At 45.8% G+C, this 144179-nt stretch overlaps 2 protein-coding genes across 2 annotated transcripts; one reads left to right on the top strand and one right to left on the bottom strand.

The window, feature by feature from the left end:
- Nucleotides 1–33527: 33527 nt before the first annotated feature.
- Nucleotides 33528–94542, bottom strand: RNF20 (ring finger protein 20). Its single transcript, XM_044296470.1, has 20 exons — nt 94476–94542; nt 81487–81661; nt 81241–81408; nt 73487–73631; nt 71096–71281; nt 70116–70234; nt 55099–55245; nt 54941–55018; nt 53564–53683; nt 50444–50623; nt 48213–48348; nt 47603–47724; nt 47198–47529; nt 45216–45333; nt 44976–45125; nt 44418–44630; nt 43670–43795; nt 42904–43044; nt 42024–42125; nt 33528–34655 (listed from the first exon to the last, which is right to left on the bottom strand). Exons 2-20 carry the CDS (start codon nt 81613–81615, stop codon nt 34479–34481), a joined length of 2889 nt encoding a protein of 962 aa, XP_044152405.1. The 5' UTR covers nt 81616–81661; nt 94476–94542; the 3' UTR covers nt 33528–34478.
- A 117-nt stretch (nt 94543–94659) lies between these two features.
- On the top strand, nt 94660–122943 carry PGAP4 (post-GPI attachment to proteins GalNAc transferase 4). The gene is made up of 2 exons (XM_044297185.1): nt 94660–94786; nt 119651–122943. Exon 2 carries the CDS (start codon nt 119777–119779, stop codon nt 120980–120982), a length of 1206 nt encoding a protein of 401 aa, XP_044153120.1. The 5' UTR covers nt 94660–94786; nt 119651–119776; the 3' UTR covers nt 120983–122943.
- Nucleotides 122944–144179: the final 21236 nt, after the last annotated feature.

Genomic DNA, 144179 nt, shown 5'->3' with positions numbered 1-144179 from the left:
CACTTATGACAGATTTATTTATTTATTTTTATATTAATACACCCACCCCCAAAAAAGTTAAACAATGTAAAATCAACGCTGGACGGCTAATATGACGAATGTATCTATCCTATTAATACACCCCGTGAATGCCTGCATCACAGAACTTACACCCCAATCACAAGCAAGGTCTGCTGGAATTAGTGATGTATCATATAGTGCAAACAACCTAAAAGCAATTTGGATCCCCAATAAGTGCAGCAAGGTGTAATAGAATCGCTCCTATTGCACCCTGTTCTCCTTTTATAGTGTACAGTAGATGATGCCTTCCTATCCTTTCCCTACACCTTGACTAATCTTTCCCTGAACTTGTAAATCGTTTTTCAGCACAATAAAGTCTTTCCTAGCACTTTCCCTAGCGCTTGCTGACGTCTCTCCCTGCACTAAGTACACTTGAAAATGGCTGTCCAAGATGGCCGAGGCTATTTATAGGGCTGTGACATCACAGGGGCTGGCTGCTGATTGGCTGCATGCATGGCATTGTGGGTTATCCCTCGTTCCCAGAGTTCTTTGCTCCATGTCCTAACACATGCAGCAGCCATTTTAGGAACAAATGCGATTCGTTTCCACGAAGCTTGAGCAAATTCGGATTCGGTGCAAATCAAATTTTTCCTGAAATTCAGATCAAATTCCACTTTGTCAACTTCCATTCACTCATCTCTAGTAGAGACTGCGGCTTTTAACGTAGAGGATCCAGGTCTGTTTCGGTGTCATAGACTCAACATGTCATAAAAGACATGGAAATGAAATAGAAAAACTCCAGCTCTGTGCGTCAAATGATATTCTGTTTATTTGAGGTGCGGCGTCAAAATGTGACGTTTCGGCCCGGATGGCCTTTATCAAACCACTGCCGCTGTTAATGCACCAGTCTGCGCTGCGCTTTACAGGTGATGGCGTGTGTCCACACGTCTAGCGCATCCCCAACTAGACGTGTGGACACACACCATCACCTGTAAAGCGCAGCGCAGACTGGCGCATTACTTAACAGCGGCAGTGGTTTGATAAAGGCCATCCAGGCCGAAACGTCACATTTTGACGCCGCACCTCAAATAAACAGAATATCATTTGACGCACAGAGCTGGAGTTTTTCTATTTCATTACAAGCGACAACTTCCAGAGTGCCAGGAAGTTGACATCTATAAAAGACATGGAGTCGCTAATTGACCTTTTTGGGAAAGCCTGTGATCCTGCCATTCTGCAGACAGGATATTAGATGGTCTCTCATCACGTTGTGCTGGAAGATCGCTGTGGGTTCACCGTTATCTGCCAGAAACTCAAAGGCAAATGCTATGGTGAACACCCCACAGTCATAGGCGTTTGCTGATCCACATTGAGAAATTTAATATTTTATTTTCAGGGACTCATGGACTTCTACACTGTAGATGTTATTAATCTGCTCGCAGACAGATAGAGGCAAATTGCTGGTCTTGATGCTGTCGGCCACTAGGATGTCGCCATTTTTGAAGCAGGTTGTCAGACACTGCACCCTGTCCTCGTCATAGTGAATTTGTACAGCTTCTTTACCACACTGTACATTGGGCCATCAAAGTCCCCAAACTGATTCTGCAGGAGATCCTAGGCCTTGTTAATGATGTCATCGTCCAGCATACCTTCCTGGCCGCTGCTCTTCAGGATGGATGCTTTGGAGACAAGTTGTTCTGTGCTCTCCAAGTATAGGCCATCTCCACTTGTGGTGTTCTCAGCTCCGGGCTTTCTGCATCTTTGGTAGATGGAGCGGACGTTTTTTCTGCCGCAGCTCTTTGGAATGGTGGAAATGTCCCAGACTGACTGTCATTGGAGGTTGCTGCTTTCCTTTTAAGACTTGCTTTGGAAGCTTTACTACATGCCTTCAAAAGGTCTTCTGCAGACTCAGACATTTTCTTGTCCAATGTTTTAAAGGTCTCAAAATTTAAAGAGACATCATCCTTCGCTGCTGTGTCTTGTTTTTGACAAGTCTTTCTATTACATCGTTGCTTACAGCTCTTTGATGTTTTTTTAGCAGGTGGTCCTTTGTGAACAAGGAATGGTTATACAGTATCGGCGTCCCGGGGTCTTTTTTGTGGGGGTTACCCACTTTCTGGTTTTTCTCCCAGGGACATGCCTTGTGGTATTAGAGGCCCCTCATGTGCAAATTTTGGATCAGCAATAAAATTGGTTGGTGTCTTCTTATCTGTGTCATGGCAGATAACGTGGTTTTTACATCTTAAGGCAACTGACCTGAAGAAGCTCCTGGCCTGTGTCATGATGGTTGATTTCTTGGCCAGGACGCTGGAGTTCCTCATTAGAGTTCTCAATTTTTTATTTAATTTCCTGAATCGGATCAGAAAGAATAAGGGCTGTTTCAGACGAGCGGATGCCGTGCGTGGCATCCGCTCTGTGAAAGAGTGCCAAGACCCGATGCAGACTGCAGAGGCACAGAGCATTAACATGACTGATAATGCTCCGTGCCTCTCTGTGATCTCTTTACTATGAAATCACAGTGAGATAAAGTTGTCATTGTGATTTCGTAGTAAAGAGATCACAGAGAGGCACGGAGCATTATCAGTCATGTTAATGCTCTGTGCCTCTGCAGTCTGCATCGGGTCTTGGCACTCTTTCACAGAGCGGATGCCACGCACGGCATCCGCTCGTGTGAAACAGCCCTAAGGCCCCTTTCACACGAGCGAGTATTCCGCGCGGGTGCGATGCGTGAGTTGAACGCATTGCACCCGCACGGAATCCTGACCCATTCATTTCTATGGGGCTGTTCACATGAGCGGTGATTTTCACGCATCACTTATGCGTTGCGTGAAAATCGCAGCATGCTCCTCTTTGTGCGTTGCGGTGCGATAATCCACGCAACGCAGGCCCCATAGAAGTGAATGGGGTTGCATGAAAATCGCAAGCATCCGCAAGCAAGTGCGGATGCGGTGCGATTTTCACGCATGGGTTCTAGGTGACAGTCTATTCACTGTATTATTTTCCCTTATAACATGGTTATAAGGGAAAATAATAGCATTCTGACTACAGAATGCATAGTATAATAGTGCTGGAAGGGTTAAAAAAATAAAAAAGTTAACTCACCTTATCCTCTTGTTCGCGTAGTTCCCGGTCTGTTCTTTGCTAGCTGTGGGCTTGGGCTAAAGGACCTGTGGTGATGTCAGATCACATGCTCCATCACCATGGTGATGGACCATGTGATTGGAGCATGTGATCTGACGTCACCACAGGTCCTTTAGCCCACAGCTAGCAAAGAACAGACCGGGAACTACGCGAACAAGAGGAGAAGGTGAGTTAACTTTTTTATTTTTTTTTAACCCTTCCAGCACTATTATACTATGCATTCTGTAGTCAGAATGCTATTATTTTCCCTTATAACCATGTTATAAGGGAAAATAATACAATCTTCAGAACATCAATCCCAAGCCCGAACTTCTGTGAAGAAGTTCGGGTTTGGGTACCAAACATGCGCGATTTTTCTCACGTGAGTGCAAAATGCATTACAATGTTTTGCACTCGCGCGGAAAAATCGCGCATTTTCCCGCAACGCACCCGCCTCTTATCCGGGCAAAAAACATGACGCCCGTGTGAAAGAGGCCTAAGCCAATCGACATGCAGGATGAGTTTTGACCAGCAGCCGCCGATCAACATAGCGCCGACGCCTATGAATCCTCATGATGGCGTCCAATCTCCTTTCTGAAGTTGTGTGCATCCAACATGGAGTCACACCTTCACAAATTCATCATTCTCCAAAACCTCTCCTCCCGCAGTGAGTCCTGTACTGTTCAGGAGGAGGAGTCAAGAGTTTACTAATCAATGGCTGATGAAAGTAATTCCCAAGTTCCCCCTTATTAATGCTGCTCCCCTCCATCTTCATGTAGCAGCTTCCTGATAGTCCTCTTCTCTCTGAGGGCTTGGGTCTCTGTAGTTTATAATCTTCTGTCCTTACTGTAACCTAATCATCTCACCACGTACTGACCTTCCACTTACACACAGCCGCAAAACTGAACAGGCAGTGCTGCAGTGTAAAGCATGAGGGAGATACAGAACAGCAGGCTAGGTTTAAGCTGCAGTCACTGATCATAACGACAAGTTGTGTGTTTGTAGATAAAAGGGGGTAAACTAAAAAGCAGTTAGTACGTACTTTTGTATACCTCCCACACAGAGGCATACAGAGGATTTTTCCTCTCGAGTTTACATAGAAGATTGTGGCACACTTTATTGCATGCTGTTAGGTGGGTTTTGTCCTGGCAATACACAGAGCACTGCCTGATTTGTAAATGGTATGGCCCGATGTAGATATAATATTAAGATTATATAATGAGGTCTTGTTTTACATATTATTTATAATTTTAATTACAGTTTTATTTATTTTTTACTTTTTCTGTCGATTATCTTTTGTATGGTAGAAGTATACACAGCAAGCGACTGGGAGGTTTGCAGAGCATTTAGCAGGAAGCTCATGGTCTGCTTCTCCTCCCACTGGAGACTGGTAACTAGCTGCTCCCTCAACACAACACAAACGCCCATGGAGCAGGTACGGTATGTGCTGGTTGTGATATACTGTATGTATTTATATAATGGGGATGGGGACAGGTGGAATAAGCCGTCGTTATACCAGGTGCCTCTCCTGCCTTTATGAAACTACTAATGTCAGGGGCTAATCCATTTCCTCACCTTTTATGTGTTTTGTTAGTTACATTGGTGACATGCGTTGATGCCTCTATAAGTGGAATAAGCAAATCTGACCACGGCTCATGTGGGCACATTTTTGCATTTGTATTGCAGCCAGAAATCCCAGCCCCACTGTGGGTCAAATGAACCTCTATGATGCTGTAAGTTTGATCATTAGACCCTCGGTCTGGCTGGGATTTGCAATTGTAATGCCTCATTCACACGTCAGTGTTCGGTCCGTGATTTCCATCTGTGATTTTGAGCCAAAACCAGGTGCGGCTCTAAACACAGAACAAGTGCAGATCTTTCCCTTAGGGCTCATGCACACTAAAGTATTTTCTTTCCGCTTCCGCTCCCTTTTTCCGCTCCCATTCACTTCAATGGGGCTGTAGAAAAAACAGAAGTTACTCCGTGTGCATTCCGTTTCCATTTGTCTCCATTTGTTCCGCAAAAAGTTGTGCATGTCCGATTATTATCAGCAAATCATGGTCCGAGGCCCCATTCAAGTCAATGGGTCCGCAAAAAATACGGAACGCACACAGAACACATCGGTATGTCATCCGTATTTCATCAGTATTTTGCGGATCCATACTGTAGAAATGCTATGCCCAGCCCATATTGCTCATGTGTTTGGTGATTAATAAGTTACTGTTTCTGTATACGATCCGCAAAAAACGGATCAAATACAGAAACCATACAATTTTTTCTAGGAGCCGCTCCGTTCGCCGGCTGTGGCCCCCGTTGTATTCTCCCGCCTGGTATGCTAATTAATTGCATCGGAGCAATGGGGAGGAAATGCAGTCTTTCTCCGTGGGCGTCTCCTTCTCCCTGGCTGTAGCGCTGTCCAATCACAGCAGAGAGCGTCACAGCCAGGGAGAAGGTGATTTTATTTATTTTTCTCCCTGGCTGTGACACTCTCTGCTGCGATTGGACAGCGTTACAGCCAGGGAGAAGGAGACGCCCACGGAGAAAGACTGTGTTTCCTCCCCATTGCTCCGATGCTATTAATTAGCATACCAGGCGGGAGAATACAACGGGGGCCACAGCGGGCGAACGGAGTTGCGCCCAGGAAAAACAGTAAGTGCAGTTAGATCCATGCACTATCCCCTGCATATCCTGATACTTAGTTTATAATGTCTGGACCCCTAAAAGGTCCTCTTTAACTGAAAATGCTTGTACATGCCCTCATCCTATACCACGTAGACTACTGCATCCTTCTCTGTGTATTCACACATCCGCAAAATGGGTCCGCCTCCGTTACGCAATTTTGCAGAACAGGTGTGGACCCCTTCATTTTCAATGGAGCCGGACTGTGCTTTCCGCATTTGCTGATCCGCACTTCCGTTCCGCAAAAAAATAGGACATGTCCTATTCTTGTTCTCAATTGAGGACAAGAAAAGGCATTTTCTATGAGAGCGCCGGCGATGTGTGGTCCGCAAAATGTGGAACGCACATTGCCGATGTCCATGTTTTGCGAATCTGCAATTTGCGGATCTGCAAAACACATACGGACGTGTGAATGGACCCTAAGGATACTTTCACACTTATACCGGAAAAGAACTGATCAGTTTTATCCCCATGCATCCTGAATGGAGAGAAATCAGTTCAGGATTAGAGTTGAGCGAACACCTGGATGTTCGGGTTCGAGAAGTTCGGCCGAACATCCCGGAAATGTTCGGGTTCGGGATCCGAACCCGATCCGAACTTCGTCCCGAACCCGAACCCCATTGAAGTCAATGGGGACCCGAACTTTTCGGCACTAAAAAGGCTGTAAAACAGCCCAGGAAAGAGCTAGAGGGCTGCAAAAGGCAGCAACATGTAGGTAAATCCCCTGCAAACAAATGTGGATAGGGAAATGAATTAAAATAAAAATTAAATAAATAAAAATTAACCAAAATCAATTGGAGAGAGGTTCCATAGCAGAGAATCTGGCTTCCCGTCACCCACCACTGGAACAGTCCATTCTCAGATATTTAGGCCCCGGCACCCAGGCAGAGGAGAGAGGTCCCGTAACAGAGAATCTGTCTTCATGTCAGCAGAGAATTAGTCTGCATGTCATAGCAGAGAATGAGGCTTCACGTCAGCCACCACTGCAACAGTCCATTGGCATATATTTAGGCCCAGCACCCAGGCAGAGGAGAGAGGTCCCGTAACAGACAATCTGGCTTCATGTCAGCAGAGAATCAGTCTGCATGTCATAGCAGAGAATCAGGCTTCACGTCACCCACCACTGCAACAGTCCATTGTCATAAATTTAGGCCCAGCACTAGTGTTGAGCGGCATGTCCCATATTCGAATTCGCGAAATTTTGTGAATATTCGAAAGAATATTCGTAAAATATTCGCGATTATTCAAATTCGTTATTATTTCGCATATGCGATAATTCGAATTATCGCATAATACATATGCTATGCAAAATTCACATGTGCGCTAATGAAATCGCCTTACGAAGATTCGCAACTCAATTCAATCACTAATGTATGAATGCAATGCCCTTTGCCTCTGTTCTGGGACAAGTGTAGATATTCGCATGTGCGCTAATAAAATCGCCTTACGAAGATTCGCACCTCAATCACTTTCTAGGGAATGTGAGACTTTTGGGAATCAATCGAGATACAGTGGGGGGTGATGACAGTAGTTGACAGAGTACAGATCAATGTAATCTGTAAGGTGGAAAGTAAAATAAAAAATACGAATATTCGTAAATCGACTTTTACGAAGTTCTACGTATTCGCGAATATGGTGCTATACTATATGAATGCACAGGCCTTTGCCTCTCTGTTCTGGGGACAAGTGTAGATATTTGCATTTGCGTTAATAAAATCGCCTTACGAAGATTCGCAGCTCAATTCAATCACTAATGTATGAATGCAAAGCCCTTTGCCTCTGTTCTGGGACAAGTGTAGATATTCGCATGTGCGCTAATAAAATCGCCTTACGAAGATTCGCAACTCAATTCACTAATGTATGAATGCAAAGCCCTTTGCCTCTGTTCTGGGACGTGCCGATATTCGCATGTGCGCTAATAAAATCGCCTTACGAAGATTCGCGCCTCAATCACTTTCTAGGCAATGTGAGTAAGATCTGAGCTGTTGGACCTTTGGGAAACAATCAATTATATGTGTACTGTAATTTTGTGGGGGGGGGGGGGGGAAACAAAAAACGAATATTCGTTTTTACGAATATATAGCACTATATTCGAAATATTCGCGAAATCGCGAAGTTGCGATATTCGCGAAAAAAATTTGCTTTTCGAATATTCGCGCTCAACACTACCCAGCACCCAGGCAGAGGAGAGAGGTCCCGTAACAGAGAATCTGGCTTCATGTCAGCAGAGAATCAGTCTTCATATCATAGCAGAGAATCAGGCTTCACGTCACCCACCACTGTAAGAGTCAATTTTCATAAATTTAGGCCCAGAACCCAGGCAGAGGAGAAAGGTCCCGTAACAGACAATCTGGCTTCATGTCAGCAGAGAATCAGTCTTCATATCATAGCAGAGAATCAGGCTTCACGTCACCCACCACTGCAACAGTCAATTGTCATAAATTTAGGCCCAGCACCCAGGCAGAGGAGAGAGCTCCCGTAACAGAGGATCTGGCTTCATGTCAGCAGAGAATCAGTCTGCATGTCATAGCAGAGAATGAGGCTTCACGTCACCCACCACTGCAACAGTCCATTGGCATATATTTAGGCCTAGCACACAGGCAGAGCAGAGAGGTCCCGTAACAGACAATCTGGCTTCATGTCAGCAGAGAATCAGTCTGCATGTCATAGCAGAGAATGAGGCTTCACGTCACCCACCACTGCAACAGTCCATTGGCATATATTTAGGCCTAGCACACAGGCAGAGCAGAGAGGTCCCGTAACAGACAATCTGGCTTCATGTCAGCAGAGAATCAGTCTGCATGTCATAGCAGAGAATGAGGCTTCACGTCACCCACCACTGCAACAGTCCATTGGCATATATTTAGGCCTAGCACACAGGCAGAGCAGAGAGGTCCCGTAACAGACAATCTGGCTTCATGTCAGCAGAGAATCAGTCTGCATGTCATAGCAGAGAATGAGGCTTCACGTCACCCACCACTGCAACAGTCCATTGGCATATATTTAGGCCTAGCACACAGGCAGAGCAGAGAGGTCCCGTAACAGACAATCTGGCTTCATGACAGCAGAGAATCAGTCTGCATGTCATAGCAGAGAATGAGGCTTCACGTCAGCCACCACTGCAACAGTCCATTGGCATATATTTAGGCCTAGCACACAGGCAGAGCAGAGAGGTCCCGTAACAGACAATCTGGCTTCATGACAGCAGAGAATCAGTCTGCATGTCATAGCAGAGAATCAGGCTTCACGTCAGCCACCACTGCAACAGTCCATTGTCATAAATTTAGGCCCAGCACCCAGGCAGAGGAGAGAGGTCCCGTAACAGAGAATCTGGCTTCATGTCAGCAGAGAATCAGTCTTCATATCATAGCAGAGAATCAGGCTTCACGTCACCCACCACTGTAAGAGTCAATTTTCATAAATTTAGGCCCAGAACCCAGGCAGAGGAGAAAGGTCCCGTAACAGACAATCTGGCTTCATGTCAGCAGAGAATCAGTCTTCATATCATAGCAGAGAATCAGGCTTCACGTCACCCACCACTGCAACAGTCAATTTTCATAAATTTAGGCCCAGAACCCAGGCAGAGGAGAAAGGTCCCGTAACAGACAATCTGGCTTCATGTCAGCAGAGAATCAGTCTTCATATCATAGCAGAGAATCAGGCTTCACGTCACCCACCACTGCAACAGTCAATTGTCATAAATTTAGGCCCAGCACCCAGGCAGAGGAGAGAGCTCCCGTAACAGAGGATCTGGCTTCATGTCAGCAGAGAATCAGTCTGCATGTCATAGCAGAGAATGAGGCTTCACGTCACCCACCACTGCAACAGTCCATTGGCATATATTTAGGCCTAGCACACAGGCAGAGGAGAGGTTCATTCAACTTTGGGTAGCCTCGCAATATAATGGTAAAATGAAAATAAAAATAGGATTGAATGAGGAAGTGCCCTGGAGTCCAATAATATATGGTTATGGGGAGGTAGTTAATGTCTAATCTGGACAAGGGACGGACAGGTCCTGTGGGATCCATGCCTGGTTCATTTTTATGAACGTCAGCTTGTCCACATTGGCTGTAGACAGGCGGCTGCGTTTGTCTGTAATGACGCCCCCTGCCGTGCTGAATACACGTTCAGACAAAACGCTGGCTGCCGGGCAGGCCAGCACCTCCAAGGCATAAAAGGCTAGCTCTGGCCACGTGGACAATTTAGAGACCCAGAAGTTGAATGGGGCCGAACCATCAGTCAGTACGTGGAGGGGTGTGCACACGTACTGTTCCACCATGTTAGTGAAATGTTGCCTCCTGCTAACACGTTGCGTATCAGGTGGTGGTGCAGTTAGCTGTGGCGTGTTGACAAAAGTTTTCCACATCTCTGCCATGCTAACCCTGCCCTCAGAGGAGCTGGCCGTGACACAGCTGCCTTGGCGACCTCTTGCTCCTCCTCTGCCTTGGCCTTGGGCTTCCACTTGTTCCCCTGTGACATTTGGGAATGCTCTCAGTAGCGTGTCTACCAACGTGCGCTTGTACTCGCGCATCTTCCTATCACGCTCCAGTGCAGGAAGTAAGGTGGGCACATTGTCTTTGTAGCGTGGATCCAGCAGGGTGGCAACCCAGTAGTCCGCACAGGTTAAAATGTGGGCAACTCTGCTGTCGTTGCGCAGGCACTGCAGCATGTAGTCGCTCATGTGTGCCAGGCTGCCCAGGGATAAGGACAAGCTGTCCTCTGTGGGAGGCGTATCGTCATCGTCCTGCCTTTCCCCCCAGCCACGCACCAGTGATGGACCCGAGCTGCGTTGGGTGCCACCCCGCTGTGACCATGCTTCATCCTCATCCTCCTCCACCTCCTCCTCATCCTCGTCCTCCTCGTCCTCCAGTAGTGGGCCCTGGCTGGCCACATTTGTACCTGGCCTCTGCTGTTGCCAAAAACCTCCCTCTGAGTCACTTCGAAGAGACTGGCCTGAAAGTGCTAAAAATGACCCCTCTTCCTCCTCCTCCTCCTCCTCCTCCTGGGCCACCTCCTCTTCCATCATCGCCCTAAGTGTTTTCTCAAGGAGACATAGAAGTGGTATTGTAACGCTGATAACGGTGTCATCGCCACTGGCCATGTTGGTGGAGTACTCGAAACAGCGCAACAGGGCACACAGGTCTCGCATGGAGGCCCAGTCATTGGTGGTGAAGTGGTGCTGTTCTGTAGTGCGACTGACCCGTGCGTGCTGCAGCTGAAACTCCACTATGGCCTGCTGCTGCTCGCACAGTCTGTCCAGCATGTGCAAGGTGGAGTTCCACCTGGTGGGCACGTCGCATATGAGGCGGTGAGCGGGAAGGCCGAAGTTACGCTGTAGCGCAGACAGGCGAGCAGCAGCAGGATGTGAACGCCGGAAGCGCGAACAGACGGCCCGCACTTTATGCAGCAGCTCTGACATGTCGGGGTAGTTGTGAATGAACTTCTGCACCACCAAATTCAGCACATGCGCCAAGCAAGGGATGTGCGTCAAATTGGCTAGTCCCAGAGCTGCAACGAGATTTCGCCCATTATCACACACCACCAGGCCGGGCTTGAGGCTCACCGGCAGCAACCACTCGTCGGTCTGTTGTTCTATACCCCGCCACAACTCCTGTGCGGTGTGGGGCCTGTCCCCCAAACATATGAGTTTCAGAATGGCCTGCTGACGTTTACCCCGGGCTGTGCTGAAGTTGGTGGTGAAGGTGTGTGGCTGACTGGATGAGCAGGTGGAAGAAGAGGAGGAGGAAGCCGAGAAGGAGGAGGTGGCAACAGGAGGCAAAGAATGTTGCCCTGCGATCCTTGGCGGCGGAAGGACGTGCGCCAAACAGCTCTCCGCCTGGGGCCCAGCTGCCACTACATTTACCCAGTGTGCAGTTAGGGAGATATAGCGTCCCTGGCCGTGCTTACTGGTCCACGTATCTGTGGTTAGGTGGACCTTGCTACAGATGGCGTTGCGCAGTGCACACTTGATTTTATCGGATACTTGGTTGTGCAGGGAAGGCACGGCTCTCTTGGAGAAGTAGTGCCGGCTGGGAACAACATACTGTGGGACAGCAAGCGACATGAGCTGTTTGAAGCTGTCTGTGTCCACCAGCCTAAATGACAGCATTTCATAGGCCAGTAGTTTAGAAATGCTGGCATTCAGGGCCAGGGATCGAGGGTGGCTAGGTGGGAATTTACGCTTTCTATCAAATGTTTGTGAGATGGAGAGCTGAACGCTGGCGTGTGACATGGTTGAGACGCTTGGTGACGGAGGTGGTGGTGGTGGTGTTGGTGGTACATCCCCTGTTTGCTGGGCGGCAGGTGCCAACGTTCCTCCAGAGGCGGAGGAAGAGGCCGAGGCGGCAGCAGCAGAATAGGCCGAGGCGGCAGCAGCAGAAGAGGTAGCAGGGGGAGCCTGAGTGACTTCCTTGGTTTTAAGGTGTTTACTCCACTGCAGTTCATGCTTTGCATGCAGGTGCCTGGTCATGCAGGTTGTGCTCAGGTTCAGAACGTTAATGCCTCGCTTCAGGCTCTGATGGCACAGCGTGCAAACCACTCGGGTCTTGTCGTCAGAACATTGTTTGAAGAAGTGCCATGCCAGGGAACTCCTTGAAGCTGCCTTTGGGGTGCTCGGTCCCAGATGGCGGCGGTCAGTAGCAGGCGGAGTCTCTTGGCGGCGGGTGTTCTGCTTTTGCCCACTGCTCCCTCTTTTGCTACGCTGTTGGCTCGGTCTCACCACTGCCTCTTCCTCCGAACTGTGAAAGTCAGTGGCACGACCTTCATTCCATGTGGGGTCTAGGACCTCATCGTCCCCTGCATCGTCTTCCACCCAGTCTTGATCCCTGACCTCCTGTTCAGTCTGCACACTGCAGAAAGACGCAGCAGTTGGCACCTGTGTTTCGTCATCATCAGAGACATGCTGAGGTGGTATTCCCATGTCCTCATCATCAGGAAACATAAGTGGTTGTGCGTCAGTGCATTCTATGTCTTTCACCGCTGGGGAAGGGCTAGGTGGATGCCCTTGGGAAACCCTGCCAGCGGAGTCTTCAAACAGCATAAGAGACTGCTGCATAACTTGAGGCTGAGACAGTTTCCCTGGTATGCATGGGGGTGATGTGACAGACTGATGGGGTTGGTTTTCAGGCGCCATCTGTGCGCTTTCTGCAGAAGACTGGGTGGGAGATAATGTGAACGTGCTGGATCCACTGTCGGCCACCCAATTGACTAATGCCTGTACCTGCTCAGGCCTTACCATCCTTAGAACGGCATTGGGCCCCACCATATATCGCTGTAAATTCTGGCGGCTACTGGGACCTGAGGTAGTTGGTACACTAGGACGTGTGGATGTGGCAGAACGGCCACGTCCTCTCCCAGCACCAGAGGGTCCACTAACACCACCACGACCATGTCCACGTCCGCGTCCCTTACTAGATGTTTTTCTCATTGTTATGGTTCACCACAACAACAAATATATTATTTGGCCCAATGTATTGTATTCAAATTCAGCGGGATATAAATTTGAGGCCTAGTATTTAGGCGCTGGGTGACCGGTATGGATTTAGTGACAGAATTAGACTTGGAAATGCACAGAAGCGTGTGTGTGTGAAGTTATTCTGAATGACCCAATGTGCACCTTGAATATTATATACCCTTTTAGGGATAGATTTCAAATAGCTCTGATATAGCAGAAACCACTAAATTATGAAATTGCTAAATTGGGAATTGTACTTCAACCCAGAACAAAAATGTGCTTTGACGGACACTAAATATCTTGCCCAGCAACAACAGTACAACGGTGGGTAACGAGAGATTTAGAGGGAATTAAATTTGAGGCCTAGTATTTAGGCGCTGGGTCACCGGTATGGATTTAGTGACAGAATTAGACTTGGAAATACACAGTAGCGGGTGTGTGTGAAGTTATTCTGAATGACCCTATGTGCACCTTCAATATTATATACCCTTTTAGGGATAGATTTCAAATAGCTCTGATATAGCAGAAACCACTAAATTATGAAATTGCTAAATTGGGAATTGTACTTCAACCCAGAACAAAAAATGTGCTTTGACGGACACTAAATATCTTGCCCAGCAACAACAGTACAGCGGTGGGTAACGAGAGATTTAGAGGGAATTAAATTTGAGGCCTAGTATTTAGGCGCTGGGTCACCGGTATGGATTTAGTGACAGAATTAGACTTGGAAATGCACAGAAGCGTGTGTGTGAAGTTATTCTGAATGACCCAATGTGCACCTTCAATATTATATACCCTTTTTGGGATAGATTTCAAATAGCTCTGATATAGCAGGAACCACTAAATTATGAAATTGCTAAATTGGGAATTGTACTTCAACCCAGAACAAAAAATGTGCTTTGACGGGCACTAAATAACTTTCCCAGCTACAACAGGACAACGGTAACGAGAGATTTAGAGGGATTTAAATTTGAGGCCTAGTATTTAGGCGCTGGGTGACAGGTATGGGTTTAGTGACAGAATTAGACTTGGAAATACACAGTAGCGGGTGTGTGTGAAGTTATTCTGAATGACCCTATGTGCACCTTCAATATTATATACCCTTTTAGGGATAGATTTCAAATAGCTCTGATATAGCAGAAACCACTAAATTATGAAATTGCTAAATTGGGAATTGTACTTCAACCCAGAACAAAAAATGTGCTTTGACGGACACTAAATATCTTGCCCAGCAACAACAGTACACCGGTGGGTAACGAGAGATTTAGAGGGAATTAAATTTGAGGCCTAGTATTTAGGCGCTGGGTCACCGGTATGGATTTAGTGACAGAATTAGACTTGGAAATACACAGTAGCGGGTGTGTGTGAAGTTATTCTGAATGACCCTATGTGCACCTTCAATATTATATACCCTTTTTGGGATAGATTTCAAATAGCTCTGATATAGCAGGAACCACTAAATTATGAAATTGCTAAATTGGGAATTGTACTTCAACCCAGAACAAAAAATGTGCTTTGACGGGCACTAAATAACTTTCCCAGCTACAACAGGACAACGGTAACGAGAGATTTAGAGGGATTTAAATTTGAGGCCTAGTATTTAGGCGCTGGGTGACAGGTATGGGTTTAGTGACAGAATTAGACTTGGAAATACACAGTAGCGGGTGTGTGTGAAGTTATTCTGAATGACCCTATGTGCACCTTCAATATTATATACCCTTTTTGGGATAGATTTCAAATAGCTCTGATATAGCAGAAACCACTAAATTATGAAATTGCTAAATTGGGAATTGTACTTCAACCCAGAACAAAAAATGTGCTTTGACGGACACTAAATATCTTGCCCAGCAACAACAGTACAGCGGTGGGTAACGAGAGATTTAGAGGGAATTAAATTTGAGGCCTAGTATTTAGGCGCTGGGTCACCGGTATGGATTTAGTGACAGAATTAGACTTGGAAATACACAGTAGCGGGTGTGTGTGAAGTTACTCTGAATGACCCTATGTGCACCTTCAATATTATATACCCTTTTTGGGATAGATTTCAAAGAGCTCTGATATAGCAGGAACCACTAAATTATGAAATTGCTAAATTGGGAATTGTATTTCAACCCAGAACAAGAAATGTGCTTGAACGGACACTAAATAACTCGCCCAGCTACAGCACTAGGGACAGATTTAGCTGGATATAAATTTGAGGCCTAGTATTTAGGCGCTGGGTGACAGGTATGGGTTTAGTGACAGAATTAGACTTGGAAATACACAGTAGCGGGTGTGTGTGAAGTTATTCTGAATGACCCTATGTGCACCTTCAATATTATATACCCTTTTAGGGATAGATTTCAAATAGCTCTGATATAGCAGAAACCACTAAATTATGAAATTGCTAAATTGGGAATTGTACTTCAACCCAGAACAAAAAATGTGCTTTGACGGACACTAAATATCTTGCCCAGCAACAACAGTACAGCGGTGGGTAACGAGAGATTTAGAGGGAATTAAATTTGAGGCCTAGTATTTAGGCGCTGGGTCACCGGTATGGATTTAGTGACAGAATTAGACTTGGAAATACACAGTAGCGGGTGTGTGTGAAGTTATTCTGAATGACCCTATGTGCACCTTCAATATTATATACCCTTTTTGGGATAGATTTCAAATAGCTCTGATATAGCAGGAACCACTAAATTATGAAATTGCTAAATTGGGAATTGTACTTCAACCCAGAACAAAAAATGTGCTTTGACGGGCACTAAATAACTTTCCCAGCTACAACAGGACAACGGTAACGAGAGATTTAGAGGGATTTAAATTTGAGGCCTAGTATTTAGGCGCTGGGTGACAGGTATGGGTTTAGTGACAGAATTAGACTTGGAAATACACAGTAGCGGGTGTGTGTGAAGTTATTCTGAATGACCCTATGTGCACCTTCAATATTATATACCCTTTTTGGGATAGATTTCAAATAGCTCTGATATAGCAGAAACCACTAAATTATGAAATTGCTAAATTGGGAATTGTACTTCAACCCAGAACAAAAAATGTGCTTTGACGGACACTAAATATCTTGCCCAGCAACAACAGTACAGCGGTGGGTAACGAGAGATTTAGAGGGAATTAAATTTGAGGCCTAGTATTTAGGCGCTGGGTCACCGGTATGGATTTAGTGACAGAATTAGACTTGGAAATACACAGTAGCGGGTGTGTGTGAAGTTACTCTGAATGACCCTATGTGCACCTTCAATATTATATACCCTTTTTGGGATAGATTTCAAAGAGCTCTGATATAGCAGGAACCACTAAATTATGAAATTGCTAAATTGGGAATTGTATTTCAACCCAGAACAAGAAATGTGCTTGAACGGACACTAAATAACTCGCCCAGCTACAGCACTAGGGACAGATTTAGCTGGATATAAATTTGAGGCCTAGTATTTAGGCGCTGGGTGACCGGTATGGATTTAGTGACAGAATTAGACTGGGATATGGCCAAAAAATGAACAGACTATTGCTGGTTAAATGCACTTGGTGTGACAGCTTCACCCTGATGTAGGCTTTAGCCAAAAAACAACCACACCATTGAGGGTTAAATGCACTTGGTCGCAGCTTGTGCTGGCGCACCACAAGACACAAAATGGCCGCCGATCACCCCAGAAAAATGAGACTGACAAACGGTCTGTGCAGCCTAAAAACAGTGAGCAATTGAGGATCAGCAGCTCAATGATCCACAGCTGCAGATCGATCAGTTAATCAAGTCCTTTGGAGGAGTTAATCTGCCTAATCTCGCCCTACTGTCGCAGCCGCAACCTCTCCCTACGCTAATCAGAGCAGAGTGACGGGCGGCGCTATGTGACTCCAGCTTAAATAGAGGCTGGGTCACATGGTGCTCTGGCCAATCACAGCCATGCCAATAGTAGGCATGGCTGTGATGGCCTCTTGGGGCAAGTAGTATGACGCTTGTTGATTGGCTGCTTTGCAGCCTTTCAAAAAGCGCCAAGAAAGCGTCACAAAAGCGCGAAGAAAGCGACGAACACCGAACCCGAACCCGGACTTTTACGAAAATGTCCGGGTTCGGGTCCGTGTCACGGACACCCCAAAATTCGGTACGAACCCGAACTATACAGTTCGGGTTCGCTCATCCCTATTCAGGATACATCAGGATGTCTTCAGTCACTGAACGGTGTTTTGGACAGAGGAAATACCGCAGCATGCTGCAATATTATCTCCGTCCAAAATTCCGGATCAGTTGCCGGAATGCCATAGCCGGCATCAATTTACATTGAAATGTATTAGTTCCAGATCCGGCATTAAAAATACTGCACTTCCGGTTCAGGTGCCAACATGGCAGGACGCGCTAAGTGAAGCTCCGCAACAGCCCATGCTTTGCTAACTTAACTCCCCGCAATACCGGACTTGACGTTGGTCAGGATCTGGGACTATCTTGCACAGACATCTCCTGGTCTCGTATGGACCGGTTCTTAATTACAATGGGGAGCAGAAACAAGCAGAAGGGGCCACTGAAAGCCACCAGTTCGCAGTCTGTGGCGCAAAGCATGGTGGATCGCTCCCTTCAGTCGGCACATGCAGAAAAACCGCAGCTACAATTGGAAGAGGCTCCTGATATCGAGTCGGATCAGCCAGAGGACTTTGCTATAGATTACAAACAACTGGCCTTAGAGCAGGCATCCTCAAACTGCGGCCCTCCAGCTGTTGCAAAACTACAACTCCCAGCATGCCCGAACAGCCTACAGGTATCAGCCTACAGCAGGGCATTGTGGGAGTTGGAGTTTTGCAACAGCTGGAGGGCAGCAGTTTGAGGATGCCTGCCTTAGAGGTAGCGGCGCGCATCCTTCCTGATCTCCAGGAATCTCTCTCCACCACGGTCTAGGCCTCCCTGTCACAGATCCGCCAAGACCTGGCAGAACATGGCCACCGCCTAGATGAGACAGAGGGGAGAATTACCTCATTAGAGGATGAACAGACCCACTACAGCTGTGAATGTTCCAGACTTCAACAAGAAAACAAAAGAATCCTGCTAAAATTGCATGATCTGGAGAATCGTTCACGAAGAAATAACCTTCGGTTGGTGGGCATAGCAGAGACAATTCCTCTGCATGAGCTGATACAGCTATGTGAACAAGAACTCCCTCAGGCATTGAATCTATCGGCCCACTGTAAAGTGGAGAGGGCTCACAGAATCGGGCAGGCGCCGTTATCGACAGGGAGACTAGAACGAGACGCCTCGGCTCACGCGGCTCTTAACCAGAGGCCGAGACAGGTGATAGCGCACTCTCTCGATTACTCAGAAAAAGGTCATATTGAGAGCCTACAAAAGCAGCAAAGCTCCCCTGATGTTAAGGGTTTCCCAAGCTCTCCTGTTCAAAGATTTTTCAGCAGAAGTGACCAGACGAAGACGGGAATTCTCTTCGATCTGCTCGGATCTATACAACGCTCAAGTGAGATTCGCCCTACTCTATCCTGCGACCCTATGAGTCCACGATATGGAAGGCTCCGTTGCTACATACCAAGACCCTCAAGAGGCTAGGAGCACCTTGCAACACATTCTCCGCAAGGAGGGAGAGCGGTCTCCAAGCGACAACATCCGAAGACACGCTTCCCTGTAACGCGAAGGTCAGTGCGTGGTTGAAATGGGTTATGCTCTATATGTTTCAGAACTATCGGGAGTATAGTGAAGAGCATACAAATGTCTGGAACTGTCTGAACTATCTGTATTGACCCAGACAGAGTTTACCTCAAGTTTGGATCTTTAGGTGAGCGATTCCGTGCTCACTCTGTTCACTGTATTCGGACTTTCTTGTTCAGATTTAACGATACCCCAAATTTTCATATCGGCACAGGGTTTCTAGTGGGGTACTAATTAGATTAATTGCCTCAGCGCAACAAAGATTTGCGCCATAATGCTGTGTTGGGAAGAAGTGAGGTCTAAACACTATAATGGTGGGTTCTTTTTGTGTTATCAGGGGGGGAGGAGTAGATAGGGGGGGTTATGTTTTTTGGGGGTTAAGTGTTATTTAATCTCAGATATTGAGGTCATTGCTTAGGCATTTGGATCAAGCCGAAACGAGTGATATCCTTGTCAGAATACAATTATGACTAAAATCGTCACGCACAAGAGAATCATGGTCCTGAGACATTTAAAACGCCTACGCACAGACGTCGCCTTGCTCCATGAGACGCACTTGTCAAAATCTGACTTTCATCGCATGCGACGTCTGTGGGTGGGTCAGGTCCTTGGTTCTCCGGCAAAGGGATCCAAGGGAGGGGTGCTGCTTCTGGTACATAGGCGTTTACAATGTAAAATTGTGAAAAGCACTGAAGAAAGCAAAGGCAGATTTCTCCATGTTCTCCTTCAACTACACAAAAATTTAAGCATCTATAACGTCTATGGACCAAATGAGAGCAATACTGTTTTGTTTAATAACCTATGTAATATTTTACTGCAAGATACAACACCACAGTGTTTGATAGCAGGGGACATGATTGCGGTTATGTCCTTCTCGGAGGATAGACGAAGCAATGCAAAACAGAAGTCTAGGCCTAGATGTAGAGATGTCATATTGAGTAGGGTGACGGCTGACTTACACATGCACGATGTCTGGAGATCCACCCATCCAGAAGAAAGGGAGTTTACCCATTTTTCCCAACCACACAACTCCTGGTCGCGTCTTGACTATTTCTTGGTTTCTGATTCTGTGATGCAACGCACTATATCAGCAGAAATTGGAGATCTAGTTATTTCGGATCACGCCCCGGTAACCATAGAAATCACGGATTTAATACCAAGGGGGAAAGATTTCCTGTGGAGGTTCCCTTCGGATTTAACATCCAATGACAATTTGGTAGAAATGTTGAACCACTGGTGGTTAGAATACTGAGAAGACAACTCACCCATGAGTGAATCTCAATTGGTGTGGAGAGCAGGTAAGGCAGTGCTTAGGGGCAAGATATTGGCATATATTGCCAACTTGAGGAAAAAAGTAAATACAAAATTGCGAGAACTAACAGAGGTACTTAGGAATTCCTACACATAACATCTGTTACATCCATCCGCAGCCACCAAAACAAGCTGGATAGAGGCTAAAAACACATATGAGAGTTGGCTCAAAAAAAGAGAAGAATTAGAGGGTAAAAAGAAGGAAGCGAAATACTACAAATATGGTAACAAAGCGGGAAAGCTATTAGCTTCCCTAGCGAAAGTTTTAAAACCGTCTACGCAAATAGCAGCGTTAAGAGACAATAGGGGATCTATACTCAGAAGACCTGAACAAATGGTGGATCTCTTTAAGAAGTTTTATGCTGATCTTTATACATCCATGGAGACACCTGAAATCCAGGGAAAGTTGTGGCTAGATGGTTTGTCACTTCCGAAGGTCTCCCAGGAAGAGTTAGATATTTTGAACAAACCCATAACGGTAGAAGAGGTACAGAGAGTGATTAAAAACTCTAGTAATGAGAAGGCACCGGGACCGGATGGGTTTACCAATGAGTTTTACAAAGCGGTAGCCCCTCAGATAGCACAAGTTCTTGTGTCTCTATATAATCAAATCCTGCAAGGACAAGGGATACCTCAAGATATGAATACGGCATACATAAAAGTCCTAACGAAAGAAGGCAAGGACTGTACTCTGCCCTCATCATACCGCCCCATATCCCTGATAAATAATGACCTAAAATATATATCCAAAATTCTAGCCGACAGGTTGGCCGCCTTTCTGCCTCGACTCATTTCCTCCCATCAAGTAGGTTTTATTCAAGGCAGGTCAGTGGTATATAATATCCGTAAGGTCCTGGCGGTGCTAGATGACATCAAAATAAACCCGCATCGACACCCATCTCCAGCCTTACTCGCCATTGATGCAGAAAAAGCATTCGACAATGTGAGCTGGAGATGGTTGAACGAAGTGCTGGATGTGATGGGATTTGAGGGACCTTTTAGGGAATATATCAAAACTCTATATAACTCCCCTCTAGCTAGGATCTCAATACCAGGATTACTGTCAGAGCACTTTGTGCTACAAAAAGGCACCAGACAGGGGTGCCCGCTCTCACCCCTGTTGTTCAGTATCGCTTTGGAGCCATTGTCTAGACTCAGAGCACTCAATCAAGACCAGTCAATTAGAGGAATTAACATTAAGTCCCAGATCCTTAAGCATGCACCTTTTGCGGATGATTTCTTATTATTCCTGTCACATCCCCAGACTGATGTCACGATATTATTTGACTTACTGGAACATTTTGGAAAACTCTCGGGCTTTATAGTTAACAAAACTAAGTGTGAACTACTAAACTTGTCTCCTTCACCCAATATAAATCCCAGAGGGTTACAAAATTTACCAATTGCTTTGACAAACTCCAATATCAAGTATCTTGGTATAAGAATAGGCAAGGCACCTGATACCCTTTATACTCTAAACTATCCTCCTTTATTTAAAAAAATCACAGCTGAGCTCAAGTCCTGGGCGAATTTACCTATTTCGTTCCTGGGTAGATGCTCGCTAATAAAGATGATGAGTTTTAGCAAACTCTTATATCCTATGCAGAAGTTATCGATACTCCTGAAGCACAAAGATATCCAAAACCTTCAAAAAAGTTTTTGATTGTTTATTTGTCAATCCAAAAGGAGTAGAATATCCTTGAGGACTCTAGCTAGACTAAAAGATAGAGGAAGAGTGGGATTTCCTGACATCAGAAAATATAACCTTGCTAGTTTTCTGAGACACAGTTTAGATTGGGTACATGATACGTCACATTACTCAATCTTACAGGTCGAGAAGGAAATGGCTAGTCCCTGGTGTTTAAATGCACTGTTACACAAATTGCGCAATTACCTCCCAGTATAAAGAACATCATTTTATTCAGAGATACAATTGCCGCATGGATGGTGGTGATAAAAATGTTTGATCTTTCTTTTCTGGTTTTCAAAAGTATGTCCCTTTGGGGTCACCCGAAGTTTGAGGCCTTATCCATCAATGCCCAATTCGTCCAATGGAAAGTTAGGGGGATCAATAATGTGGAACACCTTTGGAAACGAGAGAATAGTAAGTTCTATACTTTTTACGCCTTAAGGTTGAAATATCAATTACCGATGTCTCCCTTCCTGGCCTATCAGCAAATTATATAATTTTAACCTCTAGAATCAGGGAGTTAACACGTGAGTTTTCAGCTAACAACTTTGATTCTTTCCTGCTCTCCAAAGAACCAAAAAAAGTTCTACCATATATGGCTCTCTGAGAGATATTGACACTAAGGCTACTTTCACACTTGCGTTCGGAGCGGATCCGTCTGGTGTCTGCACAGACGGATCCGCACCTATAATGCAAACACTTAGATCCGTTCAGAACGGATCCGTTTGCATTACCATGAAAAAAAAAAAAATATATATATATATATATTTTTTTTTTCTTCTTTATGGTAATGCAAACTGATCCGTTTTGACTTTACATTGAAAGTCAATGGGGGACGGATCCGTTTGAAAATTGAGCCATATAGTGTCAAATTCAAACGGATCCGTCCCCATTGACTTCCATTGTAAGTCTGGACGGATCCGTTCTACAAGCCGAAATCCCTAATTAAGATCCCAGCTGATAAACTGACGCATTGTCCGAAATGCAAAATTTCGGACACTGATGTCACACATGGGCTGTGGGGATGCAATATAGTTAGCACCTTTTGGAAAGCCCTTCTCGACATAATAAAAACTAAATGAAATCTAAGGATCAAGATGGATCTGGAGGCACTATTATTTCATGCTGGGCGATCAGAGGAATCTTCAAAAATTCCGCCAGCCTTTCATGTGTTGATTTTGGCTTCCAAGAGGTGTCTATTAAGCCATTAGTTACAACTGTTTTATTGGTTTATTACTTGGGCTCATAAAAAATTCAGCCGGTCATACCAGTCCACGGGGAGGGGGTTTATAACCCCATCTGTGCTGCTGTTAGGACTAAGGGAAAACAAATTATCATTACAAATTAACGAGAATCATTTTTGTTAAGGAAATTCTCCCTACCATAGACAGGCACAATTTCCTCCATATTTGTATTTTAGTTCTTAATTTATTAATTAATGGCATTACATTTAATCATATATAGTCCTGCGGATTATCGGAAAGGTATATTACTAAATATTTAGTACTCTCACCCTTATTTATAATCTCCAATGAACCTGGAATAAAACCACAAAGGGAGTCTAAGGGGATGCAGGCAGATTTGCTCCAATTATACTTCAATCCTGCTATTTTTCCAAATTCATCAAAGGTTTCAAAGATGCAGATTCATGAGAACCAACAAAAAGCATCAAATCGTCTGCGTACATCGAGATCTTCTCTTGATGGTCTCCATATTTAAACCCTATTATATGTTCATTTTGCCTTATCAGCGAGGCAAAGGGTTCCAACGCTAAGGCAAAGAGGAGGGATATAAGGGCCAACACTGCCTTACTCCTCTCCCTAGACCAAAAGAATCAGTTAAGTCACCATTTACTACGATCCTAGCGGTCACATCCATATATAGTAATTCTATCCATGATATAAAGTTGTCCCCGAAGCCCATCCTTCTCAAAACAGCAATCAAAAACATCCATTCTATCGAATTGAATGCCTTTGAGGCATCTAGCGTTACTTTAAGTCTCTCCCCAATATTGTCTGCCTTAAGTTGCATATTTAAGAAACATCTTGTTATATTATCAGTTGTTGTTTTCTCTGCCATGAATCCAGTTTGATCTACGTGTACTAAAGAACTAATAACTCCTTTTAGTCTGTTTGCTAACAGTTTCACAAGTATTTTATTATCCGTATTAATCAATAGTGTTGATTCGAACTGCGAATTTTTTCCTCGAATATCGCAATTTCGAGATTTCGTGAATATTTAGAATATCGTTCTATATATTCGCGAAATCGAATATTCTTATTTTTTTGTTTTTTTTTATTTTTTGTTTTATTGTTACATTTTTTTCTTTCCCACTTCCCTAAAGTTGTTCTTACCTGTCCTTTGGATTCCTGGCTGCTCCAGTCAGTGCACGTTGCCGCTTCTGCCGACTTCCGTGCTCATGGAGCGTCCCCATCACCATGGGAACGTCTCCATATACTAGAATGTACTGTTGGATTTGAGAATTACGTTGAAATCGCAATTCGATTAATTCAAGTTATAATAATCGGATTGCGATTTCAACTTAGCACTGCTATATTCCATATTAGCTAAATTACAATCTATATGGGTATTTTGCGAAATTTCGTAATATTGCTCTAACTTCGTCTTTTAGAATATTCGTAATATTGCTCTAACTTCGTCTTTTAGAATATTCGTAATATTGCTCTAACTTCGTCTTTTAGAATATTCGTAATATTGCTCTAACTTCGTCTTTTAGAATATTCGTAATATTGCTCTAACTTCGTCTTTTAGAATATTCGTAATATTCTAAAGGACGAAGTTAGAGCAATATTAAGAATATACGTAAAAAGTTGAAATCGCAATGCGATTAATATAACTCGAAGTAATCGCATGGCGATTTCAACTTAGCACTGCTATATTCCATTTTACGCTAGAATTAACGAATATGGAATATAGCAGTGTTAAGTTGAAATCGCAATTCGATTATTATAACTTGAATTAATCGGATTGCGATTTCAACTTAACACTGCTATATTCCATATTCGTTAATTCTAGCCTAATATGGAATATAGCAGTGCTAAGTTGAAATCGCCATGCGATTACTTCGAGTTATATTAATCGCATTGCGATTTCAACTTTTTACGTATATTCCTTATATTGCTCTAACTTCGTCTTTTAGAATATTCGCAATATTCTAAAAGACGAAGTTAGAGCAATATTACGAATATTCTAAAAGACGAAGTTAGAGCAATATTACGAATATTCTAAAAGACGAAGTTAGAGCAATATTACGAAATTTCGCAAAATACCCATATAGATTGTAATTTAGCTAATATGGAATATAGCAGTGCTAAGTTGAAATCGCAATTACGAAATTTCGAAATTTCGTAAAATACACATATTAGCCTAGCCATAGTCAATTAGCATAGGAACGTTGCCTTATACTATCAAAAGAAAAAATCGAATATTATTCGCGATAATTGGAATAATTACGAATATTCGATTTTAACGAATAGAACACGAATATTCATTCGAATATTCGCGAAATCGAATATGGCACCTCCCGCTCATCACTATTAATCAATTAAATTGGCCTGTAGGATTCCATTCATTTTGGGTCTTTCCCCAATTTTAAGATCAATGTTATTAATGAGATGGTAGTATTTTTCCCTTTCTGGAGGTATTCCACATGTCCAGCATCCTAGGGATTAGCACTTTCCGGTAAATTCCGTACAGTTCATAGGGTATCCCATCTGATCCTGGGGATTTATTTTTTGCAGTTGCTTTTAGTGTCTTTTCTATTTCAGTTAGAGCAATTTCCTTTTCCAATCTTAATTTCCGTTCCTGTTAATGTTGTAATCTCTATCCTTTCCAAAAAATACTCTATTTCTTGCTTTCCCTGGTTTTGACTAATTTTATATAGTCCTTCAAAATAACTTTTTAATAATTGCTTTTTAGCTGTTTGTTCTTCTCCCTCCTGTCCATTTTCATTAACCAATTTATGGATATAGTTTATACCTTACTGAGCGGAAACCATATTTGCCAATTTTTTTCCTGGTATGTGGCCCTGCATGTAGTATTCCTTTGCATTATTTTGTCTTTGCTGCTCGGCCAGCAAAAACAACTCCTCTTTGTATTTAGTTTGAATACCATTCAGTCTCTGATAGTTATCCTCAAAAGGATTCTCTACATATTCTCTTTTGAGATTTCTCTGATCCTGTTCAATATCATTAATATACCTCTGTTTTTCTTTTTTGTATTTGGAAGTGTAATTCAAGATAATTCCTCCTATATAAGCTTTACCGGCTTCCCACACTATAGCGTTATCCGCTGTGCCTTCATTTTTTTCAAAGTATTCTGCAATCTCTTTTTGTAGCTTTTCGTGTCCTCCCATTATATTAATCCATCCTAAATGTATTCTGCTCCTGGTGTTCCTCCCAATTTGAGTATCCCGAAATGTTACCATCATTGGCTTGTGATCTGATATACCCCGTTGTGCATATTTTATTTTTAAAACGTGATGTAGTGCCTTTTTATTCACAAACGCCATATCTATTCTCGATAGAACTTTATGTGTTTTGGAGAAACAAGAAAACTTCTTAACCCCAGGGTCCATATGTCTATCCATTCTAATTCTTCTATTGTGTTTTTTAAACAATTTTCCCTATTCTACATCTACATCTATCTCCTCCGCCATAACCATATTGTAGTCGCCTACTACTATCAGTGCTCTATCATCTCTATTTAGTGCAACATTGTAAACTTTAATGAATACTTCTATTGTAAACTGAGGGGGTATGTAAATATTTGCATGAATTTCTTGCATAATTCATGGAACATTATCTAGTACACAATCCATTACAACATATTGTCCCTCTTTATAATTACTTCTATTACTTTTATGTTAATATTTTTATGAACCATAATACTGACCCCCCTCTTATATGAAGAAAATACTGAGTGATATGCTGCTTGTGCCCAGGGTTTGACAATAGACTTACTCTTTTCTTTAGTTAAGTGCGTCTCCAGGAGGCATACTATGGCTAAATGAAATCTATTAATAAATACTGCGATTCTTTTAACCCCGGTTCCTAAACCTCTTCTATTCCATGATACTATTCTCATACTACATCAGAACGTAGTTCTAGTTGTTACCGTTGTGGGATATTATTTAGTAGAGGAAGGGGGCACATTGGAAAAGGGAGAAAAGGAAGAAAAGGAGGGGAAGAAAAAAACAAAAACAAAAAAAAAACACCCCATCCCCCCCAAACCATTACCATTTGAGCCAGCCGGCGTTCTCACCCCTGGTTCTCTTATCGAGCTTATTCCCCCCCCACCAAAGCCTCCGACGAGAGGCATTTTACTTTCTTAACATGTCTATCCATCCATTCTTTAACTTCATCTGGGGAATTAAAGAACCACGTCTTTTCTCTCCACTTACAACTCTCCATTTATAACATAGAATATCTAATCCCTTTTTTGTGAAGTTCTTTTTTAATTTCAATAAATCGAATTCTTTGTTGAAATGTTTCTTTTGCATAACCTGGGAAGAGCATTACTGTTTCCCCTATGAAATCTAATTTCCCTTTCTTCCTTGCTCTACGAAGTATTTAGTCTCTGACCTTTGATGTTATGAGTTTAACAATTATAGGCCTTGATCTTGTTCCTAGAGGTGGAATATTGGAAAACAATGTATGTGCTCACTCTACGTATTCTTGATGTGTTGTTACATCCTGTCCAAACTGTTCCACCAGTTCTGCATAAAGAGTGTCAGATCCTGACCTTCCACACCCTCCGGGAATCCGAACACTCTCATATTTGTTCTCCTAGATCTATTTTCTAACTCTTGCAATTTACCCTACATTTTTTACTTATTTTCAGCTATTAAGATATTATTTTCCACAACAGTTTTTTGTAGTGTATCTTCAAGGGTTTCTGTCATCAGAAAAATCATTTAGCTGGCTGACATTAGCGATGTGCTAATTTCAGCAGAACATAACTGTATGACATATCTACCTGCCTGCCGCCGTTCATGCTAAATAATGACTTTTATAATATGCAAATGAGCCTCTAGGTGCTGGTGGGACGTTGCTGCAGCACCTAGAGGCTCCGTCCTCACCGTTTGGCACGCCCTTGTAAAGGTGCTTGACATCCTCGGTCTCCTCCGTGCCCCGCAAATCCCGCGCCTGCGTCGTCCATTTTAGTATTAGGCACAGGCGCAGTGAGTGAAGGACGGCAGCAGGTTCCACGGTAAGTGGAGTTCATACCAAAAAGGTTTATTTTGGTCTCATCTGACCTTCTCCCATGCCTCCTCTGGATCATCCAGATGGTCATTGGTGAACTTCAAGCAGGCCTGGGCATGTGCGTGCGTGAGTAGGGGGATGTTTTTCCTTCAGGATTTTAATCCATGACGTGTGTTACTAATGGTTATCTTTGAGACTGTGGTCCCAGCTCTCTTCAGGTCATTGACCAGGTCCTCCCATGTAGTTATGGGCTGATTCCTAACCTTTCTCAGAATCATCCTTACCCAATGAGGTTAGATCTTGCATGGAACCCTAGACAGAGGAATATTCACATCTTGTGTTTTTTCCACTTTCTAATTTCACCAACAGTTGTTGCCTTCTCACCAAGCTGCTTGCCTATTGGCCTGTAGCCCATCCCAGCCTTGTGCAGGTCTACAATTTTGTCTCTGGTGTCCTTAGACAGCTCTTTAGTCTTGGCCATGGTGGAGAAGTTGGAGTGTGATTGATTGAGTGTGTGGACAGGTGCAATTAATACAGGTAATAAGTGCAGAGTTGGAGGGCTTCTTAAAGAAAAACTAACAGATCTGTGAGACAGAATTCTTGTTGGTTGGTAGGTGATCAAATACTTTTTTCATGCAATAAAATGCAAATTAATTATTTAAAAATGCTAAATGTGATGTTCTGGATTATTTTTTTTTAGATTCTGTCTCTCATAATTGAAGTGTACCTACGATAAAAATTAAAGACCTCTCCATTCTTTGTAGGTGGGAAAATTTGCAAAATCGCCAGTGTATCAAATACTTATTTTCCCCACTGTATTTGATAGACATAGAGGACCATGTGAAAGTAGAAGCCTTAGCACTACCAATTAATCTAGAGGAGCATCAGATGTTTAGAGCCCTCGATTTGGATGAATGTATCTTAAAATTGGAGTTTAAAAATGATCAAATATATCAGACAAGATGGGGAAAGACGTATCTTGATTAGATGTTAAAAGAAGCAGATCATCCGCATATGCCGCCGTTAGATGTTCATGTCCTCCCAATGAAATGCTCTTAATAACTAGGGGCTGCCAAATGTGTTGTTTTTTTGTCAGTGAGTGTACATCCAGTTAAAACATAGGTACAACATACTTATCTGTGGTCACGGTTACATAACCTATATTCTTGTGTCTTTCAGAAACAGAAAATTTGACAGTTGAGGAGACAATTCACATGGTAAGACTACGGTGGTAGTTGTTCAAGTCCTTTTTTATAAACTGTCAGAAGCGTTATCAACTGTGAAGGCATCATGTGTACAATGGATGTGACTAAATGTAACCTGCACAGAGCAGAAATCAGTTTTCCATTCATTTCTAGCCAAGTGCTATCCTCAACTATAACCGAAGCTCCCACTGAAACTGAGCGGCCACACACATATCCGACAATATGCTCTGTTCATTTCAAGGGATAGATCTTCAGTAAAAAATCTCGAAAAACCCATTTAAGTTTGGCTTATTTGACCTGCTTTTGAACTACTACTCTTGTTGTGTCTCACATCAAAGGACAGTCAACACGCATTTAGGTAAACTGAACTGAAAGAACCGCAGACAGAAAACCAAATTAATCTATAAATCCAGAGTAGGGTTAAAGAGGTTTTCCGGGTTCAGAGCTGAACCCAGAAATACTTATATTTTCACCCAGGCAGGCCCCCTGATGTTAGCATCCGAGCAGGCCATGCTCCGATGCGCTCCCTTTCCCTGCGCAGGATCGTGCAGGTCAAGGGCTTTTTTTTATTTACAATAATACACTGCTGGGCAGATGCTTACGGCCAGCAGTGTGTTCGGTGACGTCACTGGCTCCGATAGGCCGGCTTTAGCGCTGCCCTAGCAGGCAGCTCGTGACTTTGCTTTGAAAATGCAAAATAGATATTTAATCTAGAGTCCAGAGATGATTTGTCCTCCAAGATAGCTTCCATACTTCACACTAGGGAATGTATTAAGACTTCAGGTGGGGCTATATAAGCAGTTTTGTACCACCACATTTTGCCAATGAACTGGATGACCCAAAAACATGATGGACCCTTCTCTTATCACCCATCATGGGATATGGTTTTCGGTACATCTGGCATTACTGTTCAGCTATTTATCAACCTTTATCTATGTCCAGAATATGCAAGAACACTTGTACAATAGTCAACAATCATCAGATAAACCCTTAAATAAGGACAGCCCCCTCACATCCTAGCCATAAGAACGATGGAAGCCCCCTCCCCCCATATTTCAAGAAACTGAAGTGAAGTTTTATCTTTTGTTATGTTTCAGGATTCAAGAGATTTACAAAGAATACTTTATTTTAACGTGGAAGATATAAAAATCCCAAAGATGAAAAGGCATCATCCACTACTACGGGTAAATGGCTTATTGTGTGTAGAGCTCAAAATCCAGTGATATCTGCAGCCCACAGCTTCAATTTTTGTTGAATATACATGGCCACCTACCTTGTGGTTTTGGCTTGCATTGGCCGATAAAAGGGAAACCACTGGAGTACACAAGCAGTTGTAATTCTGTAGGCCATATACAGCGATGGAAAGATGGGCAACAACTCAAAAGCTGAACATGTTTTATGATCCAGGAAATCCTCTTGGTGGGTATGACACCATGCTAATGGTAGATCTATCTGGGCTTCTTCTGCTTTCATTCACAATGTCTTATCAGAGGGTGTAATGTTGGGCTGTAGCAGAAAGCTAATCTTCATTTTCCTGTAATGCATTTCAGGGATTGTCCCATGGGGAGCGTTGCTACATGTTCAGTATCATCAATGTCTATGACCCAGAACCAGCTCGAAGGAAATTATACCACAAACACAAAATGCTCTGCAAAAAGACCCTCTCATTTTGAACATTGAGGAAAAGCACCGTCATCAGGCTATTATCATAATTTGGAAGCAATCACTCTGAAACCATTACAGAAAGAAAGTTTATTTACCTCCGGAAAAATACAGGCAGCATTTCATCAAGAGTCGGAATCATCCTGGATCCCACATTCTCCTAGTATTACTATGTAGCCTTTCCATAGTGGGCTGAACTTCCAGTCACACTTTACTCACAAGCACCACAACTAAAGCAGGAATTCACACAAGACACAATGTTACAATAGCGATAGAACACCAATCATCCTAAATATTCACAGTAAGAACCCTGATGTGAAAAGGCAAAGTGGTGGGATTCACCATATATGTGTAAAGCTCCATACTAGCTGTCCAACTCATGTATTCTTTCTTTCATCATAGGATGTGCAAGATTTCTCTCATGCCCATTATTAAAAACTAAATTATACCAGACCACCAGAGATTGTGTATTTTGTGTAATGAGACCTACAGCGTCAGCAATATATACATATATTTGTATGGTGCCAACAGTGATGGGTTGAGGAGATAGCAGTCGGCCACTCACCTAACAACTTCTATCCAGTGGACAACTGCTCCATGTTTTCTACTGAAATACCCATCTAACTTTCATCCTATGCCGACTTACCATGACATAATTCAGTTTGCTGGGGTCTACCAGCTGTAACTCCCAACAGTCCTGAGAGTATGAAGGTCTTGTACCCAGTTGGCAATGCATACCCAGCAAGTATTTGTATTTGGAAAATATTTGCTAGGATATGCAACCAGGGTCTGATTGGCAGAGCCACAACTATCGTGAACTCTGATGACTAGAAAGTAGTCAGATGTGCTAGGTCAGCTCGACCCTGCTTTTTTTTAGCAGCTACATGGTGGACCAAACATATGTCCGCCAAAGAAGACTGAAAGGAGACAAAAAGGCAAGGCACGTTCCTGCCACTTTGTGAGCGCAGGGGTCACATTGGTCATCGAGACAATATTTCTAACCGCACCCCAGTTCTAGTGTTGCTCACAGGTAAAGCACAGAGTTGGTAAGGGGCCGACAGGCATAACAAAGAGATAATATTTTTTTTTTGTTGTTTTTTTTTTTTAATACCAGTCACAATTGATATTTTGTGAACATTTCAAAGGAACATGAGGTTTCTCATCGCACCCGGGAAAAGAGCACAAGATTAGAATTTTTTTCTTTCCTGGCAGGTGCTTGCTCTTACCTGCTGCTGTGAAATGCACATGGTATTTCCATATCCAATTGGAATAGCTCCTTAAAGGAGTTGTCCAGGATTTTACAGGTGATGGCCTATCCTCAGGATAAACCATCACTATCTGATCAGTGGGGATCTAACTCCCAGCACCCTCGTCAACCAACCTTTAGCAGCTCCACCGACGAAACTACTCCGCTCCATCCAGTGTAGTGGACAGAGATGGTTACTGCACTGTCCCCAGTTAAGTGAATGAGAGTAGTGCTGCAGTTACAAGCTCCGTCCAACACACACTGCATAGAGCTGCATAATTTCAGTGTGAGAGCTGCTGCAGCTGATTGGGGTGCAGGGTGTCAGATCCAAGCTGATCATACAGTGATGTCATATCTTAAAGGGAACCTGTCACCAGGATTTTGTGTACAAGGCTGAGGACATGGGCTGCTAGATGGCCGCTAGCACATCCGCAATACCCAGTCCCCATAGCTCTGTGTGCTTTTATTGTGTCAAAAAACTGATTTGATACATATGCAAATTAACCTGAGATGAGTCCTGTATGTGAGATGAGTCAGGGACAGGACTCATCTCAGGTTAATTTGCATATGTATCAAATCGGTTTTTTTACACAATAAAAGCACACAGAGCTATGGGGACTGGGTATTGCGGATGTGCTAGCGGCCATCTAGCAGCCCATGTCCTCAGCCTTATACACAAAATCCTGGTGACAGGTTCCCTTTAAGGATAGGCTACAACTTGTTAATTCCCTTAAATGCGTTGTCCAGTCAGTAAAATGTTAATTTTAAAATAAAGGTCACAAAAGGGTAGAAACAGCAAAATAATCCATAGTCACAACCCCTCATTTCTCCTGCTAGTTTCTACTTTCTGGTCCTTCTCGACACCCAGGAAATGACCACTCAACCAGTCAAAGACCAGAGCAGCGACCTGCTTCAGCCACTGCCTGGCTAAGGGCTCATTCACCGTGTGAGAAAAGGTAGTAGAGTAGAGACCAGCACAGATCTGGGAACAACGGAACGGGAGCAGCAGGGGATTTGCGAGGTATCCTTTTTTTTAATGAAAATCTTGCCAAAAAAATACAACCCAACTAAAGGGATTCTGTCACCAAGTTTTAGGCTATAGAGCTGCGGACATGCACGGCTAGATCACTGCTAGCATGTCCGCAATATACCTGTCCTAAAGGGCTGTGTGCTTTTATTTTCTTTAAAAAAGGATTTTAGAGATATGTAAATTGGTCTTGTAAGGTGCCCAAGGGGCTGTACTAACCTTCCTGGTGCCCAGCCACGCCTGCCTGTGAAGGAGCCCAGCACCGCCTATGTCCTCCGAATCTTCTCCTTTCGTCACCGATAGATTGCCGTAATCTCGCGATGCGAAAGCTCGCGTATGCGCAGTTCCTTTCCTGAGGCTGATGCCAGCACAGGGAAGGAACACTATACCGGCACTGCGGTAATCTATCGGTGACGAAAGGAGGCGAATCGGAGGACATAGGCGGTGCTGGGCTCCTTCACAGGCGGGCGTGGCTGGGCACCAGGAAGGTTCGTACAGACCCTTGGGCACCTTACAAGACTAATTTACATATCTCTAAAATAAAGGAGGTCCATGAAGTACATGGTTGCTGTCTTCCAGAAACAGCCCCACTATTGGTCATAGATCATGTCAGCCGCAATGCCTGACACAACCCATAATGGACTGCTTCTAGAAGTGAGCAGCCATTTATTCCCCATTCACCCTCCCACCTCTGCACTGTACTTTTTAAATTTTGTTGTCCTTTAATATTGGTCCGCAACAGATTCTCCTTTGAAAATATTTTGTGACACCCACTGATACCGGAAGTAGGGATTAGTGAATTTCTATTCACAAGTGGTGATCAAAAAAAGGAAAAAAAAAGTCTTGGTTAGACTTCAAATAAATATTTTCATCTCCAATATGATAGAACGGAGACATTTTTAGTTCCATTAAAAAAAAATCCAGTGGGATCCTAGTTCCACCTGTACATATCTGTATCACAGCTTCTCTGGAAGCATCAGTTCAGGAGACTGCCACCATCAGAAATATCAGCACATCATAACACAGGCAATGGTCCCTGGTGAAGAGGACTTCTTGCTTATGTGGTAGGATAAGATTTATGTGGACACAGTATTACAATGTGAAGATAGAGGGCAGTGTGCGTATGACTTGGATGGCTTGTGCAGGTGATGTCTTTCTTGTGGCTACCTCTGTCCATAGAGTTGACCTATACATGAAAGACCCGTCAATATGTCAACCATTCACCCAATGTAAATGCGATGGAAATCGTTTGCGCCAAACGCAGCGTTGCATTTTGGGCACTTGCGCTGGCGTGTGTCATATCTTGTCTTCACACACTCAAAGCAGAAGACGTGGAAACATTTTGTTAAGACAGCATCCATTTTGCGGGAGTTGCAGCAAGGACACGTGAGTCGAGACTGTGGGAGACAAGGTTGAAATTAGGATAAAAATGTTCTATAATGCATACTGTACATCAAAATGGTTGCATGGAAAGATGTTTTCCTAGACCAGGCATGCTCAACCTGCGGCCCACCAGCTGTTGCAAAACTGCAACTCCCATCATTCCCGGACAGCTTACAGCTATCATCCTACAGCTGGGCATGGTGGGAGTTGTTGTTTTACAACAGCTGGAGGGCTGCAGATTGAGCATCCCTGTCCTAGACTATAATACTGATGACCTAACCTTAGGAAAACAAGTCAATATCTGATCACTGACTGTCTAACATCTCTGCCGAGTAGCCGGATGAATAAGCTACGTCATTCCGGCAACCACCATGTACCGATCAGCTCCCTACTCCTGCCTAGTACTGCAGATCCCTAAAGCTCAGAGCCATTCAAGTGAGCTGCAAAACCAGGCAATGTCAGTACCCAAAGTACAGCGCTGTGCCTGGCAAAGCATGAAGAAGCTTATTTGCCATCCCCCACCATGCTGTGTGTAGTGGAGTTTCAGAGGCCCCACTGCAGAACATGCCTTTGGTTATCTTCTATGTATGCTGTTCATTTGATGCACAGACATCCAGCAGATACTAATGCGTTGGAAATGTATTGGACGCTTAGTGGTACATTCTGGGTCCTACCTAAGTTTGTGGTACCAGCCAAGAAGAAAAACGAAAACTTTTTTTTCAATATTGAACAACATCTAGAAGACATGCATAATACTGTGCATTACTGGGTGCTGCTCAAGGGCAAGCACGCCAACTACAGCACCCTCTGACTGGATTGGTCCAAAGGCATTACATGATCGCAGCCAAAGCCCTATTGCCATCAACATTTCCAAGTAGTACAACCTTAATTATGATGCCGTACTGCCGGAAAAAAATAAATCAATCAATCTTGGAGGTAATATGTAAATGCTGCTCGTGGCAACATTTACACAAAGCAGGGGACGGTACTATGAAACAATGGCAGGCCTTACCTTTCAGGGAAGAGCATTGGTGGTGGTTTGAAAAGCTTTTCTGTGTAAACTAAAATGAGGTGGACGTCTGTAGCTAAACCTGTCTACAAGGGAGGTGACAAAGGTGGGAGAACGGAGCCTCTAGGAGCAGGAACAACGCACCCCCCCCCCCCCCCCCCTGCTCTTAGAGACTTATTAGCATATTATTAAAGTTTTATTTCTGGATTAACGGGGGCATAGAAAAAAGTAGGAATAGGCTAGTTAGGTTTAGCTGACATTAGCACATCGCTAATGTCAGCTAGCTTAATAGGGTTAAATCTGATGACAAAAATTGGATTTTTTGTACTCACCGTAAAATCCTTTTCTCGTAGTAGGCATTGGGGGACACAGCACCATGGGTATATGTCCAACTACCACTAGGAGGCACTAGACACAAAAAGTGTTGGCTCCTCCCAGGTGGGCTATACCCTCTCCACAGGCACGAGGCTATTCAGTTTGTACCAAAAGCAGTAGGAGAGAGAAGAAAAGCAAGGAACCAACAACTCCCGTACCGGGAAAGATCAAGAGACCAGCCCGGAGAAGCGGAAGAAAAAACATAGGGAGGGATCTGTGTCCCCCAATGCCTACTACGAGAAAAGGATTTTACGGTGAGTACAAAAAATCCAATTTTCTCGTGCATGGCATTGGGGGACACAGCACCATGGGACGTCCCAAAGCAGTCCCTGAGGGAGGGAAAAGAAGAGACGCGCCACCGGTTGGGCATACAGGTGCAGGAGAACCATGTGACCCAACGGGAAAAAACACGAGATGGGCAAGAGGTTCCATAACAAGGAAGAAACCTCAGAAGAAGCAGGGAAGACTGCCAGCACCCCAGGACAAATGACTGGAAGAAAATCCCAAATGCAAGAAGGTGGCAAAAGGAAACAGAGCGCAGCCAAGGGCTGGAGAAAAAATTAGGACAGCACCGCGTGGTGAAACTACCCAACGCTCTACATTGTTCCAGACCCAAAAAAACCTGTGGCCATCCCCTGAAAGGCCAGGGGAGAAAAGAAACAGGGAAGCACTGAAAACCAAACGAGTGGGGGAGCCATAGCAAGGCTCACATGTGAAGGGAGGGGACTCCCCTCACCGCAAGGCCAGGAAAGAAGCTAAGCGCCCCATGTAAAGGTGAAAACCCAAGGCTGCTAGAGGAAACCGCCAACCCTGGAGAAGGAGGGGGTTGTAGGTAAAAAACCAGGAAAAGAACGATAGCTCCTGCGTCCCCAAAAACAGGAGACGAGGCGCAAGCCTCCGAAAACAAGATATCACCGTGAAGCGTAAGACCAGAGGAAACACTGGGCATGTGAAGTAGCATGGAAAAAAGAAGCCAGATACAGGCCAGGCAACCTCGGCAGGACACACTGGACTGAGAGACATGGGAGTAGAAGGAGAGCACTCCAAAAAACCTAAAGAGGAAAGGTCCTACAACAGGAGGAGGTCCCTCCCGAAGGAGACCATACGGTGGAACTGCAAACCGCAGCACTAAACCACTCAATACCAGGTACTTGACGTGGGAGGCTGGAAAAAGAGACACAAATCCCAAGAGGACCTCAAATGAACAGGGACAGGGACTCCAGAAAGGAGTACCCAGTATGGGCTCACAAGGAACCAGAAGCTGAACCACCAGAAGACAACGCAAGCCAGAATATCCAGGAAAGGCGAAAAGAAACCACCATAGGGGAAGGGGCATAGGCCATGGACAACTAGCCGTACCAAGAATATTGACCAGCAAACCTTAAACATTGTCCCAGAGAGGGCAAGTACAGCAGCTCGGGATGTACCACAAAACGACAGACATCCATATGCATAAGGAATGCAGAAGTCGCCATGAAAAAACCGGGGTAGCCTACATAGAAATGTAGAAACCAGCTGCGACCGGCATACAGAAAACTTCCAGGGGGGAGAAAGCACCAGACAGGTGCAGACGACGGCAAGGTCCAAGAGGACTGCCCCTCCGCCATGTAGCACAACTAAGCAGAAAATACAAGGGAATACCGAAAACACCTGGACCCAAAAGGAACTACGGGGCCCTGTCCGATACCAGAGCAAGCAGCTGAAAATTCAGACAGGTGTGTGTGGCGCTCAGAGGTCCTGTCCTTGACCCATCAGGGAGGACGTCCAGCAATGATAAAAGCCGTGGACCCAGAAGGATTCCGTGTGGCGGACATCCAGCGATGACAGAAAACCGCAGCCGCGGCCGATGCCACCAGCTACGTGTCCAAACAAGGTAGAAGATCCAGTGGAGATCCTTGTACTTCACCAGGAATGGGCCGCTCAGCAATTAGGAAACAACGCGAGTACTCCCCTATAACATGGGGTAACGCGGAGCACAGCATACCGTAGTACCGTAAAGAGAAGGCAAGAGCAACTACAGCACGAAGGCCAACAACCACCTGGCCACGGAGTAGGGAGCGTGGTTGAATGAGGACCACCCGCCGGATCAGACAGATCAGTCATATACTGGAGCTACCAGAAGTAGCAGTAGACCGACAAGGTGGGGGTTGGGCTGGCCCACACCTGCCAGACATGGAAACCATGCACACGCTGAACGAAGGGGGCCTGGTGCAGACAGTGCCTTGAGAGGTAGAAGGAGACCAATGAGCGCGACAGTAAAGGAGTGGCAGATGTATGGAAGAACCAAATGGATGGAACCAACATCCGCAGCACAGATTAGAACCCGTGGGCAGAAAACACCCAGTGATACAGAAACTGTCTGAGCTACAGACCGCACCACAGGGCCCAGCGCTTGGGGTACTACAAACACACGCCTAAAATATGGGCAAAGTGGCTGCATGTTGCCAACTAAGGAGAGTGGAAACATAGCCACAGCATCTGGGAATGAGACAGCATACGGAGGGTACAGGTACACAACCTGTAAAGTAGAAATATGGCTGTGTTAGAGGAACTACATTTAAGATCGAAGCAATGTGGCCGCATGGTGCACCCTAGACCCAGAGAGGTGCAACAGCAACCGCGTTAACAATGGAACCCAGTAGGGCCGCACGGTACCACAAAGAACAAGACAGGTGCACACCACAATCAGGTAGGTGCAATGGCAACAGAAACAGGGCCGCATAGCACACCCTAGAAGCCAGACAGGTTGAACGGCTGCAGCATCGGAGACGGTTCAGGGACTCTACCCATGAAGGGAGTAAGATGGCCGTTTGGTGCACACTATGATGAGGTAGGTGCAATGGCCACGGCAATAGGAGGAGGCCTCAATATCTCGTCCTGTAAGGAGAGAAAATGCCACATGGAACACCATAAAGCCGGACAGGAGGAACGGCTACCGCATCCGGAGATGGCTCAGGTACTCCACCTGTTAAGGGATCAAGGCGGCAGGGAACAGACAGGTAACTGAACCGGACAGGGGCAATTCTACGGCAATTGAAAGTGGCCTCTATATTCCGCCCGTAGGGAGAAATGTTGCCGCATGGAACACAACAGAGCCCGCCAGAGGTATCGGCTACAGCACCGGTGATGGCGTAGGTACTCTACCTGTGAAGGAAGCAAATTGGCTGGGAACAGACAGGCGCAATTGCAGCGGCAATTAAAGGCAGCCTGTATATCTCGCCAGGAAGGGAGAAATAGTGTCGCATGGAACACCATAGCGCCAAGCCAGGGGAATCGGCTACAGCATCAGGAGATGGTGTAGGTACTCCACCTATGACAGGAGCAAAGTGGCTGGGAACAGACAGGTGCAATTGCAACGGCAATTGAAGCGACCTGTATATCTCACCCGGAAGGGAGAAATAGTGCTGTATGGAACACCATAGAGCCAGCCAGGAGTAATGGCTCCTGTAGGTACACTACCTAAGAAAAGGGGCAAGGCGGCTGTACAATTGCTCTGAACTCACCAACCTACAGGAGGCGATAGCCGAGCTAACCGCTTGCCCAGAACAGGAACTCCCTGTAATGAGGTAGAGTGGCGAACACCAACACCAGGATGGGAACCCCACGGAAACACTCTCAAATGTGTAGAGGATAACCCCTGGTATAGGGGAACCAGGAAGGCTTGTCAGGGACAGCCTATGGCAGTGGTGCAGGAACCCCCCTGTTAAGGAGAAGGCGTACGTATCAGACACCGGGTAGGTGACTCAGTATGCTAAACACGGGGACGGCTGCCTTACCTGTGCGGTTGAATACCTGTGCGGTCAGGGGAGCACCATCCGAAAATCCACTAGAGGGGATACCAACCCTGTTTAGGTAGGAGAGGTTCCTCCGTGCACGTAGTCTTGACCTCCCAGAGGGCTTCTATATGGAGGAAGACCGCCTGATGCTCTGTTCCGAGGGAATCGGTGCAGAGGTGTCCCCAGAGGCAACGGATGGGGTGACAGGAAGGATTCGTCACCAGCCTCAGGCCTGTCCTGGGGGGGATCCGAGGATGCCGAGGAGGGGTGGGACCCCGTTGAGACCACCCGAGGGTGTACTGTGAGCTACCCCTCGCCGAACCCGGGTGCAGGTACCCCTAACTGAGCATGCCCCATCTGCAGGGAGGACCCTGGGAGGGCAGAGGTGGCCGCAATTTGGGTTGGTAGCGTTCCAGCGACACTGCCAGGGAGAGTCGGCCAAGGTTCCCATGGCATTGACACGGAGGGACCCATTCATGGGGAACCTACACAAAAAGATTGTTCAGGGAAAACAATGGGATCTGGGAAGAGGTACTGCACACCAGCAGGGACAGGATGACCACATGGCAGCCATTGTAGACAGCGGACGCACGTGAAAACACGTGGCGACCGAGGAGCTGTTGGGAGAAGAGATGCTCAAAAAGCAGCCAGCAGAGGCTGTCTATCCTGACCCGGACGCAGTGTTCCCCCAAAGAGGTGCAGCAGCAGCTGTTCCCCAAAAAAGAGGTGGTCAGTAGGGCTGCAGGGGACATGAAGCAATCGAGGGGTTAACCACCCCCTCCAACAGAAAAAACATGTTAGCCCAGGAAAGGGTGAGGAGATAGCTCCTCCCGAGGGCCGGGCGGGGCTCAGAAAAGCCCGGGAAGCAAGGGGGAGGGGCCGGGAAGATTGCGGCCTAGCAGGCCCAAAAGCCGGGGCCTCGATTTATGAGGTGGCCGGGAATGGAGCAAGGGGGGCGGGGCGAACCGCGGCCGACAGAGGGCCCACCGAACCATAAAAATAGGTGAGTAGGGTAGGGGGGGAGAAGCGACACCTGGGGATAGGCAGATCAGGGCAAACAGAGCACCTGGGAGCCGGGGACAGGCCATAGAAGATGAGGCCTAGTCCCGGCAGAAGCCGGGGACTAAAGTAGCGGGGAAGCCAGGGAGAGACTGTGGCCAGGGAGGAGAGAAAAGACCAACCGAGGGGGAAAAGAAGGGAGGAAAAAAATGAATATAACCCCCCCAGGAGGGGGAGGGGGTTGGCTAGGAGGAACGAAGAGGCTCCCCAGGACCCCCAGCTAAGGTGGATCCCATCCCCCTGGCCACAGAAGGGAACCTAACCCTGGGGCAGGGACACAGGGACAGGGGAGTATACTCACCATCCGATATACTCACCATCCGATGTCTTCGGGCGCAGCACGGTCACCCCTTCGGCAGACTCAACACGGGAACCGTGGGAATGCCGGCAAGCCACTGCGGATGCAGTCCGTGGGGACTGGGTGACCGGCGATGGTACCGAAGTACGCGCCCGCAGGGGGGGGCAACTAAAGTGGAACACGATGGAGCCCCAGCCTGCAGCAGGTATAACGGTGGAAAAAAAAACCGACCTGCGGAAGAGAGAAAAAAAGAATAAAAATAAACAGCAGAACCTGCAAAAAAGCAGGACAGGTCTGCCTCCTACGGACACTAGACTAAAACTGAATAGCCTCGTGCCTGTGGAGAGGGTATAGCCCACCTGGGAGGAGCCAACACTTTTTGTGTCTAGTGCCTCCTAGTGGTAGTTGGACATATACCCATGGTGCTGTGTCCCCCAATGCCATGCACGAGAAAACCCTTTACCAGGGAAACAGTTTAAAGGTCATTTTACATGGACTAACAATCTGGCCAATTATCAGGGATGAGATTTGTAGAAACTCTCATTTCGGATAACTGACCTGTGTAAAGGTGCCGACAATCACCTGATGAACAAGCAAACATTCGTTCATCAGGTGATCTAGTTTTTCCAGGCACCTGATATTGATGACCTATCCTCAGGATAGGTCATTCATATCTGATCGAAGAGGGTCTGACATCCCGCTCCCCCACCGATTAGTTGTTTGCTGCAGTCTCCGGCACTGGAACTAGAACAATGAATCAACTTTCATCTACTGGGTATGAACAGTCTTGCAAAATGCTTTCAGAGAATCTACCAGTCTATGGAAATCTCTGACAGATTCTGTATGAAGATTTTGCTATTGCTACCTTGCACTCTTTGATTTCTTCCATTAAGATCTTATCACACGTTGGCACCAGATCAGGCTTCTTGGTGGATTCCAGTTTTTTTCTAAGGCGGGATATATCCTCCTGCAAGGACACAAGCAATACAGAGAGATTAACGAGGCAAAGGACCTAATATAAGCAGGCAATTTTCAACTTTCCATTCAGGCATACTCTACCACCCATTTTGACATTGGGTATGGATAATAGACACAACTGCAATTTAAACTATCTGCTATTTGGTCTGTCCAGGACTTAAATACTGATGGGGTCCACCCCCGCTGATCAACGCTTTCCTTGAACTGTGAGGACATGTCCATTGGTCACATGGCCTTTGTGCAACTCAGTCTCATGCCAATTAATGGTACTGAGCTGCAGTACCAAACACAACCACTATACAATGTACTTGAGCTGCGCTTGGTATACTGTTGTATAGGCTGCAGTGCTCATCTGAGTGATCCAGCCCCTTAAAAAGTTGACCAGGAGGGATAAAAGGAAGTAGGACCTCAACAAATCAGATATTGATGACCTATCCTGAGGACAAGTCAACAGCATTCTAGACAACTCCTTTAAGTCAGGCTTAATTTGATAATACAATCACACTACATGAGGAGCTTTACAAATTCAATTGCAAGTGCAGACATCCCTTCATTTATGCAAATGCAGCTGGCGGACTCTTTGCATTAGCAAGCAAGAGTCCTGTGGATCTTCCATAAATTAATCAGATAGGTAAACCTTACTAACCACATCAATTGAAGGATTCAAATGAGCCCAACACACCACAGCCATTGACAGACCAGATCTCTGACATAGGTCTGTGAATTTGCTTATACAGTAGTCACACAGCAGTGTATTTCCGGTTTACCTGTGCTCTCTTGTAATTGAATGCATCCTTTTCCCGGCTAGTGCTGTTTTCTATGATTTCTACCCGAAAGTCTTGCAGCTTTTTCTGTGACAGCTCCAGTTGAACTCGCAGCTCTTCTGCTTGTTGTGAGGCATCCATTGCCTGCAAAAGGACACAAGCATATTTGGTAAGGATGAAATGAGATATCGTACAGCGGATTCAAGCTCCTCAAATCAGCTAAGAAAAGTACATACTTGTTTATAGGATCCCTGAGGAGGAGCCAGATCTTAAACTAATAGAAGCAGAAACGATAAAAACAGACTGAAGCGGAAGGTAGACAATATTGTTCTCTCATTGTAGGGATAAGGCCCCATATACACTACCATATGTATTTTACAGTCCCCAAAACACAGATATGCAAAAAACGGGTGCGGTCCGTGTGCATCACACACTTTTCGTGGGCCCTACTCTAGAAATGCCTATTCTTGTCCGCAAAATGAACAAGAATGGGACACGTTCTAAAATTTGATGCTCGGCCGCATGCATGCGCACAGCACGCAGGTTCTCATTTTTTGCGGCGCCATAGAAATGAATATGTCCGCATTCGATCCACCAAAAATTGCAGATCGGATGGGGACCAAAAATACTGTTGTGTGCATGAGGCTTTAATTGAAGTTCTGACCAGAGAATATCTGACAAATGAGAAGTCAACTGATCACAATTTCAATAATTTCTAAAGATGTCAGTAGCCCTTTAAAAAACAGAGAGGTGTACGGACTGTTGTTACCTTGCGCTTACTAAGATCCAGTGCTTGTGTGCGCAGAGTTAGCTCCTTCTCCCCTGTAGTAATGCTGCTCTGCAACAAATGCTCCTTCTCCTCCAGCTTTCGTAAAACCTGTAGCTGAGCATCCACCTGGAATCACAAGTTGCATGACACAAAGTTACATCCAGCAGTTTCCTAACTATACGTGGTCAGATAAAGTCCCCACTGGATAACACTGAACATTTTGCTATTATATCCACAATTCTATGACACTAGGCCCTTACTCTGATGACAATGGAGTATTCAGTGGAGTGCCATCTGTTGGAATCAGTCGTAATATTATTATTATAGGCTGCATTCTATAGAGATGAATGTATCTAGAAATGTCCATCTTTTGCTGTTGTTGTAAACACATAGGGGGTCGTTTATTAAGACCAGCGCTTTTTCAGACACCGGTCTTAATAAGCCCCTGCTCTGGCGGTGTATCTGTCGAAGTTATGAAGAGGCGCCATCCTCTACATAACTTCTGTGTATCCTGCTCCAGTCTAAATGTAAGCCAGCTTTCTTTCTGGCTTACAGTTAGACCATTTTCTACGCCTAAAACAAAAGAAAATAATGAGTGAGACAGGACTGCTGGCCCATCCCCTTCCCCACTTTTTTTTTTTTAGACCTGGTGTGAGAGGGGAAAAGTCTCAGACTGTGCACCGCAATCTGTGCCAGAAATATGCCTAATATAGGTGCATTTCTGCATAGTAAATGACCCCCATAATACCTGTGTACGCAGGGTGAGCAGCTGATCTGCCAGCTCTTCCTTCTCCTCTTTGAGCAGTTTATGGATCTGGTTGGATTTGATCCTTTCAGACATCAGCTTGAAGTTGGCGTCATCTTTCTCCCTCAGTTGTTGCATGAGACGGATATTCTGCTCCTGCATATCTTCAAATGCCTGCCCTGTGACATCCATTTCTGACAGCAAAGCGTCCTCCTCCTGACAGGCACAAACAAAATGTGCTTATTAAAATTTTGCAAACTGTAAATCATCATCATCTTATCGCCTGGAAAATTAAAGGGGTGCGTTAACAGATGAGGGTCCCTTCTCTATAAGCCAGAGTACATAGCAGTTATAACCTGGTGCCTCATTACATGGACAGCCTATTGACTTCAGTCTTAAAACGGCCCCACTTCTCCTGTGGCTCAGTCGCCGGGGAACTGAACACTTGCTGACTGCTGGGGGTCCAGGCACCAGAACACACATGAGAGCAGCTTGACATCAGGGGACAATATAAGACATAACTGGATATTAACTGACATCATTGTGGAGATGTGCACTCACTTGTTTGGCTGTAGACAATCTCTTCTGCAAAGCCTCTGTCTGTTCCTCTGCTGCTCTCATTCGGCGCAAAGCGTCTTCATCCGCCATTTTTTTGCTGTCTCTGCGTTCCCTTTCCTCCAGTTCCCTGTGCCGCTGACGAAGTTCCTCAAGCTTACAGGGGACAGAAAGCAGAAAAAACCCTGAGATATTGAAAGACACTGATCAAGGTGTATGGATGGAATGAATGATTTGCTACCTTACCTCTGCTTTGCTCTTCCTTTCTGCTGCCATCAGCTGCACCTTGTCCCTTTGCTCTTTGGGTGCTGAACGATACATATCTAAAAGCAGCTTCATATCTCGCAAAGATTCCTGGACTCGCCTAGTGCAAAAGGGAACAGGATATCAACAAGGCTTAGCAACTAGATACATCACATGGATGTTGATCAGCCAACTGCAACATTATCCGAAAGCTCTTCTGTAACCACAGGTGTAGAAGATAAGCCTGGCTACTCTGGAATCTATTTAGACCCCCAAAAATGTGTGATGTTCCTCTATTATTCCTCCAGAAAATGCATGACTAAATTAACAGCTGTGTGTTAACATTCACCCCTTGTCACGTTTTATGCATTTGTTTAAAAAAACAAAAAAACATTTTTTTTGTATACATTAAACGGATGCAAAAAATGCAATTTGAACCCAGCCTAAACGTTATGAACCGTCCGATCAGTGCTTTTCATTTGCCGTATGGGATAAATATTTTTAAATTTTAATAGTACGGGCATTTTGATGATGTTTGTATTTTTCGCCTTATAAGAGGTTTTAAAGGAGAACAATAAGAAAAAAAATATTTTCCATTACACCTCCGGTCAGACCAGCAATCAGACCCCCACAGTTAATCAGACCTCAGATCAGACCCCAATGCCTCAGATCAACCCCCCAACCTTCAGCCATCTATCAGTCCCCATATGTCAGCCAGCAGCCCCCCCATATGTCAGCCAGCAGCCCCCACATATGTCAGCCAGCAGCCCCCACATATGTCAGCCAGCAGCCCCCCCATATGTCAGCCAGCAGCCCCCACATATGTCAGCCAGCAGCCCCCACATATGTCAGCCAGCAGCCCCCACATATGTCAGCCAGCAGCCCCCACATATGTCAGCCAGCAGCCCCCACATATGTCAGCCAGCAGCCCCCACATATGTCAGCCAGCAGCCCCCCCATATGTCAGCCAGCAGCCCCCACATATGTCAGCCAGCAGCCCCCACATATGTCAGCCAGCAGCCCCCACATATGTCAGCCAGCAGCCCCCACATATGTCAGCCAGCAGCCCCCACATATGTCAGCCAGCAGCCCCCACATATGTCAGCCAGCAGCCCCCACATATGTCAGCCAGCAGCCCCCACATATGTCAGCCAGCAGCCCCCAGTGCAAATAAAAAAAAAAAAAAAAAACCTCACTTACCTCTCCTGCTCCTGGACGCCACCGCTCCTCACCATCACGATCCTCTTCATCCTGCTGTCGGCTGTGTATCGCGGCGCAGTGTAAGGTCACATAGCGCCCTCACACTGTGCGCAGTATTGCACAGTCGATAGCCGAGCCGAGGACCAGGAATTGGTGAGTACAGAGTAATGGAAGTGCTTCATTAGTATTCGCCCCATAAGACGCAGGCGAAAAATACAGTATTTTCTTATTGTTAATTTATTTTTTGTCAGACTTTGTAGGGACATTGGAAATAGTAACACTCAGTTGACACCTAATTCACTCAATTCCAGGAGAAAACCAGCATTACTGTGCTCTGGGAAACATGAAACACGTCTTTGCCATTTTCCCCAGACCGAGGGCGGCTCCTCTGGCTTGAACTCACTACATCATAGTAATTTATGATGCTGCGAATTCTTATCTGACCACAGGTCTATTGTACTGTACTCACATCCTCATGCGAGTACAGTACAGTAGACCTGCAGTCAGACAGGAACTCACAGCATCATAAATAACTATTATGCAGTGAGTTCTGGTCAGAGATGCCATTGCGAATCCGGCAAACACACAGGCCATATTTCCCTGACTGAGAACGGTCATGTGCCCTAACAAAGATCTAAGAAAAGATGCTACAGAATTTTATGTGGGACAGAAGTATATGGACAAGCCAGGAGAGATCCCCTTTATACCTCACTATGATCTGAGCGCCTGATATAGGCTACAATACAATGATGCGGAAAACAGATTAGAATGTTTGGTTCACTCACTTTATTTCGGCCTTCATCTGTTTGACACTTTCTGCATCCTTGCGCTTGTTGTCTGGTTCATGTTTTGACTTCTCCTTTGAGCTGTCTCCTCTGTCTTTCTCTCTCCCGCGCTCCCTTTCTCTTTCTTTCTCCCTTTCCCGTCTGTCTCTCTGCTGGGGCTGTGCTTGTGCTTCCTCCTCCTCACGTTTTACGGCAGGCTCTGGCTGAGATGAAGCTGGAGTTGGAGGGGCACTTTCTTCAGGCTCTTGCTTTATCTCAACTGTTTCTTCTTTGGGTTCTTCCACGCTAGACTGTGAGGGTAGCAGGAAGAGACTACTACTGCGAGAACGCATCTAAAAGACAGAGGGAGCATTGTCATGCTGATCGTACTCTTGTAATCTCTACCGGTCATCCTCGTTCACTTACCTTGTTAATATCTCCTTGGATTTCCCGGAGACGCCTCTTGTACCGTAACACCTCACCCTTTAACTGATGATTGTGGTTCTGGAGGCTGCTTATTAAATGTCTCATCTCCCGATTAATAGGACCTATCCAAAACAAATTAAAAACTATGTTGGCCATTAAAGTAGTTATGTGAAAATAGGAATCAGGGGCATGTTGCTAGGGTATGCCAGTAATGTCCGAATGGCGGAAGTACGACTGCTTAAAACTCTGATTGCTAGAAAAGCCTAACGATCCTTCACCTACTGCCGAATGCTCAACCTATAGAGCCACATGGTAGGGCATTGACTATAATGGGCTGATCATGTCAGAGCTATGCCAGTTATACATTTGGCAGCTTATCTGAGCACTGTGCCACTTTTGAAGGCACTCAATTATTTTGACTTTTACACATCACATATACAAATACTCAGTATCTGAAAATAAAGATTTCCCCTTAGATTCATTGTTGTCAAGACTGACAGAGGTTTCCCGTCAATGTGGTAGTCAGGCTTCAGATCCGCTCATTAGGAAGATCCAAAATCTCCAATAAGACTTACTTGTTCAATTTACAAATGAAGCCTCTCAGACTTACCAGCCTGTTCATTGGCAGCCAGAGTCTGCTCAAACTCAATCCTCAGCATCTCGTACTCCTTCCTCACTTGAGCAAGTGTGTCTTCCAGCTGAATTACCTCTGTACGCACTTTCTTCTGAAGGGCCACCTCGTCCCTCTGGAAGATAATCGGGGGAAATGTCTTCAGTATCCACAGCAGAAGACAAAGACAAGCAGCACAGGGGAAAAAAATAGGAGAGCACTACAAAGCTGTGGCGTTGTCAACCAATATATGAAAATAAGTTAAAGATGTATATTTCATATTGCATGAAATCATAACTGGGAACAAACCCCGAATGCCTGTTATCCAACACTAGAAACCAAAGAGATTGGTGGCAGAACCCGCCATTTTCTGTGTGTTTGGGCAGCCTGGGGTATTGAGGCAGAAATCAGTCTTCTGTTCTGCACCCTAGTCTGATGCAACAGATACAGTCAGGTCCATAAATATTTGGACAGACACAATATTTTTCAAATTTTGTTCTGTACATCACCACAATGGCTTTTGAACAAAATTCTGATGCAGTTGAAGTTCAGACTAATTCAGTGTGAAGAACTAAAGCATTTTTTAAACTCAATCCCTTCATTTCAGGGGCTCAAAAGTAATTGGACAAAATAAATAATTGCAAATAAAACCCTTTGTTGGCAATGACTGCCTGAAATCTTGAACTCATGGACATCACCAGACGCTGCGTTTCCTCCCTTTTAATGCTCTGCCAGGCCTTTACTGCAGCGGTTATCAGTTGCTGTTTATTTGTGGGCCTTTCTGTCTGAAGTTTAGTCTTTAACAAGTGAAATGCTCTATTGGGTTCAGATCAGGTGACTGACGTGGCCATTCAAGAATATTCCACTTCTGTCTGAATTATGAAAACGCTGACCAATCAGTTTGGCTGCATTTGGCTGGATTTGAGCACAGTATGTCTCTGAAAACCCCAGAATTAATCCGGCTGCCTCTGTCCTGTGTCACGTCATCAATAAACACTAGGGACCCAGTGCCACTGGCAGCCATGCACGCCCAAGCCATCACACTGCCTCTGCCATGTTTTACAGATGATGTGGTATGCTTTGGATCATGAGCTGTACCATGCCTTCGCCGTCCTTTTTCTTTCCATCATTCTGGTAGAGGTTGATCTTGGTTTAATCTGTTCTTCCAGAAGTGTGCTGGTTTTTTAACATGTTTTTTTTTTTTTATAGCAAAGTCCAATCTAGCCTTCCTATTCATGAGGCTTATGAGTAGCTTGCACCGTGCAGTGAACCCTCTGCATTTACTTTCATGCAGTCTTCTCTTTATGGTAGATTTGGACATTGATACACCTATATCCTGGACAGTGTTGTTCACTTGGTTGGCTATTGTGAAGGGGTTTCTCTTCACCATGGTAATTATTCTGCGATCATCCACCACTGTTGTCTTCCGTGGCTGGCCAGGTCTTTTTGCATTGTTGAGGTCACCAGTGCTTTCTTTCTTTCTCAGGATGTGCCAAACTGTAGATTTTGCCACTCCTAATAGTGTCGCAATTTCTCTGATGTTTTTTTTCTGTTTTTGCAGATGAAGGATGGCTAGTTTCACCTACATGGAGAGCTCCTTTGACCGCATGTTTACTTCTCAATAAAATCTTCAAAATGCAAGCACCATACCTCAAGCATCTCTAGACCTTTTATGTGCTTAATTGAGAATGCAATAATGAAGGAATTGCCACACATGCCCATTAAACAGCCTTTGAGTCAACAGTCCAATTACTTTTGGTCCCTTTAAAAACAGGGTGCCACTTGTAAAGGAGCTGAAACTCCTAAACCCTTCATCCAGTTTTATTGTGCGATACCCTCAAATGAAAGTCTGGACTTTATGTCCATCTATGTCCATTATATAACTGTAACTTGAATATGTTTTAGTAAACAAGTAAAGCGCGGACAAGAATAGGACATGTTATATATTTTTAGCGGAGCCGGGGGTCGGAACGGAGCCACAGATGCGGACAGCACACGGAGTGCTATCCGCATCTTTTGCGGCCCCATTGAAGTGAATGGGTCTGCATCCGAGCCGCCAAAACGGCGGCTCGGATGCAAACCCAAACAACGCTCGTGTGCATGAGGCCTAACTCGCAGAAAATTACACACATTTATGTACATCTTTTTCTTGAGTATATAGACATACTAATTTAAAGAAGCTTTACAGCGGTATTGGAAGCAGTCTGGTTTGCTGACCTTCATAAACCCACCTCAATAAGCTCAAGCTGACGCTGATGATTGGAACGTGTTCCGTGTAAAAGGGAACGTGCCTCATCTAAGTGGGCTTTCAGCTGCAGAGATTCATTATACAAGACAGAGAACTGAGACTGCATGCATCGATATTCTGGAGACAGGCGCACGTTTTCCTCCACGGCGTTTGACAGCAATTTCTTAATGTAAAAGAGAGAGAACAAAAATGTGAAACAGACGCAGGGTTGCCAACTGTCCATACATTTTACAGGCAGTCCGCAAAAACAAGTGACATCAATTATAGAAAATCCACTTGGATGTGGAGGCCCCCCCCCCCTTCCCCCACTAAGCCACACTCCTTTATTGGCACTTTTTAAAAGTGTTGAAAAACGTAAAACATCATCAGTTATAGCGCAAATATGGAGTACGTCATAATCTGCAACTTTTTAGATGGCGTAAAAGCATTGATACGTGTGATCCAGGGAGCTCTAAGACGCTGCAGGAGGAGATCTGGAAGATTTCATAACTGTACGGGTGAGACATAGTGTAGTATGGGAGCATTTATGTGTATGAAGAGGTTCATCAAAACTAGTGCCAAAATATGAGTGGAGGTTGCTGATAGCAACCAATAAAGCTCCTGCTCTCAGGCCATTTGGAAAGTGCTAATGTTGGATTGGTTTATCTGACCACTGCCCGCCCTATCTTACCGGCCACTGTCCGCCCTATCTTACTGGGGACAGCTGCAGGGCCACAGAGATGTTGGAGACAGATCTATATAATAACATATTAATATATGACATAAGGAGGAAACAAGTGTTCCTTACTTGGGTTGGGTCTATATACTGCAGCGTGCACTGCTTCTATCTCTACATACTAAAGTGTGCTCCTATATTTACATCAAAATACCACACCCTGTGTGTATACAGAGAGAGGAGCCATATATACATGTATGGTATACAGACGTATTTTATTATCCAATGGTCAAATGACCAGTAATACCTGTTTTAGGTCAAATTTTAAAATATAACTTTTAATATTATTTATTTAGAATAATTTTCCCCACATGTAATACAATACAAAACAAAACAAAACAAGAAACAACTCTATTGAGAGTCTTTTAAAATGTATCTGTCAGGGATAGTCTCCTCAGGGTATTTGTGGTATTGTGTCAATACCTATTTACCGCATAAATATCCTTCCGAGAATGATAGGTATCTCAAATAGATGCACTTCAAAGGGTTAACTTCACCCTTGATAGTGCCCTGGTGTCATGTACCACCAGGTTTCTCTATCATTCGGCGATGTGAGCGGTCTGCTGTTACTAACACTCAGTGTTTATTAAAGCCATATGTCTGCTTGTTTCTACTTTGTATTTATTTTCAGCACGACTCGCTACATCTATACCCTCAGGTCATAACCCAGAGCATACTGCGTCTGCAGACCGCAGTGCTGTGGATAAACTACCCTAACATGTAGTTAAAATTTATCACGACGAAGCTCCCCCGACATGTTTCACCGCTCGCGCGGCTTCTTCAGGGGGATGGAGCTACATGCAACCATTGCATGTAGCTCCATCCCCCTGAAGAAGCCGCGCGAGCGGTGAAACATGTCGGGGGAGCTTCGTCGTGATAAATTTTAACTACATGTTAGGGTAGTTTATCCACAGCACTGCGGTCTGCAGACGCAGTATGCTCTGGGTTATGACCTGAGGGTATAGATGTAGCGAGTCGTGCTGAAAATAAATACAAAGTAGAAACAAGCAGACATATGGCTTTAATAAACACTGAGTGTTAGTAACAGCAGACCGCTCACATCGCCGAATGATAGAGAAACCTGGTGGTACATGACACCAGGGCACTATCAAGGGTGAAGTTAACCCTTTGAAGTGCATCTATTTGAGATACCTATCATTCTCGGAAGGATATTTATGCGGTAAATAGGTATTGACACAATACCACAAATACCCTGAGGAGACTATCCCTGACAGATACATTTTAAAAGACTCTCAATAGAGTTGTTTCTTGTTTTGTTTTGTTTTGTATTGTATTACATGTGGGGAAAATTATTCTAAATAAATAATATTAAAAGTTATATTTTAAAATTTGACCTAAAACAGGTATTACTGGTCATTTGACCATTGGATAATAAAATATTGATTTCCTGGGTCCAGTGGATCTTCTGTAAATAGTATACAGACGTAGGAGCAGTAAATAGTGGAGAATTCATTTTTGGTTCCAATGAAGAGCTCTGAGCGCATCCTATGTACTACCGTACTCGTGATTTGGATTTGGGCATTTGGTTGGCATGTCCTACATGAGGCAGGGAATGTGTCTGTAAAAATCGTTGGATGCCTGTGATTTTTGCCTCAGTTGTCCAGAAGTAACCAATGATAAGGTTGGCAACCTTGAACAGAAGTGGGTATATGAAGATGGGGGGCAACTGGAAATCCGCAGATGTTCTACCTGAATCCCCCAGCTCCACCGCCCTGCGGAGTACTCAATTAGGCACGCTTCAATAATCATGTCTCTTATATTTAAGAGGAAAAATAATTAATGTGGACAGCAGGTGGCAGCACAGTCGTAAACAAGAGCCAGGAAGTAAATGATAAACTTAGGTAAGGGGCTGTGCCATTTCTGGAGGGGCCTATTTGCATCTTGATTTGACCTACAGCAAATACATCAAATATAACCCATAATACTCCAGCCCTTTGTTGGGTCTAACTAGGGAAAAGTGGCTGGCCTGCATAAGCTAAAGAGACTAAGGGAAAGCCATATGTGACAAACACAGTCATTGTCCCAATTGATTATGAAGCTCCTTGTCAATATGAGTAACTAAAAACCAAAGTAGCAGCAAGGCGCACCCCTAGTGAACAGGATTTAATATGCTACAAAGTCACATTTACACTGGGCAGCACGGTGGCTCAGTGGCTAGCACTGTTGCCTTGCAGTGCTGGGGTCCTGGGTTTGACTCCAACACTCCAAAGACATAAATATAGGGAACTTAGATTGTGAGCCACATTGGGGACAGTGTAATGCTAATGTCTGTAAAGCTCTGTGGAATATGGTAGCGCTATATAAGTGAGTATAATAAATAATAAAATAAGGTCACTTGCAATGGAGACTACAGAAGAATAAAGTTACCTGAAGCTCCTGGTTCTCCGCAGTCACGTCCTGCAGGTCCTGTCTCAATTTGTCCAATTCCTGCAGGCGGTTGACTGCAAGCTCCTTATTCATATCAACTTCTGATGTCATCTCTTCAAACTGCATGAAATCAAATGAGAGCATAAAGGGAAAGAAAATCCACATTTTGAGATCTGACATACTAGATCAAAAAGCCCGGCAAAGAGGATCCCAAAAAAGGTCCAATAAAAAACGTGGAGAATGAGAACAGACTAACTTTCTGATATACACCCTGTTCAGAGCTCAGTGGGAAGTGTCTTGGAAGAAGACACATGAATGTTGGCTAGTACACTCGGATAGTAAAAGTGAAGTACAATGCCTCATCGGGAATGCCCACTGAGCTCTGAACTTGCAGCATCACCAGCAGACAGAGACTTGAAATGCCTTAAGTAGCATCAGCAGGTCTCTAGTTTTAGGCTCCATGACAATTAAATTTATAGAACAAGAAGTCATTCAGCTATCTCTAATGGTATGTACTTAATAGGGATGTGCCTATACTGGACATTTGCACGAGTACCATGTCCCAGATGATTAGCGGTGGGGACGATGACGGGTCCTGTTTTGGCTTTCGCGCGGCGCCTCCCAAGTCCCATGCGGTTGCCTAGCAATGGGAGGAAGGTAAAGCCACTACCTCCCAGTACTCTGGTGCATCCACATGGGAAGGATTACAGCAGGCCAGGTGGGTATGGTGCATGAAATGGAGGAGAAATTCAGTTAATTTCTCTCCATTTCATGTTAAAACAGACAAACCGTGAATATAAAATAAGGTGGGGGGGGAATGGGCATATAATAGTGATCCCCAACCAGTGTGCCTCCAACTGTTGCAAAACTACACCTTCCAGCATGCCCGCAAAGCCAAAGGCTGTCCGAGCATGTTGGGAGTTGTAGTTTTGCAACAGCTGGAGGCACATTGGTTGGGAAACACTGTTATATGCCCATTTATTAACCCTTGTACAAAGGAAAAGTAAAGCAGTTGTCCATAGCAACCAAATTCCAGCTTTCATTTTTTTCATTGCTATCAGCAACTGCGCCGCTGTTTCTTTGTACAAGGTTTGATAAATCTCCCCTATGAGCCCTAGGTTGGTCAGTTGTCACTAAATAAATGTGTTATTTATTTCATTGTTATAATTGGTATCAGTAATTGGTATCGGTGAGTACTTAAATAAAAGTATCGGTACTCGTACACGGTCTTAAAAAAATGGTATCGGGACATCCCTAGTACTTAATATGAAAGAATTTGGTCATTTTCTATATCTTGACCCTTTCTGACAACAGGAATGAACCCACACCTTGTCCAGTAATCACTGTCACAGTCCAATAACCCATACAATACGTCACCTTCTTAGAATTGATAGTTATTGTTCCTCCATACAAGCTGCTTCCTGCACCATACACTTTGTAGCCCTTGGAGTTGACCTGCCAAAAGAATGACTATTAGCAATGGATGCCCACAATACATGTTACTGCCATCTGCACCTATCTGCAAGATCTCTTACCCTCTCCAGGACCTCAGACAAGTGTCTGTTCAGCCGCTGCTCCCTCTTCCGGACCTTATCAATGTCCCACTGCAGATCTTCAATAAGTCCGTCCAGCACAGAGACTCGAGATTCTGCATTCTCCAAACGTGTCTGCAACTGACTGAACTGAAAAGGAGAATACAGAAACTAACTTACATCAACCCATACAATGTGATGAGAAGGAATTTTCCACGTGGCACAGATAGGAATGCCACTATAACAAAGTATATTATTTTCACAACACTCCACTGTCACTACATATCCTGAAAATAAGGAAAAACAAGATTTTTGTATAACTTACCAGTAAAATCTCTTTCTCGCTCTTTCCTTGGGGGACACAGAAGACCTTGGGTATAGCTCATCTCCCTAGGAGGCGTGACACTAAGTGAAAACTGTTAAGCCCCTCCTCCACAGCTATACCCTCAGCCTGGAGAGAGAGGCTGCCAGTTGCGTGTCCAAGTAGTGAGAAAAGGCAAAGTCCAACAAGTGGAAACAACAAGCCAACTACCCAACGGGTAAACAAAACTCGGAAAACGTGCAGAAAAAAACCAATGAATGGGTGGGTGCTGTGTCCCCCAAGGAAAGAGCGAGAAAGAGATTTTACTGGTAAGTTATACAAAAATCTCGTTTTCTCGCCCAATTTTCTTGGGGGACACAGAAGACCTTGGGACGTTCAAAAGCAGTCCAAGAGGGGAGGGACCACAGCACCAAGGCGAAGCACCCGAAGGCAGCAAGGAAATGCCGCCTGCAAAACCAGGCGGCCCAAGGCAGCAGCCGCCGAAGCCAGAGTACGCACTCTGGAGAACCTGGTAAGGAGTGCAAGGAAGACCGTGGCCACCCTGCACAATGGCATGGCCGAAGCCCAATGCCTCCGGCCGCGGAGGCACTAACCGCTCTGGTGAAATGAACGGTGACACCAAAAACAAACCCCTGGCTTTGATGCAGCAATCTCAGCAACAGCCATTTGGTTAAAGCGGAGGAAAGCACCCAGGAGCCGTCAACCTTAGCGCGGACCTCCCGGAACACAAGAGACCGAGCGTCGACAAGAGTCGGAGAAGTCCAAGCAAAAAAAAAAACGCAGACACTGCAAGTAACAGAGTCCCAGTCGCAGGACCAGGCCAGACTGGAGAAGACAGAATCATGGGAAGAGAAAGGCCGAGTGGGGGAATGCCCAGCTTCCTAAAGAACCCCAGGTAAGATCCGAAATCAGACAACAGAACCTGGACGAAGCACGGCCGGGAGCGAACACTAGCGTGCTCGCTGGACTCGTCTGGGCAGGCGGGAGGAAACCCAATGCGAGCAGGCGCAGATCAGTGGCACGGGCAAAAAGGTTGGCAAAACTGGTCCCGTCGGCCCCCCGAGCAACGCCGTCCCGTATCCACAGGAGTGGGGGAGCAGAAGGACAAACGGAAGGAACCGAAAGCGACCCGGCCAGCATCCAACAGAAGGCAGGCTAAAGTCCCTGTCATTATACACCACAGGAAGGTGTTCTACAGTCCCGGAGTGGGGACTTGAAGGGCAATCTTGACAGAAGAAGTAGTCCCGCCAGGTTACCGAGAAGGTAAGTCCAAGCAGGACCATTGCCCAGAATGGAAAAAATAACCTGCACCCAGCGGGAGGACAGAATGCAGCAACCCGGTAAACAGGCACACAGCTAGTACCGCCAGTGTGAACAATGGAGACAGTATGAGGCCATAAGGAACACCGGAACCATCCATATGAACAACCATGTTCTCCCCAGAGGGGAGGGCAGCGAAGGAACAGCCCCTGAAGCCTGGCCGGGGCAGAAGCCACATCGGAGTAAAACCGTCTCAGCGGAAGCCAAAACAGAGCAGTCGAGAAAAAAACAGCAGAGAAGACGGATGACACCCTCCAACCGAAAGGAGGAGTGGGCAACAGGGAAGCCATAGGACCGCTCAAAAGCAGAACTCCGCTACTCCGAGATGTCCGGCTCACCAATTCGCAGAAGGCGAATACCCTAATGAACCGAAAGTGGAGGTCCCTGGGACCCGGGTAATCGAGCACCCAAGAGAAGTTGGGCGACCTGCTCGAAAAGAGCGGCTAGAACCCGGTAGCAAAACAAACTGAAGCACGGAGGGTGCAACAGGAAGAACTCATACCAAAACGCATCCAAGAGGAGGAATGGCAATAGGCGAGGGAACCGCAATCCCGCCAGAGCCAACGTAGACTTCGAGGGACGCTGGAGAAAGCACTCTCGACCATGTGACCGCTTGCGCTGGGAAGCAATGCCACAGGGGAACTAATGGGTACGCATCTAGGAACCACGAACACTCCCCAGGCGGAAGGGCCAACGAACATGGTGGACACCGTCACAACGGAAACACAATATACCCTCCGAACAGAGAATGGATACCACCCAGCTCGCTGCAGTAGAGAGCAAATAGAGCCCGACCAGGTCAGGTGAACAGAAAGATCTCATCAGAGAAGAGTGCCAGGCTGGCGGCAATCATCGTATCCCAAGAGAAAAACGGTATGTCGCAGGAAGAATGGAGGCATACGTACAAGCAGCCCCGTAAGCAGTGAGAAAGCCAACCCACCTACGGAGGGAGAAGGCATACACGGCCCAACAACGCACAGAGTGCACAAGAGCGTCCGCCCACTGCAAAATAGTCACTCAGCGAAGAGGGCCAGCCACAGAGTCCCACAGAATCCACGGAAGTGCAAAGTGCAACCGGAAGGGGGGGATATACACAAGACTAGTATGGCATGCGATGGAACGCAAGCAGTCCGCCCAGAAGAGAGGGAAATGTACTTGGCAAAAAATTGCAGACAGCAAGCGTGCAAAGCCCGCCCCACAAGGGGGTGCTCAAGACCAGTACCTACTTCAGAGAAGTAGGACATACCATATCCCGCCCAGAAGAGGGCCATGCACATGGCCACACAGCATCCAGCAGGACGTCCACCTAGTGAAATGGGGACATGCACAGGGTTATCCTAGCATTAAGTGAGTGCAATAATCCACCAAACACCGAATTTCGTGAGAGTACAACTACTCCGCCAATGAATGGGGACAAGTACAGGTCCAGCACAGCATATACAAGGACAGTTGTGAGTCCTGTGAACGTACAAAAAGTCCACCCATGGAATGAGGGGTGGTCACGCACAAGGCCAGCACCGTATCCAATGGGAGTGCCAGTACTCCACCCATCTTAAAGGCCAGCAACGTATCTGGTGAGAGTGCAGTATGCTGCCCAGAAGGGGGAGCCCTGCCCATGGCCAGTATTGCAACCAGGGAGAATGCGAGCACCCCGCCATGGATGGGGGTCATGCACCTGGCCAGCAGCATACTGGCGAGAGAACAAACACAGCCAGTGAGAGTGTGTGTGTATGTTGCCTGAGGAAAGGAGACCTGCCCATGGCCGTCAGCGAATCCAGTAAGAGCGCCGTACACCGCCCACGGAAGGGGGAACATGTATATGGCCGGCAGCGGAGTCAGTGAGTAGCAAGCACCCCACCATGGAAGGGGGTCATGCACACGGCCAGCAACATACCGGCGAGAGAACGACTCCAGTCAGTGAGGGTGTATGCATGGCGCCTGAGGGAAGAAGGCATGCCCAAGGTCGGCAGAGAATCCAATGAGAATGCAGCATACCGCCTATGGAAGGGGGTCATGCACATGGCCGGCAGCAAATCCAGTGAGAGTGCAGAATTTCGCCTACGGAAAGTGCTTTTTGGCCGGCAACGAATCCAGTGTGAGTGCAGCTTTTCCCTATGGAAGGAGGCCGTGCACATGCCCAGCACCATAACCGATGAAGTGCAGTATTCCGCCTATGGAAGGGGATCACGCACATGGCCGGTAGTGAATCCAGTGAAAATGCAGCGTTCCCCTATGGGAGGGGGTCGTGCACCAGACCAGCACCGTAACTGGTGAGAGTGCAGATTCCATCTATGGAAGGCGGACATGCACAAGACCGGCAGTGAGTGCAGCATTCCGCCTATGGAAGGGGGTTGTGCACATGGCCTGCAGCGAATCCAGTGAGTGCAGCGTTCTTGTGCACATGGCCAGCACCGTATTCGGTGAGATTGCAGTATTCCACCTAAGCAGGGGGTCATGCACCATGCAAGCCCGCAGCCCGAGAGAGTGCAGTATCCCAAGAAGGGAAACATGCACCAGCCGGGGAGTGCGACACCATGCCGCTTACGGAAGGAGCATGCATACAGCAGCACTACTGAGATAAGGCTGCAGCGTCTCATGCACATGGCCGCGCACCAGAAATCCGTTAGTTATCCATTTTATTTAATTCTAAATAAAACAGCCTCTCTGAGGCAGAAAGAGGGGCCACCATACAGGTGCCCAGCATCTTAGAGAAGTAGGGGAAAAAACAGGGGGGGGGGGGGGGCGCGCAGCCATACAGGCCCATCGGGAGCCGCCGGTACCCGAAGGGTTAACAGACATCCGACCTGGGGAGGGGGGAGGAGGCGGCGCCGATCCCCTGGGGGCGGGGAACCTCCAGGCGGGAAGAATTCGCGCCTGGAGAAGTTCCCGCCCCCTCCAACAGAGGCCGGAAGTTTGCGGCCTAGTAGGCCGTGAAGCCGGGGCCTAAATTTTTTGCGGCACCCGGCTGACCGGGGCCGCACAGGAAACCGGAGTGGACTGCCTGTGCACACCGGCCGCGGAAGCCACCCCGCGGACCGGAGAGTCAGGGAGCCCGGGTGGAGCGACGGAATGCGGCCCAGTAGGCCCGAAGCCTGGGCCAAAATTTGCGGCGCCCGGCCGACCGAATTCGTCGACGGCCGGCCGGAAACGGTGGAGCATCGTGCTCAAGCCAAACGCCGGCCGCGGGAGTCTACCCCGCAGGCCAGAACAGTCGGGGGCCGAAGGAGCGCCGGAGGTGCGGCCCAGCAGGCCGGGAAGGAGCGCCGCAGGTGCGGCCCAGCAGGCCGGGAAGGAGCGCCGCAGGTGCGGCCCAGCAGGCCGGGAAGGAGCGCCGCAGGTGCGGCCCAGCAGGCCGGGAAGGAGCGCCGCAGGTGCGGCCCAGCAGGCCGGGAAGGAGCGCCGCAGGTGCGGCCCAGCAGGCCGGGAAGGAGCGCCGCAGGTGCGGCCCAGCAGGCCGGGAAGGAGCCCCCGGCCCAGAGCAGCGCATCGGTAAGGGGATGGTGGGACCCTGAGACTGGGTGCCTGTGCAGATGAGAGTACAGCGTTCCCAGGAGGGACGCTGATAGGTGAAGGGAGGCGATGTGGCTGCCTATTTGCAGCATTCTGCAGCTAGCGTGGGGGCTGCAATGTCCCATGAAGGCCAGGAAGCACCCCAGGGGCCAGCCTAGGTTCAGTAGTGACAGAAGGGTCCAGAGGCCCAGTATGGGGGCCAGGCACGCAGGAGACCATTGGGTGGGGGGTGGGGGACGTAGGGCTGGAGAAGCCACTCTCTTACCACAGCCGTCTTCACCCTCGGTCCATTCCAGCAGGGTCGCCCCTTCAGCTACTGGCACCGTAGTGGCAGGACGCTGGAAGAGGGACTTGGCGTGTGGGCGACCCTTGCGCTGGCGGGATGTAGGGGAGCTGGGCTGCCCTGATCCACCTTGCCTTCTGTGGGGGAGGCAGCAGAGCGGGAGACCGGCACTGGCGCAGCTCAACCCCGGGAGAAACAGAGAGGTCAAGTGCGTCTCTGTTGTCCCTGATGATCTGGAACAAAAAGAAAAGAAAAAAAAAAAGTAAAAATCAAAATTTAAACAAGGAGAAAACAGCCCTGCAGTAGCAGGGAGTGTCTTGCCTCCTTGGACACTAAGCAAAAACTGGCAGCCTCTCTCTCCAGGCTGAGGGTATAGCTGTGGAGGAGGGGCTTAACAGTTTTCACTTAGTGTCACGCCTCCTAGGGAGATGAGCTATACCCAAGGTCTTCTGTGTCCCCCAAGGAAATTGGGCGAGAAAAGGAGAAGAATACTGCAGAACTCACTTGTCTTCTTTGCAATCGATGAAAAGGTTTATTCACCAAGATGATTGCATTCTTCTTGACGAATAAACCTTCTGATCTATTGCAAAGAAGACAAGTGAGTTCTGCAGTATTCTTCTATGTTTTCCCATTGCTTTGGTGCTCAGAGGCTAGAGTCTGACGCTGCGGGCACATCCACTTTGTCAATCTGGGTATATTCCTATGGAACAGTCAGTGCTGCTACACCTCCACAAATATGCCCTTAAAATATGACATGGTTTAAGTCAAGAGAAGCACTATTTGCTAAGCAACAAGCTGAAAATGTTTAGATCAAATAGCCTGGCATGGTCATTGGCAAGTAGAGTTATGTCACCCACAAAGATAAAAGCTCAGTGTGGAGGTGGATGAATACTCCAACACTGCTTATTCTTTTCCCAATGCCTGTCCCCATCCAAAATGATTACCTATGTGACCTGTCGGCACTTATCAGGTGCCACGGTGTTGTCTAAGGGCTGGAATGCAGATAATGCCCACATGACCCAGTCCATTCAATTTGGTCACCTATGCCCATCATGGTTTTCTTCTCTTTGTACTGATCAATTTCTTATAGCGATAAGAATGCTTTTTTTTTGTATAGACTTCCACATCTAGGCCACTATTAGGGGGCAGACACATGTAGTGCAAACGCTGCTGATTTTCCACAGTGAATTTGCATGTGAAAAATAAGCAACAATACCCACATATAATTCGACACACATTATGGATTTTACATATGCAAAATGTCAGTTTATTTTGCAGCTATCTGCCCTGGATTTCCCCCTTCGCAATGGTGGATTTCGGCCAGATATACTGCAGATTTATTCTTGAACAATTCTGCTGTGAATCCAGTAAGTGTGGCCGTTGGTTATTGAATTCAGTGTATAAACAGTATTAAAAAAGCTGAGATAATAGTTTCTTTTAACTGGGGGGAATTTATGAAGCCTTGTATGCAAAAGATAAGTTTTGTGATTTTACTCAGTTCTTGCCACTTTTGAAAAATGGGCGAGAAAGTCGGCACGGGTAGCTAGGCGAGCTGTTTTACCACAGATTTAAGACTTTTTCAGTTACTCAATATGCTAATTCATGATGATACCAGGTGCCGTCATGTCGGACTCCTGGAAAACCATTTACAGGCAAGACTAAATCTTAGTTTCCAGGACGTCCCTCCATGACAGCACCACTGAAGAGCTATAAAATTAGACAGAACTAGGGGGGACCACTGCCTGGAGGACTTTCCGTCCAAATGCCAGGTCTTGGTTGGTTAGTATGTCTAACCTATAATGTTTAGCGAACGTAGGAAATTTAGACCAAGTAGCTGCCTTGCAAATTTGAACAGAGGCCTCAGCTTTCTCTGCCCACGAGGCAGCCATGGCCCTGGTCGAATGGGCTCTTACGGTCAATGGGCAAGATATATACTGAAGTCTGTAGGATTCCATGATTGTCTTCTTTATCCATCTAGCCAAGGTCTGTTTTGAGGCCTTGCAGCCTCTGTTCCTTTCACCGAACTGAATGAAAAGATTAGTCAATTTTCTCCAGGATTCTGTTCTCTGAAAATATGCCAGGATTATTCTTCTGACGTCTAGACGATGGAAACGCTCATCCTGCACCTTTTTGGGGGAGGCACAAAAGGAAGGAAGAATTATTTACTGTTCTCTATGAACCTACCTTTGGTAAAAAAGAGGGATCCAGCCTCAGTATTATACGGTCGTCGTAAGTATGGTTCAGTAATCGAATAGCCTGAATTCTCTCCTATTCTATGGGCCATAGGTATAGCTACCAGGAACGAGGCTTTGAGGGACAAAAGAGTATCCAACATATGTTCTACTGGTTCAAACGGTGTCCCACAAAGGGCATTAGAACTAAATTTAAATCCCACGCTGGGACCGTCTGTCTGAAAGTAGGTTTCATCCTAGATACTGCCTTTACAAATCTTTTTATCCATCTATGTTCCGCCAACGGAGTGTCTCTTTGGAAGGAATATTGGATCCGCAATTGACATGTCCTTCTTCGTGAACCAACACCCCTTGGGCCAAGCTGGAGCTATGTTGAACTCGCTCTTAATTATCTTAATACCGCAGGGATCAGTGGTAAAGGTGGGAACGCATATCCCAAATCCATATTCCAATCCTGAGAGTGTGCATCCACTCCCACCGGATTGTCTCTTGGATTTAGAGAGTAGAAATTATCCACTTGAGAATTCTCTTTTGATGCAAAGAGGCCTATTTGTGGACTACCCCACCTGAGACAAATCTGTTGGAATACCTCCTTGTTGAGCATCCACTCTCCTGGGTTGAATTTGTGTCAACTCAGAAAATCTGCTGTTGTGTTGTATACTCCTTTTAGGTGAATAGCTGAAATAGATAGGACGTTCTTTTCTGCCCATGCAAATATCTGGTCTGCTAGACCCTGAAGAAGAGGGCTTCTTGTTCCTCCCTGACGTTTGAGATAGAAGACTGTGGTCATGTTGTCCAAGAGTATCTTGAGGTGTGGGTCCTGAAATAAATGCCCTGCTGCCTTCAAGGTTTCCAGAACTGCTTTCAGTTCTCTCAAATTTGACGATCTCTGACTGTCCTGGATGGACCACTTTCCAATGGGCGCCCCAACCTTTCTGACTTGCATCCATGGGGATTACTGCCGCAGGAGACAAATTCCAGGGAACCCCCTTCTGTAGGTTTTCCAGATCCAACCACGAGGATAGGGAGCTTCTTACTTTCTCTGGAAGGATCATTTTGGAACTGAGGGAGAGGTGGTCTCTGTCCCATCTTGATAGGACTGTCTCCTGCAAAGTCCTTTAATGGAATTGTGCCCAATGGACCATTGGGATGCAAGATGTCATTAGCCCCAGTATTTGCATGTATTCCCTTAAGGGTACTTTCACACTGGCGTTATTCTTTTCCGGCATAGAGTTATCCGTCAAAAGGGCTCTATGCCGGAAAAGAACTGATCGGGTATATCCCAATGCATTCTGAATGGATAGAAATCCATTCAGTTTGCATCAGTATGCCTTCCGTTCAGTCACTGTCAGGCGTTTTGGCCAGACATAATACCGCAGCATGCTGCAGTATTATGTCTGTCCAAAATGCCTGATCAGCACCTGGAGCCGCACCAGGATCCGTCTACAAATGCTGTCAGTTGTCACACTGATCGTCGGATCCGGCAGGCAGCCCCGACTACGGAACTGCCTGCCGGATCACACTAACGCTAGTGTGAAAGTATCCTTAGGTACAACTTCCCTTTCTTCTGAAGGAGTCGATCCTTTCTCTTATCTTTTCTTGTTTCAAGCGAGGGAGATAAGAACCCTGCTAGAAGAATTCCCAGAAATATCTTCCTGGTATCTGGGTGCAGGTCCGATTTCTAGTAATTTACTATCCATCCCAATTCTTTTAATAGGAATAAGGTTTGTTGAAGATGATCCTTCAGAAGCTGTTCCGATTTGGCTATGAGTAGAAAATAGTCCAGGTATGGTACTATCATTATGCGACTTTGTCTCAAATAGGCCATTATCTCTGCCATCAAATCTCGTAAATATACGTGGGGCTGATGATATTCCAAACAGAAGACATTGGAACTGGTAATGGTAGATTCTTTCTTTGATTCTGATTGCAAATCTCAGGTATTGTTGGTGCTGTTGATGAATGGGGATGTGATAGTATGCATCCTTTAAGTCTATGGTGCACAAGAATGCTCCCGGAGTTGTAAGTGGAGTTGTAGATCATATTGACTCCATCTTGAATTTGTGGTATATAATCCATTTGTTCAGGAACTTTAAATTTATTATCATCCTGAATGACCCGTCTGGCTTTTTTATGAAGAACAGCTTTGAATAATGTCCCTTGAATTCCTGTGGATAGGGCACCGGGATTATTGCTCCTAGACTGGCAAGTTTCTGTATGTCTGCTAGAATCTGCTTCTGTAGAGACATGGTCTGAAATTCTGTAATTCGAAAATTGTGGGGAGGAGGACAACGGAATTGTAGTCTGAACCCCTCGTGGATAGAATCTAGAATCCACTGATTGTGCGTGATTTGCGGGCCACCTCTGCCAGAAGTAACAAAGTCTTCCCCCCACGGTCTGGCGTCATTGTTTTCATGGAGTACTATTGGATTGAGGAGAAATCCTTTTCCTCCTTTAGGATAGCTCCATCTCGCTGTCTTGCCTTTACCTCTAGGTGTTGTATTTTGAAACTGTCTAGAGGGTTTCCGAAATGGCTGCAGCTTTCTTGATTTCTCCTCTGGGAAGCCTTTCATCTTATCTGCTGCTCTTTCTAGAATAGAATCCAGGACTGGTCCAAACAGATAAGATCCAGAGAAGGGGATGGCAGATAATTTATTCTTGGAAGCTATGTCCCCTGACCATGACTTAAGCCAAAGAGCCCGCCTTTCCGTATTTGTTAATGTCTCACTGCGAGCTGAAAAACAGATAGACTCAGCTGAAGCATCTGCCATGAAAGCTGTAGCCATCTTCACCAGTGGTAGAGACTCCAATATCTCCTCTCTAGAGGTTTTCATTTTGAGATGGTTTTTAAGCTGATCTAGACCAGTGTTTCCCAACCAGTGTGCCTCCAGCTGTTGCAAAACTACAACTCCCAGCATGCCTTGACAGCCTTTGGCTGTGCGGGCATGCTGGGAGTTGTAGTTTTGCAACAGCTGGAGGCACACTGGTTGGAAAACACTGATCTAGACAAAGATTCATTCCTCTGGCTACTGACGTGGCAGCAATATTTGTGTTGATAGACACAGCCGAAGATTCCCATGCTTTCTTCAATAATTCATCTATCTTACGATCCATTGGATCCTTCATTTTATTGATGAGTCTGCAAATGGAATTGTAGTTTTGTTTGCCACCTTTGCTGCTTGAATACCAACTTTAAAGATTTTTTCCCATAATTTTGTCTCTTCCGGATTGAATAAAAGTCTGAATTTAAATTCACGTGGTAAATACTGTTTCTTTTCTGCATCTTCCCACTCCTCCTCTATTAATTCTTTAAAATTGGTGTTTACTGGAAAGAGTTTCTTCTTTTTTGCTCTCAGGCCCCCGAACATCTCATCCTGAACAGTTCTTGTCTGTTACTCATCTTCTACCGCCATAGTTTGTCTTACTGCGGTTAGAAGGGGATCCAGATCCTCGCAAAAAAAAATAGGTACCTCCTTGATTCTTCCGAAAAGGAGGAAGGGAAACATTGATCATTTTCCTCTGAATAATATAAGCCATCGTCTTCTGAGTCGGAATCCATTTGAACTCTGGGTCTCTTAGATGGTGGCGGAGAGGGGACGGAACCAGGTTAGACACAGGCGCCTGAACTTCCTCTCTTATCATAGCTCTCAAGTCCAACAAAAAAGAAGGCCGTTCCTCTTTAAGAATTTTTGTAAGGCAGTCAGGGCATAATTGCTTCTTGTAAGACTCCAGAAGTCTTTTAGAACAGGTCGCACACTTTCTAGCCTTCTTTTTCATTTCTACATAGGACTTGTGTCCTCTTTATCCACCTACAGAGGGGGAGAGAGTGAGGGAACAAGCGATTCCTATAGTCCATACATTATGCTGGACAAACAGGACAGGGAAAGTAACTTAATAACTTGCATAACCCTGGGCAGGGGAATCTGTGCTAGCCTCCTGCTTTCCAGATGCCTGGACCTCCATGATGCACAGACTGAACTCTCAGGTGGCGTCATATAAATGCACTTACCCCATTAGGTCTTCCCCCTGCCGCCGCACGGCTCCTCCTCCTCTTCCTGGGGAACTTATTCCGTGGACGGGTTGACCCCCATGTGAGGCCTCACTAAAACAAGGCCTCCAGACGGCAACGACGGGCACCGCCATCTTCTTCAGGCGCGCGCCCACATTTCCGGCCACATAACCCGCTCGGCAATCACGCGGCCAGACTCACGCCCGAGGACCTGCAGCCGAGCCCAGAGCTCCGTCGGGAGAAGCGGTATCGGCTTCCCAGATACCGTGGCTTTCTCCAGATATGACACAGGAACTTTGGAGCAGATCCTTCAGCAAGCTCCCTACAGGTATCAGGGAAGAGCTAGGGGACCCCTTCCAAAAGGGGTGCTAGCCTAGGCTACCAGAGCTTCAGCCTCTGCCTCTTTCCTCTAAATGGAGTACTTCTCTTCATCCATAAGCAGGGACTCCTACTCTGCTTTCCTATCCCTGTAGGAACAGGAAGAACACTGGAGAGTGGGGCAGGGAGGGGCCTTTTAATCTCTCTCTCTTCCTGTCCCTACAGAGATCAATAGGACATCCTCCAGTGGTGCTGTCATGGAGGGACGTCCTGGAAATAAAGGGTACATAATAAGCTATGCTGCATAGAATTCTTGTCTTATTATGAAATGATAAAAATATATTGGTGTTTCTAGGTAAAACTAACCCTAAAATGTTCTTCAATTATATACATGTTAAAAAGTATAAATCTGAAGGTGTCGACCCTTTAAAGAGTAATGGGGGGGGGGGGGGGGAGTCGCAGAGAGTGACGAGGAGAAAGCAAAGCTGTTAAATATTTTTTTCTCCAATGTATTCACTGAGGAAAATAAACTGTCAGATGAAATGCTGAATGTTGAAATAAATTCCCCATTAAAAGTGTCCTGCCTGACCCAGGAAGAAGTACAACAGCGACTTAAAAATATTAAAATAGACAAATCGCCAGGACCAGATGGCATACACCCCCGTATCCTAAGGGAATTAAGTAATGTCATAGCCAGACCCTTATTTCTGATATTTGCAGATTCTATACTGACAGGGAATGTCCCACAGGATTGGCGCATGGCAAATGTGGTGCCAATATTCAAAAAGGGTCCAAAAACAGAGCCTGTGAACTATAGGCCGGTAAGGGCTCTTTCACACCTGCGTTATTGTCTTCCGGCATAGAGTTCCGTCGTCGGGGCTCTATGCCGGAAGAATCCTGATCAGGATTATCCTAATGCATTCTGAATGGAGTGAAATCCGTTCAGGATGCATCAGGATGTCTTCAGTTCCGGAACGGAACGTTTTTCGGCCGGAGAAAATACCGCAGCATGCTGCGCTTTTTGCTCCGGCCCAAAAAACTGAAGACTTGCCGCAAGGCCGGATCCGGAATGAATGCCCATTGAAAGGCATTGATCCGGATCCAGCCTTAAGCTAAACGTCGTTTCGGCGCATTGCCGGATACGACGTTTAGCTTTTTTAGAGTGGTTACCATGGCTGCCAGTACGCTAAAGTCCCGGCAGCCATGGTAAAGTGTAGCGGGGAAGCAGCATACTTACCATCCGTGCGGCTCCCGGGGCGCTCCAGAGTGACGTATGGATGACGTGATCGCATGGCACGACATCCATGCTCATGGGGCGCTCTGACATCACTCTGGAGCGCCCCGGGAGCCGCACGGATGGTAAGTATACCGCTCCCCCGCTCCTACTATGGCAACCAGGACTTTAATGGCGTCCGGGGTGCCATAGTAACACTGAAAGCATTTTGAAGACGGATCCGTCTTCAAATGCTTTCAGTACACTTGCGTTTTTCCGGATCCGGCGTGTAATTCCGGCAAGTGGAGTACACGCCGGATCCGGACAACGTAAGTGTGAAAGAGGCCTAAGTTTAACATCTGTTGTGGGTAAACTGTTTGAAGGTTTTCTGAGGGATGCTATGTTAGAGCATCTTAATGGAAATAAGCAAATAACGCCATATCCGCATGGCTTTGTGAGGGATCGGTCATGTCAAACTAATTTAATCAGTTCCTATGTGGAGGTAAGTTCTAGACTTGACAGCGGCGAATCAATGGATGTCGTATAGCTGGACTTCTCCAAAGCATTTGACACTGTACCACATAAAAGGTTAGTATATAAAATGAGAATGCTCGGACTGGGAGAAACCGTCTGTATGTGGGTAAGTAACTGGCTCAATGATAGAAAACAGAGGGTGGTTATTAACGGTACACACTCAGATTGGGTCACTGTCACTAGTGGAGTACCTCAGGGGTCAGTATTGGGCCCTATTGTCTTCAATATATTTATTAATGATCTTGTAGAAGGCTTGCATAGTAAAATATCAATTTTCGCAGATGACACTAAACTGTGTAAAGTAATTAACACTGAAGAGGACAGTATACTACTACAGAGGGATCTGGATAGATTGGAGGCTTGGGCAGATAAGTGGCAGATGAGGTTTAACACTGACAAATGTAAAGTTATGCACATGGGAAGGAATAATTCAAGTCACCCGTACATACTAAATGGTAAAACACTCGGTAACACTGACATGGAAAAGGATGTAGGAATTTTAATAAACAGCAAACTAAGCTGCAAAAACCAGTGTCAGGCAGCTGCTGCCAAGGCCAATAAGATAATGGGTTGCATCAAAAGGGGCATAGATGCCCGTGATGAGAACATAGTCCTACCACTTTACAAATCATTAGTCAGACCACACATGGAGTACTGTGTACAGTTCTGGGCTCCAGTGAACAAGGCAGACATAGCAGAGCTGGAGAGGGTCCAGAGGAGGGCAACTAAAGTAATAACTGGAATGGAGCAACTACAGTACCCTGAAAGATTATCAAAATTAGGGTTATTCACTTTAGAAAAAAGAGTGAGGGGAGATCTAATTACTATGTATAAATATATCAGGGGTCAGTACAGAGATCTATCCCATCATCTGTTTATCCCCAGGACTGTGACGAGGGGACATCCTCTGCGTCTGGAGGAAAGAAGGTACACAAACATAGAAGAGGATTCTTTACGGTAAGAGCAGTGAGACTATGGAACTCTCTGCCTGAGGAGGTGGTGATGGTGAGTACAATAAAGGAATTCAAGAGGGGCCTGGATGTATTTCTGGAGTGTAATAATATTACAGGCTATAGCTACTAGAGAGAGATCGTTGATCCAGGGAGTTATTCTGATTGCCTGATTGGAGTCGGGAAGGAATTTTTTATTCCCCTAAAGTGAGGAAAATTGGCTTCTACCTCACAGTTTTTTTTTGCCTTCCTCTGGATCAACTTGCAGGATGACAGGCCGAACTGGATGGACAAATGTCTTTTTTCGGCCTTATGTACTATGTTAGGTAGACGTTGCCTTTCAGTCTGAGAGAAAAGAATCCACCAAACCTCTTGAGTCATGTTCTGTTGCTTCTCTTGCAGCCGCTTGCATACTTCCTGCAGACGCATGTTCTCATTAGTCAACATGGAGTTCAGCTCCTTCACAGATTCCTCCATTTGAGATGGGTCTGAGTAAAACAGAACAAAGGGGGACATTTATTATCTCTTATCACCAGTCAGAAAACTGGTGTCAAGAAATTGCAAACTTTGGCACTGGCACTGCTTGCATACTTACTTTCGGGCGGTTTCTAGCCCTTCTCATCAGTTAATTATTATATTTCATATATATATATAATTATATTATATATATCTATTATATAGATTATACTTGAAATCTACAGCACCTTTGCTTGTGCAGTTATTAGTTTTGGTGCATGGACCTGTACAAATGTACCATAATTAGGGGAGTACATCTCTCTCAACAGCAACACATCTGACACCATTGGAAAAAAAAAAGAAAAAGAAAAGATAAGGAAAAAAATAAATAAAAAAAAATCGCTCATATCATGAATTAGCACAGTTGTCCAACATAAAAATAGTGCCATAGTGGGCAGAGCAGTGGGCATGCACGGGCTCGGTGGTGACCAGCGCTTGCATGAGATCTAAACCAGAGGAAGAGGATGAATAAGGAGAGGCGGGCGGGTCAAAGCAATCCAAGGGGTGCGGTTATCTGGGCAAATCAGAGAGGGGCCAGGGCACTTGCGGCCATAAAGCCTCCGCTGGGCACTTGCAGGCCCTAATTTGCATATTGGTATAACTTTTTTTTTTTTTTTCGTTTGTGGACATGTGAAAGACACAATACTAGATTTTTGTTGGGCAACTGTGCTAAATCATGATATGAGCGGTCTAAAATGCTCAAAGTAGGTGACAGACTCCCTTAAGACTAGTGTGTAAAATGCCAGTCTTAATAAGTCCTCCACAGAGAGCATACCAGATACCTGCCACATGCTCACAGACTTCGACGCTCCTAAATTTCGGGAAGGTCTTACCATTGCTGTTGAGTTTAGTAGTTAACTGGTCCAGCCGAGCATGCAAACGATCAAAGACCAATACTATATGGGCAACAGCTCGACGAGAGGATTCCACGCGTTCTTGCAGCTGAGACTCAATCTCTTCACTGCTGCTGCTAGCCAGTGTGCCCAAGAAAGAGAAGGACGACTCAGTCAGTCCATCCCCTACAAGAGAAAATCAGTCACAGATATTTCGTAGTAAGCGACAGTCTTGAACAGCACATGTCCCATATGTACAAGCTGGTGATCTTGAAAAAAATATCCAATGCAGCACAGATTAACCCTTAATTAACAAAGGATAATGACCCAATGTAGATCAATATAACTTCAAAATCATAGCAACAATGGCAATTACCCTTTTTTTGGACTCCTCCTCAGTGCTTTCCCCGATCTACCTTGCCATTAGGGCCGAAACGATAACTCGATTGAATCGAGTAATTAGACACAAAAAAATCCTTGATGCAAATTTTTGGCATCGAAGATTCATTTGTGTCATGTGACCACGGAGTGGGAGTGAAGCGCTTGCTATTACTCCCGCTCCGTGGTCTCCCGCTGGCCCACAATACTCACTTTTCCAGCAAGGGACCTCCGGAAACTCCACAGCACATCCATGGTCCGGCGCTGCACTCACCTCCTGATGTACACACTCCATGACCTGACACGCTGTGTGACGTCAGACGCAGAGCAGCGCGGAACGATGGGGTGGGGGAGAGCTGCCGGCTCTGGGGTGGGGGAGAGCTGAAGGCACTGGGGGAACAGAGCTGATGGCACTGGGAGATAATATGGCCGATGGCACTGGGGGGAACTGAAGCACTTGGGCTGATCACACAGGGGGAAACGCAGGGTGTTGGGGACTGATGGCAGGGGGTCTGATGAGTTTTTATTAAGGAAAACAGTCAATTTTTTCTTATTAGAATACTCGATTAATCGCAAAAATAATCAATAGAATACTCGATTTCTAAAATAATCGTTTACTGCAGTAGAAGAGGACAATGTCTGAATTGCTCTGCTAATATTAGAGATGTATACACATGAACCCCTTACACATCATAAATACAAAGACATCTGCAATTTATTTCTTAAAAAGTTATATACACTGAGGACCTATCCTCAGAATAGGTCATCAATATCTGATCAGTGGTCGCCTGAAGAAACTGTGGCACTCGGATGAACGCTGCGCTGCGTCTCTTCAAAGTAATTCCTTCTTTTAGACGCAGGGATGTCAAACCCGTGGCCCTCCAGCTGTTGCAAAACTACAACTCCCATCATGCCTGGGCATACTACAGCTATCAGGGAATGATGGGAGTTGTAGTTTTGCAACATCTGGAGGGCCATGAGTTTGACATCCATGCTTTAGAGCCTAGTGATTTGGGTTTTTGAAAAATCTAATTTTTTTTCGGCCAAACAACTGTATCAGCGCAGGTTGTGTACTGTGTTCTGACTCAGGCTCCCGCTGTAACAACCACTGACCCAGACTCAGAATCTGCCCTATCAGGCAAAGGCCATGCTGTCTATCAGTTAAGTGGGCCACCCCTTAGTTGATGCGCTCATTGCCCCGTCTTGTGGAGGCCCTAGTAAACTATATAAGTCCATCACTGATGCTGCCCAGGCCGCACATAATATTAATAAAAACAGATCCTTGGGTGGAGAAGGGTCAACCATTGATGTGCACCCAACAAAAGCCATAAAGACAAATGCTGTGGCTACTACCAGATTGACCCAGGCCACACATAATGTCAGTGACAGTGCCCACTGCTCCCTCTCCTTTACCCTAAGTTCACACCTGAGCGTTTTACAGCGCGTTCAAACGCGCTGTAAAACGCTCAACACATGAAAAGCAATGCTTCCCTATGGGAATGGTTCTCACCTAGGCGTTTTACAGCGCGTACGATCGCGCTGTAAAACGCCCGACGCTCAAACAAGTACTTGAGCTTCTTTGGGGCGTTTTGACACGCGTTTGTGGCCATAGGACACTGCAGTCAATGACACAAACGCGCGTCAAACGCACGTTTACTATTACAAAAAACGCGTGTCAGAAACGCGCGTCAAAAACACGCGTTTGGGAAACGCTCAGGTGTGAAAGCAGGGTTACTGTCTTGATGCTGGTTACTGGCCTGTGTCAGAACGCTGTGGAGTTGCCCACATAGCCCAGCCCCTCAAATTTTACCTGCGCCTGATGCCCAAACTACGAACTGTGGATAACTTGGAATGCTTGGACGTTCTGCCGGCTCTGACCTCAGCTCCTGCACTTCACTACTGAAACTCACTCTCTTCCAAGCAGGTGGGCCACTCCCTCTCTAGATATTTGCCACCATTTGGGATCTGGTAAGTCTGCTCACCTTACCAAATACAGTGAATTGAACCGCTTACCTCGCTCGATGTCCTTGCGCTCTGAATTACTGTCAGAGTCCGGCTCAGGTTCTGGAATAACCAGTGCTTTACGTTCACTAAGAAACTCCCCCAAGTCCTGGTCCAAGTCGTAACGGCCAAGGAGAATGCGAATATTCTCATCTAACTGGAGAGTTGAAGAGTTCAATAAATTATGAAAAGAAATAGAAGGTTTTTGTCAGAACAGATCAGTTAACTACAATGGGCTCCAAATGTGGCACCTATGAACATCTGAGAGTCTTCTGACCCCTGCTGCTGGTGCATATTCTCTGACTCGCCCAGCACAAGTCCATGCAGCAGGACCAGCACACCGGTCAATCCCACCGCAGATCGTAAGATTATAGATAGCACACAAATGGGTAGTACAGTACGAGTAAAGGTTTTATTACTTAGGATGCACAGTTGCCTGTCCTAAACATAACTAGGTAACATTTTGCCTGCATTGCCACTTTAAGGTGATTAAAATACTCCTCATACAGCCTTTCTAAACTATTAGGGCATACAAAAGCATTTCTACATCCTGATGGCTGCGGCCGTAAAGAACAACATCAGGGGCCACAGTTTGTTGATCCCTGTTCTAAACTGATTGTTATATGAACGCTCCGCAAATCTTTTGCGCATCACAAGATCCAAAGAGCTTTCCTAAAACTTGTCATATATGGTAACTAAGGGTGGCTGTGCAGTTTTACAGTACCAGCAAAGTGTCTGAGATTAGACAAATGTCATGTACACTATGCTGTTATTTCTTAGGTGCAGACACTGACCTGCCGTACTGATTTTGAAACTGCAGCATGTCAATTATTGCTGCGTTTTTTTTAGTGGATTTCACCCTTTTCAATAAAAGGGTCAGATGTGCGGAAAATCAGCATCAAATCCACACAAAAAACTGCACACACACAAAAAAATAATCACCATAAACGTGATAAATAGTGCAGTTTTATGTGCAGCTTTTAGTGTGGTTTTGGTGCAGATTTCTTAAAGATTTTCTGTACACAAATCTGTATCGTGTGCAGCGATCCTTAGGGCAAGTTCATTAATGACTAAAAAACGAGATTTTTGTATAACTTACCAGTAAAATCTCTTTCTCGCTCTTTCCTTGGGGGACACAGAAGACCTTGGGTATAGCTCATCTCCCTAGGAGGCGTGACACTAAGAAAAAACTGTTAAGCCCCTCCTCCACAGCTATACCCTCAGCCTGGAGAGAAAGGCTGCCAGTTGCGTGTCCAAGTAGTGAGAAAAGGCAAAGCCCAAGAAGTGGAACCAACAAGCCAACTACCCAACGGGTAAAACAAACTCGGAAACTCGCGTAGATAAAAACAAAGAATGGGTGGGTGCTGTGTCCCCCAAGGAAAGAGCGAGAAAGAGATTTTACTGGTAAGTTATACAAAAATCTCGTTTTCTCGCCCAGTTTCCTTGGGGGACACAGAAGACCTTGGGACGTTCAATAGCAGTCCAAGAGGGGAGGGACTACAGCACCAAGGCGAAGCACCCGAAGGCATCAAGAAACCGCCGCCTGCAGACCAGGCAGCCCAAGACAGCATCCGCTGAAGCCCGAGTATGCACCCAGTAGAACTCGGTAAGGTGTGCAAGGAAGACCAGTGACCGCCTTGCACAAATGCATGGCCGAAGCCCAATGCCTCCGGCCCAGGGGACACCGACCGCACTGGTGAAATGGACAGTGACACCAAAGGCAGAACCCCGCCCTTGGTGCGGTAACCACAACAATAGCCACTCGGAGAAAGCGGAGGAAGCCACCCTGGAGGCCGCAACCCTTGCACGGACCTCCTAGAAACACAAGAGACCAAACGTCGACAAGAGCCGGAGATCTCCAAGCAAAAATGCAAGGCCCAAACAACGTCCAAACGGTGAAGTGTCCGTTCCCGGGGGCGGGAAGGGGAGGACGAATGCCTCGCGGAACTGAAAGACAAACACCACCTTCAGAAGGAAGGAAGAGACGGGATGGAGAACAGCCCTGTCCTATGGAAGACAGAAGGCTCAGAACAAGAAGGACCGCCACTCAGGCACCCGTCAGAGACCAGACGGCTACGGAAACACAACCGCACAGGACAGAAGGAGTAGAGAGAACTACTGTAACGGCTCCAAAGGAAAGATAGGAGCGCCAAGAACCCAGTATGTAGATCCCAGGGCGGTACCGGAGGGCAGTACAAAGGGAACCCAAGAGCCGCTCCATGGAAGAAGGTCTCGACAGGCCCAGAGGGGCCGTGGAACGCTGAAAGAGGAGGGACAGCGCCGACACTTGAAGCAACAGGGTCCCAGTCCCAGGTCCAGGCCGGACTGGAGAAGACAGAACCATGGAGAAAGAAAGGCAGAGAGGGGAAAACGCCCAGCTTCCCACAGAACCCCAGGTAAAAACCCTAAGTCCTACAACAGAACCTGGACGAAACACGGCCAGGAGCGAACACTAACGAGCCCGCTAGAGTCGCCTGGGCAAGCGGGTGAAAACCCAACGAGATCATGCGCAGACCAGTAACACGGCCAGAACGGAAGCCGTTCTACAGTCCCAGTGTGGGAGATCCAAGGGCAACCCTGACCGAATGGTAGGCCTCCCAAGTTACCGAGAAGGTAAGTCCATGGCAGAACCATTGCCGAGAATGGAAAAAAAAAACTCAATCTGCACCCAGCTGGAGGACAGAACGCGGCAGACCCGGTAAATAGGCACACAGCTAGTACAGCCAGTGTGAACAAGGGAAACAGTACGAGGCCGAAAGGAACACCAGAACCATCCACATGAACAACCATGCTCTCCCCAGAGGGGAGGGCAGCGAAGGAAAGCCACTGAAGCACGGCCGGGACAGAAGCCACATCGGAGTGAACTGTACCGAGCGGGAGCCAAACAGAGCCGGCGAGAAAAGGCAGTCGAGACAGAGGCCGGCATAACACCCTCCAACCGAAAGGAGGGGTGGGCAACAGGGAAGCCATAGGACAGCTCAAGAGCAGAACCCCGCTACACCGAGACGCCCGGTTCACCGCCCGCAGAAGGCGAATACCCTGAAGAACCCAAGATGGAGGTCCTCCGGACCTGGGAACGCGAGCACCCAAGAGAAGTTGGGTGACCTTCCCGAGAAGAGCGGCCCGACCTGGTAACAGATCAGACTGAAGCGCAGAGGGCACCAACCGGAAGGACTCACACCACACCGCATCTGAAGAGGAGGAATGGTAGTAGGCGAGGGAACCGTAGTCCCGCCAGAGAAAACGCAGAATTCGAGGGACGCTGCAGACAGCACTCTCGACTATGTGACCACCAACGCAGGGAAACAATGCCGCGGGAGGACGAACGGGTACGCATCTAGGGACCACGAACACACCCCGGGCGGAAGGGACGAAAGGAATGAGTACCACCCAGCTCGGTGCAGTAGCGAACAAGTAGAGCTCGTCTACTTATACATAAGGTATATATATATATATATATATATATATATATATATATATATATATATATATACACACACACACACACACACACCTTTGAACACATTGGACATTCATTAGCTGTTTGTTGAACACCACCGTAGGCTCACACAGGTGGACAGAACGAGCTCTTTAGAGAGATAGCGCAAGGCTAGCTGCAAGCATCGTATCTCAAGAGAAAAAAAGGTATGTTGCAGGAGAAAGGGAGGCATACGTACGAGTAGCCCCGTAAGCAGTGAGAAGACCAACCCACCCATGGGAGGAGAAGGCATACCTGGCCCAAACAACGGACAGAGCGCACAAGAAAGTCCGCTCACTGCAAAAAAATAGTCACTCAGCGAAGGATCAGCCAGAGTCCAACCGTACCAACGGAAGTGCAAGTGCAACCTGAAAGGCAGTCATGCACAAGACCAGCACGGCATGCAATGGAACGCAAGCAGTCCGCCCAGAAAAGGGGGGAAATGTACCTGGCCAACACAGCAGTCGGCAAGAGTGCAGAAGCCCGCCCCAAAAGGGGGGAATACCAAGGCCAGTACCTACTTTGGAAAAGTAGGACATACCATATTCCGCCCAGAAGGGGGCCATGCCCATGGCCGCACATGTCCAGCAGAACGCAGGAAGGTACACTTAGGGAAAGGGGGCATGCACAGGGTTATTCTATCATTAAGTGATTGTGCAAAAATCCACCCAACACCGAATTTCGTGAGAGTGCACCACTCCGCCAATGAAGGGGGACGTGTACCAGTTCAGCACCGCATAAACACGGACAGCCATGGATCGCGTGAGCGTGCAAAAATGCCGCCCATGGAATAAGGGGTGGCCATGCACAAGACCAGCACAGATTCCATGGGAGTGCAAGCATTCCACCCAAGTTAGAGGGCATGCTCATGCCCAGAAATGGGGGTCATGCACATGGCCAGCATCGCATCCAGTGAGAGTGCGAGCACCCCGCCATGGATGGGGCCATGCACATGGCCAGCAACGCACTGGCGAGAGAACAAACACAGTCAGTGAGAGTGTACGTATGTCGCCTGAGGAAAGGAGACATGTCCAAGGCCAGCAGCGAATCCAGTGAGAGTGCGGCACACCGCCCACGGAAGGGGGGGGGGGGGTCATGCACATGGCCGGCAACGGATCCAGTGAGGTTCAGTGTTCCGCCTATGGAAGGGGAACGTGCACATGGCCGGCACCGTATCCGTGGAGAGTGCAGTGTACCTCTTATGGGAGGGGTACACGCACAATGGCCGGCACCGTATCCGGTGAGAGTGCAGCATTCCGCCTATGGAAGGGTTCATGCACATGGCCGGCAACGAATCCAGTGAGAGTCCAGTGTTCCGCCTATGGAAGGGGAACGTGCACATGGCCAGCACCGTATCCGGGGAGAGTGCAGTATACCTCCTATGGAAGGGGTTCATGCACATGGCCAGCACCGTAACCGGTGAGAGTGCAGTATTCCGCCTATGAAGGGGTTCATGCACATGGCCGGCAGCGAATCCAGTGAGTGCAACGTCCCGCCTGTGGAAGGGGGTCGTGCACATGGCCAGCACCGCATCCGGTGAGAGTGCAGCAGTCCGCCTAGAAAAAAGGGGGGTCATGCACAAGGCCAGGCCGCAGCCAAAGAGAGTGCAGTATTCCGCCTAGGAAGGAGGGCCATGCACCTGCAGCCACCAGAACTGGGTGACGCATACTGGCCAGAAAAATTTTATGCATGCACTTGGCCAGCGCCGTATCCCGGGAGAGGGCAAGAAAACGCCTGGGAGGGGGAACATGCCCTGGCCAGCGCCGCAGCCGGGGAGCGCGACATACCGTCTAAGAGAGGGGGGCATGCCTACAGACAGCATACCGAATGATGAGGCTGCCGCGTCCTGCGCAGCCCCACAAGACCAGTTATTTAAAACAAAATTATAATTTTATTTTTTTATTTTTTTATTATTATTACATTATTATTATTATTTATTAATATTACAGCCTCCCTGATGGCAGAAAGGGGGGCAACCATACAGGGGCACAGGCCGTACGGGCCCATCAGGAGCCGGCCAGTACCCAAAGGGTTAACAGGCATCTGGCCTGTGTGGGGGGGGGGGCGGCGCTGCGAACTCTTGGGGGCGGGGGAACCTCCAGGCGGGAAGAATTCGCGCTTGGAGAGTTCCCGCCCCCCCCCCCCCCCCCCCCCCAGAGGCCTGAATTTGCGGCCTAGCAGACCGTGAAGCCGGGGCCTAAATTTTACCGGAGACCGGGGCCGCAAGCATTTAAAGTACCGGCCGGCCTAAGCCGGCCGCGGGTGCCCACATACCGGCCGCGGGAGCCCACCCCGAGTGCCGGAATTGCGGTCGGCAGGCCGCGAAGCCTGACAAACTATGCAGCGCCCGGCCGGCCGGAATGCACCGACGGCCGGCCGGGGCCTGTTGGAGCACAGCTCTAGCCAACGCCGGCCGCGGGAGCCCACCCCGCGGCCGGAAGAATCAGGGACCCGAGAGGAGCGTGAGGTGCGGCCCAGCAGGCCGCGACGCCTGGGCCAAAATTTGCGGCGTCCGGCCGACCGGACCGAAGGTCGGCCGGGCCTAGTTGGAGCATAGCTCGCACATGTAACGCCGGCCGCGGGAGCCACCCCGCGGCCAGGAAGAGTCAGGGGCCCGGGAAGGAGCACCGGATGGTGCGGCCCAGCGGGCCGCGAAAAGGCCAGGCCGCAGCCCGTGGACTAAAGTTTTGCGGCTGCCCTGAGCACGCACCGGCAAGCGCCCCCTCTTTGCGCGGACCTCCATCCTGTAGTGAGGCTGCCGCGTCCCTTATGATCTATGGAGGGGAGAAAGGGAATGGGTGAGTGCTGTCCGCCTTGCGACACCCCAGGGACCAGCCTAGGTCCAGCCACCCAATAGCCACTCTGCTTGGATAGGCTAAAGTATGGGGGTCAGTCACGCAGGAGACCGGGGTGGGGGGAGGGGGTCGTAGGGCTGGAGAAGCCAATCTCTCACCATAGCCGTCTTCACCCTCGGTCCGTTCCAGCAGGGTCGCCCCTTCAGCTACTGGCACCGTAGTGGCAGGACGCTGGAAGAGGGGCTTGGCGTGCGGGCGACCCTTGCGCTGGCGGGATGCAGGGGAGCTGGGCTGCCCTGGTCCACCTTGCCTTCTGTGGGGGAGGCAGCAGTGCGGATGACCGGCACTGGCGCAGCTCGACCCCGGGAGAAACAGAGAGGTCTAGTGCGACTCTGTTGTCCCTGATTGTCTGGAACAAAAGAAAAGAAAAAAAAAAAAGTAAAAATCAAAATTTAAACAAGGAGAAAACAGCCCTGCAGTAGCAGGGAGTGTCTTGCCTCCTTGGACACTAAGCTAAAACTGGCAGCCTTTCTCTCCAGGCTGAGGGTATAGCTGATGGAGGAGGGGCTTAACAGTTTTTTCTTAGTGTCACGCCTCCTAGGGAGATGAGCTATACCCAAGGTCTTCTGTGTCCCCCAAGGAAACTGGGCGAGAAAACCAATGCACGAAAAACAGCGTGCATTACATGCGTTTTTTGTTGTGGAAAAGCTAGTAGATTTATCCATTGGAAAGGGTGATATCCACAAGAGAAATCCGCTGTATAAGCTGACATGCGGCAGATTTCAAATCCACAATACCACAGCTTTTCTGCTGCAATTTTTAAATGCAGCACATGGATGGCGATTCAGAAATTCTCATCCACTTTGTTGGCCCTGTACAACGCTGTGGATTTCCCGCAGGTAAATCCGCAACGGCAAAACCACACCAATTCAGTCATGTGTGACCCTGGCCATAAAGGGGTATTCCCATCATAGACAATGGGGGCATATCACTAGCATATGCCCCCATTGCCTGATAGGTGCACCGCTGGGACCCGCAACTATATCGAGAATGTAGCAGGGAGCGCTGCGGCTGGAGGACCCCAGATTTCCCGGGGTCCGTCCACCACCAAGCACTAATTCCCGCCTCTCCCATAGAAGTGAATGGGAGCGTACCGCGCATGCGCGGCCCATGCTCCCATTCATTTCTATGAGGCCAACGGAAATAGCTGAGCCAGGGCTCGGATATTTTTGGCGGCCCCATGGAAATGAATGGAGGGCGGCTACGCAAGCGCAGTGCGCCCTCCTTCACTTTCGGGGCTCCGTTCTCGATATAGGTGCGATATAGCGGTGGGACCCGCACCTATCAGACAATGGAGGCATATCCAAGCGATATGCCCCATTGTCTTAGATGGGAAAACCCATTTAAAGTGGAGCAAAGTAGAAAATAAGACACAACAGATTAGTACAGATAAGCAGTAGGTAAGACTGGTATGTCGAGACTAGAATACAGACCTGACTCCAGTAACGATTAATAATTAGAAGAGATGCATCATCTGTGGCTTGACGTTTCTCTAGGGTCTCAATGTGGTCCCGCAGCTCATCTTCTATGGCCTGTCTCTGGTCCAACATGCCAGCTAGCTTCTTGTTCTTCACCTGCAGGGTGCGCAGGTCCTGCTCCTCCTAGAAGAACAGACAATCCTAATAAGTAACATGGGGGATAAAATAAAAAACTCTGACAAACTAATCTGGCTGACTTACCGTAGAAGAGACCCCTCCAAGCTTTATAGTCTCCACTGTGGTCCCAGAATCCTCCACTGCTGCCTTCTTTTCAGGGGGACCTGAGGGTCCAGCATCCCCTGCTGATCTCTTACCACCAGCCCCCGACATCCTGGAATTTCCAGTAGAAGAGGTGCCGTGTCCTAGAGGGTTGTGTCTGAAAAAATTAAGAAAATATATTAGTGCCACCCACAAATGTCTCACATACAGTGTAACCAGTGTCCCCGTTCAGTGGCATTCAAAAATGCCCCAGTGTGAACCAGTGGGCCCTATATAGTGCCATCCACAAATGGCCCATACAGTGTGAGCCAGTGCTGCTATATAGTGCCACCCACAAATGTCCCATACAGTGTTAGCCAGTGCATCTATATAATATGATAGTGTCATCCACAAATGCCCCAGTGAGCCAGTGCTGCTATATAGTGCCATCCACAAGTGCCCCATACAATGTAAGCCAGTGCCCCCTATATAGTGCCATCCACAAATGTCCTATACAGTGTTAGCCAGTGTATCTATATAATATTATAGTGTCATCCACAAATTCCCCAATGTGAGCCAGTGCCCCCTATATAGTGCCATCCACAAATGTCCCATGCAATGTAAGCCAATGCCATCCACAAATGTCCCATACAGTGTATCTATATAATATTATAGTGTCATCCACAAATGCCCCAGTGAGCCAGTGCTGCTATATAGTGCCATCCACAAGTGCCCCATACAATGTAAGCCAGTGCCCCCTATATAGTGCCATCCACAAATGTCCTATACAGTGTATCTATATAATATTATAGTGTCATCCACAAATTCCCCAATGTGAGCCAGTGCCCCCTATATAGTGCCATCCACAAATGTCCCATGCAATGTAAGCCAATGCCATCCACAAATGTCCCAGTGTATCTATATAATATTATAGTGTCATCCACAAATTCCCCAATGTGAGACAGTGCCCCCTATATAGTGCCATCCACAAATGTCCCATACAGTGTATCTATATAATATTATAGTGTCATCCACAAATTCCCCAATGTGAGACAGTGCCCCCTATATAGTGCCATCCACAAATGTCCCATGCAATGTAAGCCAATGCCATCCACAAATGTCCCATACAGTGTATCTATATAATATTATAGTGTCATCCACAAATGCCCCAGTGAGCCAGTGCTGCTATATAGTGCCATCCACAAGTGCCCCATACAATGTAAGCCAGTGCCCCCTATATAGTGCCATCCACAAATGTCCTATACAGTGTATCTATATAATATTATAGTGTCATCCACAAATTCCCCAATGTGAGCCAGTGCCCCCTATATAGTGCCATCCACAAATGTCCCATGCAATGTAAGCCAATGCCATCCACAAATGTCCCAGTGTATCTATATAATATTATAGTGTCATCCACAAATTCCCCAATGTGAGACAGTGCCCCCTATATAGTGCCATCCACAAATGTCCCATACAGTGTATCTATATAATATTATAGTGTCATCCACAAATTCCCCAATGTGAGACAGTGCCCCCTATATAGTGCCATCCACAAATGTCCCATGCAATGTAAGCCAGTGCCATCCACAAATGTCCCATACAGTGTATTTATATAATATGATAGTGTCATCCACAAATGCCCCAGTGTGAGCCAGTGCCCCCTATAAAGTGCCATCCACAAGTGTCCCATACAATGTAAGCCAGTGCCCCCTATATAGTGCCATCCACAAATGTCCCATACAGTGTTAGCCAGTGTATCTATATAACATTATAGTGTCATCCACAAATGCCCCAGTGTGAACCAGTGCCCCCTATACAGTGCCATCCACAAATGGCCCATACAGTGTGAGCCAGTGCTGCTATATAGTGCCATCCACAAGTGTCCCATACAATGTAAGCCAGTGCCCCTATATAGTGCCATCCACAAGTGTCCCATACAATGTAAGCAAGTGCCCCCTATATAGTGCCATCCACAAATGGCCCATACAGTGCCATCCACAAATGTCCCATACAATGTAAGCCAGTGCCCCCATATAGTGCCACCCACAAATGTCCCATACAGTGTTAGCCAGTGTATCTATATAATATGATAGTGTCATCCACAAATGCCCCAGTGTGAGCCAGTGCCCCCTATATAGTGCCATCCACAAGTGTCTCATACAATGTAAGCCAGTGCCCCCTATATAGTGCCATCCACAAATGTCCCATACAGTGTTAGCCAGTGTACCTATATAATATTATAGTGTCATCCACAAATGCCCCAGTGTGAACCAGTGCCCCCTATACAGTGCCATCCACAAATGGCCCATACAGTGTGAGCCAGTGCTGCTATATAGTGCCATCCACAAGTGTCCCATACAATGTAAGCCAGTGCCCCTATATAGTGCCATCCACAAGTGTCCCATACAATGTAAGCCAGTGCCCCTATATAGTGCCATCCACAAGTGTCCCATACAATGTAAGCCAGTGCCCCCTATATAGTGCCATCCACAAATGTCCCATACAGTGTTAGCCAGTGTATCTATATAATATTATAGTGTCATCCACAAATTCCCCAGTGTGAGCCAGTGCCCCCTATATAGTGCCATCCACAAATGTCCCATACAGTGTTAGGGTCCATTCACATGTCCATAAGTGTTTTACACAAAATATGGACGCCTGCCATGTGCGATCCGCAATTTGCAGACCGCACATCACAGACACTATAGTAGAAAATGACTTTTCTGGTCCGCAATTGCGGACCAGAATAGGACATGTTCTATTTTTTTCAGGAACGGAATTGTGGATCCCGCAAAATACGGATGCGGATCCCGAAAATGTGGATTTGCATCCGTTCCAGCCTCATTGAAAGTGAATGGGTCCGCAAATTGCGGAACGAATGCGGACCAAAATTACGGACGCGTGAATGGACCCTTAGCCAGTGTATCTATATAGTGCCATCCACAAATGCCCCAGTAATAGCCAGTGCCCCCTACACAGTGCTGTCCACAAATATCCCATACAGTGTGAGCCAGTGGCCCTATATAGTGCCATCAACAAATGCACCCTAGAATGTGAGCCAGTACCCCTATATACAGTGCCTTTCAAAAGTATTCACCCGCCTTGACTTTTTTCCTATTTTGTTTTTGTTACATTACAGCCTTCTGTTAAAGGTTTTGTTAATCTGAATTTTATGTGATGGATCAGAACACAATAGTCTAAGTTGGTGAAGTAAAAAAGAAAAATATATAAATAAAACTATTGTTTAGAAATAGAAAACAGAAAAATGGCATGTGCGTATGTATTCACCCCCTTTGTTAGGAAGCCCATAAAAAGCTCTGGTGCAACCATCTACCTTCAGAAGTCACATAATTAGTGAAATTATATCCTCTCCAAACAAGAAAGGGACAATGTTGTTGAGAAGTACAAATCAGGGTTAGGTTATAAAAACATATCCAAATGTTTGGTGATCGCCAGGAGCGCCATCAAATCTATCATAACCAAATGGAAAGAACATGGCATAACAGCAAACCTGCCAAGAGACGGCCGCCCACCAAAGGTCACGGGCAAGGAGGGCATTAACCAGAGAGGCAGCACAGAGACCTAAGGTAACCCTGGAGGATAGAGACAGCAGAGACTGGAGGATCTGTACATAGGACGACAATAAGCCGTACACTCCACAGAGTTGGGCTTTATGGCAGAGTGGCCAGAAGAAAGCCATTACTTTCAGCTAAAAACAAAAAGGCATAGTGTGAGTTTATGTGGGAAACTCCCAAAATGTATGGAGGAAGGTGCTCTGGTCTGATGAGACTAAAATTGAACTTTTTGGCCATCAAAGCAAACGCTATGTCTGGCGCAAACCCAACACAACACATCACCCAAAGAACACCATCCCCACAGTAAGACATGGTGGTGGCAGCATCATGCTGTGGGGATGGGACTGGGAAACTGGTCAGAGTTGAGGGAAAGATGGATGATGCTAAATATTTAAGATTACACTTACCGGTAATCACTTTTCCATAAGCCCATGACAGCACCCTTGAGAGACCGCCTCCATCCAGGACAGGAAACAGGAACTTTCGTGGAGAGCTCATAAGGAGGAGCATGGCCCCGAGACCACCAGTTAATCGCAAGAACTTGTCCTAGACCACACTATTCTCTTTTTTTTTTTTTTTTTTTGTATATGTATATATATATTTATTATTATTTTTTTTTTGTATATGTATATATATCTTTTTTTTATTTTTTTTATTTTTTTATATGTATATCAGGGTGGGAATAAACCCGGGTGCTGTCATGGGCTTATGGAAAAGTAATTACCGGTAAGTGTAATCTTAAATTTCCCTTTCGCCCATGACAGCACCCTTGAGAGACGACTAGAATAGAAATCCCTTTATTTCTTAGGGTGGGACTACCGCCTGGAGGACTTTCCTACCGAAGGCTAGCTGTTCTCTATTGCCTAGGTCCAATCTGTAGTGACGGAAGAAGGTGCCAGGCGACTGCCATGTGGCTGCTCTACAAATTTGTTCTAAGGTAGCGTCAGCCCTTTCTGCCCAAGTGGTGGAGACTGATCTTGTAGAATGAGCACCAAAGCCCCCCGGGGGAGCCTTTCCAGCTGAAGAATAGGCCAAATTAATGGCTCTCACGATCCATCTGGAAAGGGTTTTAGAAGAGGCTGGGAGGCCCTTATTTTTCCCACTAAACTGAATGAAGAGTTTTGAGGTTTTCCTCCACTGACTAGTAACCTCCAGATAATGAGATAGGCATCTTTTTACATCTAAACAGTGCAGTTTTTCCTCTTTTTCATTTCTCGGATCTTGGCACAGGGAAGGAAGGATAATGTCCTGCGTTCTATGAAACATAGAAACCACTTTCGGTAAGAAGGAAGGATCTGGTTTAATAAGAACCCTATCATCTAAGATGTTAGTGTAAGGAGGCGAGGTAGAGAAGGCTGAAATCTCACCAACCCTCCTTGCTGAGGTAATTGCCACAAGAAACGCTGTTTTGAAAGACAAGATCTTTATAGGTAACTGTTTAAGTGGCTCAAAGGGAGGTTCTGTGAGGCTAGTAAGGACCAAGTTGAGGTCCCAGGGGGGAATTGAAGGTCCAGGTATAGGCCTAAGCCTGCTGATGGCTTTAAAGAATCTTCGGACCCACGGGTGACTAGCGATGGGAGAATCAAAGAACGCACTCAAAGCGGATACCTGTACTTTAAGAGTACTTGGCCTCAAATTTTTTTCATGTCCAGCTTGCAAAAAATCTAAAATCCTACACATAGGTGGGGGATTTAAAGGATTCACTGGATCCTTGGCAAACTTCTGGAAGGTGTTCCAAATCCTGAGATAAATAGAGGAGGTGACGTCCTTTCTGCAGGATAGTAAAGTGGAAACTACGCTCTTGGAGAGTCCTCTACTTTCTAGGATTTCCCCCTCAAGAGCCATGCTGTTAGGTGTAACTGCTTCACACTCGGATGATTGACTGGTCCTTGGGATAGAAGATCTTGCCACTCCGGGAGAATCCAAGGGTCCGTCAAGGATAGCTTCCTCAACCAGGTGAACCAGGTTCTTCTGGGCCAGAAAGGAGCAATTAAGATCACTGTTGTTCTTTCTTGTCTCAGCTTCTGTAAGAATCTTGGAAGAAGTCTTAATGGAGGAAAGGCGTAGAGGAGCTGGTTCGGCCAGGGAAGGGAGAAGGCATCTATCCCTGTTGGTGAATCTCTCGTGCTGAGGGAAAAGAAACGATGACACTTTCTGTTTTCTCTGGTGGCAAACAAATCCAGATGAGGACGACCCCAAAGTCGAATTATTTGATCGAACACCATTTGGTTCAGACACCATTCCCCCTGGTCTAGTGTATTTCGACTTAAGAAATCTGCCACTTTGTTTTCTGTACCTTTTAGATGTATTGCCATAAGGGACGGCACAGAAGGAACTATAAGGGAAAAGATATCCGTTGTTAACTGCATAAGATTTTCTGATCTGGTTCCTCCTTGTTTGTTCAGATAGGAGACCACTGTGGCGTTGTCTGAAAAAACTTTTATAGACTTTCCCTGTAGTAAAGGAAGAAACTCTCTTAAGGCGAAAAAGACCGCCCTCAGTTCCCTCATGTTTTGGGAGTCTAGACTCTGCTCTCTTTCCCAAACACCTTGTCTTAAGTACCCTTGGCAACAGGCCCCCCAACCGGAAGGACTTGCGTCGGTGGTAAGGGTAACAAAGTCTTGTTGGAACCAAGGGAGCCCCTGGGACAGGTTTACGGGGTTCAGCCACCAGTGAAGGGACTGGATCACTTGGGGGGTGAGTGTGAAAGGTGTATCTAATGGGCAGAGGGAGCCCTGCCACTCCTTCAGAATTTGCCACTGTAGGGGTCTGGAGTGAAGATGGCTCCAACTGACCGCTGGTATAGTGGAGGTCATTCTGCCCAAGACCGCCATTGCTTGTCTGATAGTAGGGTTCTCTGCTGATATCAGGGACTGAACCTGTTGTATTAATCTCTGAATCTTGTCCTGGGGTAGAATACAGAGTAGTTTCTTTGAGTCCAGTATCATCCCTAAAAAGATACAAACTTGGGAAGGTATTAAATGGGATTTTTCTCCGTTTATTTGCCAGCCGAGGTCTTCTAGGATCTGCACTACTTTTTTGAGGTGTGCTTCTAGAATGGATTTTGACTCTGCTACCACCAGGAGATCGTCTAGGTAAGGAATTAGTAAAATGTCTTTTTCCCTTACATGAGCCATGACTTCTGCCATGACTTTCGTGAAAAGTCTGGGAGCTTGAGAAATCCCAAAGGGAAGGGCTGTGTATTGTAAGTGCTGGATGTGACCTCCTATAGAAACCGCGACTCTGAGGAATTTTTGACAGTCTAGCCGAATGGGAATGTGGTAGTACGCATCTCTTACGTCTATCGTAGCCATGAAGCAGCCCCTGAATAGATGTTTTATGACTGATTGGATCGACTCCATTCTGAATTTTTTGTAAGAGAGGAATTTATTTAAATCCTTTAGATTTATGATAGTTCTGAATGTTCCATCCGGTTTGGGGACCAGAAAAAGGGAGGAGTAAAAACCCTCGCCCTTCTCCGCCTCCGGCACAGGAATTAGAACATTTTTCCGAAGTAGGGATGCAATCTCTTGTTGTAAGGCTAGATTTTTCCCCGGGTTTCCTAGAAAATTCGTGATTTTGAATCTGTCCGGTGGGCGGGAGACAAACTCTAGACAAAACCCTTCCTTTATAACGCCTAAAATCCAGGGACTTGAGGAGATTTTTTCCCAGGCGTAGAGGAAGAGAGAAAGTCTGCCCCCCACGGGAGAGAAACCGTCATTGCTGTGATGGTTTAGAGGTTGAGGAGGATTGGGAACTGAAGAGAAACCCCTTGCTTTTCCTATTCTTGTTGTCAGCTCTGAAGTCTTTCCTCTGCCCCCTAAAAAAATCCTTCTTGTTTTTGCGAAAAAACCGTTGTTTTTTCGGGGGTCTGGAGACAGGGAATCCTTTTTTATTGTCCGAGGCTTTATCCAAAAGGTCGTCTAAGACGGATCCAAAAAGATAATCGCCCTGACAAGGAATTGCACAAAGCTTATTTTTAGATCCCGTGTCTCCCGACCAACCTTTTAGCCAAATAGCTCGTCTGGCTGAATTTGAAAGAGCAGCTGACCTAGCATTTAATTTTAAAGCATCTGCTGATGCATCCGAAATAAAGTCTACTGCTTTAAGTAGAGTGGGGAAAACGGCTAACAATTGATCTCTCGGGGTCTTGTTCTGAATGTGAGATTCCAATTCTTCTAGCCATAATTTCAGAGACCTAGCAGTGGATGTGGCGGCAATATTTGGTTTGAATGCTTGGGCTGAGGTCTCCCAAACTTTTTTTAGGTAAACCTCTGCTCGCTTATCCATAGGGTCTTTAAGAGAACCCAAGTCCTCAAACGGAAGGGCCGATTTTTTTGAAATTTTTGCAACAGGTGCATCCAATTTAGGTCTGTCCCAGTTTACTGAGTCTGCCTCGTCAAAGGGATATTTCCTTTTTACATTTTTAGGCACAAAAATTTTTTTATCGGGTCTTTTCCATTCCTTCTGTATTAAAAACTTTATATTCTCGTTAACGGGAAATACTCTAGATTTTTTCTGCCCGAGATCACCAAACATGATATCCTGAACGGATCTTGGGTCTTTGGGTTCGTCTACTTTCATAGTCGCACGAACTGCTTTTAGTAAAGCTTCCGTATCATCGGGGGAAAAAAGTGGCCTGCCCGTGGATTCTTCATCCTGGGACGAGTCTGGGCTATCTAGGATTTCTCCCGTATCACTATCCTCTAAGGGATCTGAGTCAGATCTATGAGCCGTGCTTGATCTGGCTCCCAGGGAGGTAGAGGCTACAGCGGGAAAGCTCTTTTTGAAATCTTTCAGGGAATCCGAGACCTCCGTCTTTACCATCTCCCTAATACTCTGTAGAAGGGATGGGGACTCCTCCTCCACTAGTTTCTCAATACAACTTTGACATAGCTTTTTCAACCAAGAGGGGGCCAGTTTCTTTTTACAGACGGCACACTCCTTCCCTCTGGTCTTTGAAATTGCCTTTCTAGGGCCCTCTTTTGTAGTCGGTCTGATCTCATGACCCTCCTGTTGATCGGCGCGTAGGACACTCTCCTCCTCCATACTGCTGTGGGATAGAGAGTGACTCCCCGGATACAAAGGAAATCTGGCTTCCTGTAAGGCTGGCTGGCTGGCTGGCTGGCTGGGCTGCTGCTGACCGTGCGCCTGTGGGTCCAATCTCCTCGGTCGGGTCCTGCTGGAAACCCTCTGCGGCCTAAGTAGGAGAAGGCACTTCCTACTTCCGGAACGCACGCTACGTGCGTTCCAAAAACCGGAAGTCTCTACCGAGACCCGGATCTCGCTGGGATCGCGAGATTTTGGTTCCCCCTGCGCGCGGCAAGAAGAAGGCCCCGGCCCGCATGAGCACTGTCAGGCAGGACCGGCGTGCCGAACGCACCTCTCAGTGAGCCCGGGACTGCAGAGTATCGCCAGCGCAGCATAAGCCAGACCCCAGCAGCAGACACCAGACTCCGGCCGGCGGCTCCTAGAGGAGACTTATGCCGGAACAGGTAACCCCACTTTAGAAAAATTCCTCCGGGGCCCTGCAGCCTAGCTTTTTCTCTCCTCTTCTCCACGAACCGTCCTCTGTCTAGGACAGGAAACAGGAACTGGTGGTCTCGGGGCCATGCTCCTCCTTATGAGCTCTCCACGAAAGTTCCTGTTTCCTGTCCTGGATGGAGGCGGTCTCTCAAGGGTGCTGTCATGGGCGAAAGGGAAACAGGGACATTCTTGAGCAAAACCTGTCCCACTCTGTGATTTGAGGCTAGGATGGAGGTTCACCTTCCAGCAGGACAATGACCCCAAACACACTGCTAAAGCAACACTTGTGGGGGAACATGTAGATGTGTTGGAATGGCCTAGTCACAGCCCAGATCTCAATCCAACAGGAAATCTGTGTTCCGACTTAAAGAGGACCTTTCACTACAATAAAAACTTGTCTAAACTAAGCATACAGACATGTAGAGCGGCGCCCAGGGATCTCCCTGCACTTACTATTATCCATGGGCGCCGCTCCGGTCTCTTCATATTTTCGGCTCAACTGGGTGGAGCCTGCCGACGTCTCCTTCTCCCAGGCTGGAGCGTTGGCCAATACCAGCGCTCAGCTCATAGCCTGAGAGTTTTTTTTTCCTCTCAGGCTATGAGCTGAGCGCTGCGATTGGCCAGCACTACAGATGTATGTCTGTATGCTTAGTTTAGATTTTTTTATTGTAGTGAAAGGTCCTCTTTAAAGATTGCTGTTCACAAGCGCAAACCATCCAACTTGAAGGAGCTGGAGAAGTTTTGCAAGGAGGAATGGGCAAAAACCCCAGTGGTAAGATGTGGCAAGCTCATATAGACTTATCCAAAGCTGTGATTGCCGCAAAAGGTGGCTCTACAAAGTATTGACTTTAGGGGGGTGAATAGTTATGCACATTGACTTTTGCAAGGCACTGTAGTACCATCCACAAATGTCCCATACAGAGCAAGCAAATGCTGCTATATAGTGCCGATCCACAATCCATTTACTATGGCACATCACATGGCTGGTCTGTGGATGGCCCTCTTACACAGCCAATTACCATTTCTGAGCTATGGTAACAACTGTCCAGTGTGAATAAAGAAGAGGGTCAATGATAAAACCTCATCATCCATGTCACCGCTATGCACCATCTGTAAAAGCCAGGAGGGCTTCTCGCCCAAACGACTCGCTCTGAAGAAAAACTGACTAATGCAAAATGGAGCAGTAATGGAGCACGAATCTGATTGGCTGCCACGGGAGACACATTTCCCACTTTTCTGTTGCGCCAGTTTTGATACATTGGGCTAACACCATTATTTTTCTTACTTGATGCCTATGGCTGGTTTCTCCCACCTTTGTATAGTAATATTTTGGTTGTATTATATTTGGGGTAAATAGTACTAAATTAAGAAAATATCATTGTCAAGCTGAAAAAAGACATCCGTCCATCCAGTTCAGCCCGTTATCCTGTAAAGCTCATCCAGAGGAAGACTAAAAAACAATTGTCCTCATTCTAGGGGAGAAAATTCCTTCCAAATCCAAACGGGCAATCAGAGTACCCCCCTGGTTCATGTGGCACTTTTCTTCTCCGTCTAAAAACAAAATGAACGTCTCTCCGATGGAAATGGCTCAAACGAATGCACATGTGCATAACTGATGCACAGGATACTTTTTTTTTTTTTTTTTAAAGGATCCGTTAATTTTTTCTTTATTTTGTCTGTTCTTCTGACGGATCAGAAGAATGAAAAAATGGTGATGTGAACTCGCCCTGACCCAGTGTATTACCATTTAGTATGCCAGTTCCTTCCTCATGCCGCCAAACACTGCTACTATGTCCCCATGCAGTGCCGCTCCACGGGTTTCCCACGTCCGATCAACCTGTAATATCAGGAATCGGGGAGCAAAATAGTGAAGCACCGCAGGCACTTTCAGGCTAAAAGATGAATTTATTGTACTCACAAGGGGCGATTAAAACAAAGCAGAAGGGCAGACTCTGGGAAACAGGACTTGCATTAGATATGCCTCGTGAGTACAATAAATTCAGCTTTTAGTCCAAAGTGCCTGCGGTGCTTCATTATTTTGCTTCCTGATATTAGAGGTTGATCAGACGTGGAAAACCTGCGGAGCGGCACCGCACCAGCACATAGTGGAAGTGTTTGGCGGCATAACGAAGGGGAATTGGAGGAAGGCTCTGACATCTGACTTATCCACCCGTTTTCAGGAGAGCAGCGCAGTCCCCGAACTTTGTTTTACTTGCCTAATGTGAATTGAACCCACTTCATGAAGGACTAGCAGCGCTCACAGTAAGGCCTCTTGCACACAAACGTTTTTTTTTCCGTTTACATTCTGTTCTTTGTGTTCATTTCAATGGATCTGCCAAAAACGGAAGGTACTCCCTCCATATGCCTTCCATTTCCGTTCAAAGATGGAACATGTCCTATTATTGTCCGCATAACGGACAAGGATAGAACTGTTCTATTAGGGGCAAGCTGTTCCATAAAAAAACAGAATTTTTTGCAGATCCGTTTTTTGCAGACCGCAAAATACTGAAAAAGCCATACGGTTGTGTGCAAGATGCCTAAGAGATACAACCCGAGTTCTTCTCTGTATATTTTATATTATCGTTTAGTATGTACTGTTGACATGTATTATTCCTTCCCATGTGCATAACCTTACATTGTCAGTGTTACCCAGTGTTTTACCATTTAGTATGTGCGGGTGACTTGCATTATTCCTTCCCATGTGCATAACTTTACATTTGTCAGTGTTAAACCTCATCTGCCACTTATCTGCCCAAGCCTCCAATCTATCCAGATCCCTCTGTAGCAGTATACTGTCCTCCTTCTTGTTAATTATTTTACACAGTTTAGTGTCATCTGCAAAATGATATTTTACTATGCAAGTCTTCTACAAGATCATTAATAAATATATTGAAGAGAATAGGGCCCAATACTGACCCTTAATGTACCCCACTAGTGACAGTGACCCAATCTGAGTGTGTACCGTTAATAACCACCCTCTGTTTTCTATCACTGAGCCAGTTACTTACCCACTTACAGACGTTTTCTCCCAGTCCGAGCATTCTCATTTTATATACTAACCTTTTATGTGGTGATGTAGGAGCGATAAGGCAGCACTAATGATTTATATTCACTATGAGAATACATAGCGACTTGATGGGCGCCTTAGAGAGTATGGCGCCATCTCTACAGCTGCCATCCTCTAGAACAGGGGTCGTCGGCAACCTCCGGCACTCCAGCTGTTGTGAAACTACAACTCCCAGCATACATGCTTGCTTTGCTCTTCTTAGAACTCTCATAGAAATAAATGGAGCATGTTGGGAGTTGTAGGTTGCTGATCCCTGCTCTAGAACAATGGTAAATGTCGCTCATGAGTGCTAGTCTACTACAGTCACAGGCGGTTACTGGGGGCTAGTTCTGCGCCTGGTCGTGGAGGCCCTAAAGCTGTTAACAAGGATCCTGTGGCGCTACTCCGACTGTTACAATCGGGCCCTGAGACTGTCATTGTCACTGGGGGGCCTTGTGACTGTTATGGCAGCTGTCACTGTAGGGCAGACACGTCAGGTACAGAAGACCCCCATGGCTGTTACCATCACAAGGTTGGATGATCGTGGCATTTACAAGGGGCAAAGTGGCTGGTACTGGGGTGGCTATGGAGGGGCAATCAGGTACCTTGACACTCAATACTCTGCACATTACTGAATGTGGTATATAGGACACAGCCTATGGGAGTACATATTCAGGGGCCCTCTATGTAATATACATGATGCAGCAGAGCTGACAGCTAGACTAGCACTGCGCGACCCTCCTAATACCCCAGAGTTCCGGTAAAGCCCCCTCCACCGTGCCGGGAGCACACAAGAGGGCAGCTCGGGGCACTGCTCTTTTAAAACACTTCATTATATTTACCTTTAGACACTGTTAAGCCCAACACAGCCGCCCGGAAGAGGAAATGATGAGCGATGGAGCGTCTGACGGGGCGGGGCCAAAGCGGCCATCTTGGTAAAGGTGTCAGATACGCGTGAGGTAAAGACTTCGAAAGCTTCCATCCTCCATGATGGTGACGTTGGAACTTCCTGGCAGCTATTTGGGGCGGCCATATTGGTGGTGGCAGGAAGTGCATTTGACCTATCTGCAAATATTGGCAAGGAGTCAGGAATGAGTATGACTGCATACAAAGGTACGCCGATAACCTGCCCTGCGGTGTTGAATTTTACCAGGTGAGATACATATTTACATAACTGCGGGGCACTAGTCTGGCATCGTATTGGCACACTGTGTATGAGCCTAGAAACACTTGTAGAAATAGTTATTTAGTATGCCGTTTTAACCCTCTCATGGCTGGAAGAGCACAGCCTGTTTATGGCAGGTTCCCATAAAATCACCTCATGCTTCGGGAAGGCACCAGAGGTGTAGGGGGCAGCGGGTTCTCTATGGGTGACTTATGGTTCTGTACCACGAGACTGGGGGCATGTTCACACGCTGCATTGTCTGATTATAACCGCACCCTAACCAGGTGCAATGTATTAGCCCCTGACATGGCTTCAGGTAAAGTGGTTACTCAGTGGTGGAGATTTATCAGGACTGGTGTGAAGGAAAACTGTTTTAGTTGCCCATAGCAACCAGATTCCAGCTTACACAAGTAGGCGGGGGTCATCAGTACCATAATGCAGCACTAAATGCCGTCCCAGCAGAACCAAATACCGTAGTGCAGCACAATATACTGCCCCAGAAGCCGTCCTTCTTTGGTGGCCATCAGTAGCTGCTATGTTCTGTCCTCCTCCAGATGTCTCTAAGATATGGAGCAGGTGAGATGCAGGACATGGCACCAACCCAACCCAGCCCTGCCCTCAGCATGCTGCCTGGACTAGTAATCACCCCTATAGTGCCCTCAAAGTGGCCAAGGGAAGAGACATATATAACACATGTTCCAGGCCACCGACCGCGATGCAGGTCTTTTCCAGCCTGCGTCCTGAGACACCTGTGTTCCTGCGCCATTTGTTCACTGCCACATGTAGTAGCCTATGAGGGTGAACAGCAGGACAGGGAGTCATGGGTAGTGTTGAGTGGACTTGTTTTTTAAGTTTGGCGTCATCGAAGAATCTCGTTATGGTTTCCAAATTCCGTGGTAGTGGAATCCATAACCCAAACTTTGGAGGTAGAACTTAAAACACAAGTTTGCTCAACACTAGTCATGGGATGTCACTCCACCATCCAACTCTATCACCATCCTGAGGTCAGCCATACAGTTGAATTCAGGAGGGTCATCTGCAACCACCTAATGCTCCCAGCGTTAATTGCCAATGAGAGCTGCAGATCATTATGTAACTGGCCAGCGGCACTGGGGAAGGCTTGGGTGGCCCTCTGAGCGTCGACAATGGGGAAGTTTCCTTCTGGGGCCAGTCCAACCCTTTCAGTGACAGATGGCATTGTGTGTACACTGACACAGCTGCCATTCACTGAGAACACCTCTCTCCTGTACTGACAGCACTTCGCAAGGCTGAAAAAAAGCAAAATATAAATGTTACTGAATCCTTTTCCAAAAAGCTATATATCAATCTGCTCAGCTCCTCCTGCTCTACATGGTGCTTTCAGGATTGCATTGCATTTTGTGGTGACGGGTTCTCTTTAAGCTCTTGGGGACATATGACGTACCGGTACGTCATGATGTCCTGGTACTTAACCTCCCTGGCGGTATGATTATGTCAGGAATTTTGTACCAAAAGTGGTACAATCTTTTGAATGAAATTTGGTGTTATGTATTGTAGGCTTGCAATTCTTAGTAATTACTTACTTAAACCTGACCAAACAAGACTCTAGTAGACATCACAGATGAGATGAAGTTTCAAACACAAAATGGTGAATTATAATCTAATAAATAATATAATTTTATTTAATAATGTAATAAAAATAATGAAATTTGTCAAACACAGAAAATTCAATAAACATCCTGAGTGTGATAAATTTTAAAACATAGGACTGCACAAAGTCCGACGTCACAATCGGGACAATGGAACCTGGTTTCTTTTCGGACTTTTTTTCCATTGCCATCTCTCTTTGAGCAGTAAACCACGCACATCCTGGTAGGTGGCGGTTGGAGGGATGTAGTCCATAAAGTGACGACCAGTCAGGCGTTCTGGGTTGACAACGTCAACAGCACGACGTCCAGGTCTGTCTGGTGGTTGACAAAAATCCGCTCAACCACCTTCCATATAAACTCAGAGTGAACAAGAGGCTTGTCACTCTTTGCTCTGTGCAGGATATATGCATTCCAAAGGCATTGTTCCAGAAGATGCCTGAAGATCTTATAATATTTTTTTTGCTGTTTTCGCATAGCCGGATAAAATGTCATTGCCTGATCAGCTCTGTCGACACCTCCCATGGTGTTAATAATAAGTCTCTAACGACTTGCGGCTTCAGCACATCTTTCCCACCTTTTGTGTGGACCATGGAAGTACAGGTATTGTGCACAGTACTCATGACACACACGTCCTTGTCTTGCCATCGCATTGCCATCATCTTACCCTTCTGCCAGACAACCATTTCCCCGGTTTTGAGTTTTTTTTCTTGGCAAACATAGATGGCATGTCACGTCGGTTGGACCTAACGGTAGTGGTACCATATGCATCAGTCTTATTTTGTAGCAAAACCTCATACAGTTCCGGAGACGTGTAGAAATTGTCTGTGGTCCAACAATATCCCTGGTTCAGCAATGGCTCCAGCAGTGTAAGGACAGATGATGTGGCCATCCTATAGCCGCTGTACCTGGGGTTGAACTTTGTGCCTTTACCGGTGTAAATGACCGAATTCCAGATGTACCCAGTGGATGACTCGCAGAGCATGTAGGATTTGATGCCAAACCACGCTCTTTTGGATGCAATGTACGGTATCCAGCTTAGGCGTCCCTTGCAGGCCATCAAACTTTCATCTATGCTGACGTCCCTTTCTGGCACGTAGGTCCGCTGGAAATTGGTCACAATAATTTGCCATACCTCCCAGATTTTTTTTAGTTTGGACGCAGGATGCATGGCCTCATCAAATTCTTCATTGTTCGTGAAGTGGAAATAATTCATGATGAGGGAAAACCGGTATTCTGACATCACGGTGCCAAAAAATGGAGTGGCCAGTAACTTATTGGTGGTCCAGTACCATTTCTGGAGCGGTTTCCCCATCACCCCCTGAAGAATGATGAGTCCCAGAAACTGCCACATGTCCTCATTGGTCAACGGTTCCCACTTTCTGCTTCTGGAAAACGTGGCATGCAGCGTAGCGGATTGCTGCTCTTGGTAGCCATTTGTCTCCATGACAATTTTTTCAATTACCTCCTCAGTGAGGAATAATTGCAGGTATGCCAGAGGGTTCTCACGCTCAACATCTACCTGGTCCGTATCACAGTCAATCGGGCACAAAGTGCGCACATGGCTGAGGTCGGGTGCAGGATCATCGCCGTTGTCACTTGCCAGATCAGTGTCAGACGACAAATCTCCCCACAACTCGCTATCTTTTAGTTCTGCGAGCACCTCCGTGTCACTGTTGCTGTCACTCAACTGCTCCAAAAGCGCTTTTGTAGTAAAGTTGCACTTTTTTTATGCCATGTTATAAATTTATTTTATGGGCACAAATGACCGTAAAATTGCAGGCAAGGGGCACTGTACAGTAATCAAATGTCAGATCTGAGGTTATACAGTGTAATCCTCTCAGATTATAATGTATAACCTATTTTATGTGTGTTTGTCCCTTTTTCTGTTTATATTCATTTGAATTTCCCGCCCAGTTCCGCTCCCATGTGCAGCTGCTGCTCGCAGGTAACGGAACCAGGAAGTCAAATGTCGGTCGGCGCTCTCAGCAGGGGACATCGCCGGCAGAAGGTGAGGGGACTCTGCAAGGTGAGTGGGCGCTCGGGACTACCGTCAGGGATACGCTCGGGACTACCGTCAGGGATACGCTCGGGACTACCGTCAGGGATACGCTCGGGACTACCGTCAGGGAGGTTAAGGACTCATGACGTACCAGTGCGTCATGTGTATATCCGATCACTGGCGGGCGGTGATCGGAACTGGGTGCCTGCTGAAATTAATCAGTAGGCACCCTGGGACAATGCATGTGGGGGGTCCTGTGACCCCCCACCCCTCCCCGTATCGGTGATCGCAGAAAACCGCATGTCAATTCAGACCTGCAGATTTTACGGGGCGTTCCAGCGGGGATCGGCGGTGCCATCGGGTCCCCGTGCTGCTGTGACGGGGGACCCGATAGCAGGGAAGGCAGCGAGATGCCTTCCTTAGGCATCGGGGCTGCCTTCCGGTGAAGATCCTGTGAGATCCAGCCCCCTGGATCTCACAGGCAGGAAGCTGTATGAGTAATACACACTGTATTACTCATATAGCCAATGCAGAAGTATTGGAATGCATTGTAAAGGGAAAAAAAGTTGAAAAAAAATTAAGTATTCCCCAAAACAATTCAAAGTTTCAAGTAAAAAAACAAAAACGTAATTTCCCCCAAATAAAGTAAAAAAGGAAGGGGGGGAAGGAGACATATTAGGTATCGCCGCATCCGTATCGACCGGCTCTATAAACATATCACATGACCTATCCCCTTAGATGAACACCGTAAAAAATAAAAACTGTGCTAAATAAGCAATTTTTTTGTCATCTCATGCTGCAAAATCTCAAACCATCATCTCATCCCGCAAAAATCATACCCTACCCAAGATAATCGCCCAAAAACTGAAAAAAACGATGGCGCTCATACTATGGAGACACTAAAATATATTTTATTTATTTTTTTAATTTTTTTTGTGTAGAAATTTTGGGGTGTGTATGACTTTTTGTGATGTAAGGTGAAAGTGGTGTGTGGTGTGTTTTTTTTTTTTTTTTTTTTTTTATGGTGTTCACCTGAGGGGTTATATTTTTATAGAGCAGGTTATTATGGACACGGCGATGCCTAATATGTATTGTAATGGATCTCCTAGCACCCCGACCAGGTACCTCCGTCGATAGATGCTCCTAGTGCTTTCCGCGGACTCCAAGCACTCCACTTGACACCGTACGCACTGCAGACCCCACGAACCGCCGAAGCTTGGTTAAGGTCTCACCGTCTCCTACCCACCCTGGACCTACGACAAGGCTCCAGGCTCCAGTGGGTGAACCTCTCCTAAAACCAGAGAACAGGAACAGCTCTTACAAGAGCTAGTAGTTATGCCAGGTGAGTATAGCAAATCGTCAGCGTATAGCAATCCCCCAGTGTTGATCAGTTACCCAAACACCAGCCTCAACATGGTAAAGAATAAAACGGGAACTCTTTATTTGAACACAAAGCATTGATTTATACACATCTTCCAACAAGGTTACCACCCACAGGGTTTTGTTAAAAACAGCCAATCACATGCATTTACAGTATTGACACCTTCCAAGCAATTGTACACAAAACCCCCTTCCCTCTGTCTGTAACACAATCAACAAAATACAATGAGCATTGTCTTTAACGCAATTAACTAACACACTGGCATTGTCTGAGACGCAATCAACAAAATACAATTACCAATCGTAATGGAGTAACTTAATCACTCACAGACAGAAACCACACATTTTTCCCAAAACACAGAAAACACCTCAAAACCCCACATATCCCCATAATGTATACATCCATGGATAGCTCTGATCTGGGTGAACAACATATCAAAAAATCACCCAGATCCGAGCAGGGGTTCCCGAATTCCATGGAAGTCACATTTGGCCGGCCGCAAGCATGGCTTTCCTGCCCAAAACAGTTCCACAGATTTAAGCTGTGCAGCCGGTCTGTCTTCTCCTTCAAAGTTCGTATGGGCCATAATCCTGGGGCAAGAGGCTGGCAAACAGGCCCCTCCAAAACCCAGTGGCGAGGTTGGTTTCACCACATGTATACTTTTTTTATTTATTTATGTATCGCCGTGTCCATAATAACCTGCTCTATAAAAATATCACATGACCTAACCCCTCAGGTGAATACCGTAAACAAATAAAAACTGTGTAAAAAAAAAAAAGCCTTTTTTTTTTTGTCACCTTACATCACAAAAAGTGTAATGGCAAGTGATCAAAAAGTCATACGCACCCCAAAATAGTGCCAATCAAACCGTCATCTCATCCCGAAAAAAGACACTACACAAGACAGTCGCCCAAAAAAATAAATAAAACTATGGTTTTCAGAATGTGGAGACACACTAGAGAATCATAAAAAAAAAAAATATATATATATAATGCTTTGTTATGTAAAACTGAAACAAACAACCATATTTGGTATTGCTGTGTCCGTGACAACCTGCTCTATAAAATGATGAATGTTGTAAATAACAAAAAAAATAAAAACTGTGCCAAAACAGCTATTTCTTGTTACCTTACCTCACAAAAAGTGTAATATAGAGCAACCAAAAATCATGTGTACCCTAAAATAGTACCAACAAAACTGCCACCCTATCCAGTGGTTTCTAAAATGGGGTCACTTTTTTGGAGGGGTGCATCAGGGGGGCTTCAAATGGGACATGGTGTCAAAAAGCCAGTCCAGCAAAATCTGCCTTCCAAAAACCGTATGACATTCCTGTCCTACGCCCTGCCGTGTGCCCGTACAGCAGTTTACGACCACATATGGGGTGTTTCTGTAAACTACAGAATCAGAGCCATAAATATTGAGTTTTGTTTGGCTGTTAACCCTTGCTTTGTGTAACGGAACACCTGGCACCCCGACCGGGTACCTCCGTCGATGCTCCTAGTGCTTTCTGAGGACTCCAAGCACTCCACCTGACACTGTACGCACTGCAGACCCTACGAATCGCCGCAGCTTGGTTGGGGTCTCACCGTCCTCCACCCACGCTGAACCCCCGGGCTTCAGCTTCCAGTGGGTGAACCTCTCCTACATCCAGAGAGCAGGAACCATGAACAAGCTCTTACAAGAGCTTATACTCGGGAGTATTGTGATATAGCAATCCCCAAGAGTGTAGTTATCGCATTCCCCAAACATGACCCAAAACTTCATGAAGGTATAAAGCAGCCTCACTTTATTGAGGGCTACCTGCCCGTATTTATGCAGGTCCCCATCTGGTGGACATGCCCTAGGGGACCAGAAAGAAGACTGGGACACAGGACAGATATGTAGCAATTCAGGATACACAGACACAACACATCCCCACAATGCATCATGGTTTCCTCCTCTCTGCCCTGGAGACACCCGAGGAGCAATTCAATTATCTCTCAGGACAAAGGGAAATCGCCAATACACATGTGGAGACAACAGGACAGAAATCACAATTTAAACACATAATGTCACACCCTTACAGTAAACACAGATATTTAACATATCCCCAGATAGCTCAAGTCTGAGTGCATATTATTAGGTGAATGGCACTCCATCCAGACTACACGAATACAATAAAATTAGCTATCTGTGTACCCTCACATAACAAAATACAATTCCAAAGACAGATTTAAGCTGTGCGGCCGGTCTGTCTTCTCCTTTAAAGTTAGTATGGGCCATAATCCTGAGGCAAGAGGCTGGTAAACAGGCCTCTCCAAAACCCAGTGGCGAGGTTGGTTTCGCCACACTTTGTAACTGGAAAAAAATAATAAAAATGGAAAATCTGCCAAAAAGTGAAATTTTATCTCTATTTTCCATTAATTCTTGTGGAACAGCTAAATCGTTAACAAAGTTTTTAAAATCAGTTTTGAATACCCTGAGGGTGTAGTTTCTAGAATGGGGTCATTTTTGGGTTGTTTCTATTATGTAAGCCTCACAAAGAGACTTCAGACCTGAACTGGTCAAATTTCAAGATTTGCTTCTAAACTTCTAAGCCTTGTAACGTCCCCAAAAAATAAAATGTAATTCCCCAAATGATCTAAACATGAAGTAGACATATGGGGAATGTAAAGTAATAACTATTTTTGTAGGTATTACTATGTATTATAGAAGTAGAGAAATAGAAACTTTAAATTAAATTTGGTATTTTTTATTTTTTTTATAAATAAAAATGAAGTACAATATGTGACAAAAAACAATCTCAGAATGGCCTGGATAAGTCAGTGTTTTAAAGTTATCACCACATAAAGTGACACTGCTCAGATTTGCAAAAAATGGCCTGGTCCTTAAGGTGAAAATGAGCCCGGTCATTAAGAGATTAAAGACTTATTCGGGGAGGTCACACACTTCTAAAGAGCCTATCCCCAAGATATGTCACAAAACGGAAGTCTCTGATACGTTGCCTGGAATCTTGGCGCTGCTGATCCTAAAAAGTGACATGGGTCAAAGTCACCATGTGATTCACTGTAAGTCTTGTATAGGAACGCGGTGCCGAATTTCTCATCCAATTCCTCTTTACACCATAAGGGCTCATTTCCTTTTTGTCCACCATGACAGCTTGACCATGAGATTGACCCCTTGACCTCTGTAGGGGCAGGAACACAGAGTTTAAAAGGCCACCACCCACTCTCACCCTTTAAATACCTGGTGAAGGTCCTTTCCCTTCCCTCTGCCCTCCTGCAGTTTATTCTAAAGCTGGGCAGAGCAGGACTTTCTGGAGTAGATTTTGTCCCTGTACAGCAGGGGCCTATTATCTCTCCGCATGCGCAGGATCCTCCTTCCCCTTCTCGGTGGAAGCTGACCGTGCAATACAGAACACGCGGCACGCCGCAGCGCTGTACTCTGTTCTTTGCCTGCAGGGGGGCAGAGCTTGGATGACGTCGGGGGCAGAGCCGGTTGTAAAAGTGGCAGATTCAAACAAGACACCGCTGCTTCCAGAGTGGTGTTCTTCCTCCAAAATAGGATGTCAGCTCCTGGTGCCCCTGTAGGCCAGATGGATCCTACAGACACTCCCTCGGCTACTCCAACCGTGAGTTCCCCTCTGGGGAGAATATGTATCACTTTGACATGCTTTTTGTGTGTGGTCTCCTGATACCTGGTTGCTCCTCTCTTATAGGGAGTGAAAGAGCCCAGAATTAAATCCAAATTCTCTAGATGTTCAACTTGTACTATGAGACTTTCTGAAAATCGTAAAAAGCTCTGTCAGTCTTGCATTAATGAGCTTGTAAAAGAAGAGCAACCATCAATCCTTATGGAAGTTAAATCCATGATCCAGAATGAGATAAAATCCTCCCTGGCCTCCCTCAAATCCATTCCTCCTGCTCCACCTGCGAAAAGGTCTAAGGCTGGGTTCACACCTGAGCGTTTTACAGCGCGTTCCTACGCGCTGTAAAACGCTCAACAAGGAGAAACCAATGATTCCCTATGGGAATGGTTCACACTTGGGCGTTTTACAGCGCGTACGATCGCGCTGTAAAACGCCCGACGCTCCAAAAAGTACATGAGCGACTTTTGGGGCGTTTGTGGCCATAGGACACTGTAGTGAATCACACAAACGCGCGTCAAACGCGCGTTTACTATTACAAAAACGCGCATAAAAATGCGCGTCAAAAACGCGCGTAAAACGCGCGTTTGCGCAACGCTCAAGTGTGAACCCAGCCTAAGATGTCTGTTCCATCCTCCTCTGAAGTGGAGGACGTGGACGAGGAGGCTTCCACCTCTAGACAGAACATTGATATGGATGTTCTATCAGAGGGAGAAATTACGGAAGATAGTAAAAAATATTTTTCCATAGCATCACCACGACGGCCCTACAATGAGATTGACCTTTGTAGGGGCAGGAAGCAGAGAAAGGTTTAAATACCCCCTTCCCACCACCAAACACCAGTGTTTCCTGTCCCTACAGAGGACAGGGGCGGAGAAAGGTCTCCATGTGCAGCAGCCGTGGAGATGAAGGTCTTGAATTGGATGTGGAGTCGCGTACCTGTTTCAGCGGGACCCCCCTGTCAGCCCGCGGTCTTGTAGTAACACTGGGCAGGCGGAGATGGAGCGCAGACGCCCGCTGGTTTACCTAAGCCACAGCCGGGTTGCGCGCCCAGCGCCATGCAGCGCTATGCAAATTTGTCACTTCCGGCCAGCAGTGACGTTACCGGAAGTGACGCGGACGGCTTCTGAGGGCGGGAGAATTCAAATGGATCCCCCTACTGCAGCGTCCTGTGAGTGCTTACTCTCTCTGGCTATTCTCCAGGATGTCTGCGTCTGAGCACACTGAGACCTCTACCCTGCCGTCCGTAAGTTCCCCATAGGGGAGAGTTTGTTTCTTCTCTCACCTGGGGACACTATTGTGGATCTTTTTCCCTGGTTCTAATGGGATTTTTTTCTTGGCTGTTCCAGACGGCTAAAGATCCGCTGAGAAAGACAAAGAGATCCTTAAAGTGTATTTCATGCTTTAAACGTTTACCTGATGACCATCCTAAGAACTTGTGCGGGGACTGCATTTTATAAAATTGTCCGTGAGGAACAGCCGTCCCTCATGGACGAAATTAGATCTATGATGCAGGAAGAGATTCAGTCCTCCTTTGCGGCCATTTCTGCACTACAAACAGAGAAACACGCTTTTACGGAGCCCCCCGCCAAACGTCACAAATCAGGCGATTATGTTTCATCAGATTCTGAAGATTATGGTGATTCGGCTTCCTCTTCTAGATACATGGAGGATGAAGATAAACTCTCTGAGCGAGAATTTTCAGACAGCAGAAGGAAATTTTATTTCTCTTCTGAAGATATGCCCGAGCTTTTAAAAGCTGTTAGGGTTACTATGGGGGTAGAGGAGGTGCATTCTACTCCATCAGTGCAAGGTGAGATGTTCGGAGGTCGCAGGGTGAAGAAGTCCAAAGTCTTCCCTATTAATGAAAACATCAAGGGGATGATTTTGGATGAATGGGCGGATCCGAAGAAACGGCTAGGAGTTGCCAAATCCTTCCAAAACCGGCTTCTTTTTGATCAGGAAGAGGCTAGGACCTTTAATACCATCCCTAAAATTGACGCCCAGGTAGCTAGGGTCAATTAAAAAAAAACAGCCTACCATTTAAAGATGCCTCACAGCTCAAAGATCCGTTAGATAGGGAGGCAGACGGCCTATTGAGAAGGTCATGGGAGGCGGACATGTTCACACTTAAATCAAACATAGCGGCCACATCAGTTGCCAGATCTATGTATGTCTGGCTCTCTGAGTTAGAAAATAGGGCTTCTAGCGATTCCTCAACGACAGAGATTTTGAGCGCTATTCCCCTAGCGGACACCTCCGCTGAGTCGGTAGGCTTTGCAGCAAGGGATGCGGGTCTGTCCAATGCGGCTCGCCGGGCCTTGTGGGTTAAATGTTGGTCGGGTGACAAGGTGTCGAAATCCAGACTATGTGCCATTCCCTTTTCTGGGGAGTATGTCTTCGGCCCAGAATTAGACAAGATCTTTAGAAAAAGCCTCCGATAAAAAGAAGGGGTTCCCGGAGGAAGAAGTCTATAGGAGGAAGTATCCCTTTTGTGCACCTTCTAACCAAAGTAAACAATACAGTGGTAAGGGCAAGTCAGGCCGTTTCAGTTATCCCAAAGGGGGGAGAGGTAAGGGAGCTCCCTCCTCTGCCCCCCAAAAAGGAAACGAAAACCAGTGACATCAGTGTAGGGGGGAGATTGAAGATGTTTTTTTTTTTTTTTTCCCCGTTGGGAGAAAATAACCTCAAACTCATGGGCTCTGAGGATTATAGAGTTGGGATACAGAATCCAGTTCTCAGATCCTCGCCCAAAAACATTCATAGTCACCAAGATTGCTGTCCCAGACCCCAATCATCCTATTCGCGTGGGCATTCGAGAACTACTCGCAAAAGGGGTAGTGGCGGAGGTACCACTGTCCGAACAGGGAAAGGGGTTCTATTCGAACCTCTTCCTAGTAAAAAAAGGAGTACATTACCTATCAGAAATTCAGGCTGGAGACCCTAAAATCCATAGTTCCTCTGCTCCAGAACAATTCAGTAATGTGCACAGTCGACCTGACCGACGCTTACTATCATGTCCCGATACATCCCAGCTCTCAGCGGTTCCTGAGGTTTGCAGTCTGAGACCATCTGGGCAGAATTCTCCATTTTCAATTCACCTCTCTCCCCTTCGGCATATCCTTAGCCCCTCAAGTTTTTACAAAACTAATGATCGAGATAGTTGCCTATCTAAGGAAGGAAGGTCTGACAGTTTTTCTATACTTAGACGATTTTCTGATCTCAAACTGTTCTGCTCTTCTTCTGCAGAGAGATCTGAATTTCTTCCGTCAGACCCTAGAGGGATTAGGTTGGTTGATAAACATAGGAAAATCACAGTTAGAACTGACAACAAGGATCCAGTTCTTGGGGGGTCATTCTGGACTCCCAGAGACAGCTAACTTGTTTGCCTCTGAGCAAGATACAGGACATCCAAAAGAGAATCTCCATCTTCAACTCCAAGATGTTCTACTCCATCAGAGACTCAATGAGTCTCTTAGGGATCCTCACATCCTGCATACCATCCTTTCAGTGGTGCCAGATCCACCTCCGAACCTTGCAGATGTGGATCCTCAGGGTTTGGGACAGAAGGGAGTCTTCCCTAGACCAAAAGGTGATCATCCCTCAAAGGATAAAAATCCCCCTTTTTTGATGGAAGAACAGGCTCAATATCTCCAAGGGGGTGACGTGGTCAAAGAATCCCTATACCCAAATCACCACGGATGCAAGCCAGTATGGCTGGGGAGCGAAGGTCGGAGATGTTTACTACCAAGGAGTCTGGCCAAAGTCGATCAGTCTCCAGTCGTCAAATTTTCTAGAATTGATGGCAGTCTGGGAAACGCTAAAGCAAGCCAAAATTCATCTTCAAGGCCATCACGTAAGAGTCCTGTCAGATAATACGACAGTGATGAGATATTTAAATCATCAGGGAGGCATGGGATCAAGCAGCCTGCTGGATTTGTCAGCAAGCATATTCATCTGGGCAGGAGAGAATGTTCATTCAGTGACTGCAGTCCACCTAAAGGGGTCCTTAAATGTGGAAGCAGACTACCTCAGCCGGGCAAAGATAGACCACTCAGAATGGTCCTTAAACAAGGAAGTTTTCCTGACTATGTCGGACAAATGGGGGATACCAGCAATAGATCTCTTTGCCACTTGGATAAACTCAAAATTGCCAGTTTTTTGTTCCCTAAATCCCAGAGACGGCCCGAAATTTCTGGACGCATTCTCTTTCAGATGGAATCGAGGAGACTTCAGGACTTCAGTCATACTAGTAACACCCTACTGGCCAAAGAAGACCTGGTTCCCAATCTTGTGGAACCTTGCCAGCGAGGATCCTTGGATTCTGCCAAAGAGAAGAGACATCCTTCACCAAGGTCCGATTCTACACCCAGACCCGGACTTTCTCAACCTAGCCTGGATCCTGAGACCCAAATTCTAAAGCATCGGGGACTATCTGATGCAGTAATTTCCACCCTCAAAACTTTCAGAAAGAAAGTTACCTTTTTAATCTACCTGAAGATCTGGAAACGTTTCTGCTCGTGGTCAGGTTTGCCCTCGCCAAACACCTCAGCTCCAAATATCCAAATAATTCTGGACTTCTTACAAAAAGGTTTTGACATGGGATTGAGACCGTCCACACTCAAGGTCTAGGTATCAGCCGCTTATATGACACCGAATTGGCAAACCATAGGTGGATAAGGCAATTCATGAAGGCAATAACGAGGTCACGTCCGAATCTAAGGTCCCAGGTCCCAATCTGGGATTTAAACATTGTCCTTAGGGGACTATCACATCCTCCATTTGAGCCTCTGAGTGACTGTTCCTTGAAACTAAAATCTTACAAAACTGCATTCCTGGTGGCCATCACCAGAAAAATCGGTGAGCTACAAGCACTATCGATTAGAGAGCCCTACCTACAGGTCCTGGACGACAAGATAATTCTAAAACTAGATCCGTGTTTTCTACCGAAAGTAGTCTCAAAGTTTCATAAAGACCAGGAGATCACTCTACCTTCACCGTTTAACAACACGTCTAATGATTGGGAATCTACCCTTCATTCGCTTGATGTTAGACGGGCAGTGCTTGATTACTTAGAAACCACAAAAGACTTCAGGAAGTCAGACTGCCTCTTTATCCAGCTTGGAGGCAGAAACAAGGTTCAGAAAGTTTCCAAGTCCTCCATTGCCAGATGGATTTAAGCTACCATTGCTTCTTGTTATTCCTTACATATTCTATCTTGTCCTGATAATATCAGAGCCCACTCTACTAGGGCAATGTCGTCTTCTCAAGCGGAAAGAGCGGGTGTCTCCCTTGAGGAGATCTGTAAGGCAGCCACTTGGTCCAGCATCCATACTTTTGCCAAACATTGTAGATTGGACCTTTTCAAAAAGACCAATATGTCTTTTGGACAAAGTCTGCCAGTCTGTGTCCCCCCCTTAAATTCATATTTGATATACCTCATTGTAGGACCGTATTTCCCTCCCTGTTCGTTACTTTGGGGTGGATATGAAGAAATATCTTCTTCTCCTATTTATTTATTTTTTGCACGTGTGTATCCACCACCTCTTACTCTGGTATTTTGGAAGCACTGGTGTTTGGTGGTGGGAGGGGGGTATTTAAACCTTTCTCTGCTTCCTTCCCCTTCAGAGGTCAATCTCATTGTAGGGCCGTCGTAGTGATCTCACTACGGAAAATGAATTACCGGTAAGTACTAATTCCGGCTTTTCTCTTCTGAAGATATGGAGGAATTAAGAGCTGTGAGAACCACCATGGGCATATAGGGCATACAAAAGCCCTGGTCATTCCAGGATGAGATGTTTGGTGGCCTTAGATAAATGTTCCCAGTAAATTGAAAATATTAAAGCAAAAAGGAGATTAGGTGTTTCTAAGGAGTTTAGGAACAGACTGCTGTTTGATCAAGCTGAAGTAAAGCTCTTTAATGAAACACCAAAGATTGATGTCCAGGTAGCAAAGGTCATCAAAAAGACCTCTCTTCCTTTTAAGGATTCCTATAAACTACAGTATCCAATGGAAAGAAAGGCTAATGCTCTACTGAAAAAATCCTGGGAAGCATCTATGTTTGGAATAAAAACGAACATAGCGGCAACATCAGTGGCTAGATCCATGTACTTTTGGATCAGCGAATTAGAAAACCATAATAAAAACAAGACTCCTAGAGAAGAAATTCTAAACTCTATTCCCCTTCTCAGGTCAGCCACAGCATTCTTGGCGGATGCCTCGGCTTAATCCATTAGGTTCGCCGCAAAAGATGCTCTCTCTAATTCAGCGAGAAGACCATTGTGGATGAAGGCCTTGGGGGGTGGGGGAGATAAAACGTCTAAAGCTAAGTTATGCTCTATTGTTGTTTTCTGGAGAGTATGTGTTTGGTCCAGTCTTAGACTCTATTCTCAAAAAAGCAGCTGATAAAAAGAAAGGGTTCCCTGAAGAGAGTAAAAAGAAGCCCTTTCATGCCTTTAACCCTCAGTCTACGGCAGGGGTTTCCTCCTCAATCCCCAAAATTAACAATCCGATTTAACAATGACGCCAAAGTTGGGGGATGGTTGAGAAGTTTTCTATCCCAGTGGGAATCCATGACCCGGAACCCCTGGGCCTTGGACATCATAGAAAACGGTTACAGGATAGAATTCTCCTCAACTCCTCCAAAGAGATTCCGGATAACCTCACACAGCCAGATCGTGTTAGTAAAAACTTGGCAGGGAGCCTTAGATTTAATAGACTCAAAAGTGGTAACAGAAGTCCCCGAACTAGAAAAGGGAAAAGGTTATTATTCAAACCTTTTTTTATAGTCCAAAACCCATAAAAAAGGGTAAACAAAGCCATTACCTACAGAAAATTCTAAATGGAGTCTATTTCTTCCATTATCCCTTTTAATAAAAAAAAACTGAGCCTTCATGGCATCCATAGAGCTAAAAGACTCATATTACCACGTCCCCATACACAAAAATTCACAAAAATACCTCCGATTTGCATTAAGACAGTCAGTTCACTACTCTACCCTTCGGGATAGCTTCCACCCCAAGGGTCTTGGCAAAATTGGTGGTGGAAATGATCTCCCCCTTCAGGACAGAAGGATTAAAAATGTTTCCATACCTAGACGACTTTCTTATTATAGGCAACTCGGAACTAGAAACATCCAGTCAAACGGATTACCTGATTCACAAATTCACGGATTTGGGTTGGTTACTAAATCGGAAAAAGTCTTGTCTAGCACCATCTACTCAAATGAAATTCCTAGGGGTGATGCTAAATTCTATTACCCAGATATTATCTCTACCACAAGAAAAGTTGGTATCATTCAGGGGAAAGATAAAGAGTTTCCAATCCCAAAGTTGGTGTTCTATCAGGAGTGCCATGAGCCTTCTGGGAATGATTACCTCATGCATCACTGCAGTGGCATGGTGTCAGGCCCATACCAGGATAACTCAATCCTGGATATTAGGGAAGTAAGACATAAACAGTCTTCCCTAGAGAAAAAGATAGCCATCCCCCTTCGCGTAAAATCAGATTTAAACTGGTGGACGGAAAAGAAGAATCTGTCTAGGGGCGTAGCCTGGTTGAGAAATCCAGAAGTCCAGATCATTACAGATGCAAGCGGTATAGGATGGGGGGCAAAGGTAGCCTCCTCAAACTACCAAGAAAGGTGGGCAAACGAGATAAGACAAAGATCATCAAACTACCGAGAGTTGAGAGCTGTCTGGGAGACTCTAAAAGTATCCCAAGAACTATTGTCAGGAAAACGTCTAAAAATATTCTCCGACAAGACAAACCTAAACACCGGGGGGGGGGCACAAGATCTCCAGTCCTAGGGGGTCTGGCGAATAGAATATTCTTCTGGGCAGAAAGAAATGTACTTTCAGTCATAGTGACCCATCTAAAAGGTACAGAAAACATAGACGCCGACTACCTCAGCAGAAAAATTTTACACCCAGGGGAGTGGTCCCTAAAACAAGAAATTTTTCAGAGAATTTCCGAAAGATGGGGAGTTCCTCAAATAGACCCAGTCGCGTCATAAAACAACGTGAAAGTGGGGCGTTTTTGTTCTCTAAACCCCAGAGAAGAGCCATGGGCAGTCAATGCCTTTTCAGTCAGGTGGACCTGGAATCTCGCTTACGCTTTTCCTCCCTGGGCCCTAATCCCTCAGGTACTGCAGAAAATGACCAATCCTTTAACAATAATACTGGTGGTTCCCTATTGGCCGAAGAGAAATTGGTTCCCCGTCCTGAAGGAATTAGCTCTGGAAGAGCCATGGAAAATACCTCTCCAGAAGGACATTCTATCACAGGGTCCCATCCTTCACCAAGATCCCAGCCTGTTCAAATTATCAGCATGGATCCTGTGAAGAAATCCCCCTTTTCTTTCAATATTGCTTCCTATGCCATTCGGTAGGTGTAACTACCGAATGAAGACCACCCTCCCTGGCTCATTAAACCTGAAAACCCGCTTCAAGTAAGCCCTCTTCGTGTGCGTCCAGCGTTCGTACTACCAAACGCCACGTGGATGAGGAGACCGTGGCCATCTTTCTGTCATCCGAACAAAGGCAGCGGGACTTGGTCGTCGAGTGTCTGGAATTAAAATCGGACACTCGACTCCCCGGACACCGGTCTCAAAACAAACAAACGCCGGATCTATATGTACCGAATAGCTAGAAGAGCGCTATTCTGTATTTTTTGGGGCATACGAAGTAGAGGAACAATCGCTGCTAGGAGCCAGGGGAATCCATGCGGTACTTTATTCGTTATCCCTTTTTTTAAAGTGACCGGCAAAAACGCCCAAACTTATGGAACTATTTTGGGCAGCCGACCCAGGGTGAACCGGTCACAAAAGACTTCCATGACTCTTTGAGAACCCCTAAACCGATCTGGGTGAAATTTGAATATGTGGATCACCCAGATTGGGGCGATCAGGGGACATATGATTTGTGGGGATACCTCATGTATAAAGGGGTGTTCCAATATTGGGGAAAACTGTGACTTTTCTGCCTAGAGATAATCAAGTTGTTACTTTATCAGGCTTGATTATCTTCAGGACTAGGGGAGGGCATTGTATGTTTATGCTAGAAGGGTTTTATGTTTCCATTGTACTTGATTGGCTATACTGTGTCCCTCCCTGTGGGATGTCCCCTTGCATAGGGACTTGCATAAAAAGCCTGTGTGTGATAATTAAAAGGTGTTCTATTTGTACCCTTCTTCTTGACTTGGGCTGATGTTTGGGGATCCGCATGCTTTATTAAGGGAATCATCTTATAAAGTTATTGGCATTTAGGAGGGAATTCGTCTACTTCAACTCCCGAACGGAACGCTATATTCACCAGGCTCTGGCGGTTTGGGAGGAAACTACCGAATGTGGTTGAAATATACTTGGTTTCCTTACAGATCCTGAACGCGAGATCTTAGAAAGTAGAGGTCTTTCAGATAAGTGATATTAATGTCCTCCTCTTGTATCCTGGGTACAATATGAGCAGCCGTATAAATTATAGAACAGTCTTGGCGTTGGTGCGCACATAACTTGGTGGTTCAATGCTCCCTCGGCGTCTCTTCCTGTTGCGTCGTCCTGGGCTCCTGGCGTCTCTTGCTGCGTCCCACGTGACCGGAAGAGTCTCTGTGTTGCTGCGGTCAGCTGAATGATTACGGCAGCTGTTTGCAGCCAGCTCTATTGAATGGATATGTGCTAGAGATTTTCTTTACAGAAGTCCTTAACTTGTTGGGCTATTATGGACCCAGATAACCCAACAAGTTAAGGACTTCTGTAAAGAAAATCTCTAGTACATATCCATTCAATAGAGCTGGCTGCAAACAGCTGATGTAATCGCTCAGCTGACCGCAGCAACACAGAGACTCTTCCGGTCACGTGGGATGCAGCAAGAGACGCCAGGAGCCCAGGACGCCGCAACAGAAAGAGACGCAGAGGGAGCATCGAACCACCAAGTTACGTGCGCACCAACGCCACCCAGGACCGGATCATCGCCCGCACATACTAGGGGACTGCTAACACAGAACTCTTACAGCCGCTTCCTGAGACCCACAACTAACGGGGTAAGACTGTTATATAATTTATACGGCTGCTCATATTGTACCCAGGATACAAGAGGAGGACATTAACATCCATGTTAACAACAGTCTATTTTACTTAACTTAAAACCTATCTTTTATATACTGTGCACATGTTATGTATTTTAAGTAAAGATATCTATACAGATTGATCACCTGTATAAGTAGGCAATTGGTACCACAGAGTGGCATACATATATAGTCTAATTGACTATCTATATCTTGACACCACTTGTGGCAAAGACATTACTACTGAATTGAAAGACCCAGTGGTGTACATTTTATATACAACTAATAAATAATCTCTTTTATATACCATATCTGCACTGATTGATATTGATTTATCTATATACCCAGTCATTTGAGTGCCCTCCATCTCCTGAATCTTTTATAGTGTATCCAATATTTTTGCAATAGGTGCTGCAATTTGGAGAGCGCACCTATCTGTGAATTGCTGACAGTAGAGCCTCTGTAACTCTCTATTTACTATTTATCTTTAAGATAAGGTTATTAATACACTAAAATCCAGCAGGAAAGAGTTACTTCTGCAATCTATCTCAAGATCTGGAGAAAATACTGCAGTTGACTAGCACAAGATTCACCAATAAATTCTACCCCAAGTATCAAAGATTTTAGATTTTCTCCAGAGGGGGCTGGATATGGGCCTCAGACCCAGTACACTAAAGGTACAGATATCCGCTTTGGGGGCATACTATGATACAGATCTAGCCAGCCATAGGTGGATAAGAAGATTTGTAAGAGCTGCTTCTAGATTAAGGCCATTTAAACCTGGTCTTGAAGGGCCTAATGAATTCTCTATTTACTCCCTTACAGAACATTTCAATTAAACATCTTACTTTCAAAGCTGCGTTTCTAATGGCTATAATATCAGCTAGACTCCTGGGAGAGATTCAGGCTCTCTCCTGCCGAGAGCCCTATCTCTCTATCTTTCCAGACAGGATAGTTTTAAAAAACTGGATCCGGGGTTTCTTTCAAAAGTCAACACGGATTTTCATAGAGACCAAGAAATCGTCGTCCCCTCTTTTCCGGAAGATGTAAAGAATTCATCTAAGGAACAATTTCAACTCCTGGATGTCAGGGAGACTATTATACAATACCTGGCAACAACATTTTTTTTTCTCGAAGGGATGACAATCTCTTTATTCAGTTTGCTGGGCAAAACAAAGGTAGAAAAGCATCCAAGGCTTCTATAGGTCGTTGGATTAAGTCAACTATATCCTGCTGTTACCAAATGTCAGGCCTTAGCAGTGGCTTCTTCATGGGCTGAAAGAGCGGACGTTTCCCTAGACAAGATCTGAAGGGCCACCTCCTGGTCTAATGTAAATACGTTCTTAAAACATTATCGTATTGATGTGTCTGCTTCTGCTGATTTGACCTTTGGACAGAAGATCCTGAAAGCAGTCTCCCTCCCTACTAAGTAATCTGATAGTTCTCATGGTTAAGCTGTCATGGTGGATGAAATGGAAAAACTTAATTAGACTTACCGGTAATTCTGTTTCCACCATGGCTGCTCTTAAATTCCCCCCCTGAAATTATAAGAGGGGCTAGAGTATGTGTGTATGTGTGTGTGTGTGTGTGTGTGTATATAGATAGATATAGAGAGAGAGAGATATACACACAGTACAGACCAAAAGTTTGGACACACCTTCTCATTCAAAGAGTTATCTTTATTTTCATGACTATGAAAATTGTAGATTCACACTGAAGGCATCAAAACTATGAATTAACACATGTGGAATTATATACATAACAAAAAAGTGTGAAACAACTGAAAATTTCATATTCTAGGTTCTTCAAAGTAGCTACCTTTTGCTTTGTATACTGCTTTGCACACTCTTGGCATTCTCTTGATGAGCTTCAAGAGGTAGTCACCTGAAATGGTTTTCACTTCACAGGTGTGCCCTGTCAGGTTTAATAAGTGGGATTTCTTGCCTTATAAATGGGGTTGGGACCATCAGTTGCGTTATGGAGGTCAGGTGGATACACAGCTGATAGTCCTACTGAATAGACTGTTAGCTGCTTTTTCTTGCCATAGTACTAATTCTAAGTAAAGAAAAACGAGTGGCCATCATTACTTTACGAAATGAAGGTCAGTCAGTCTGAAAAATTGGGAAAACTTTGAAAGTGTCCCCAAGTGCAGTCACAAAAACCATCAAGCGCTACAAAGAAACTGGCTCACATGCGGACCGCCCCAGGAAAGGAAGACCAAGAGTCACCTCTGCTGCAGAGGATAAGTTCATCCGAGTCACCAGCCTCAGAAATCGCAGGTTAACAGCAGCTCAGATTAGAGACCAGGTCAATGCCACACACAGTTCTAGCAGCAGACACATCTCTAGAACAACTGTTAAGAGGAGACTGTGTGAATCAAGCCTTCATGGTAGAATATCTGCTAGGAAACCACTGCTAAGGACAGGCAACAAGCAGAAGAGACTTGTTTGGGCTAAAGAAAACAAGGAATGGACATTAGACCAGTGGAAATCTGTGCTTTGGTCTGATGAGTCCAAATTTGAGATCTTTGGTTCCAACCACCGTGTCTTTGTGCGACGCAGAAAAGGTGAACGGATGGACTCTACATGCCTGGTTCCCACCGTGAAGCATGGAGGAAGAGGTGTGATGGTGTGGGGGTGCTTTGCTGGTGACACTGTTGGGGATTTATTCAAAAGGCATACTGAACCAGCATGGCTACCACAGCATCTTGCAGCGGCATGCTATTCCATCCGGTTTGCATTTAGTTGGACCATCATTTATTTTTCAACAGGACAATGACCCCAAACACACCTCCAGGCTGTGTAAGGGCTATTTGACCATGAAGGAGAGTGATGGGGTGCTGCGCCAGATGACCTGGCCTCCACAGTCACCGGACCTGAACTTAATCGAGATGGTTTGGGGTGAGCTGGACCGCAGAGTGAAGGCAAAAGGGCCAACAAGTGCTAAGCATCTCTGGGAACTCCTTCAAGACTGTTGGAAGACCATTTCAGGTGACTACCTCTTGAAGCTCATCAAGAGAATGCCAAGAGTGTACAAAGCAGTAATCAAAGCAAAAGGTGGCTACTTTGAAGAACCTAGACTATGACACATTTTCAGTTGTTTCACACTTTTTTTTTGTTATGTATATAATTCCACATGTGTTAATTCATAGTTTTGATGCCTTCAGTGTGAATCTACAATTTTCATAGTCGTGAAAATAAAGAAAACTCTTTGAATGAGAAGGTGTCTGTACCGTGTGTGTGTGTGTGTGTGTGTGTGTGTGTGTGTGTGTGTGTGTGTATGTATGTATGTATGTGTGTGTATGTGTATATATATATATATATATATATATATATATATATATATATATATATATATATATACACACAGGGAGTGCAGAATTATTAGGCAAGTTGTATTTTTGAGGATTAATTTTATTATTGAACAACAACCATGTTCTCAATGAACCCAAAAAACTCATTAATATCAAAGCTGAATATTTTTGGAAGTAGTTTTTAGTTTGTTTTTAGTTTTAGCTATTTTAGGGGGATATCTGTGTGTGCAGGTGACTATTACTGTACATAATTATTAGGCAACTTAACAAAAAACAAATATATACCCATTTCAATTATTTATTTTTACCAGTGAAACCAATATAACATCTCAACATTCACAAATATACATTTCTGACATTCAAAAACAAAACAAAAACAAATCAGTGACCAATATAGCCACCTTTCTTTGCAAGGACACTCAAAAGCCTGCCATCCATGGATTCTGTCAGTGTTTTGATCTGTTCACCATCAACATTGCGTGCAGCAGCAACCACACCCTCCCAGACACTGTTCAGAGAGGTGTACTGTTTTCCCTCCTTGTAAATCTCACATTTGATGATGGACCACAGGTTCTCAATGGGGTTCAGATCAGGTGAACAAGGAGGCCATGTCATTAGATTTTCTTCTTTTATACCCTTTCTTGCCAGCCACGTTGTGGAGTACTTGGACGCGTGTGATGGAGCATTGTCCTGCATGAAAATCATGTTTTTCTTACCTTGCAGACTTCTTCCTGTACCACTGCTTGAAGAAGGTGTCTTCCAGAAACTGGCAGTAGGACTGGGAGTTGAGCTTGACTCCATCCTCAACCCAAAAAGGCCCCACAAGCTCATCTTTGATGATACCAGCCCAAACCAGTACTCCACCTCCACCTTGCTGGCGTCTGAGTCGGACTGGAGCTCTCTGCCCTTTACCAATCCAGCCATCTGGCCCATCAAGACTCACTCTCATTTCATCAGTCCATAAAACCTTAGAAAAATCAGTCTTGAGATATTTCTTGGCCCAGTCTTGACGTTTCAGCTTGTGTGTCTTGTTCAGTGGTGGTCGTCTTTCAGCCTTTCTTACCTTGGCCATGTCTCTGAGTATTGCACACCTTGTGCTTTTGGGCACTCCAGTGATGTTGCAGCTCTGAAATATGGCCAAACTGGTGGCAAGTGGCATCTTGGCAGCTGCACGCTTGACTTTTCTCAGTTCATGGGCAGTTATTTTGCGCCTTGGTTTTTCCACACGCTTCTTGCGACCCTGTTGACTATTTTGAATGAAACGCTTGATTGTTCGATGATCAGGCTTCAGAAGCTTTGCAATTTTAAGAGTGCTGCATCCCTCTGCAAGATATCTCTCTCTATTTTTGACTTTTCTGAGCCTGTCAAGTCCTTCTTTTGACCCATTTTGCCAAAGGAAAGGAAGTTGCCTAATAATTATGCACAATAATTATGCACAATAATTAAGCATCTCTTCATACTCTAGCCCCTTATAATTTCAGGGGGGGAATTTAAGAGCAGTCATGGTGGAAACAGAATAGACTTACCGGTAAGTCTAATTACGGTTTTTCTGATAACCCGGACATGGGAACAAGGGCTTAAATCCACCAGAACTCACTCCCCTCCAATCCACACAACCTGTAGGATACCAATGGGTTTGCAAGATAGTGAAGCACTCCCTCATCTGTTTTAGATAAAATGGTTTATTATACTGACAAGTATCCACTTGTAACAGGCAGGACACCCCTGACTAAGCTTAATTGCGTAACCTGGGTCAGGCAGTGTGGAGCTCTTTTACCTTTGTGATATGCCTGTTACAAGTGGATACTTGTGAGTATAATAAACCATTTTATCTAAAACGGACAAGGCAGTGCTTCACTATCTTGCAAACCCCTTGGTATCCTACAGGTTGTGTGGATTGGGGGAGTGAGTTCTGGTGGATTTAAGCCCTTGTTCCCATGTCCGGGTTATCAGAAATGAGCCTTATGGTGTAAAGAGGAATCGAATGAGAGAAATTCAGCAGCGTGGTACTCATTCCCCAAGTTATGATGGCATTGGACTTTGTTCCAATGCTCACCAGTCTTCAGCACCCTCACAGAATAGGAATTCTCCCTATGGGATTTTAGATGTTAGGATGATCATACCCATTTTGCCTGTGCTCTTATTACAAGTATGCGGACTGAACCAAAGGTGCATTTACACAGCCCGAGAATCGGGCAGATTATTGGGAATTACCGTTCCTCTGAACACCCATCAACGTAAATGTGCCGTCGATCACCCGATGAACAAGCGAAGCACTCAATCATCAGGTGATCCAGTTGTACATGCTGGCACCACCGATCATGGCTTCTGGGCAGCAGATTTTGCTGTCTAAACAGTGATCTGCTTCTTAGAAACCATGAATCTGTATGAGGATGAGGGATTCCAATAGCAATCCCTCGTCTTCATACTGTGAAGGAGATCGCTGCAAATACAGCGGTCTCCTTCACTGATCAAGCAGCCAACTATTGGGAAAGAACGATTCCCGACAATCACTCGCCCTATGTAAATCCAGCTTAAATTTGCCCCCACTTGGAGTTCATCTGCCTATTGGTTTATGTCTTTGTCTACCCCACTACTGCTGTTTGTTGTATGCTTCTTCTCAGGTTATATTATTATACTTGAAACACTAATTAAATTTCGACCCCATAGTTGTGGATTCGCTTTTTGGGTGTAGTTTGGGGAAGAGGCTCCAGACCAAATCACTTCATAAAGTGGGAGAGCTTAAAATGCACACCATTTTGAGCTTGAATCTGGGTAATTGGATCTCCAAACACATTGAAGTTACCATTTATGTTTCTGATTTATTCCTTTTGTTTTTCTTTTACAGGGATTCTGCTAACTTCAAGACATTAGGATTGTATAGGGAGAAATGAACAAGGTGGTCTTTGGGATGTGATATTAAAGGGTCAACTAGTCAAGGAGGTGGTTCAATATGTGATCTACAACCCTCATCATGTGCTTCTCTGCAGTAATCAGAACTCCTTGCTTCCATCTCTTGGCTCTCTTCATCATTACTCTATTTCTGGCCACTTTTTGTTTCCACGGCCTCCTGTATTCCCCCTTGTTTTCTCGCAGACTCCACCTCCAGCAATTAAGTCGGGATTTCTTACAGCAAAACTTGAAGGATGGGACTAATGACCTGAAACATTTTCAGCAGCTTGTTTCCCCAGGACCCTATAACATATCACTCCCTTGTAACCACAGACCCCTGGAGAGCTTGAAGGCAACACATGCAGGTACAAGCACACCCCTCATCATCACCATCATTACGACAAGACGCCGGCCTGAATACCATTACCTCCTGCAAGTTGCACATGGATTTCTTGATCGACTAAATGAATGTGGAACGGACTGTTCAGATTTTAAGCTTTTAGTCTGCAATGTGGACCCTGTGCCCAATGCACACACTGATGCCTGTCTCCTCTCCCACTTCTTGCCATCAGTGGCACGCTATCTTGATGAACACATAGCTGAAGCCCCCAACCGTTTTGAGCAGGAGAAGCAAGATTATGCCTACTGCCTGGCTTGTTCTCTGGAGCTCTACACTCCAGAATACGTGCTGCTGGTTGAGGATGATGCTGTCCCACTCAAAGATATTTTCAGTGCCTTCTTCCATTTAGTCCAAGTGCGTTTCCCTACAGAACCTCTAGGGGGAGGCCTGTACACAAAATTATATCATCCAGAAAGATTGCAGGGTTATGTGAACCCAGAGCCTATGCGGATTTTGGAATGGATTGGCCTGGGCGGGGTTTCGGGTTTGGCTCTCACTTGGTTGTACACCATTATTTTTTACCGACCACGGTTTAGCTGGCCTATGTTTGTTGTCTTGACTATTTATGTCATGTTGCTGGCAGAGCTCACAGGTAGGCATTACCTTCTGGAACTGCGCAGGGTGTCGCCTGCTCTTTACAACGTGGTGCCTGTCACAGAATGCTGCACACCAGCCATGCTGTTCTCTGAAACCTCTGCCCGGAGGACCTTGCAATATCTAGAGGAATTTCAATGTGCACCGGGTTATGCCAAGGATATTGCCCTGTACAAAGAACTTAGGAAAAGGAAGGAGTGGGCATGGGCACTGGAACCCAACCTGGTTAAACATGTAGGAATGTTTTCTTCTCTCAGAGGATGGTATGAAGGAGAAGAGCCTATGCTGCTATGATTGCGAGGAAATAAATGTTTATCCACTGCAATCCTAATAGAAACTGCACTACTATTGATTGGAGAGTCTACTTGCTACTCCCCCTCAGTAGCTTTATTCAGCTAGGGCTGTATCCATTAAAGGGGTTCTCCAACATTTGTGAAAATTTGGTGGGGGACGAGAGGCTTGATTAAATTATAATTTAAAAAAATTGCCTTTAAATTCTACCATGGCCATATGCTGTTATCATTCCTATGACCATTGCAGCCGATCATTGGCCTCAGCGTTCATATATGCCATTCATGAACACATGACTGCTGAGGCCAGTGATTGGTTTCAGGAGTCATGTGCTGCAGTTGATGACATCAAATTCATCGTTCCCATTTTAAAGGGGTTTACCGGACCTGTAAAAGGAAGATTACTTACCTGCTTCCCAGCGCTGTCAGTCAGTAAGTGGGACCGTCCAAATGACTCCAAAGGGTTTAATGAATTACAAGTTTTGCCAAATCTTTTCCCCTAAAACTACATATCAATCTGCTCAGCTCCTCCTTCTCTATAACTGCTGCCTGCAGACTGCATTACATTTTAGAGGGGCTTTCCACTTTATCATCTTTTTCACACTTACGTTGAAAACAGCAGTAAAGGGTATTTTTCTTTAGAATATCATCGTCGATGTCCTCCTCTGAGAAGTGCTCTTCATTGAATTACATCATGGGAAACTAGCTTTTGAGCTTTGAGTCATTGGAGACATACTTGTTCCTAGAAGGGTTGCCACATTTCCCCCCCAAAAAACAGTACTGGCAGGACAAAGGTTCTGTGAAATTGGAGGTGTGCATTTATGCAGTGACTTTCCATTCTATAATCTGCCGGCGTGTACAATAGTAAGAGGGTTAATGTTAGCATAGTTGGTGGTCTTAGGGTCACATAATACGTCATGGCTGTATGCACTCCGCCTCCTGGTGCGGACCTGTTGACTTTTATGGGTCTGCCAGATGCAGCAGAAGATGGGACATGTTTTTTCGCGGCATGGAGGCACAGACCCGGGAACACACGGAAGCCCTTCCATGTGCTTCCCGGTCCGTGCCTCCACACCACAAAAAATAGGACATGTCCTACCTTTCACTGCAGATGACAGACCCTTTCAAGTCCATTGGTCCTGTATGCAGAATGCACACAGCCAGTGCCCGTGTTTTGTGGATTTGCAGTTTGTGGACCACACAAGGGCCTGGCCTTCCAATGGTCATGTGAATGCGGCCTTATTTCATGACAAATGCCATTGAAAAAGTCACTTTCCTGCCATTTATTTAACGGCGTTATCCAAAGCTAAATAACCCCTGCTACAATGCCTGGGCCCGCAACATTGTGCATACTTACCAGCACCGGTGACCTGCCTCCTTGCATCACATGTGACGTAGCACAGGATGCAAGGGGGCAGGCCACCGCCGCGGCCTGCTATTGGCTGCACCCCCTTCATTGATGGATGTTGGATTCCTGCAGGCAGGGGAGACGCAAAGATGGCCATGGAGTGATCGGGGGAGGAAATCGGCAACCAGGTAAGCATGCACAGTGTCTCGGGTCCGGGCATTATAGCAAGGTTTAATGAGTCTTTGATAACCTCTTTAACACTTCAACTATTCCTTTTAGCCCTGTTACATCTGTATGTATTATATGGGGTGGTCAGGCAGCATGGCCCAACGCCTTATTCTTACTACAATAGGGGAACAGCCAAAGGCAGACGGGGACGAGCCTCCCTAGCTTGATGCAACCGACTAAGAATTTACTATATGAAAACGGGGCTTCATAAACATGTGGCAACGGTAGGACATGTATGTATATCACTCTAGTACTATTACACTAATGTCCCCAATCCCGGACAACCCCTTTAATAGCATATTATAGTAATGCATTACTAAAAGCCTGGAAGATATAATGTCATATCCTAATTTCTAATAAAATAAAACCTAAATTATTATTTTTGAAAACCTGTGTGATCTTTTTATGGGATCCAGATGCCTCCCCCCGCCTATAAGAAACCAGATGAGAGATTTTACATTATTAGTTATGCTTGGTACTATGGCTCCATTAAAGAGGTTTTCCAGTGTCTAGATCCTGAGGACCTTGAATGCTTCAGTACTCTGGCATGGCCGCTACACAGTGCATGGAGCTTTCTGCTTCCAGCGATACTGATGACCTCTATCCTGAGACTGTAGACTCCTTTTAAAGTGAATAAGGCTCAGCTGCAATTCCACACACAACCTGTGGATAAATGTGGCACTGTGTGAGGACAAAAGCCTTGTTCCATTGTGTACTACTCCTTTGAACTGTTCAGGCCCGGCTGATTCCGATTTGCAGTCATCATTGTTAGATATTTGGGTGAATTCAGACACTGCAGATTTGTTGCAAATACACAAATGGATCACAGATCAATCTATGCGAATTAGTCCTGCATCGATCCATGTTCGTGCCACCAAAATAACCCAATTCAGATGAATGAAGCACTCTCTGCCACACATGAATATACCCTACAGATGCTTCCTCTGATCCTCTGTCTTTTGGCCATGTCTTCTTAATAGTAGATCATGATGAGCTGCAGCTGCCTTGAAAACATGGTGCCCCCCACCACCAAGGCCAGTGTCTTTGGTCCAGGACATATGCCCCATGTGAGAGCTGTATTTCCCAGACCGAACACCACTCCTCTGAATTCAACTTGCAGCATCCTAATGATTTATGATGCTGTGAATTCTTGTCTCACTCCGGGTCTACTGAACTGTGGTGACATAATGCAGTGACTACAGTTCAGTAGACCGATGGGTGAGGTGGGAATTCACAGCATCATAAATCATTATGGTGCTGAGAGTTCACTTCAGACGAGCAGTGTTCAGTCTGAGAAATGCAGCTCTCGCATGGAGTGTGTTTCCTAGACTGGCCTAAAACAGTGGTTTGTACCTGGCACCTCCTGGTTTCCTTGCTCCGTCTGACCGCTTTCCTAAATTCATATGAAATAACAAGAGGGGATTGTGTGCAGTCATTTCGTGCATCCTCTGCAACCTTTACACACATTGCCCGTCTGCCTCTCCTGATCCCGAGGTGATCAGTGATATCTCGTGTTCTCTTTCCCGGTTTGCCACTCTCTCCACGGCAGGCAGCCTGCAAAGCCATGCAAAATCCATAGTAAGAACAGGCTTCCATGACCTACCTCCCCAAATGTTGTTTTTACTTCTCCTATAACTGGACAAGTCCTCAGAGCATTTACATGCTTGAAAAAGACTGTCTTCCGAAACATTGCATCACCGGATTAAAATCCAAATTTTGAAACCAATATTGAGTACTGTCCTGCATTTCTAATCTGGTCCACTAGGGGCGTGCTATCCATTGTATCTGTAGACAGGGATCAGCAACCTTCAGCACTCCAGCTGCTGTGCACCCACAGCTCCCAGCATGCACACCTAATCGGCTGTTCCTGTAACTCCCTCAGAAATGAAAGGAGGATTCTGGGAGTTGTAGTTTCAGAACAGCTGGTTAAGGGTCAATTTTTTATTTTTTTTATTTTGCGGCATGGAGGCACAGACCTGGGAACACACGGAAGCCCTTCCATGTGCTTCCGGGTCCGTGCCTCCACACCACAAAAAATAGGACATGTCCTACTAGTACAGTGACAATGCAGGTTAAGGGTCCATTCACACGTCCGCATCCGTTCCGCAATTTTGCGGAACAGGTGCGGACCCATTCATTTTCAATGGGGCCAGAATGTGCTGCCCGCATCCACATTTGCGGATCCGCACTTCCGTTCCGCTATTGCGGACAAGAAACTGCATTTTCTATGAGAGTGCCGGCGATGTGTGGATGGGCAAAACACATACGGACGTGTGAATGGACCCTTACTTTACCCCACACATGGCAGAAGAGGTTAATAGAAGAATACATTGTCAGCAGGATCCCCCCCAGGTGCATGGCGCCTAGGCTCCTCTGTGTTCCTAAGCCAAGTATCTCCTACTCATAAAATTAAAGGGGTTTTCCGGGTTCAGGCTGCTCTTTATTTCTAGCCTACATTACTATGGTAAGCCGAGACTTCTGCCCAGCACTTGACCCGGTGACGTCACTGGCACATATTTTTATTTATTTTTTAGCGCTGCAGAAGGCTGTTTTGGAGGCAGGTACTATGCAAAGTAGCCTCCAGCGGCACTAAAGAACACCCTTCTGTGCTGAGGACCTCACCGGGCTCAGTACTGGGTGGAAGTCTCTGCTTACCGTAGTGATGAGAAGCCCGATACGTCACCGGCACAAGGGAAAACACGTTCTTGTGCTGGACAATTGCGGCGTGTGAAGGGGGAGCATCGGAGCAAGGAAATGCACCACTTACATGTAAGCTAGAAATAAAGAGCAGCATATTACCAATATCGGCCCCTGGAAAACCCCTTTAAGTTAGGACTTTAATGCATAATTAATTTGCAGTAGGAGCATCTCCTTGCCTGCATGCACCACCAGGGGTACATGAACAACATGCTGAGAACCTAGCTTTCAATAGGAGTCCTGCAAAAAGGCATTTACCCACTGGCGCCACATGATATGTTTTTGGCTTTGCCTACATAATATTTTATATAGCGTCACCATGTTCCTCTGCACTTTACAACTTAAAGGGTACATGTTCAAGTCCAAAAAGACATCAAAGAATTACAGGCTAATATACAATTGAAACGCTAGAAGCGAGGGACCTGCTCTCAAGAGCTTATAATCTATGAGGAAATGGGAGCAACACAAAAGGTAACTTTTTTTGTTTTCTAAAGTGTTCCATCCATCTTTCATAATGGAGCAGTGTAGACGGAGCTGCATGAACTAGTGTGTTGAGTGTGGGGATTACTGTCAAAAGATGGCGTTTGGTTATAAAGAATTGGAGGGGGGGTTAAACTGGGAAGAGTCAGTTTACCATACATGATAAGGCTGCCTGAAAAGATTCCAGAAGAATCAGTAGAGAATGGTTGCCATTTGTTTTTCGCAGTCAGGTGATCATTAAAGGGGTATTCCCAGCTCAGACAATGGAGGCATATTGCTAGGATATGCCCCCATTGTGTGATAGGTGCAGTGTGGAGCTGTATGGAGACTTACTGGAAGTATTCCATGGTATGGAGACTTATTGGCAATGCTCCATTGGAAACAATATGCAAAGAAGTATCTCCCAAGACTCAGAATCCTCATGCAAGCCCCACCTATTGGAATTGACTCCTTATGAGTCAAGATCCAACTTTCCAACAAGCCTTGGGATTTGATGAGGAAATATAGCCGAGCTGGATATCCATCAGTAGACCGCTATTTTGGGGTGCTTGACCCTCATCAGTACAGAGTAGGATTATGGCTGGCTCAATGTGATGTCTTGGAAGTGGCTTAGACTGGGTGCGGAATCTCCTTACAAAGACCAGTCCTGTATGGAGACTTGCTGGAAGTACTCCATGGTATGGAAACTTATCGGCAAGCACTGGTGAGATGGTTCTCTTTCTTAGGAGATACCTCTTTGCAGGGTCAAATGAGACAAACAAAAGGAGGTTTGGGAGGGAGGGGGATCCAAGCTGATTGGTGACTGGGAGATTATTTCCTGCCTGATATTATCAATCTTACCTTTTGAAGTAAGTGCCCAGTGGCTACATGAGGATCAAACAAGATAGGGGCACACAGATAAGCTGGACTTGATCCATTGTCTTTTTGTATACTTTCTGTCCCCTTGGAATTTATGACTTTAACCCTTCTATATACCACCACCACCACAAACAAGTCCTTCAGCTTGATACAAAGGGCAGGGTGATAAGGAGGTGATCAGACTTTGACTGCTGTGATTATGATGAGGCAGCAGTGAGATGCACAGAAATAGACTTGGCAGTACCGGTGTGCTGTGTAAGATCCCTTTTACATGGGACGACACAGGTCAGGATGCAGGTACCAACATGCATGCCAAGCCCACTCCATACCTTTCCTTGTGCCTGACAGCTTCCAATGAATGTAGTGGCTGATTTTAATTAGTTTCAGTATAAAGCTGTGGCCTGCTCTCACTACATTCATTGTCTGGCACAAGGAAAGGTATGGAGGACTTTCGTCTCCGGTCAAAAATCATATTCTGAGCGGACATCGAACGGACCCCATTATAGTCTATGGGGTCTTTAGGCTCCGTTACGCTCAGTTAGGTCTCAGTTATCTGCAGAATCCATCCTTTCCGTTCTCCTGCTCCTCAACGGAGCCGGAGAACGGAAATGAGAAACGGTGGTGTGAAAGGAGCCTAAACCCCATTTTCTTTGCTGCATTTACATGTCATCACTTGTCCCCATACTGACTCGTATGCCGGCAGCAGAAGCAAACTATAATTTTTGTGACTGCATGAATGATCAATTACCGATGCTCGTCCATAGGGCAATCAGCGGCACCTTTACACCGCCAGATAATTGCTAATTAGCATTCCTATGAGCGTTCTGTTAGCAATTATCCACCAGTGTAAAGGACCCTTTACTTCACATGCTAGGCTATAATTTTGTCACCAATTAGACCAAAGTCCCCAAAAAGTCATTATGTAGACTATAGTTTGAGTTCCACCTTTGCAGTTGGTTGCTGCAAAACAGGAGTTGCCCTTTGAGTGGTGTGGTTTGTATAAAAGGACGTGGCTAAAAATATTCGGACCATTTTATTACCGTATTTATCGCCCTACAAGACGCACCTAGGTCTTAGAGGAGTAAAATAAGAAAAAAATATTTTTCATCAGATCTCAGCGCAGAGCCCCAATCAGACCCCAATGTTAATCAGTCCTCAGATCAGACCCTCAATGTTAATAAGAACCCCAATTGGACGAGTCACAGCACAGTGCGGAGCCGACAGAAGAAGACCGGGAAGTGGTGCTCCATGGCTTCTCGGTCCTCCTGTACTAATGACTGCATACTGGAAGCACTCATTAGTATTCATCCCATAAGATCCACTGACATTTTCCCCCCAGTTTGGGGGGGTGCGTCTTATAGGGTGAAAAATATGGTAATATCAGACCTCTATATTTATATTGATGCCAGATCAGATCCTCTAAATATATTCAGACCCTAGACCAAACCCTGTATTTTCAGTTCCCAGACCAGAGACCTAAATTAATATCTGAGTCAGACCACTGGGGCATATTTCCTAATCTTATAGATGGTGTAAATTTATGGCAGATTTACATGGCCCGATTATTGAGCAGATTATCGGGAATGAACACTTGTTCACAATAATCTACCCGTGTAAAGGGGCTGCCGATCACCTAATGACCAAGCAAAACGCTCGTTCATCAGGTGAAAGGATCTTTTGCAGCTATTTACCTCCACTGAGGAGGTAGTTATCCGGTCCCTTCCCCATAATTGCCTGCTAGGTTGGACAGTAAATTAGACAGACTGTCTAGGCGCACGATATTTATCACCGTACCTCATGCTGAATGATGAATCTGGTGCATGGCTAGACACTTTTTTAAATCTATTTGCCAACTATTGGTTGACTTGGGCTACTTTCACACTAGCGTTCGGGGCTCCGCTTGTGAGTTCCGTTTAAAGGCTCTCACAAGCGGCCCCGAACGGATCCGTACGGCCCCAATGCATTCTGAGTGGATGAGGATCCGTTCAGAATGCATCAGTCTGGCACCGTTTGACCTCCGTTCCGCTCAGCAGGCGGACACCCGAACACAGCTTGCAGCGTTTTGGTGTCCGCCTGGCTGTGCGGAGCCAAACGGATCCGTTCAGACTTACAATGGAAGTCAATGGGGACGGATCTGTCTGTCCTGGCTCCGCTTTGACATGGATCTGTTCGAAACCGTTCACGTCTCTGCGCATGCCCAGTAACTTCCTGTCCCTCCCCCTCATCGTCGGCCATTTTGGATTATCGACTTGGTGAGACTGGTAAGTATATGAAGTTTTGTCTGTATATCTTTCTTTTTTTACTATCTATCTATCTCTCTATTTCTAGGGTGGGGGGGGGGCTGCTGGCACTTAGGAAGGGGTGTGTGTCTGGAACAGTGGGAGCCGCTGGCACTGGTGGTGTGGTCTGCCTTTATGGGGGGCTTCTGGCACTGGGGGGGGGGGCGTGTGTGGCTGGAACTGGGGGGGGTCTGCTGGCACTGCAGGGGTGTTTGTGGCTGAAACTGTGGTTGCTGCTGGCACTGCGGGGGTGTTTGTGGCTGGAACTGTGCAGTGTTTCTGGCACTGCAGGGGTGTTTGTGGCTTGAACTGTGCGGTGCTTCTGGCACTGCAGGGGTTTTTGTGGCTGGAACTGTGTGGTGCTTCTGGCACTGCGGGGGTGTTTGTGGCTGGAACTGTGCGGTGCTTCTGGCACTGCAGGGGTTTTTGTGGCTTGAACTGTGCGGTGTTTCTGGCATTGCAGGGGTTTTTGTGGCTGGAACTGTGCGGTGCTTCTGGCACTGCGGGGGTGTTTGTGGCTGGAACTGTGCGGTGCTTCTGGCACTGCGGGGGTGTTTGTGGCTAGAACTGTGCGGTGCTTCTGGAACTGCAGGGGTTTGTGTGGCTGGAACTGTGGGGTGCTTCTGGAACTGCAGGGGTGTTTGTGGCTGGAACTGTGCGGTGCTTCTGGAACTGCAGGGGTGTTTGTGGCTGGAACTGTGGGGTCTGCTGGTACTGCGGGGGTGTTTGTGGCTGGAACTGTGCGGTGCTTCTGGCACTGAAGGGGTTTTTGTGGCTGGAACTGTGGGGTCTGCTGGCACTGCAGGGGTGTTTGTGGCTAGAACTGTGGTTGCTGCTGGCACTGCAGGGGTGTTTGTGGCTAGAGCTGTGGTTGCTGCTGGCACTGCGGGGGTGTTTGTGGCTGGAACTGTGGGGGCTGATGGCATTGGGGGGGCTGAGGGCACTGTGGGAAGGTTGTTTGGAACTGGGGGCCTGATGTCAATTTGGGGGGCTGCTGGCACTATGCGGGGCTGCTGTCTGTGGGGGTGTTTATGGCACTTGGGGGGATTATGGCTCCTGTCGGATTAATTTTTTTAATCATTTTATTTTTAGGGTCGTTCCCAAAAAAATAAAACCAATTGAAAGAGACATCTGCGGTGGGCAAGCCCAGATCTATATTTTAAAAAGTAAGTATTTAAAAAAAAAAAAAAAATTGTGATATATGAGGAAATAGTGCTCTACAAGTTCCTTTAACGTTATCTGCATTTTGTCTGGTATTCTGTTGCGTACAGATGTCCTCAAAGAAGACAATAGACTGGAGAAACCCACCCAGAAGGCGCCGTCGTATCCAGTGGCCGGTAAGTATAAAATCAACACTTGAGGCCAGATTTATCATGACTCTGACAGCTCACTCCCCTTTCACATATGGCTAAAGTCAGTTTTAGCCAAGTCAGATTTATGTTCGGCCTTTTAGGATTGTAATAAATGTGGTTTGACGGTAGCAGTTTATCCGTCAGTAAGCAGCTTTACAAAAGTCACACATCTTTGCGAAAAAGTCGCATGTTCTATAAAAAAGTCTCATAAGATGAGCATGGTCCTCACTGGAGTGAAATTGCGCAATTTTTTGCGACTTTTTAAATAGTCTCAATAGTAAATCTGTCTAGAGATTAATTTACATAAGAAAACACGCCCACTTTCAGAAAACTGGCGAGCATAGTGCAGAGCAGAAAAAAGTCGCCAATTTTTGTGCAGTTTTAGTGATTGCGCAATTTTTTTTGACTTTTTCACTCCATTATTCTGACTTGAGCTAATGATAAATCTGGCCCTTGGAGTTTTTACTGTTTGATTTGTTGCATTAATCAGTATGTGCTCTTATTATAGATTTCTTCATCATCTGCTGAGGGCTCTCCCGAAGTGGCTGGCGCTGCTGGGGCCAGCTCACCAGCATCACCAGCGTCCAGGGGAGGTGGACCAAGCCCGGACCGGGGCTGTCAAGAAGTACAACTGTTCTCTCCGTCTGACTGTAAGGGGCTGTCTGAGACAGTGGAGCGTTTGGCTCCCCTGTTTTGGCCAGCCCCCCACAGTCTAATGGACAACTGTTCTCTCCGTCTGACTGTAAGGGGCTGTCTGAGACAGTAGAGCGTTTGGCTCCCCTGTTTTGGCCAGCCCCCTATGGTATACGGTAGACATAGCATAGAACATGGATGTTTTATTTAACCACTTTCCATCCGCCCATAGGATATAAACGTCCTATGGGTGGATCTCTATTTCTGAATGGACATTTCTGAACGTCCGTTCAGAAACTGCAGCTGCACGCTAATCGTGCAGCTGCTGATCGGGTTGCCCGCTGTCATTGACAGCAGGGCAACCCTTAGAGAAGGCAGGGACAGTGCCCAGGTGTCCCTGCCTTCTGGATCGCTGCATACACAGCGCTCGCCGAGCGCTATGTATGCAGAGCAGGAAGCGCTATGCACTTCCTGTTCCGGCCCGGCGGTCATGTGACCACCGGGACCGGAGAGTGCAGGAGCTGTGTGAGGTCTTTCACAGACCTCGATCAGCCCTGCACTGAGGCTGTACAGCGCTCTATTGCGCTGTACAGCCTCTCTGGGGGGTGTATTTTTCCTGTAACTGGGGCTACTATGTCAGCCCCAGTTACAGGAGAAATCAACAGTGAAAAAAAGAAAAAGTGAAGTAAATGTCCCCCAGAGGTCTTGTATGACCTTATGGGGGACGAAAAGTGTAAAATAAAAAAATAAATAAAGGGTTGAAAAAAAAAAAAAAAAAAAGTTTCACATGTAAAAAAAAAAAAAAAGTCCCCAAGTAAGGAATAAAAAAAATGTTAAAAATAGAAAAAATAAAATAAAATAGACATATTTGGTATTGCCGCGTCCGTAAAAACCAGCTCTATAAAAATATCACACGACCTAACCCCTCGGGTGAACAGCGTAGAAAAAAAAAAAAAAACTGTGTCAAAACAAGCAATTTTTGTCACCTTACATCACAAAAGGTGCAACACCAAGTGATCAAAAACGCGTATGTCCCACAAAATGGTACCAATAAAAGTCACCTCATCCCGCAAAAAATGAGCCCCTACATAAGAAAATCTCTCAAAAAACATGGACACATTAAAACATATTTTTTTTGTTTCAAAAATGCTATTATTGCGTAAAACTTTAATAAATGAGAAAAAGTATACATATTAGGTATCGCCACGTCCGTAACAATCTGCTCTATAAAAATGTCACTTGACAGAACCCCTCAGGTGAACGCTGTAAAAATAAATAAATAGAAACTGTGCTAAAACAACCAATTTTTTGGTCACCTTGCCCCATAAAGTGTTATAATGAATGATCAAAAAATCATATGTACCCAAAAATAGTACTAATAAAACTGGCACCTTATCCCCTAGTTTCCAAAATGGGGTCACTTCTTGGGAGTTTCTACTGTAAGGGTGCATCAGGGGGCTTCAAATGGGACATGGCATCTAAAAACCATGTGGAGTTCCTTTTCTTCTGCGCCCTGCCGTGTGCCCATACAGCAGTTTATGACCACATGTGGGGTGTTTCTGTAAACCGCAGAATCTGGGTAATAAGTATTGAGTTTTGTTTGGCTGTTAACCATCAATGTGTTAAAGAAAAAATTTGATTAAAATGGAAAATCTGCCAAAAAAGTGAAATTTAAAAATGTGATCTCCATTTTCCTTTAATTCTTGTGGAACGCCTAAAGGGTTAACAAAGTTTGTAAAATCGGCTTTGAATACCTTGAGGGGTGTAGTTTCTACAATGGGGTCATTTATGGGGGTATCCACTATGTAAGCCCCACAAATTGACTTCAGACCTGAACTGGTCCTTAAAAAGTGGGTTTTGGCAATTTTCTTAAAAATTTGAAGAATTGCTTCTAAACTTCTAAGCCTTCTAACGTCCTAAAAAATTAAAATGACATTTCCAAAATGATGCCAACATAAAGTAGACATATGGGGAATGTTAAGTAATAAATATTTTATGAGGTATCACTTTCTGTTTTAAAAGCAGAGAAATAGAAATTTTGAAAATTGCGAATTTTTTTAATTTTTGGGTAAATTTGGGATTTTTTCATAAATAAAGGTGAAATATCATGAAGTACAATGTGTCACGAGAAAACAATCTCTGAATGACTCGGATAAATAAAGGCGTTCCAAAGTTATTACCACATAAAGTGAGATATGTCAGTTTTGCAAAATTAGGCCTGGTCAGGAAGGGGGCAAATGGCCCAGATGGGAAGTGGTTAAAGAACAATTCCTAACTTTCCTTTTTTTTTTCTACAGAAGTGCCAGCAGCACTCGGGAAGCCTGACCAACCTCCGGAGGCGGAATCGGAACAGATCACCAGCGCCAGCTCTCCTGTCCCTCATGCCTCATGCATCGGCTCAGAATAATCCGGGTCCCCTACCGGGTCCCTTCGCTCAACGGAGGCTCTTAGGTTTTCGTCAAAATTTGAGAGCCCTGGTGAGCGGGCAGAGATCCGGTAGGCCAAATCGAGCTGATTATGCGAATCTTGTAGAGGTAGTTTCCGACGCTCTAGAAGGTTTTGCCCAACATCAGATGGAGTTTGGTGCTGACTTGATTCGCCGCTGGGAGGGGGCGGAGTCGGCGTTTCAACGCAGCCCAAACTACCATTATGGGCTAAGCATGATCAGTTTGATGGACTCAATGTCGCCCTAGCAGTTGCATGAGTTTAAGATCATGCTAGAGAACGGTTCATGGGAAATCATGCACCGCCCCCAACCCCCACACCTACCCCCCCATCCCACACCAGTGGCCAGTACCGCCAACCTTTCCCTTCCCACCCCCCGAGCATGTGTTTCCTTCTGCTTCTTTTTCTTCTCCTGCCCCGTATTTTCCTCCTCCTTCTTTTCAACCACCCTCCACCTATACACATGCTCGGGTCCCCTCCTCCTCAGACCCTTCCTTTCTCCACACCCCACAATTACGCCCTGCATCCTTTCCTGTGGCCCGTAGTTTAACCTTAGTGGATCGCCAGGACAGAGGGGCTACCATTGCCAGCCCCAGAGCATTAAGTCCACGACAGTCCACCTCCCCTCACAGTTATGAAAATTTATAAATAAAAATAATTTATTTATTTTATTTATTTACATTATTAAAAATAAAATAAAAATTATACTTTACTGCACTGTGTCTGTGTTTTTATTGTCCTGTACAGGGAACCTTGGCTCCATAGCTGTGTTGAAATTAAAACTACCCTAGTCTCACTACTGTGCGTTTATTACAACTATAAAAACCCTTGGTAGTTTTTATATCAAAACAGCATTAGTGCCAATGTCGTAAGATCCATTGAAATCTGACCATCAATAATGAGCTAAATTTTGGCTCTTTATTGATCGTAGACCCTATGATTGGCACATGAACAAGCAAATGCTTGTTTGTTGTTCAATCTTGTGCCCTTTCATATGAGCCCTTGTGGGAGTCACGGTCCATCAGCATCATCAGGAATTAATTAATTAATTGTGATTTTAACGTTTAATGATTTCCCGATGACGCTAATATAACTAGTGTGATTACCGCAAGGGACATACAGTTTTTAAAGGGGTATTCACATAGACAATGGGGGGATTTCACTTGAATATGCCCCCATTGTCTGATAGGTGTGGGTAACATTGGTAGGACCCGCACCTATATCGAGAACGGAGCGGGGAGCACTGTTGCTGTAGGACAAATTTCCCATGGTATGTCCACCACCAAGCGCTAATCCCCGCCTCTCCCATAGAAATGAATGGAGGGCGGCAGCACAGTGCGACCTCATCTAGTTTCTTGGCTTCATTCTCAATATATGTGAGGGTACCAGCCGTGGGACCCGCGCCTATAAGACAATGTAGGTATATCTTAAAGTGGTATGCCCCCATTGTATGAGATGAGAAAACCCCTTTAAGGCCTCTTGCACACGACTATGCCACAAGAGACATACGGTCCGTGAGCGGGCCATATGTCCCGTAGTGGCATTGATCGTGCACACGAGAGTACACAGCATCATAGTATACAATCATCCTGTGCAAGTTGAGCTGCCCGCGGGGATATAGTCTTGCACTAATAGATCATATGAGTGCGGGACAATAGCCTAGTTTGCGGCACAACATGGTCAGCATCATGATGCTCTGTACTCCTGTACGCATGATCAATGACGATCAGGGACATATGGCCCTCTAACGAACACTATACATCTTTAAGTGCATGTAGTCATGTACAAGAGTCCGAAAGGTGTGGTCCATTATCAAAGTCGGACCAGCTTTGGAACTTCAACAAGATAGCCCTGGAGAAATATAGGAGCATTACAACCCTATAGATCTCAATTCATGAAGATGGAACCTAGAGATGCTTTTCATTCCAAAACGGATCCGCTAAACGGATGACAAAACGGAAACCAACGTGACAAACGGATCCGTAATACAGACGTATCAATACAAACGGATCCGTCTGAATGGCTTCCGTTTGGCTCCATTTAGTCAGTTTATTGACGGATCCGTTTGAAATGCCCTTCAAACGGATCTGTGAAACGCTAGTGTGAAAGTAGCCTTACTTTGTGACAGAATTTTACATCAGAATTGGTGCACATAATGTTGCATCTTAGGCTATGCCCCCTTTTTGGGCAAATCGGATAAGGTTGTAGAAACTTAATAATTTGCACCTGTTTTAAGACAGATTGTAGACATAGACACATTAGTAAATCCAGCCTATTCTCTTAACTGGCAGCATGCTGCTCTCCTGGCTACAGCTCTGCAGATGCCTACAGGGAGGTTAGCACAGCCCTATGACATGGCTGTCTATGAAGTGACCTGTATGGGAAGAGCAGTGCCACCTCAGGCTGCCATGCTTCTTAGCCCACCCCTGCTATCTGATGGGCCCCTGATGTTCTTGATCTCCACCACCACAGCCCAGGACCCTGTGTTCGTTCATGTTGGCAACTTATCACCCTGGAGGGATTTACTTTTATTTGATAAAAGATCAAAAACAATTGTAAAATGTCTTTCTGAGGGCTTAGTGAAGGTTAACAGGTGACTTGATATGTGTCTCTACTACACAGTTAGTTCCACATATATACAGTTTTTTTTTGTCTGTGTCAGTGGCATTGTTCTTCAAAATACAGCATGTTCTAGTTGTAGAGTTTTTTTTTTATGAGTTTTCCCATAAGCTTAATTATATGACTATATTTTACTGATAATATGGACACAAGTATTGGGCCACCTACATATTACACCTAATATGGAGTTGATTCATCCTATTGCAGCCAAAACCGCTTCCACTTTTCTGAGAAGGCTTTCTACAAGATTGTGGAGTTTGTCTGTGGGAATTTTTGCCGGTTCACCCAGAAGACCATTTGTAAGGTCAGACACAGATGTTCGATGAAAGGGCCTGGCTTGCAATCTCCATTTCAGTTCATCCCTAAGGTGTTTGATAGGGTTAAGATCAGGGTTCTGCATGCACCAATCAGGTTTTACCACCCAAAACTTACCCAGCCATGTCTTTATGGACATTGTTTTGTGCACTGGGGCACAGTCCTGCTTGGACAGAAAAGGGCCTTCCTCAAACTGTTCTCAATTGAAAGCATGAAATTGTCCAAAATATCTTGGCATGCTGAAGCTTTAAGATTTCCCTTCACTGGAACTAAGGGGCCTAGGCCAAGCCCCGAAAAACAAATCCATAGAATTATCCGTCCCCCACAAAACTTTCGAATTGGCACACTTCAGGCAGACAGGTAGCGTTCTCCTGACATTTCCAAACCCCAGACTTGTCCATTAGACTGCCAGATAGAAAAGCCTGATTTGTCACTCCACAGAACATGTTTCCACTGCTACACAGTTCAGTGGCGGCATGCTTCACATTCGATGCTTGGCAATGTAGGCAGCTGCTCATCCATGGAAGGAAACCCATGCCATGAAGCTCCCAATTCACATGGTGTTTACAAGCCCCAAATGCCACATTGTAAATTCGAGATGTGTATAAAGCACTAGCCTTCTCATTGCATACTATTTACAAAATACTAGTACATATCTGTTATGGTGCCCTATTGATGAGAATGGCTACATTCACATGACAGTGAAAAACTGACATGTGACGGTTGTTTTTTTAACGTCTTAAGAACAATGGTAGTCTATGGGGTTATTTACAAAGCCATTTTTTGATGGGCAGTGAATAACGGACATAAAAAATAGGACCATACAATTGAAGGGGTCCACTTCTCAGAAAGGCATCAGTGAAAAAAAATGTCATGTGAATGTAGCCTAAATGTGTCCCACCAAGACAAGACTTTAAAAGGGATTGTCTCACTTCAGCAAGTGGCATTTATCATGTAGAGAAAGATAATACAAGACACTTACTAATGTATTGTGATTGTCCATATTGCCTCCTTTGCTGGCTGGATTCATTTTTCCACCACATTATACACTGCTCGTTTCCATGGGAAAAAGCTGGTGGCTGGGACTGCGAAAGTGCGCATAGGCTGGCATTTTTTCCTATAGTGTGCAAGCATGACCACCTCTGCTGGAGTGAAGATGGTCTTAACCATAGAAACAAGAAGTGTATAATGGAATGGAATTCGATGGAAAATGAACCCACCCAGCAAAGGACAATCCCAATACATTAGTAAGTGCCTTGGATTAACTTTATCTACATGATAAATGTCATTTGTTGAAGTGAGAGGACCCCTTTAGCGTCTGTCCAGGTTTTTATCTTGACATTTGCATTCTTACTGTTGACGGCCAAGGTAAGAAAATCGGCTATAGTTCTACTAAACATCTGAAAGTCTAAGACCATTACTCAGAAGTAGAGGAAAATCTTTAAAATTTCCATCAAGGGAAATACTGATAATTCTGCCCATTTACAGATTTATGAAATAGCTATATGTAACCACATGGGACGGGCTGCTTTGTATTGGGGCACCTTTTCATATCCTACTACACAGCAAACACAAGAAATGGAGTCAGAACTCCAGGATGGGACTTTGAGGCCTGCACGACTGCCACCGTCCAGCAGACCACAGTCACAGCACAGGGGTGTGTTATATATGGGGATCCTGTATTTGAGGGGTGATTTGACTGTCACTGTCAAGGGGTCATGAGAATGTTGTTGTTACAAAGGTCCATAAAATGACGGTTCATAGCAATTTTCCTCAATGTACTGTCACTTCATAGATCCAGACTTATTGCAGTCTTGGCACTCGTTTGCAAGTTTGGCACAAATCTGCAAGGCTTATTGATAAAAAAATAAAAGAAATGTTACTGTGTGCACATGCATTACTTGTGAGTGACTTGCACACCACCACAAATGACCTAGTATTTGCCCCAGGTGATATTTGTACAGGAGTGTCTTCAAAAAGCCCACTGTTGTAAGTATCCAAAGGTGGCTTGGCCTCCTCCTATGGAGTCTTCCAACTGGTCAACCTAAATAATAAATCCATCCTATGTAAGTAGGGTTGCATTCTTGTACTGCACAATAACATGTTTACTCCCTGACCCGGCTCCTGTTAATTGCACTATGACCTTTCACAAAATTGTGTATAGTTTCTAAAGCCTGAAAAACCAGTTAGACAGGACATAAACCTCTGTTTTTCACGCTGTGGGTTGACATTGTAACCTTTCTTCTTCAGGATGACAGAAGTGAAGTAGATTTAGTGGACAGTGTCCGTGAGATGGGCTGCACTCAAACATAAAGAGAAAACTCCCTGAAGGGTCAGCAGGTAGCCTTCTCTCAGAGAGTCCTAATTGTTGACTTTCTCTCAATACTTGACCATGATTAGAGTCAAATCTCTTTATGGTATCTTTGTGTATTGCAGGTTCAGAACCTATATTACAAATAATTGGAGGCTCACATAGGTATTTCTGCCACACATGTTCAATGATCTAATCCATTACGATCCACCAACTTTTTTTTTCCCCAGGCAAAAATGTTCCCTAGCTTGTGAATCTGGTTGCAGAAACTCTATTCATGTGAGTTGGATGCGGATTGGCACAAAACCTTTGCCAACATCTGCGTCCAATACTCAACATGTCAAGTTGTCTGCCATACGTCATCCAGAACTCAGATTTAGGGCTCAGGGACACAAGTATGTTATGGCTTAGTTCAACCTTGGAGTTGTATAGAGCCATAATCTGGTCCTCATAGACATCTATGTTTCTCTCTGTATGACTCAAATTTCATGAGATTTTTTTTAGAAAGAAACATAGTCATGGCATTTTCCACTGGACACCATATTACAGAAATATAGCTTTGTACCGAGCACTATATGGCAGCACACATGCCTGAATCAAGTATGGTAATTCAAGGTCCAGATGCAGAGTTAAGGCTCCTTTACACGGTCTGAGGAGAAGCCGATTGTCGGGAAAGAAGCGTTCCTTCCTGACAGTCGGCTGCTTGTTAAGTTGAGGTGAAGCACTGCATGTACACCCAGCGATCACCTCCACAGTTGGAGATTTTTCCCCATACAAAATCATTGTTCCTGGGCAGCGGATCTCTGTTTAGTTTGCACGATCTGCTGGCGGGAACGATGATTGAGGTGTCCACACCTCAGATCATTTCAGCAGATCATGGGGTGATCGGTGGGCCGTTTACAGGGGCTGATTATTGGGAATGAGCATCCTTCGGAACGTCCGTTCCCGATAATCTCCCTGATATCCGGGCCATGTAAATGCTACATAAGATCACATAATTGGTGGGAATAGCTTTATATGTGTAAGGAAATATATCTGTTAGTGACCAGCATTCTCCAGGATAAGGGAACACTAGTTAGATCAGGAGCAAATTGATGAGTCTTTGATCGGCTTTAGAAATATTCTGCAGGTATGGCAGAGTTTAGATACTGCACGTCTATTAGATTATTTTATATCAAGTGCTGTTCTATGATCACTGTATGTCGGTATTATTTGAGCATTGTAGAGTGGTATTTGGTATTATCACTGTACAAGATATTTTTGCGTGTGTAGAGGTAGCACGGTATAGCTCTGTATTTTTAGTTAACTGGATGTATCAATGCAAGGCAATGTTATTTGGGCACCATTATGTATAGTGTTACTTGGTCATTGGATGACAGCGCGCCTTATAGTAATGGGTGCCTGAGGAAGGTACTGCACGGGCACTATATGACATAAGCTAGGCTTCCACAGCAGCCTACCCTTTTTATTAGTACTGTCTATAAAAATATATCCAGAAGAATGCATGCCAAAAAGGACACACTTTGCCAATAGAGGCCTATGGGTTCTGTAAAGCATACGGATAGATACTTTTTACTGATCTATGGTGTAAATAAGTTTTAGGCTGATTTCTCATCTGTGTTTGGAAATACGTTTTCCTCTTTCATCATAGGACCAGAAATGCGGAATTCAAACTGTGAGGGATCCATCATGTCATGACGGACACTAAAGAGGTCCTGCGTTCCATCATGGTGTACCTCATTTTATCGGAAAAAGTAGAGATGCGTGTTGTACTATTTTTCCCTTCATACATAATGGAATTTGCTATGGAAGCTTTGAACAGAGCGTCCAATAGATGACAGAGCCTTGAACAGATATATCTGTATAACATCACTGCCAAAGTTCCACAAAATAGAATTACAACGTTTGTCACTTTTTTTGTCCTTTTAGTCGAGACTCTTTGTGATAAACATGTCCTGAGTCCCGCCGGCTCTCATTTCTCCTCTTCACTTTCTCTGGTCCCCCCTCCCTTTCTATCCTGGGGCTGTCACAATATTTGTGGACTTTGCTCTTCTCTGACAAACACATCCTGACACATTAACCAACTAGTTCTCCTCTACACAGTACATGCTATTGGGAAAAGGTAACTAATATCGAGAAAGTCTTCTCCGGTAGTATTCAAAGAGAATAAGCTGCATATTGATTGCAAAAAGAGTATAAATCCTAAATAAAATGTACCTTCAAGTGTTCACGGCTCATTAGCTCCTTATGAGGAATTGAGCCTATTCAGTAAAGCCATTTCCACCAGCAGACCACCACTGAGAGCAAGAGGAAGGCCTATAAACCTTTCCAGGGTCCATGTGGGTGCATTTTTTTGTTTAGGGGATGTTCACATGAAGAGGATAAAATTGGGATTTCCATTCATATTTCGTGCTCAGAAAATCTGCAGTGTATTACAGGACCTTCAATGTGGATGAGGATTTACCAAATGTCATCCACATGCTGCGTAAAAAAGTTATGTGGAAGTTGAAATGCAGTGTGGATTTTAAACCCACAAGTCAATTTACACTCCTCAATACTGAAATTGCAACACCAATAAGGACAAACCAGAAGGTTATGCGAAATTAGGAAGAAGCAGGTGTCACTAAGGCTACTTTCACACTAGCGTTCAGCAAAAACGCTTCTGTTACTGATAATACAACCACCTGCATCCGTTATGAACGGATCTGCTTGTATTATCTTTAACATTGCCAAGACGGATCCGTCATGAACTCCATTGAAAGTCAATGGAGGACGGATACGTTTTCTATTGTGGCAGAGAAAACTGATCCGTCCCCATTGACTTGCATTGGGGGTTATACCGGATCCGTCTTGCTCCGCTTCCTGGGACGGAAAGCAAACTACAACTCCACTATGGGAACGCAACTAAAGGGAATGGAATGCATTTTGGAGAATTCCGTTCTGTTCAGTTTTGTCCCCATTGACAATGAATCGGGACTCAATATGACAGAACTCAATACCGGAAAACTAAAAAGCTACTGTGAAAGTAGTCTAAGATCTGCAGATGATCACATTTTCAAGCATCTCGCTCTTATCGGTGTCATAAAAGGCAGGTAGAAAATAAAGTTTTTTAGCCAAAAGAAACCTCAAAAATTGGATCAAGTTGTGTCCGATGACTCCTGTTTGTCGACATGCCAATTATTGCCACTTGTCTCAAACTGAGAGGGACAGAATCCTTGAACTATGATACCGTTGTGTGCCATTCTGGCACATTGCTTGTGCCTAGGCTGAGTACTGAGCACTAATAATAATAATAATCTTTATTTCTATAGCGCCAACATATTTCGCAGCACTTTACAGTTCAGGGGTTCATGTACAAACAGTCGTAAATAACATAGCAACAGACAAGGCCATAATTAGAACAAGAGGAATGAGGGCCCTGCTTGTGCAACGGGCGCCTCCCCCCAGGGCCCTTTCTATCCTTTCCAGGTGTAGGAAATGCAGAGTATGGTGCAGCCTAAATTGTCTCTTTGTGTGTATGGCTGGACCCTTTGGCTCCAAAGCAATATATAGGGGGAATAATTGAGGGAGATGAAGAAATAACTTGAGTCCAGACCGTGAGATGAAGTTCAGTGGCAGATTTACTTGAATAAACATTTCTTCAAACAGTTTCAGGCTTTGTCTTGGTTTTAGCAGGCTTTAGCGTTAAACTGGCAGGCAAACTCAACTCTGCTCTATCCTTCTCTCACTCTGCTGTACTGACAAGCTAACTTGGTGTCTTTGTTTCCTCTTTATGTTGCACTTCACTCTTGTAGTCGGACTTATGTTCAGCCAAAAAGTAAGTTAGAATCCTGGCAGCTCCAACATGGAGTCTCAACCAGAACTGCCCCACCTCCTTCTGGTAGCCAGCAGGACTGGCCCACTTCTGCCCAAAGGGGGAGAATAGAATGGTAAGTTATATTCTCTCTAAGGATAGCTCTGCCATTTACGCTGCCACCTGCTGGTGAACCTGACACATTATATGTATGAAACAGTTACATAACAAGATTATGAATGCACATTGTGGAGAGGACCTGGAACAAAATACATAAGGGCTCTTTCACACCTGCGTTCTTTTCTTCCGGACTAGAGTTCCGTCGTCTGGGCTCTATGCCGGAAGGATCCTGATCAGTTTTATCCTAATGCATTCTGAATGGAGAGAAATCCATTCAGGATGCATCAGGATGTCTTCAGTTCCAGACCAGAACGTTTTTTGGCCGGAGAAAATACCGCAGCATGCTGTGCTTTTTGCTCCGGCCAAAAATCCTGAAGACTTGCCGCAAGGCCGGATCCGGAATGAATGCCCATTGAAAGGCATTGATCCGGATCCGGCCTTAAGCTAAACGTCGTTTCGGCGCATTGCCGGATCCGACGTTTAGCTTTTTCTGAATGGTTACCATGGCTGCCGGAACGCTAAAGTCCTGGCAGCCATGGTAAAGTGTAGCGGGGAGCGGGGAAGCAGCATTCTTACCGTCCGTGCGGCTCCCGGGCGCTCCAGAGTGACGTCATGGCGCACGGACTGTAAGTATACCGCTACCCCGCTCCCCCCTACTACTATGGCAACCAGGACTTTAATAGCGTCCTGGCTGCCATAGTAACACTGAACGCTTTCAGTTCACTTGCGTTTTTCCGGATCCGGCGTGTAATTCTGGCAAGTGGATTACACACCGGATCCGGACAACGCAAGTGTGAAAGAGGCCTAAGATGACACTGTGTTAGCCCATTAGAGATAGTAGCAGGGTGCATGAGTGGTAACACCACTCTGAGGTGTTACACTTGCAAGAGCTTACAATCCATGAGGAGATAGGTTTGACACAAAAGGTAAAAGTGCTTGTTTTGTACAATGGGCCAGCCATCTTCAGAAAATAGGGGAGTATATATAAAGCTGCATGAGCCAGTCACCAGCCGATATCTGTAGTACTTCTGGGTGCATGGGTGTGGTGGAGAGTATGGTGGAGGAACAGGTTCAGAAAATGATGATAAATGGGCTATATATGGAGAGGAGTTAGATCAGGGGATGTGATAGGCCACCCTAAAAAGATGTGTTTTTAGGGAGCATCTAAAACTGTGTATATTGTGATTAAGGCCTCATGCACACGACCGTTTTTTTTTTTGCGGTCCACAAAAACAGGTTCCGTAGTTCCGTGTCTGTTTTTTCTTCTGTGGGTCTTCCTTGATTTTTGGAGGATCCACGGACATGAAGGAAAAAGTCGTTTTGGTGTCCGCCTGGCCGTGCAGAGCCAAACGGATCCGTCCTGACTTACAATGCAAGTCAATAGGGACGGATCCGTTTGACGTTGACACAATATGGTGCAATTGCAAACGGATCCGTCCCCCATTGACTTTCAATGTAACTCAGATCCGACAGTATATTCTAACACAGAGGCGTTCCCATGGTGATGGGGACGCTTCAAGTTAGAATATACTACAAACTGTGTACATGACTGCCCCCTGCTGCCTGGCAGCACCCGATCTTTTACAGGGGCTGTGATCCCCACAATGAACCCCTCAGGTGCCGCACCTGAGGGGTTAATTGTGCGTATCATAAGCCCCCTGTAAGAGATCAGGGGCAGACAGGCAGCAGGGGGCAGACCCCCCTCCCTCCCCAGTTTTAATTT

This window comes from Bufo gargarizans, chromosome 6 (genome assembly GCF_014858855.1).
Source record: "Bufo gargarizans isolate SCDJY-AF-19 chromosome 6, ASM1485885v1, whole genome shotgun sequence".
In the NCBI taxonomy this organism is placed as follows: Eukaryota; Metazoa; Chordata; class Amphibia; order Anura; family Bufonidae; genus Bufo; species Bufo gargarizans.
The sequence above is the reverse complement of the archived record's forward strand: the minus strand, read 5'-3'. Positions and strand labels throughout refer to the sequence as shown.

Coding starts and splice junctions, on each gene's coding strand:
- RNF20 (XM_044296470.1), bottom strand. CDS start 81,615: ATGTCGGGGGCTGGTGGTAAGAGATCAGCAGGGGATGCTGGACCCTCA. Junction 45,334..47,197: donor CAGATGAAGGCCGAAATAAA/GTGAGTGAACCA, acceptor CTTTTGCACTAG/GCGAGTCCAGGAATCTTTGC. Junction 34,656..42,023: donor AAGAAATCAAAGAGTGCAAG/GTAGCAATAGCA, acceptor TGTCTCCCACAG/TCTCGACTCACGTGTCCTTG.
- PGAP4 (XM_044297185.1), top strand. CDS start 119,777: ATGTGCTTCTCTGCAGTAATCAGAACTCCTTGCTTCCATCTCTTGGCT.